This window comes from Vulpes vulpes, chromosome 13, assembly GCF_048418805.1.
Source record: "Vulpes vulpes isolate BD-2025 chromosome 13, VulVul3, whole genome shotgun sequence".
In the NCBI taxonomy this organism is placed as follows: Eukaryota; Metazoa; Chordata; class Mammalia; order Carnivora; family Canidae; genus Vulpes; species Vulpes vulpes.
In genome coordinates, this window is record NC_132792.1 from 120,072,684 (window position 1) to 120,192,197 (window position 119,514).

Below are 119,514 nucleotides of genomic sequence, written 5' to 3' on the forward strand. Positions count from 1 at the left end.
AGTTGTCTCCACACCTAACATGGAGCTCGAACTCAGGACCCTGAGACCAAATGTCTCCCGCTCCCATTCCCCAAGCTGAGCCAGCCAGGCGCCCCAAGGGCTCAGTTCTTGAATCTGAATAAATACCTGGGCTGCTTCCTCCTCTGGGGAAGTTTAGGGAGTGGGAGGAAATACTAGGCAGTCCCCACAGAATTCTGAGGGGCAGAGAAATCGTTCCTTTCAAAACCTACGAAAGTGCCCCTGAGAACAAGGCAATGCTCACTTTCATGCTAAGAAGAAACTGGCCCCCTGACAACACTGGAGTAACACCTCCAGCCTGAGTCCCACCTCCTGCCAGCGACACCACCACTGGCCTGCCAAGGCCTGGGAGGTCAGCAGCCCCCCGCTGTGCAGGCCCCCAGGCAGTAGGACCCCAGGGAGTGGGAATGCCCCTCCAACCTCCAGGTCCCCTGCGGGACTGAGAGTTCAGTGTACACACATCAGCTTCATGGGGGAAAGACCTAGAGGTGTGTTACATGCTCACAGAGGCTCAGGGATGAAACTGGGACCCAAAGAAATGACCAACAAACCCAGGTGGTTTTTACACATTTTAGACAAAGAGATGATAAATTTGTGAGGAATCAACAGAATCAGGAAACACATGCATGGGAGCTTTAATGAGTAAGGAAGTCCAAGTGGAATTAGGGCTGAAATAGGAGATGAGTGAAAAAGTAACAAGTTTTGTTTTTGCAGCTTTCTGGGCTTTGGAGTCTCTTATCTCTGAAGATAAGGGTGTCACTTAGAGCGAGAGGATTTTTTTCGTTTCCTTTTTATTTTAAAAAGTATTTATTTTTAGAGAGAGTGAGAGAGAGCATGTGCGCAGGGGCAGAGAGAGAGGGAGAGAATCTTCAGCAGACTCTGTGTTAATCTCAGCCCAATGTGGAGCTCCATCTCACCACCTTGAGATCATGACCCCAAGATCACAACCTGAGCCAAAACGGAAAGTCTGATGCTCAACTCACTGAGCCACCCTGTGTCTCTAAGAGGATTTTTTTCATAAGGGAGGTTTATTTTCTGCTTTCAGGGGGACAGAGGAGGATTTGAGGGTCCTTGCACTAGCTGTTTCTTGAGTGACTTTTATTTAAAATAATCACTATGCCAAAAGGGCACAATTTAGGGTGGCCTGCCCTTGGGCCTTACAGCCCCAACCCTGTTGGTCCTCGATCGTCAAAGACTTCTTAGTGAATTGGCACCTGGGTGTGCAGGCCTGGAAGCTGTGTTTTTAATATGCTTGCAGGTGGTGCTCAGCAAAATCGAAAGCCTCAACCTCGGGAGCACACCAGCAGGGCTATACTTTCAGTGCCACAATGCGGGCCAGTGTGAGCATTTTTTGTTAAACTAAAACCTGCACCCCATGAAGCCCATTGCTGGCCCTTGTTTCCTCTGCGGAGCAACACAGAATGAATACACATCCTATTCTCCATGGCAACCCCCAAAACACTTGAAGTTAGCATCCAGGCCTGTGCACAAAAAGACACCGAAAGTTACATTCCTAAAAAAGTAAAATAATGACCCTCATTCAAATTTAAGGTGAACATATGTGCAAGATTTTGCTTAACTCATTAATGAAGGAGAGAGTCAGTAGGTATTTTTTATTTTAAAATAGGGCATCCCTGGTGGCTCAGGAGTTTAGCGCCACCTTCAGCCCAGGGCGTGATCCTGGGGACCCAGGATCCGGATGGAGTCCCACATCCGGCTCCCTGCATGGAGCCTGCTTCTCCCTCTGCCTGTGTCTCTGCCTCTCTCTCTCTCTCTCTCTCTCTCTCTCTCTCTCTCTGTCTCTCATGAATAAATAAATAAAATCTTTAAAAAATCTAGTTAAAAGGAGAATTTAAAAGAGCAGCTGGGGGATCCCTGGGTGGCGCAGCGGTTTGGCGCCTGCCTTTGGCCCAGGGCGCGATCCTGGAGACGCGGGATCGAATCCCACGTCGGGCTCCCGGTGCGTGGAGCCTGCTTCTCCCTCTGCCTGTGTCTCTGCCTCTCTCTCTCTGTCTATCTTAAATAAATAAATAAATTAATTAATTAAAAAAAATAAAAAAAATAAAAGAGCAGCTGGTTAGAAATGCAGAATTTAGGTCTGTGAATAGATGTAAAGCAGGAGTGGGGAGGCTGTGGGGTCCCCCTTGCACCAGGGAAAGTCTAGTTGCATATACATGGACAAGAGTTATTAGCATTACTGTCAATTTCCTAAAACTACAGAGTGGTAACTAGTTTGAAGACTACAAAGTGCACAACCACAAGCTCGCCTCACACCTGCAAGTTTGCTCAGGCTTCACTTAACACTGCAGAGAACACCCAGGAAATCTTTTTCTCTTTCTTTTCTTTTCTTTTTTTTTTTTTTTAATTCCAAAGACGTTCAAGTGTCTCCTGACAGGTCATTGACTGGTGGGCAAATTCTAAGTGCTCAAATCTCAAACTATGCTTCAAGATCAACTATCTGTTCTTCCTACTCTTCAGGCTAAAAGAGAATTTAAAAAATCAAATTATGACCGACTCTCATCTAGTTATAAAATGAACACACGTCAAATATTTCATTTAACTCATTAATTAAATGAGGCAACTGAGCAGATGCTGCATCTGGTTCAAAGGGAAAGTCCTAGAAACACAAGTTTATGTGAAATGAAGACATGTTTTTTTAAGAATTTACTTATTTATTCATGAGAGACACAGAGAGAGGCAGAGACACAGGCAGAGGGAGAAGCAGGCCCCATGCAGGGAGCCTGACGCAGGACTTGACTGTGGGACCCCAGGATCACGCCCTGGGCTGAAGGCAGATGGTCAACTGCTGAGCCACCCAGGCGTCCTGAAATGAAGACTATCTAAATGAGTGTGCAGATGGCCTCAACTGACCTCCCCCACTTGGGGAAACCCCTCCACGGGTCAGGATGAGTTTGGGTCTCTACAGTGTACTGTCTGGCTATCCACAGCAGCTCAAACAGTGAAAGGCTACTACCCAGCAAGCTGGGAAGAAGGGCTCTAATGCAGGATTCTCAGCATTGCTGACATTTTGGGTCAGATCACTTGCTGTGGAAGCTGTCTCAGGCAGTAAGAAGTTTAGGAGCATCCCCGCTACCCAGGAGAGGGCAGTGGCCCCCATCTACAGTCCTGACCATGAAAATTGTCTTCCAGACAAGCCCAGTGTCCCCTCGGGCCGGGTGCAGGGGGCAAATTCACCGCGTTTCCCCCTGAAGGGAGGGGTGCACTAGCAGTGGGTGGGACCCCGCCTGGGTGCTGGAGTGGGGAAGCTCCCCCCCAACACTCTGCCCCTGTCACTCAGGCCTCCCTCCAAGGTGAGTTTCAGGTAACCGGCAAGACCTTTCTGGTCATCTCCACCTCCAACCTGGGGCTCCTGACGCCAAGAGCACGGGTCGCGCTGCACCTACTGACCCGGCCAGGCGCCCCACAACTCACCCCTGCAAAATCTGGGACATACTTAACGCCGAGAAAACACTGGTGCTACCCTGAAATTCAAATGGAACGGCGAGGATGTATTTCTGATTGCCAGCCGGCAGTGACCTGCGGCTGTGACCTGTGACGAGGGCAGGCCCCGAGGCCCCGGAACCCTGCGCAGCCCGAGACCCTGCGTCCCCCCAGCTCTCCGAGGCCCGAGGCCCGAGGCCCGCGGCCGGCAGCTGCAGGAGGGCACAGGAGGGCACAGGAGGGCACAGGAGCGCGGGGACCCCCGTGCTGGGGTTGCCGCGAGCCTTAAACGAGAGACCGTCTGCGGAGCCGTGGCCACAGCGCTGGACACAAAGTGGGGGCCCAGGTGGTGGCGGCGGACGGAGGTCAGGGACCTTCCTGCCCCCGGGGCCGCCGAGGGGACCTGGCCGCTCCTCCCCGCCCTAGGCCCCGCCCCTCCCGCCCCGAGGCCCCGCCCCCAGCCGGAGGCCCCGCCCCGAGGCCCCGCCCCCGCCGGGAGGGGGCACCGCCTGCAGCGCCGCGGGCCGCAGTCCCGCCGCCGCTCTCCGGACCAGGCCGCGCCCCTGCAGCCCGGGCCCCGCTCGCCGCGCCCCGCAGAGCCCCCGAGCCATGGCCGGCATCGCGGCCAAGCTGGTGAGGGACCGAGAGGCAGCCGAGGGGCTGGGCTCGCACGAACGGGCCATCAAGTACCTCAACCAGGACTACGAGGCGCTGCGGGACGAGTGCCTGGAGGCCGGGGCGCTCTTCCAGGACCCCTCCTTCCCGGCCATCCCCTCCTCCCTGGGCTTCAAGGAGCTGGGGCCGTACTCCAGCAAGACCCAGGGCATCGAGTGGAAGCGGCCCACGGTAGGGGGAGGTGCGGGGGGCCCGGGGGGCGGGGCGGGCGAGCCGGGAGGGGGGGGCCCGGCGGGGGGGGGGGCGGGGGGGGCCGGCGTGGGGGTGCGGGGAACGGGGTGGGGGGCGCGGGGTGCGGGGCCTGGGCCCCTGGCGGGCGGAGCACACCCAGGTCGCGGAGGGCCCCGAGAGCGCGCTCCTCCCCGTTAGCCGGTCCGCAGCGCAGGCCCGGCCCCTCCCTGCCCCCGCGCTTCCCGGGGCGGCCAGGCGCGCCCTGCCCTCCGGGGCCGGGGCGGGGGCCGGGGGCCGGGGGCCGGGGCCGGGCCGGGGCCGGGCGGGGGCGGGGGCGGGGGCCCGAGGCAGGCCCGCCGGGGGAGCCGCCCTCGCACCCCTCGCGGGGGACCTGGGGGAAACTGCTTGGACTCCGGGGGGCCGTGGTAGGGAGGAGGGTCTGCGGGGAGAGGGGGGAGGCAGTATCTGACCAGCAAAAGTCAGGCTGCGACTCGGCTTGCGTCCGCCCCAGGGAGGAGGGAAATCCGCATTCTGGGCCTTTTGTGAGGAAGGATCTCTCCTGCGGTCGTGGTTACATTGACCCAATCAGAGCTTCTGGTTTATTTTTCCACTTGGGAGTCGGCCCGACATCCGCATATTTACCCTGATGATTAACAAGGACAGGGGTGATGCAGCACTGAGGCAGATGCTCCTCCTCACCGCGCTGGGCCAGAATCCTCCCTGGGGAGCCTCGGGGGGCCCCCTCCAAGCTCCCTTGCCCTGCCCACCCCCACACCGGGGCCAGGACAGGCCTGGGACACCTTACTCCCTCTTCCTGTCGTGAACCACTGCTGGCTCCCCCTGACACTTCACCGGCTTCCCCCACCAAACCTGAACAAGGCTTCCTAGGAACCCAGCCTCTCCATTCCTGACTTGAGAGCAGGACTGCTGCCCCTTGTCCATGCCTCTGGACCGCCTGGGGCACCTGTTCCCCCACATCCAGCCTGTAGGCAGCAGGCCCAGTAGAAATGCCCTCGGCGGGGTCCCCAGCACTTGAGTTCATTTCTTGCTAACCTACTGGGTGGCCCTGCCTCCCCTTTTTGGCCTTTCTACTTCCATTTCTTCGTCTAAAAGGAAAGGTGTTGCTAAATATTTTCCTCATTTATTATTCTTTATCTTTTACAATTCCTCACAGAGCCCTGCTATCTTTCAAGTGTTTTTGCAGCTTATAGACATAGGTATTATCTGTCCTTCTCCCTGAACTGCTGGGCCCTATGTATCAGTCACCAGTGTGTCCCCAGAGGCCAGTTCCACCTCGTCCAGCAGTGTGTACTGAGCGTCTGTTATATGCCAGGCGCTGTCTTCAGTGTTGGGCTCATCAGTGGACAGAACAGCAGTGATTCTCCATGGAACGAGGGAATGAATGACAGCAGGTCGTAGTGCACCTAAGGAAAGTTGTGGTTGTGAAGGTGACAGATGAGAGAGCGTATTCACCTGACATGAGCACAGCGCCTCACAGCTTAGAGTGAATTTGCACACACTGTCCCTTGATCTTTCATTTACTAAATAAGCACTTACTGAACACTTACTATGTGCCAGGCATGGTGTGTCTCGTTTTTGCCTCCTTAGACTTTAGGGCTGGTGAGGGGAGGCAGGTCATCCAACAGTTGGAAATACCAGGAGGGTTTCCACCCCTGCTTAGGGGGAGATGCTGTGAGCTGTACAAGTGTCAGGGGGAGGCGGGGAGGCTGTTACATTCCCACTCCACTATGGAGGAATGGAGGCTCCCGAAAGCTAAATGTTTGCTCACACAGGTGTCCAGGGAGGAGCCAGAACTCTGTCCAGCCTGTCGGTGTGCAGAGCCCCCGGCTCATGGCTGCCCTCGGCCTCCGTCCTACCCTCCCAGGCACTGCTGTGCTTGGGGGTCCAGGAAGGGAAACACAATGTCTCCAGATTTGGACACAAGCAAGACTTTCATGGAACCACCATGGGAAGGTGGTGCCAAGTCAAACTGCTGTATGCTGTGGACTCCACAGTGAGGGACCCAAAGGGACGAGTGTCATCTCTTTCAGAAGACTGTCTGAAAAGAGACAGGGAGTGGTGGATAGGGCTATGGGGTTTGAGAGGCTGTGGGGTGTGTCATGAGTTGAGTCAACAGGGAGGAAGGGATGAAAGCCGGGCAGACAGGAGGAGTTGGTGAAACAGGGGCCGGAGGAGGGAGAACAAGGGGTGGGCAAGCTGGGCCGGCTTCTCCCCAGAGAGGGGTTTCCTGACCTCACTGCTGCTGCTGCTGCTGCTGCTGACTGGCCCTGGGACTGAGAAGGAACTGGAGTCCTTGGAAGGCACAGTCTCACTCTGGCAGGGTTGCAGGGAGAGGGCAGGGGCAGCAGAGGCAGGCAGGGGTGGCAGGGGCGGGCCATGTGAGTCCTGGTGTCCCCTGAGAGCCCAGCCCTCTGTGGTGACTCACTTGTTCAGCCTCAACCCTGCATCTCCTGCCTCTGGGTTCAGGGACTAGTATCTCCTTGTTTGCCAGTGACTATGGTAACAGGTGATTTCCGTGGAGTGCTTACCAAAGCCACCTCCACGGTCGTCTCACTGAACCCCCAGAACACCCTGTGGTCGGTACACTTGTCACACCATCCCCATCGTACAGTTGAGAAACCGAGGCCAAGAGAGGTGGAGGGACTTGCCCAGGGCTTAAACCTGTTCAAGTGGCAGAGCCAGGGCTCAGACCCCGTTGCCAGAACCCAGAGCCCAGGTGCTCACCCTCTTCCCTGAACCCATCACATCCCTGTTTACTGGATGTGTGCAGGCTTGTGTGCAGGCCTCAGAGGGCCAGTCTGGGCTTTGCCTTCTTTGAAGAGGCTGCCCAAGATGCGGGAAGGTTTCTGAACCAGTGGAAAATCCTGCTGGGGGATGAGCCTGGCACAAGGAGGAACCGCAGCATGTTCTTGGGTTCTCGGCACCAAGCCCAGTGGGTCCGTCAAAACGCTGCATGGGTGGTTGGCTGGCAGGCTCAGTTGCTCAGCAGAAACACATTCTCATTGTCCCGTTATCCCCAAAACAGAGCAACCTGAGCAGGGAGGGGACAGTGCGAAGCCTGAAAGGAATGTGCTCTGCTGTAGATTGAGGTGCAGGGCCAGGGCCCAGGGCTGGGGTCTAGGGCCAGAGGCAGGCCCCACCCGGGAAGGGCTTCTGCTTGCCTGAGAGGGGAACACCGCAGGGTGTGGGGTGTAGCACCTGCAAACTGAGGTCACCAGAGCCGATGAAAGCCCAGATTTATGCCTGGCTTCCTCTGTGGCTTCAGAATCAGGAAACAGAGAGAGAGGGTGGTGGAAGGGGCCAGAATTGTTCACTGTTGGCCGCCAGCAGGCTGCTTGTGACACCCTTAGGGTTTTGTTACTCATCAGTTGGAGGCAGTGCAGGAGCAGAAAGAGTACGCGCTCTAGGCCAGTGAGCGCGAATCCCAGCGCCGCCGTCTGTGACTTAGGGTCAGTTCCCCATGGACACATTGTTTCACATCTTCTATCCCCTTGGCCTATTTCCTCTCCCATAAAATGGGGACAGTACCCATCTGTGTTCCTGGGAGGGCTTCATGACATAAAGCACCACGCGCAGCCTGGCTCTGCAGCAGGTTCCCAAGCACAGATGCTGCCAGTATCCTGGCCCGGTGGACGGATTCAGAAGGCATACATACACCCACCAGCACCGCTAGATGGTGCAGAGTCCAAGTGTTCTGGGGCTCAGAATCCCAGAGATGACCAAGGGCTGGGCTGTGAAGGAGGGCTTCCTGGAGGAGGCGGCAATGAGTCTTGAACATGGGTAGGAGGTGAGAGATCAGGGTGGGAAAGGAATCCCATGAAGACAAAAGAGCTGATGTGCAGGACTGGAGAGGGGCTGAGGGGGCGGCCCCAGGGGGTGAAGGGATCGCATACCTGGTGGAGAGGCAGCTCCATGCCTCTGTGGCCTCAGATAGCAGTGAGATGACGTAGGCTGCAAGCAGTGCAGGGCGTTGGGGCTCCACGGAGCAAGGTGCAAGCAGGACCCATGGCAGCCTATAACTGCACTGCCTTCCCCAGGGGGGCAGGGGCAGGGAGAAGGCATCTGGTGCACCTCCTGGGAGCTGAGGTATCCTAACCACAAAAGCCCACCCCTGGTGTTTGACAGTGGGTTTCATTCCCAGGAGATCTGCGATGATCCCCAGTTCATTGTTGGAGGTGCTACCCGCACGGACATCTGCCAGGGAGCCCTGGGTAAGTGACAGCACCTGAAATGGGCTTGCCTTCTCCCCTCCCAGGCAGCCTGATGATTTCCAATTCCAGAAGCTTCCTGGGATTTCTGCTCCCCTGAGGGCCCCCTTCCCCCCCACCCCCTTGAGCTGGTGGTGGAGGGTGGAGGGGCTTCTGGATTCCAGCCACCCCTTGCTCTAGGAAGCTCCTGGGGGCAGAGTTGGGAGTGGCCTGTGATAGTCTGTGGGCTGAGAGCCAGGGCAGAGGGACTCCCCAGGCCAGTGACGGCACTGACACCTCTGTTCTCTGGGGCTCCGGGGCCCAGGGATGGTGACTCAGTGGGAGGGAAGAGGAAAGTCTCTGCACCCGCTGCTAAGCGGAAGTCAGAGCACCAGGTTGTCAGTGTTTGCAAGACAAGCTCACCATGGTATCACAACAGCAGGGAGCAATGCTTCTTATTGCAAAGGTGCTTGTGATGTTCATTTAAACAAGACGTATGAGGGAGGCTGAACCGTGGGCATCTGCAGCCAAGCCCCTATCTCCTCCTGGACACAGTGCCGCTGAGACTGGGCCTGCAGGGTTTCTGGCTTTACTGTGAAGTCTCCCAGGGCTTCTGTGAAGTCTTAGCAGTGGGCCTGGAACCGTTAAGTACGACACTCGTAGAACCCACTTGAGATAAATATGAACCTGTGGCCCCTGGAGTAAATCATCTGCTCCCATAAACCAGAGATGTGTGTCCTGCCATCAGCTTCACCTTGTTCCCCAGACTAGTCCACCAGTAACAAAATTGATCACCTGGAATCGGACTTCCTTTCCTGGGTTTGCACAGGTTCCGATACTCAGAATAATAACAGCTAATATTTATTGAGCGAATACTGTGTGCCACACACTATGATGGCGCTGTGATGATTCTTATTTAATCGATGAGGACACTGAGGTCCCGGAGCAGCAGTGGAAATGAGTCTGGCATACCGGTGTGGACAGCGTGACTCCAGGGCTGGGCTGCTTGTAGAAGGGGGGCCTGGGGAGTCCCTGAGCCATGTCGATGTCGGGGGCAGCTGTGTGAATCAGCAGGCTGGGCACTCTGGGAGCCCACAGGAAATACCTCTCTGAGAGCAGGACCAGCTGGCCTGAGCCCAGCCTGCATGTGCAGATGCCTGAGATGCCGAGCACATTCTTACCTGCAGAGAACCCCCCCAGCCACCCCTGTTTCCTTCCTGCTCCTCCACAGACAATAGAAGCCCAAGGGTAATGGGCGTTAACAGGCCTGGAAGTTGACAGAAGCCTTAGCCAACCCAGGGGGCTTGGGGGAGACAAAGAGGTAGCAGCTGTCACACTTGGCCCACCCTCCATGCCTGGCCCGCTTGGCTACAGGTGTGCCCTCCCCCACTTGGCTACCGGTGCGCCCCCACAGCAAAGCACACTAGAGTGGGGACAGGCAGGAGGACCAGTGGGAAAAGCACCTGCTCCCTCCACCACTCACTAGCCGGTGTGTATGGGGGTGGGGGGCTTGGGCAGGGTACCCAAGCTCCCTGAGACTCCATCTCCTCCTCCATAAATGTGAATAGCAGCACTACAGTTGACCCTGGAGCAGCGTGGGGGTTAGGGGTGCTGAAGCCCCACACATTCGAAAATCTGCATGTAACTCAACTCCTCCCCAACTTAGCTACTAATAAGTGTTGTAAATAATTTTTATTTGTTTTTTAAAGGCTTATTTATTTGAGAGAGAGAGAGCACGAGCTGGGGGAGCAGGAGGCAAAAGGAGAGAGAGAGAAGCAGATTCCCCACTGATTAGGAAGTCTGGCACGGGGCTCAATCCCACAACCCTGAGATCATGACCTGAGTTGAAACCAAGAATCAGATGCTTAAGCGACTGAGCCACCCAGGTGCCCCTATAAGTGACTTTTAGATTATTTATATTATAATTTTTTTAAATCATTTTTATAGTGGATGGCTTTGAAAATTTTAACAGGCTTTATTTTATAGTAGAGTGTTATTAGAATTACGGAAGAAGTGAGGACAGTAAGAGAATTCCATACACCCCACAGCCAGATCCACCATCTCACTCGGCTCTGGCGACAGTGCCGTGCACCTGTTACAGCTCATGAACCAGCACTGACACAGCACCGTCCAGATCTCCTAGCTGGTACTACTGTCCTGTCTCTGCTCCCGAGTCCCATTCAGGGACCACGCTGTGTTTAGTTGTGTCTGTGTGGGCTCCTCTGGGCTATGGCAGCTGCTGAGTCTCCTTGCTTTTTTGGTTCTTGTAGGATGTTCCTCTGTTGGAATTTGCAGGTGCCTATAGAAAAAAAAATAGTGCTTGTACTTTAAAAAAAAAAACAACAACGAAAACAGGTCTGAAAGTTAAGTGTCCACTTGTTGGTGGAGAAAGTAAATAGATCCTCTTCTGTAGTGCAGTCGCTTCTCGGCCAGCCCCATCCTCCCCGCCCACCGTGGTCTCTCCAGCAGATACGTGGCCGTCATGACTCATTTCCTCCTAGCCTCCCTTCCATCTATAAATACGCCTTCACCGCTCTCCTCCCGCTCCCTTCCACTGCCTCTGAGAGCTCACAGAAGCCGGGAACCCTGCTGCTTTCCCCGGTCCCTGTCCTGCCCTGGCTGCCCCAGCCTTGGCTGGCACACAGCCCTGACCTCCTGTCCCCAGAGAGCAGAGGCAGCAAGAATCATCCCCCTAGAGACCACCCCCGTTGTTGCGTATATTTGTATTTGAGGCCCAGGGATGCTAAGAGGGGTTTACGGGGCTCCCCCCCTCCACTCTCCGTGGCCTCTGGTTCACACTGTGACTTGTCCAGGGGCTCCCTGAGCCCAGAGCCAGGCCACACTCCTCTGGCCTCTTGTCTGACATGGGAGTTGGATCAGATTTTCCTAAGGCCCCACTGCTTCTGACATTTTGTGACTCCGAAGTATGCTACCCGCTGCTGGCAGCTTCCCACCCCCTGAGGGGCTCCGCTCATGTTTGTCCCTGCTCTGTGTTGGGGGAGCCTTGCTCAGATCAGCCCCCAGGGGTGTCAGCCACAGGGGGACCTGGCTAGCTGCTGGCGAGGGGCCCCAGGAGGAGGGTGGTCCACACACGTCGGGGGCCTGGCCAGCAGGCATGCACTAACGGAGAAGGAAGTGGTGTCCTCACTCCCACGTGGTGGCACAGGCCACATGTGGAGTGGTGCAACCAAGGAACCAAATTTCTAATGTAAATATAAATGTGAGGAGGAGCTCTGTGTGCCTTGTGGCTACAGCAGGGGCGGCACCTCAGACCCTGGCGCATGGGAGTCCAGCCTCCCTGCAGTCTCCAGGGGGGGACGGTCCTCACAGGCTTGCGTGTGTCCAGTAGAGCCAGTCTGGACCCACCTGTAAACAGCAGGGGCCAGAGTGAGGATGTACGTGGGTGTCCATCCTGGCTCTTGGCTTTGGGCTCCCTCCTGGAGCCTCCGTTGTCTCATCCACAAACTGGGGTGAGAGGGGCACCTGCTGCGGGGCTGAGGCTGAAGGTGAACACACCTGAGAACAGCTATTAATAGCTGCACATTGCCAGCTCTGGTCCCTTGAGCAGGTCAGGGGACAGGGGTAGCAGGTGCGGTGCCCGTTGTTGGTACGAGCTAGGTCGGGCTCTGGGCCTTGCCCTCAGCAGCCCCCGGAGGTGTGGGAGGGACAGGAGACAGGAGCTGGAGGGGCACCGTGCAGACTCCTGCACCCGCCTCCCCCGAGAGGCTCTTGCAACATGCCCTCAGCCAGAGCTCCCTCACCCCCCTGCACACAGGAAACAGAGGTGATTCCTCTCCCGTGGCTGGGGAACTGTGTGACTTGGTTTCTCTGTCCATCTGGGGTCTGGATCAGCATGAAGAGCCCATTCCTCTTGGACCACCTTGTAATAGGGGTCTCCTGCCCCAGGCTGCCTCCCACGGGGAGACTTTCGTCCACAGTTCAACACTACGAATGCCACCAGCAAGTCAGGAGATTGGTGCTCTCCTCCTGGGGTGCATGAAGGCAGCAGGAGGTCGGGGGCGAAAGGCCATGGGTAGGACTGAGCCACAGCCCGTGGAACCAGGGAACCAGCATCCGGGGGGGGGGTGCTTCCTGCTGGTCTGGGACCTGTTGGGGCTTCTGTCCCTTCCTTCAGGCTGCCTAAGCCTATCCCCTGTGCTGGAGACCTGTAAACACCAGTGTGTCAGGAAGGGTCAGGTGTGGCCGAAAGCAGCCTCAGTCAGCATCTTGGTCTGTTTAGTGTTGATGTAGCTGTCGCCAGGAAGGACAAGGAACAAGGCACTGACGCAGTGAGACCGGGGCCAGCGGGACAGGACCCAGGGCAGGGCTTTCCACCAGCATTCCTGGCCTCTGCCCACTGTTGCACCAGCCCCCACCCAAACTTGACAGTCAGAAATGTCTCCAGACGTCACCAAGATCTCCTGGGGTGGGGGAGTCAGTGGTGGAAAGCCATCATACGCTGGAGTGTGCAGGGGGAGGGTGGGGAGGACAGTGGTGGGTATTAAAGGGGGGTAAATGAGGCAGGCTCATGGAGGCAGGCAGGTGGAGGAACCAGTGGCGTGCAGTCAGGGCACATTGCTGGGATGTTTGAACTTGTGGGAGGGGTTCCCACCCTTCCCCCTGGGCACTGCTGCAGCAGAAGAGGGGCTGTCCTTGCTTCTCAGAGGGTGCTCCCCTGCAGGGCTGGTTGTCCCATCAGCCTCCTGGCACAGGTGTGTGGACTGCATTCCGGGCCCTGGGGTGCCCTGGGCACAGCAGACTGACTGGGCACCCTCCCAACAGGGCAGGCCGCTACAGCCAGCAGGTGCATCTTACTGCCTAGATCTCAGGCAAGCAGATTCCAGGAGGGGTGCTGTCTTGCTCTACCTGTGTCTAGCATCATAACCACTCCAAAATCAGTAGCTCAAAACAGGATTTTCCTGTTCACTTCCACAGGTTTGAAGGATGACCAGGGTCAGCCCGGTGACCCAGGGATCCTCCTGCACTTACAGCCTCTAGGCTGGGGCTGGGGTCGCATGTTTGGCACCTGGGCTGGAGGCTGGGTCAGCTGGGGCTCCAGGGTCCCTGTGCCCCTTATGTGGCCTCATCTGCAGAGGCCTCCAGTTAGCAGATCTTCTGGGTGCACGTCCTGAGAGACACCCTAGGAAGCTGCCTCTCCTCTCCTTTTGAGATGGAGCTTCAGAGATCACGCAGTATCCCTTCTGCCAAACCTTCTCCATTGAGACCCCCCGAGGCCGGCCCAGGTCCTAGGAGAGCATGTGAAACCAGAAATGCTATGGCTGCCATTTCTGGAAGATGCCACAGGTTCTCCTTTAAATAATGGCCTTGTCCCTTGCCTGTGGTGACCCAAGGCAGCTCAGACACCTGCCCATCATGGTTGGGGGCTGTGTTCCCAGGGACCCCCCAGCATGCAGGACAGAGGGGCACTCAGCTGGCTGGGCTCCCTGGCTGCGGACACTGGAGGCAGACAGCAAGGGGTGAAGAGGAGCCCCCAAAGCTGGGACTGAGCCCCAAGGGTGACAGAGGTGGAAGGCAGGTGTCCAGACAGGGGACACAGGGTCACAGTGGTTCCCTAGAAAGTGGTGGCATTTTGTCTGAGCCATGTCCCCCCTGAAGAGGTCACATGGCCCACACCATATGCCCCACTGTGACATGGGCCCTGCCCTCCTGAATCTTCCCTGCTGGGACCCGCTGGGCAGCCACGCTCTCCTGAGCTGCACCACCAGGGGTCATGGGTTGGGGACAGGCTCCTGGACTTCCCACCTCACTTTCCTGTTGGCAAAGGGACACTGTGGTGGGAGGAAGCACACGACTGTTCCTGTGCTCTCCTCTTGGAAATACTCCATGGCCACGAATACTGGTAAACAGCCTGTCCAGCTTCCTGCAGGGCCCCGGGTGACCTCAGCCCACCCCCACCCAGGGTTGACCTCCAGGACACAGACAGAGGCCCAGGGTGCACAGCCCTGGAAATTTACTGACATGGCTCTGTATGAATCTACCTTTTCAGAAGAGGCTCTGCACCTCCAAAGAGCCATTCATAAGGCCAGCGGGCATGCTGTGTGTGTGTGGTGGGGTGGCTGTGTGCCCGGGGTGTTCAGGCCGAGGCCAGGAGGAGGGTGAGCCCCGCTGGAGACACTTCACGTTTGTCCTGTTAGGTCCCGGTGGCCGGTCCAGAGGGCAAGGCGGTGCCTGATGGCCCCAGAAGGCTACCTGTTCCTCCTTTTCCCAAGCAGGGGAGAGGGGGGGCCAGGTCTGGACATGGACGGGCTTCCCTGGGGCCCATGAGCTCCAGGGGCCTCGTGATCCCAGCGGGCACCGGCGGGCACAGGGAGGCTGAGAGGATGTCGCTCAGCAGTGGTTGAACAAAGGAATAAACTAATACGTGACCTCTCCCTGCCTTAGACACAAAATACATAGGTGTAACTTCTGTGCAAACACGCGCCTCAGGACACACAGGGAGCAAGTGGTCATCCACCTGCTGAGTTGGGGCAAGGCGCTGGTGCAGCTCCCTCCCCTCTGTGGGCACCCACCACCACCACCACCACCCAGACGCTTTGTCAGCTGTCCTCCTGTCTGGGACACACACCTCAGCCTGAGCATTCACCCGTCCTGGGTCCTAACCCTAACTGCTCCCCCTAGGAAAATGCATATGTTCACATTCGTGCAGAATTTGCAGTTTGGAGTTTGCCACCTCTGAAGCCCACGTGGGCTTTGATCTGATCCTAACAACATTCGGACTATTTCCTTTCACAGCTGAGAGGGCATGGGGTCAGAGAAGTTAAGAAATGTATCCAGGTTTACACATCACAAGCAGGATGGGGATTCAGATCCGGGTCCTCTTGGCACACGTCCTGTGCTCATATGCACCACCTCCGGTTGGGCCTGCTAGGTTTGCCCTGTGCCTGAAGCTGGGGATGGCTAGCTCCACCCCCGTGAGCCTGCTTCGTCAGCCCCAGCCTTACTTGGGACCCCTGTGCACCCAGGCTGACCAGCGCCCTGCTCATAACACCTGGGGAAGGGGGGGACCTCTGTGCCAACCCAAGTGAAAGAGAGGGCGAGTCTGTCTTGGCCCTGGACACCCCCCACCCCGCCCCGGGCAATTTCTATACTGCTAGCTTCCTAGCTGCCCCCACCCAGCTTCAGACACTTAGAACCTCTCCAGAATTCCCAGTCCAAGTCTGGTCTTCATGTAGGATGGGGACTCTGTCTTCTGCTATGGGAATTAAGTCAAGGTGCAGTGTGGGGTTTTGGGTGGGGGATGCAAGCTCCTGTACGCAGCTCCTGTTTGACCAAGCACACGGCTGTTGGGGCACCAGGTGGGCTTTTAGGATAGGAAGCAGGGCAGAAAATTCCCCCCCCACACACACGCCTGGCTTCTCTGGCCTATCCCAGTTGAATGTCTTCCAGTAGAGAACAGAAGAGCCAGGAGTCCAGCTGGGTGTGTGGGGGGAGCCCAGACGTGGGAACAGCCAGTCTGGAGCCTATGGTCAGACCTTTAGTGGGTGTTTCAGAAACCTCTGGGCAGTGCCTCATCTGCTCCTGTGATAACGAGCATGGCTGGCAGCTCTGACCTTTGTCCCTGCCCATGTCTGGGGTGCTGGGCTAACTGAGGCAGGCAGCAGGTGCACAGGGCATCCGAGCTTTAGATGAAGACGGCAGAAATGTGCTAGCGTTGATGCACGCCTCACCTCAGTGACCCTCCCTGGGTGCATACAATAAGGCCATGTCTTATAAAGAAAAACCATGGTTCTGGGCAGCCCAGGTGGCTCAGAGGTTTAGCGCCACCTGCGGCCCAGGGCCTGATACTGGAGACCCAGGATCGAGTCCCACATCCGTTTCCCTGCATGGAGCCTGCTTCTCCCTCTGTGTCTCTGCCTCTGTCTCTCTGTGTCTCTCATGAATAAATAAATAAAATCTTAAAAAAAAAAAAAAAGAAAAACCATGGTTCTAAAGAGAAAAGTATATGAAAATCTAAAGAGAAAAAAGACACAGATGCTATCACAGGACCTCAGCTGCCAGAGGAGGTCTCTGCATTTAGGGCAGATGCCGGACGGCCGGGAAGGAACTTTACCCAATCCCAGGGAAGATCTGGCTCTGCGCAGTCCAGCCCCGGGAGACCCTGGGCAGCCAGGCCGGCAGCAGGTGCACCCTTCCTGACCCCAGAAGGGCTCCAGGGCCGAGTCCACGGAAACCGTGCCCCTCTCCCCCAAAGTCACCACATCATTGTTGGGAAGCTCTGAGAAATCACCACTCTTGACCTGCTTCGCTCTGCATCTCCTATGGAAATGCACATTTCTGTAGAAAATGTTTCTCAGGGGATAGCTGTTAACTTCCGGGGGAGCTAGTTTCTAGCACACATATTGGGGGTCACGGGAGTCCATCAGAACAGCTGATGAGCTGTTCTTATTGATGACAGACCCATTCTGACAGGGACTTTACGTAAAATAGTAATATTCACTTAGAATAGCTGCTATTACGCTGTTGTCCTCACTCTAAGGGGGGGACATAGCTGAGCAGTCCGTTGAGGACAGTAAGCTAGGGTTGATGGTAGGAGAAGCACAGTCGAAGGACACATAAAACATGCTTCCAAGAGCAGCTTCATTTGACGAAGACAGGAGTTGCAGGATGGGCCAGTGCAATGCTCCCCCATATTTGCTCCCATTTCTCTGGTTTTCTCCTTTTTTGGCACATCCGACATCCTGTAATGTGCCAGGCTGTCTTACTGAGCACCTAGTCCCAGGCAGCGGAGAACGTCTGATTCTTCTGTGGCCGCGGAGAGTCTCGTCCTAGAGGTGGCCCCTAATTTGTTCCCCTAGTTACCTGCAGATGACATGTAGCTGTTTCTGGTACGACCAAGGTTTAGGAAATAATCATCTCACCTACCTGCTGCTCACCTACCTGCTGCTCATGGGAGTGTGTCTGTAGGGCCAACTCCTAACCCGGAACCACGGGGGCACATGCTCTATGTTGCCCCTCCGTGCTCGCGGATGGGTGTGAGAATGAGTCTCCCACAGCTGCCTGGGGGTCCCACATCTTATTCTTTGCCATCCAAAAGGTAGAAATGGTGCTCTGTGGGTCCACTTCATGTTTCTTTCATGATGAGTGAGGGTGAGTACCTTTTCATGCCTGGGGTTTATTTATTTGGTTATTTTAAATACTCTCTACCCCTCAATATGGGGCTCAAACTCAACCCTGAGATCAAGAGTCCTGTGCTCCTCTGACAGAGCCAGCCAGGCGCCCCTCAGTATGTTTGAGATGTTGGTTTTTCCCTTTTCCATGAATGTTTTATATCTTTGTCCATTTTACTATGGAGCTCTCTTTCTTTATTTACTAGAAAAGTTTACATGTAATGTCTGGGATCTGAGTAACATATTTTTCCTCGTTATTTTTTCCTTTGATTTTTTTATCATGATTTTTTTTTATCATGTAGATTTTTTTTTACTTTAGCGTAGTTAAGTTTATCATTTAAAAGGTTTATGGCTTCCAGGTTACAATGTGATAGCCTGTCTCCACTCAGATTATATTGGAATTCCCCCATTGTCTTTTCCAGAATGCCTATGGATTTATAAAAATACTGTATGTATAATGTTATCATAATGTAAACATACTAAAATGCAGATAAGATATATGGTATAAATACATAGGCAATAAACACGTAAATAAAACAAATGGCTAGATTTTCCATATTTATGTGGGAATATGTAAATAATATTTTAAGCATATACTTAAGATATATAATGTTAAATGCCTAAACATGAATGTTATTCCATTTAGAATTTATCCCTGTGAAAGGATGAGCTAGAACTTGATTTTTTTCTAGGTGGCCACTTAATTGTTCCAATTCCACATGTGAATAATGAGTGACTGCACTAAATTCCTGTGTGTGGAATGATTTCTGAACTTTCTGTTCAATGCCATGTATCTGTATTCTCATGCACAAGTTTTGCACTCTTTTAATTATTGTGGCTTTATGCCTGTTTTAATACCTGTTAGAGCTAGACTCTCTTCCTTCTAGACTTTTTTCTGTGTTTGATGTTTAATTTTTCCTTAAAAACTTTAAAACAGCTAAGTTCCCAATGTTAAATATCCTCACTATTTTTGTTGGAATTGCATTGCGTTTATAGACTAACTTAAGAGGAAGTGGCATTTTTACGATGATGACTTTCTAGCCAGGAATCTGGGCCACATTTTAAATGGGGTAAATGATTATCTGAGCCTCTCCAGGCAGGATGGCGCCCTCCGAATTAGTTTGGGGTGAATGGCTGATGAGGGACAGATGGCAGTTGGTGAAGTCTTGAACACCTCTGGCCATACACGGTGTGTTGGAAGCCTTCTGAGATCCGGTGAGGTAGCATAACCAGCTCCCTGGCAGGAGAGGCCCTGATTTAGGAGGTGGAGTCGGTGTTAGAATTCTAGAACTGGGTGTGAGTGGATCATGCCCAGATGCCACCTCGAGGGAGCCGTGCCCGGGGTCAAGGGACACAGCTCAAGTCGAGCCCAGGAAGAAATACTCTCTCCACACCCTCCTCCCTCCCTGTGACTCCCCACACCCTCTTTCCTCCTGTGCTCCCCAGGGCTTCCATTGGCCAAACCCACCAGCTGCCAGAGGCACTGGGAGCCCATGGTCTCGTCCAGGGGGGCCAGCTCGGAGGTAGAGGGCAGAATGAGGGTGTGCACTGGACATGGGGAGGCAGACGACTCCTCAAGATGGTCACCTCTGCCCTGAGACAATGGATTAAGTGAGGACAGGTCACCAGTGGTGACTGAGTGTATGTAAGCAGACACTGCAGCTGGCTCAGGCTTTATGGTGTGCTGCTCAGGGACAGTCCCGTGTGGTCTGGGGGGCTGCCTGCCCTCACCTGTCTCTTGCAGTCAGATAACTTAAACCCTGTAGAACTGCACACCGGCGTCCTTCCAAGCCCATCCATGTGGCAGCTTTCCCAGGCAGTCCTGGGCACTGAAGGACACCCTTGCAGGCTTTCCTGAGCTACACCAGTAGAGTGGCAGGCAGGTGCGTCACCATCCCCCCTGTCCCGAACCAGCCGGCTTGTACCCAGATCCTGATGCCACTGGCCTGCACGGGCTCTCTGGGCGTGGCTCCAGGGACTTTACCCAAGTCACCTCCACAGAAGCAAGTCCAGGCAGGACCGTCCAGGGTGGGAGGGCTATTTGAGTCATTTGGGGGCAGATAGGAGCTGACCTTGACAGAGGGGATGGAGGATCTGAGGCTGAAGCAGGAGGTTTTGGGACAGGTATCCCGGGGTGGTGGGGAGAAGGCCCCATGTGGATGAGGTGTCCAGGCGGCAGCAGGGCGCTAGTGAGCACACTGTGCAGCCAGACACTGAAACAACCAAGTCTCCTCTCAAGGACAGAGTCCCCACCACCAAATCCTGTGAATTAGGTGCCTTGGAAATTGGAACCTGTTTGCAAAGGAGACTGTGTGGGTCACACAGTAAGAGCTTTGCTCAGACCCACCTGACGGCCACGTGTTACGGGGTCTTGGGGTGAGCCACAGGCCTCCCTGGGCCTCCTGTCCTCAGGTGTGATGGGCTGACGGCACCCACCTGTGTGTTCTGTGATGAAACGAGAGGGCGACACAGGGATCTTGGTAGAACTTGGGGCCTAACTGATAGTGAGCCTCACGGATGGGACTAGCCCAGTGCTTGATACTGAGCAGCTCACTCAAGCAGGGGTGAGTAAGGAAGACAGGTGCACTCTGCAAGGGACAGTCAGAGAGTTAGGGTACAAAGTAGGATTTCTGGTGCTTCCAGCTTAATGGACATCAGATCAGGATGCTGTTCGGGGGACCTCCCAACCTTGAACCCACAACCTGGAGCACCGATGAGAACTGTTTCAGGTCTTTGGCTATAAAACACTCTGGCTCTCGTTCCTGCTTGTTGGCTGTTTTTCTGGTGGCCTGGGTTTGACGGTGTGATGACAGGCCACCATCCCATTGTCCTGGTGAATCACAGTGCGTCAGGCAGCATTGAGTTCTTCTGTCCCATGAGCCCATGGCCTGAGGGGGTCCAGGAGGCCGGGTACCCCTTAGTTTGACATTTGAATTGCAGTTGGATACTCCAAGTGGGGTCTCTCCTTCGCTAAAGGAATCAGACGCCCTTGAACCAAAATAAATCTCCAGCAAGGTTCAGTTTTGAGACAAAATCCAGGGTTTGACTTAGACGATATGCTGGCGAGACCTGCCAGTTACCTGGTGTACATGCCCCGCCCCCCAGCTTCAATTTCTTCACCCCAGGAAGGCGATGACGGCGAGGGCAGTCATGTCAGAGGCTCACAGACAAAGGTGCAGCACGTTCTCTGTGACCTATTAAGCGTCATCCAGAACGCTGGCTGCTTGCTGTGGCTACGGGCAGAGGCGGGGGTGGGGACCGGCCCGTGAGTACTCTGCTCCTCCCACGACACACGACTTCAAGCAAGGAACTCGACCCCTCAAAGCCATGGTTCTGTCATCCAGCTAACGTTCTGGGATGATGGCCCTTTCAGAGGAGCCCGTAGGTTGAACCAGCCAGGCTCCAGGAGAGCAGCCATCCGCAGGGCAGGGGCGGCCAGGGGAGACTGAGACCATGGAACGAGGCCACTGATCTCTGGGCCTGCTGGGGAACGGTAATTCAAGCTGCGTGTATGGCCAGCACAGACCTAGATGTGTGGTCCTGATAAACACGACCTGAAGCCACATGACCTGCATTTAGTCATGGCCCAAGAACAGCTGTGACCTCATGGCCGCAGAGCAGGTGACCGGTCCTGCACTGACGCTGGGGACCCAGGGAACGTGAACCAGGAGGATATTGGAGTGGCCACCCTGTGCCTGCAGCCCCAGCACCCTGGGCAGCTCTTCGGCGACTGCACAGCAAGTGTGGGAGCTGTAGTTTTGGGACTCTGTCTCCAGGATCCCTACACTTGGGTCCACTTTGTCCACAGGGCTTTCCTCCTCCTCGAGTTGACAGACCCAAATCCCAGCGTTTTGCAGGATGCCCAGAAAAATCTCAAATTCACTCAAGAAGAATAAGAATCACAGGCATCTGCAGGCTTCCAGAGAAGGCCCAGAGCCATGAGAGGTTAGGGGAGGGGATCTCGTGACCCCAGGAACCACCGACACGTGGTGGGTCCATCCTCCAGGCAGGAGAGCGAGATGCTCAAAAACGTCCAGAAGATGGTCTGTTTTATTGACCAGGCAGCATGTGGGCTCAGGACAGGGAAGCCCCTCTGCGTACACTTCCATCACTGTGACTCCTAAAGACTCCCGCTGCCATGTTTCTCTGCAAGCTCCGTGTTGTCAGCACACCCAAGGGTCTCTACTTTGGTTTCCATAAAGGCCTGCTTGGCCCAAAAGGCTGTCTCTGAGATCTGATGGACGGAAACACCCCCTGAGCCATGTCCTACTCCTACTGACGCGGAAACGTCCATACTCCTCACAGAGCATTGAGAGGAATAGATGAGGTAATGACCTCTTCAGGGTAATGACCCTGAAGCTCCCAGGAAACTGGTTGGCACATCAGAAGGTTCAGCAAGTGAGGGCTGGTGCCTACACTGCCCGGGCACTCAGGAAACGGAGGTCATCCATTCAAGTGGCAGGAAAGTCCACGGCAGAGCAGGCTGCAGGTGTGGCTTGATTCGGGGTCTCCAGTGATGCCAGTAGGACCTGGTTTCTAAATTCCTTCTACCTCCCAGCCCCTCTTCCTCTGAGATGGCCCGTTCTCAGGCGGGCTGCCCCTCCCACGGCAGGGGTAGATTGTACATCCCTGAGCCGATGCAGCAGACATTTGTCCACTCCCGCCAAAGCCCCCGTAAAGGTCTCGTGGCACCTCACAGGCTCTGGCTGGGCCACAGAACCTTCTCCAACCCAACCACTGCAGGTGGGGCAATGTGATGCCTGGGTGGCCACAGGCCTGCCTCTGGAATTGGGGCAGGGTCCACACCATGGAAACATTGCAGACTGAGTGTGCCAGGCAGCTGGTTTCACAGAGGGACGTGGGGTTCTCGGGAGGAGCACAGGAAAGCCAAAGCTGAGTCCCCAGCACCGCTGCACCCACTCAGCGCAGGAGCCAGAGGATTTGTTTGCCCTGGTCAGGTTGAGGCCTCAGAGAGCTGTGCGCACCACCCTTTCTGAGCATCAGCAGGACAGTCCCATTTAGGAATCATCAGGACACCAAGGGGTGGACCAGAAGAGAAAAGAGCTCCGTGACCTTCAGTAGCACCTGCAAGAGGCCTGTCCCTCAGTAAACGTAAATCCAGCGATGCACATGAACTCATCCAAGGCTGTTTCCTGTTACCGCCTTGGGAAGTGGTAGGGGAGTGCTCACTCCTTTAGCACAAACTAGATGTCCTCAGCCTCCCCCGAGCCTCCATCTGTGGCCTTGGGAGGTAAATGCGAGCCCCCCACGGCACACTGTTGCTGCCCACGGCTCGCTTCTAACCACGCAACAGGGTCGCGGTGCTTGCGTGCTGAGCACCTGCTGCCGGAGCCGCAGGCACATGAGAGCTTTACACACGTGCTGCCGTGACCGCATGGTCCTGTGTGCCACAGGGGGCACTGCATCTGCGGGGGGCCCGTCTGACTGTCCTTGTTCTTGTGCCCCTCATGCGGTGCCCTCCCATACCTCAGAAGTGACCATCCATGTGCTCTTGCCCAGGGGAGCAGCTTGACCATGCACTTCTCTGACCCTGGAACCTGCTCCCACCCACTTGGGGACATGCAGGACACCCTGTGTGGGACCTGCCGGCCCGCCTTCCCCTGCCCCTACGCCCTCCTCCCTGCCGACCACTCCCCACCTGCGCCGCCCTGTCCACCCGTGCTCCAGAAATGTCCCTCGTCATTTCAGAGGCCCCTGCCATGCCCTCCGTGGCTGAGCTGGGAAGACAGCATGACTGTCACAGGTCTTTCCAAGAGTGAGTTCTCCTGCCTCCTTCTGGGTCACCCAAACCCTCCAACCTGCCTGTCCCCTGGTGGCTTGTCCGCAGCTTCAAGCTCCTGGAGGCGGGACGAGGTGTCCAGCATCCTCCTGGCACTGAGCCCCCTGCTCAGAGCTCTGTGCTGTGTCCACAGGTGACTGCTGGCTGCTGGCAGCCATTGCCTCCCTGACCTTGAACGAAGAGGTCCTGGCTCGTGTTGTGCCCCCGAACCAGAGCTTCCAGGAAAACTATGCAGGGATCTTCCACTTCCAGGTGAGTTCCTGTTGGCACACACTTCTCCCCAGTGGGTCCTGGGAGGCTAAGACAGGTCCTGGGGGGTTCTGAGGTTGGGTCCCGGTGGGGGGGAGCTGAGAACGGGCTGGGGGGCTTGCTGAGGATGGGTCTGCTGGGGTGCTGAGGATGGGTCAGGGGGATTGCTAAGGATGGGTCCTGGGGGTGCTGAGGGCGGGTCGGTGGGGGGTGCTGAGGATAGGTCTGGAGGATGCTGAGGACGGGTCCCGGGGGAGTGCAGAGGATGGGTCAGGGGGCTGCTAAGGATGGGTCCCGGGGTGGGGAGCTGAGGACGGGTCCCGGGGTGGGGGAGCTAAGGATGGGTCCCGGGGTGGGAGCTGAGGATGGGTCCTGTGGGGGGAACTGAGGACAGGTCCCGGGATGGGGGAGCTGAGCACAGGTCCTGGGGGGGCAGCTGAGGACAGGTCCCGGCGGGAGGAGCTAAAATAGATCCTAGAATCTAGGAATGGGTTCCCTGGCTCAGCCACATTTATCAGATCCTGGGGTTTGCAAACCCCTAGGACCATGCTGTCCTACAGAGGACCTGGAGAAGCTGCAGCAAGCTCTCTGGCCTGCTCCTGACAGAGACCCTGTCCCTGACGGGGAGACCCTGCAGGAATAGCGGTGGGGAGCCTCTTGAGACAGGCAAGGAGGGACGTAGTGCAAGGCACTCAAGAGTTAATTCCCAAGTTTCAAGCCTGTTCTGGGGGGTCTGAGTCAATGGCGAGGTACCACTCACTGTCCTCCCTTCACGCTGGTAAATGAGAAGTCCTATCCTGAGAGCGTGAGGTGCAGGCAGGGTGCCCGAGTGGCGAGTGTGGGAAGGACAGGAGCTTCTGCCCTGGGCTTCTCAGCGAGGACTTGCCAGGAGGAGGAGGGTGGGAGGTCTCCTCCCGGGATGGGCTCACGGTGCCAGGGGCCGGGCAGGGAGGAGCCGGTGCCTCTGAGGCTGGGATCCCCACGTGGCAGCCCGCCCGCTGGCTCTTCCCGCAGCCCACCCCAGGCCACCCTGTCCTGTCTCTGTCCCCGACCCACAGTTCTGGCAGTACGGCGAGTGGGTGGAGGTGGTGGTGGACGACAGGCTACCCACCAAGAACGGGGAGCTGCTCTTCGTGCACTCTGCAGAGGGCAGCGAGTTCTGGAGCGCGCTGCTGGAGAAGGCCTACGCCAAGTGAGTGAGCATGAGCGTGCCCTTCCCTCCAGCAGCCTGCCCCAACCGCCCTGCGTTCTGGAAGAGACGGGTGGTGGTCAGGAACTACCTGGGCCAGAATTGCGCTCTAGATTCAAGGAGTGAATACAGGTGGGGTGCCTGGCTGCATCGCGCCTGGACGGGTGATCGTGCTCACCCTGCTTAGACACACGCACAGGAGCCGGTGTGGCGCAGACTGGCCTTGAAAAGGACCCCTACGTCCTCGGCAGGTCAGATCACATTTTTGTCAGCTAAATACCACAGAGTTTCTACTAGTGGGCAGAACTTTCCAGTGCAGAGGTAGAAGTCTGGAAGCTTGTGCAGAATCTACGGTGTGGTATGAGATGTGGTTTCCCATGACCGCCCTGGGTGGGAACCCCGTGACCTCATCCTGACCGTGCCGCCCAGGCTCTGCAGCACCCAGAGGGCTCCTGGCCCTTGCAGCCACTGCTGGGGAGGAGGGCCAGCCCCCCCAGCTGTGACAGTCGGGGGTCTGGGAGCCACTTCTCAGTCACTTGTCCAACAGCACCGCTAGAAGCCATGGGACGCCGTGGGGCAGGAGGGTGGGAGGAGCAGCACTGTGCGTGTGCACCTGGAATTGCTTTTGTTGTGGAGTTGTTGTCCTTTAAGCTTTAGATGCCAAACAGCCAATGAGCAGCCCTGCCCTTTGCTACGAGGATGTCCAAACCATGAGTATGGGGGGTCGGACCAGATAACCACCAGTCCTTCCACCTGGAAGACTAGATTTGCTGGAGCCCAAGCCAAGGGGATCCCGAGTGGACGGTCCCTGGAGCATCCAGTAAAGGGAAGCAGCAGTGGCAGCAGGATCTGTCCTCCCTCAGGATCAACGGCTGTTACGAGGCACTCTCGGGGGGCGCCACCACTGAGGGCTTTGAGGACTTTACCGGGGGAATCGCGGAGTGGTACGAGCTGAGGAAGGCCCCCCCTGACCTGTTCAGGATCATCCAGAAGGCTCTGCAGAAAGGCTCCCTCCTCGGCTGCTCCATAGACGTGAGTCCAGGCCCCACCACCTGCTGTAGCTGGCACGTCCGTCCCGGTCCACCACACTGTGCCTCACCTGGAACCCATGGCTGGTCAGCGACTTCCAGGCTGTCTGGGGGACAAGCTGGTGGGCGAAGGTGGCCCCAGCCCACTTCCGACACCCACCTCCTGTGCATCGCCAGCCTGGACCTCAAGCCCTGGGACCCCATTCCCTCGGCTGGTCCCCAGGGAACCTCCTGCCCTCGGCTGGTCCCCCGGGAACCCCCTGCCCTCCACTAGTGCTCAGGGAGCCCCTTATCCTCTGCTGGTCTGGGGGAAACACCCTGTGCAGACACTTGTCCCTGTGGACAGGGCCTGCATGGGCCTGGAGCCAGGCACCTTACCCTTCATTGCTGCAGGGTCCACGGCCCTGGGGAAGACTTCGGGAGGGGCCCTTTCCTCCAGAAGCCGGGAAGTGTGCATCACGTCCTGCCCCCAGGCATCCTCTGGACAGAGGCTGAGCATCCCACCCCCACCCCAACCCTGTGCTACCCAGGACTTATTCCCTGTGGGGACAGAGAGGGAGGCCCCAGCTTCCATGGGCAAAATTTCTGTCCAACTTGCTAAAAACCAAAATTCAGTTTAGTAAATGTGAAGATATAATTGCCTTTATCAGGTGATCCGTGAGTTGGGTGGCACCCCATCCCGCAAGTAGCAGAGACCCTCTATGAAAGAAGGTGGGCAGCCTGACTCTTCCCATCTTTCCAGATCACCAGCATGGCAGACTCAGAGGCCATCACGTTCCAGAAGCTGGTGAAGGGGCACGCGTACTCAGTCACTGGGGCCGAGGAGGTAAGGCCGGCAGAGTTTGCAGGGGTGTCTTCTCCCTAACACCGCAGAGGACTGCCCCCCAGCTTAGTGGGTCCCGCACTCCCACAGCCCCTCCTCTACCAGGCCTTGAACTCCTGAAGCCAAGGGAGTGAGGCCAGCGATTCAAGGGCTGCTGCGCCCCATGTCTGCCCTCTGTGGGCCACGGGCCAGCTCTGGCATGCTCCCTATGCTTCGTTCACACTCGCCTTGCTCTTCCTGACCGGCTAGATATAAAGGAACAGGGATCGCATCCATACAGTGTTTTAGATTCTCAAAATGGTGCTTTTGCGATTGATGTCACCGCAACATCAGTGCTGAATTCCTGTTCCAGTCTGGCCGCCTCTGGCCCGCTGCATGGCCTGGGCATATTTCTCAAACTCCCTGGCCTGGAGTGTCCTCCAGTCAGACGGGGGTGATGTCCGCAGGGAGCTGTGGTGGCGGGCACCGCGGCTCCCCAGTGTCACAGTAATGCCACATGCCCCAGTCAGCAGCCAGCGTCAGGGCGAGTACAGAACCCCATGTCTTCAGACGTGTCCAGGGCTCCGTTCTGTTTTAAACCTTAAATTTTTATTTTATTCCCGAACCCACCACACCCAAGACATGTACACCTTTTTATTTTGAAAAAGCTCAAGTCAATAGAAAGGTTGAAAGGCTAGAACAATCATAAACATCCAGGTACTGGGATGCCTGGGTGGCTCAGTTGGTTGGGCGTCTGCCTTTGGCTCGGGTCGTGATCCTGAGGTCATGGGATCGATCCCATGTGGGGCTCCCCGCTTAGCAAGGAGTCTGCTTCTCCCTCTCCTCCCCACTCATGCTCTCTCTCTCTCACTCTCTCTCTCTCAAATAAATAAATAAAAATATTTTTTTAAAAAAGAACACATCCAGGTACTGCTTCCGTAGACTCAACAGTATCTGCACGTCTGTTTTCTGAGCCGTTGGTAGGTCAGGCACATACGTCACGAAACTTCCACATTCGCCTCCCAGGCTCTCATGTGACATCAGTGCTGTTGTCAGGTTTTCATCCCGTGACAGCATCTCACGCAGAGCCCGTGTTCACACATCTTCCCAACTCGACAGCTTGTCCCCTGTAGCGCCCGCCCAGGGCTCCAGGTGCAGGCAGCGTGACCACTCTGCACCTGCAGAGTTCCTGCGCAGGTGGGAAGGTGCCGTCGCCCTGGGACTGCAGCAGGTCCCGCTCTAGTCGGGAGGCTGGGGGCCCCATGCCATGGCATCTAGAATGAGGAGAATGAGGACACTGCTGCCGCAGGCTCGAGACCAATCAAGGAGCTGCGTCCTGCAAGAGTGGACCCAAGGAGTGGTCCACACTGGCAGCGGCAAGGGGTCTGGGGTCAGCCCTTCCCATTTCATGACCCGGACCCGACCCCTCTCAGCTGATGAAGAAGCCCCCCCAGGCCGGGCTTGAGCTCAGCAGCTCCCCTCTCCTTCCCGCACCCCACCTTCAGGTCGAAAGTGGGGGCAGCCTGCAGAAGCTGATCCGCATCCGCAACCCCTGGGGCGAAGTGGAGTGGACCGGGAAGTGGAATGACAAGTGAGCGGCATGCCCTCCCCTGGGAGGTTCTGGGGGCTGCGCTGGGGGGTCAGGCCCGGAGGCCGCAGGTCCCCCTCCCTGCCCCGCTAGGGCGTGTGTGTGCCCTCCTGCAAGCCCCAGGCTCCGGCGACGCACAACCCATCCGTCACCTCACAGTCCACACCTTCCCTGGTGCAGTCACCCTGCTGGTGGGCCTTCCCAGGGTGGGAAGTGCAGAGAGGTTCCCAGCCAGGGCAGCCACTCGTGGGACTCTCGGTTCCCCTCACAGGGGCAGCTGGGCGTAGGCCGCCTGTGCTACCCCTTCTCCCCCGACGGCTGCGCTCTTTCTGCTGCCACCGCCCAGGGGGCTCCCTGTCCTCACCCCCCTGCTTCCCGGCTCCGGGCCGCATACATGTCACTCCTCCCGGTGGAGTCTGGCCCTCGGAGGCTCAGGAGCATGTCCCTGAGTATCCACTCTAGGGTTGTGGGGACGGTCCTCACCTGTCCCTTGGTTTCTCAGCTGCCCCAACTGGAACACGGTGGACCCAGAGGTGAGGGAGAGGCTGACCAGACGGCACGAGGACGGGGAGTTCTGGTAAGGTTGTTAGCGGCCACAGGGCCAGGGCTCTGTCCTTGGGTCCTGGGCACAGGGGCGTGGGAGCTGCTTCTGTAGTCCTAAACTCACCAGAAGACCCCGATGAAACTATTCCTCAGCCTCTCCCATTTGTCCATCTCAACAATGGGGTTTCAAAGGCCCCGGAGGGTTCAGGTCCCACCAGGAGACTGGAGAGGAGGGGCCCTTCCCCAACCAGCTCCCAGAGTGGGCCTGACACCTCAGGAAAGAAACAGGCCCTTGGAGAGTAGGGCTGGGCCCGCGGCTGTGTCTGCCCACCTGCATCTGTGCAGCCTGGCTCAGTGCTTTGAGCAGCACAGTGCCCAAGTGCGGTGCCAGGCCGGGCATCTGCACCTCTACCTGCGGGCCTGGGGGTGGCTCCTGGCCCAGCTGCAGGGGGAAGGTCACCGTTGTCAGCGTCCTTGTGTAACCTGGTCGTCCTTGTTCCTGCCTCGGCCAGGATGTCTTTCAGCGACTTTCTGAGGCACTACTCCCGCGTGGAGATTTGCAACCTGACCCCCGACACCCTCACCAGCGAGTCCTATAAGAAGTGGAAGCTCACCAAGATGGATGGGAGCTGGAGACGGGGCTCCACGGCTGGAGGCTGCAGGAACTACCCGAGTAAGGCCCTCCCGCGTGCCCTCACTGTCCCCCGTACCTCAGGGCCCACTCACACAGCAACCTGGTTCCTCCCTCAGCGACCCTGCACCCCTTTTCCCTGTCCTGGAGCTGCTCTCCTCCACGTGGCAAAAATGAGTCCACGTGACTCCACATGCTGGGCCCAGGGGACTGTCCCAAGTGGTTTAGAGAGATGCTACCCCTTCAGTCTGCATGACCAGCATCCAGGTGGAGTCCTGGGGAGGGCTGCAAGCTGGCTGGGATTTGCATGCAGGCAGCCTGGCTGTGGGGAGCTGGTCTGTAAGACTCTCTGTGGTGGCAGGTCCTGGTCACGTGTGGATCCTAGGCCACGGATGAGGAAACTGAGGGTCCCAGTGGCATCCTAGGCTGCAGAGCAGGTCATCGGGCAAGCTGACAGGTCCTTCTAGCTCCCGTGCTCTTAATCCTTCACCTCAGACATGTGGCCATCAAGTAGCAGTTGTAGAAGTGCCAGACGAGACTCTCTCCCACCTGCTAGATGAGGGGTCAGCAAACTCAAGGGACCGGTGGTAGACGTTGGCTCTGTCTGCCCTTGGTTTCAGTCACATCACACGGCTCTACTACTGACTGAAGGCCGTTAAATGAATGTATATGGCTGTATTCTAATAAAACTTTATTGACAAAAACAGGCAGGAGCTGTGGTCCGCCAAGCCCTGCACTTTATCTCCCCAACAAAGAGTTTGATCCCATCAGGGAGGGGAAGGCAACCCCGTAAGATTGTCCCTCAACCTGAATGAGTCTCCTTTTGGAAGCAGGAAGGGCAGAGACACCCTGGGGGCAATGGGACAGGCCCGGACGAGGACACAGAAAAAGAGGCTGAAATTGGGCAGAGGATGTTCCTGGCCTCAGGGTTTGCAGAGGGGGTGCAGGCCGGCCACTGGAGCTGGGGAGGGAGAGGTGCCACAGGCCAGCAGCTCAGCTCTAGCCACGCTCTTCCAGGGGGACTAACTGTCCCCAAGATAAGCCCGCCCGGCAGCGGGCAGGAGAGGATTGCAGGGCAGGTGGTAACATAAGGGTCCCCGTGGTGTCCAGGTGCACGCGGGCTGGCTCTCTGCACGCCCCCACCAGTGCCGTCCCCTCCCGCACCCCCTCCCCGGCTAGGGCTCCCGGTCCCCAGTGACAGAGTCCAGTCCCACTCTGGCCACAGATACCTTCTGGATGAACCCTCAGTACGTGATCAAGCTGGAAGAGGAGGACGAGGACCAGGAGGATGGAGAACGTGGCTGCACGTTCCTCGTGGGCCTCATCCAGAAGCACCGGCGGCGGCAGCGCAAGATGGGCGAGGACATGCACACCATCGGCTTCGGCATCTACGAGGTGCGTGGTCTCAGCCCAGCGAGGAGGGAAAGCCCCAGGGCAGGACGGGAGGTGGGCCCCCTGCCCGTCAGGGACAGAGCAAGGTCATGGGGGCAGCCTGAGCCACCTGGGGTCGTGAGGGGTCAGAGACAGGACCCCACTTGCTCATCACCGGCCACGTGGCCCCCGCTGACGGGACCCTGCCTGTCCACTCACCAAGTAGAGTTGGTCAAACGCCATCATTTCGAACAGTGTACAAACTCTAAGCCTCTCAGTCTCTGAAATGAGAGCTGAGGATGTCAGATCTGGGACAAAGTAACCCAAAGAAAATGCGCGCTGAAATGTGACCCACGACCCTCCAGCCTGTGCCCCCACCTCTCAGGTTTGGGTAGCCCCAGGGATCATTCAGTTGCGTGTTGGAGATAAGAGACCGGGGCAGGAGCGGGAGCTGACCCTGCTGGCTCCCAGTTCAGTGGGACCCCCTTCACTGCCCCCTTCCTCCAGGATACAGCCCTGCCTCTGTGAGTGGGGGGCAGGGAGACCCCAGGCCAGGCCCTGCACCACTCTGTGCCTCAGTTTTATACTTTGTAAATCAGGAATGGTTCGAAGGGCTTGCTGGCATTGTCACTGGGTCATGACATTTGTGTTCAGTATGGGAACAGCAGGGGCCCATGGGATAATAATCCCCTAGTGGCTGTAGTGCTGCTGGAGCTGTAGGGGCGAGGGACCTTTAGGCGTCCCTCCCAGAATCGGGGTTCAGCACCTTCTCCTCCCTTTGTCCCCACAGGTCCCAGAGGAGGTACGTCCAGCACGCGTTGGCTCAGGGTCACCGAAGGCGCAGGCTTGGACAGCTGGCTCAGGGGTCTTGTGAGGCCTGGGCAGGGGCTGGTGGCTGCACAGGACAAGGCCCATGCCCCCTGGGCCCTGGTGAGGTCACTCGGGACATGGACCTGTTGGTCTGTGCTCAAGACCAGACCTCTGGGAAGTGCCTGTGGTTTTGCTCCGGGTAGATGGTGTGCGGGCCTAGGGCCACAGAGGCTCTTCACAGAGTCCTGCACTCTCCCCAGTTCAGAGATGAACTGCCAGGCGGCGCAGGAGCAGAGGGAGGCCCAGCCTCCATGTGCGGGCTATGTGCCCTCAGATGAGCTGCGCATCCTCTCTGAACCTCGGTTTCTCCCTCAGTGGAGCTAGTCCATCACGTACCTCTCGGGGCGAGCCGAAGGGCGTGAGAGCACAGCAGGCCCACAGCCGGCATGAGTGGGTCTGACGAGAGGGCAGCAGTAGCCTTGAGGCCCTCACGCTGGGCGTGCAAGGCGCGCTGGGCCCCGGCCATACACCCTGCCCTAGCCGTGCTGCCCAAGGCTGGGCTCCCCCTGCTGTGCTCAGGCCACACCTGAGCTGGGCTGCTTTCCGTCTGCGTGCCCCGCACATGCACGTCCCTGACTCAAGGAGGAGGAGGCCGGGGACCTCCATGTGCAGATGGGGCTTCTCTGCAAAGCTGAATGCCTGGACCCCCCCTCCCCGGCATACCCCCCAGAGCATTCGTTCTCCTGACCCGGAGTGACCCAGACATAGTCGCCATCCCCAGAGAAAATGATGCTGATTCGGGGCTCTTCCCACCCTCTACTTCCCGCTGTTTCTGTTTATCCATCAGATGACGGGACAGACCAACATCCACCTCAGCAGAAACTTCTTCCTGACGCACAGAGCAAGAGAGCGCTCTGACACCTTCATCAACCTGCGCGAGGTCCTCAACCGGTTCAAGCTGCCCCCGGGGGAGTACATCCTGGTGCCCTCCACCTTCGAGCCCAACAAGGACGGGGACTTCTGTGTCCGGGTCTTTTCAGAGAAGAAGGCCGACTACCAGTAGGTGGCTCTGCCCATCGCACCCTTCCTGTCCCCGCGGCCTGTCCCTGACCCTTGGCGCGCCGCATCCTCTGAACACTCCTGTTGGATGACACCTGCCTGCTTCCAGGGCTCAGCACAGGGATGTGGGGTCTTGAAGGTCGTCAGTGTTGTCCCTCGGGCTTTGGGGTCTTAGTGGTTAGAGCAGGGAGGCTGCGGAGCAAGGATAGTCGTGTGTCTGCAACACCAATTGTTAGGTTCGTTGTAACAACACGTATCAGCCTGTGAACCTAGTCATGTCAGCGGAGAGCCTGGGCCACTTTCCTGCCCAGCAGCCCGCAAGCGCCAGGGCGTGAGTGGTGGCCTCAGTGGTCACTGGACCCCACCGGGCCCTGTGCAGCTGATGCCACTGTCCCGCCACCGTCGGGATGGCCCCACTTCTCAGCAGTTTCTGCCGATTTGGCTACCGCCTGGACCACATCTATCAGTTGAGCACTTGATGATAGGACACGTAATCCGCCTCAGGCAGCTTAAGCAAAAGGGGATTAACTGAGAGACCACAGGGACTTTGACCTGAGGGGAAGCAGCGGACACAGCCACTGCCATGTGCTCCATCCAAGACCAGGACCATGTGTCCAGTGGGCCTGCCAGCTTCTGGGAGGCGCAGCCCCAGTGGGTCGTATGCTCAGCGGCCTAGCGTGGGATCCAGGGCCCAAGAAGGACCCTTCGAGGCTTGAGTACATTCGCTGCGGAGGACCCAGCCCTGCTCACGGCACTGGGCGTGGAGGACCCAACGCTGCCCGAGCTTCAGCTGCAACCACTCCCGGCCTCCCTGCCACTACCTTCCCCGAGCAAAGCGTGTTGGCAGTGGGGACCTGGCATGCTTCCCCGTGTGAGAGGTTTATGGTGGCAGAGATCACCCACGACCGGAGAGCGGGTCCCCGAGGCAGGCCCCGAGCGGGTTGTGCGGGCAGGCTGTGCCAGCAGGCAGGAGCACGAAATCTCTGCTTCCCCGCACTCCGGCTGGGCTTCCGGCTTGGCTTTTCCTGCCTTGGTTCCTGCTGTGTGGGGACACGCAGTCGCAAGCCCCCAGCCCACTTGTCACACTTCCACGTGGGCCATGACACGATTTCCTTCTGTCCCCAGGGTCGTGGACGACGAGATCGAGGCCGACCTTGAGGAGGTACTTGCAGCCCTGGGACACCCTGCTCCCTCCAGGCTCTGCCGCAGATGACCGGGCCCAGAGTCACCAGAGAACCGCCAGGGTTTAGGAGGCCCCAGGACTTCGTGCCCACAGCTCGAAACTAGACTCTGTCCTGCACCTGCACCTGCCACTGTGTGGTCCTCACCCCTTGTGTGCAGGACTTGGGGTTCCTGTGACTCCCCTTTCTCTGCCTCAGTTTCCTTATCTGTAAAATGAAGTCTCCAGATGACAAGATTCCTGAGGCCCCTGAGGTGCTGCTGAGATGGTGTGATTCCCGGGGGCTTGTGAGCTCCAATGAGACCCACCCACAACACATCCAGTGGAGGGAGAGGACTGCCACCAGCAGGCTGGGAGGCTCCTCTTGCTGCCCCTGGACCTGATAACCCTCCACTCCTCAGCCGCTCTGTGCTTGTCGAGAGACCTAGTGAGAGACCCAACGGTTCCAGGGGGCTACCGTTGCAGGCCTTCTAGAACATTCCAGCTAGGCTTTGCATCTTTTTTTTTTTTTTTTTTTTTATGATAGAGTGAGAGAGAGAGAGGCAGAGACATAGGCAGAGGGAGAAGCAGGCTCCATGCACCAGGAGTCCGACGTGGGATTCGATCCCGGGTCTCCAGGATCGCACCCTGGGCCAAAGGCAGGCGCCAAACCGCTGTGCCACCCAGGGATACCCTAGGCTCTGCATCTGAATCCCCACTAGTGCAGATCAGAGGGCCGTTCTGGCCGAGGGTTCAAGATGATGCTATGTGAGGAGCTCACCAACCCTTCACATAGTTTCTGTCCATCTCATGTCTTCACTAGAAAAGTTCTTCTTTCATTCTTCATACCCTCCTTGTCTCAAGCCTGCAATTTGGCCCTCAGGCCTACGGGAGGCGGGAGAGATGGGGAGGCCCCTTCTTGGCTCTGACCTGCTCCCACCCCTTGCCTCCCCGTCCAGATAGACGCCAGCGAGGACGACATTGACGACGGCTTCAGAAGGCTGTTTGCCCAGCTGGCAGGCGAGGTGGGTGTCCACGCGGGCTCCATCACACGCTCTGGTCCCTGCAAAAGGACAGACTTGTCCTTGGCGAGACTCCAGAGGGGCAGAAGGGATAGCGAGCAGAGGCGGAGGGTAATCGTGGAGGGAACTCGGGCTCCTGCCCACGTCCTGCCCATGCACTGGGGCTGCTGGCTCACAGTCAGCCCTGGCCCTGTGTTCCTCCCACCTTAGCGTCCAGCTCTTTTCCTGTGTCTTCCACTCTTGCTGGGATGTGGGGCCTTTTCTTTGATTTCCACAAAAATATCCCGGAGGGACAGAAGAGTTTTGAATCTTGACAATGCAAGTGACTTAGGGCCGTGGTGGGTGCTGCCCTGCGCTGTATGGGCCTCAGGCTGCTGCAGACCGTTCCCAGCCAGCGCCTGCCCAGCGCCCTCCTCCATCAGGCGGACGAAGCCGGCTCACCTGGGCCTCCCATCAGAGTGCTCAGCAGGCGTCCCTCCATCCCTGTCTCTCAGGAAAGGGGGCATCACAGAGACTTATTTCCCCGCTGGCCACTGGCTGGGCCATACACGGGCCCCCACCCCCATACCCTGGAGGCAGGAGGGACTGCGGCCAATCTTGGCCTTCTGTCATGGGGCTCGCCTGCAGTCTGGGGTTTTGGGGGGCATTAGAAATGCACATCACAGACCCTGCCTGTGCCCACCCAGTGCACCGGCATGGGACAAGCCTCCACACTTCCTGCAGCCCACGGTATAACCACGCTTTGCTTCGTGTCCACAGGACGCAGAGATTTCTGCCTTTGAGCTGCAGACCATCCTGAGAAGAGTGCTGGCCAAGCGTAAGTGCCCTCTTAGGGGGCCCCGGTCCTGCTCCTCCCCGCGCCCTTCCAGCCACCCCTGCACCCACCTAAACACCCGTGTTGGCCACCACTGCCACCACCAGACTGGGCTGAGAATGCTCTGTGCGCCCCGATAAAGGAGGAACAAAGGTTTCCAGGTGGACAGCAAAGGTCTCATCCTGGTTCTCACCCCTGACAGCTGTTGGTCTCAGCCGGGACGCGGGACCCCTTGGGCTCTTTACTCACCTGGAAAGTGGGCAGATCACTACCTAACTTCCGTGAGGGGCACCACGGGGCAGTCACTCTGATGTTCTGCTGGTAAGGAGGGCTGAGTCAGCCCTGAACACTGGCCAGAAAGCCCCCACACGCTGAACTCCACTGTATTTAGTGGGGTTGTCGATGGGGTCGACATCTCACTGCATAGTCAGGGTGGAAGGACAAACACACCATCTTGTACTCACACCACGGGAACAGTTCACGAAGCATCTCCCCAGCATGCGTGGCAGGGAGCCTTGTGCAGTGTTCTGCTTGAGCCCACGAGCCAGGCCGGCAACTGCAAGGCCCCAGAGGCAGCTGCCAGGCTTCTTGGAAGAAGGAGCGAGGTGGGAGAGGGGCCTGGGGCAGAGCTGGAGCACCTCCCACAGACCTTCAGGCTCATTCACCCCAAGTGTGGACCAGTCCCGGGGGACACATTTTCTCACCTCAGTTTATCAAGAGCCGCACTGCCCTGGAAGAGATGCTGCCCCTGGGTGGGATTGCTGATGTCAGACCCTTCAGGGCTGAAGGCCGCCCTGTCCTGAGCTGTGGACCGCCTAGAAGCTGGCCTAACCCACAACACAGAAGCAAATTCTCTAGAAGCACCCGGGCTGGTCGGGTCATCCATCCCAGAGAATGTGGGCAGTGTGCCCAGCACAGGATCCACACAGCTGGTTCCTCCAGGCAGCCTAAGCGAGGACAAGAAGGGGGTATTTGCCCTGGAGGCTGCCAGGCACGAGTGAAGTCACAGAGCTGTTGAGGCGTGTGGCCATCAAAGCTGCCTTGTTCCCACACAGATGGTGGTTGGGCAGGCGGCGAAGAGCCAGGCCGCGCAGGGATGCAACCTCCCTGGCTGCCACTGACCCCAGCCTCTGACCGGGCCCAAGAAGGAGTCCAAGCCCACAACGGCAGCGTTGAGGCAGGCTAAGCCACAACCTTTGTAAGGATGTGACAAAGGATGGGCCTCTCATGGTCTGTGGGGTACCAGAACCAGCTTGTGACAAGGGTCTCCTGCCACCTACCACCCCCTGCTCTACCTGAGTCACCTAGTAGAGCACAGGGCTCTGGATAGCTTCTGGTTCTCAGGCCTCTCAGTCCGCGGAGACACAGGCTAAATACACGAAGAAGCAGCAGACGCAGCACACCCTCCACTCTGGCCCCTCTGGCAGCCACTAGCCTGCTGTGGCATCGGATGTAGGTCAAGTGGCCCCCGTACCGGAAGGCACAGACACGCATTTCCATCCTCGTGGGGGCTCCTCGGGACGGCGAGGCTCTGCAGGATGTTTCCCATCACTCTCATTTTGTCTTGTAGGCCAGGACATCAAGTCAGACGGCTTCAGCATCGAGACCTGCAAAATCATGGTGGACATGCTGGACGTATCCTTTCATGCTGTAGAGCACATCCGAGGCGTCTGAGACCCCCACCTGGGGAATTTGTCACACCGCCTCTCCTGTTCAGACACCTCCTGGGGCAACGTGAGAAGCCCCCTGCCTTAGCGAGCAGGAGATGCCTGCCCAGCTGTGCCCAAGCAGCTTGGGTTGGTTTCCCGGGCATGTGGAGAACGTCCCCCAGACTGTCCCATTTCCGACATGCATCCTTTTCTCTGGTTGTGGTTTTTTTCTCAGTTTGCAGGCACGGGCCCCCCCCCCCATCCCCCCTGTGGGCATCTCCTTCCCTTTGTTCAGGCTCCTTCCCCAGGTCACGTGCTCGCCTGTCTTCTTGCGTGGCTTGCAGACAAGTTCTGGGCAGGGATGGTCTGAGCTGCTCAAAGTTTTGTCTCGTGGGCTCACAACACCCACTGTGTAGCTGTCCCACACAAGGCCGTAGAAATACTCCAAAAATCAACAAAGGGCTTCTGCATGTCACCCAACAGCTCATTCCCAATCGGGTCAGGGGCCCCTGCACCCCAGACCAGCCCACAAGAGTCAGGGCCACCAGGGGCCTCGGCCAGCCTTTACATGCAGGTTTGGGCACTGAGTGCAGCACAAAGTCTTCAGCGGGAGCTCCTCGTAAATAACGCGGTGGGTGCCATCGGGTGACAGGGCGCCCACACGGAGACACCACAGGAGCTTCCTTAACGGCAGGCAGTCAGATGGCAGTGGGAAGCTGGGCCTGAAAGAGTTCTATGTTCTCTGGACAAAGATCCAGAAGTACCAGGTGAGCGCCCAGGGGTGGAAGGCAGGGCGAGTGGCTCTGTCAGGGACGTGGGTGTGTGAAGAGGTAGGCTCTTGACCTCCAGAGGCAGGATGGGCAGATGTGAACAGCAGAGCTGAGCCTGTTTGAGGGACATGGTCTGCATCCTGCCTGTGAGTGCTAGTGGACAGAAACGGGGTCTCCCTCCAGCTGCCCCCAGAGTGTCCTCGAGAGGCTGTGTAGCCTTCTGTCATTTGGGTTTTTGACAGCTCCAGCAGAAAAGTGACACAATGACACGAGCCCACAGCGGCCGGCTAGTTGACCAAACCAACAGGCACGGTACAAGCCAGCTCATGGAGTGAGGCGGACACTTTTAGCTATTTACGGCAGAGACACAGGTGCTTTTCAAGGCCAGGCTGGGGACAGAGCTAGAAGAGCCTCCTGCCTGCCCACACAGTGCGACCTACGGGGTGCCTGCTGGCTTCGGGTTACGGTTCTCGTAACTGTTCTGCCTGATTCCAGAAAATTTACCGGGAGATCGATGTGGACCGGTCTGGCACCATGAACTCTTACGAGATGCGGAAAGCACTGGAGGAAGCAGGTGAGAACTCCTAACTGGTTTCCCTTCTGTTTTACGCGCAGAACATGTCAGCGTTTACTGCGTACGATACAGAGGGCAGGAAGCTGTGTTCAGTGAGGTGGCCGCGGGCTCACCACAAGCATGTCCCTTCCATTCCTCTTTTAAAAGTTAACTGATGAAATAAAACGCAGTCCCAGATGCTCTGCCCACCAGGCCCTCTTGAAGTTTCCTTCCGAGAGCCTGGCGGGCCAAGCAGGCAAAGCCAGTTCTCAGTTCACTGGGCCCCCCTTGGGTAAGTGCCTTGCACACAACACGGGGCTCCCCACTGTATTGGTTGGGATGTAATCCTGCCACAGAGACCCCAAATAACCATCTTTGTCTCCCAAACGGTCCAAGCACAAGGGGCAATGCCTCGTGCGGCCAGGCTGGCTCCCCTGGTCACACTCACCACTGGCCCAGAGGTGGTGCCCCTTCCCACGGGACTACGCTGGCTTGCCGCCACGACGTCCTGGCAACAGGTGGATGGCAGGAGGGAAAGACCGGGTCCTTGTTTTTCGGGACACATGTCCCACTAGCAGGGCTTGGTCACAGGCCCTCGGCAGGCTGCAAGGGATGTGGGAAACGTCTCGATTTCAGGCAGTCATGGCCCATTAGAAGTTCTACTGCTGTGGAAAGGGCGGGAATTAGCGCTAGTTTATGATGAATGGTTTCTGCCACATGCATCCAGGAACAATCTAGACTCCAGGGTGATTCAGAGCTAAGAGGCAGGAGAGGAAGCACGAGCAACAGGGCGAAGACTTGGACCACAGGAAGGGATTGGGAACGGGGCTGGGCAGCCTGGCGTCAGCCAGTGGAGACAGGCAGGAAGGCGATGAGTCTGGAGTCAGGAATGAGGGCAGAGGCTCTGGCTTTGCAACGCACGGCAGCCCCCAGGAAAGCACCAAGGAGCAAGAGCAGCTGTGCAATGCGGGCATCCGTGGCAAGGGTGCAGGTGTGAGCACGGGCACCGTCTGATGCTCATGCCCAGGCTCTGCGCTTGTTTGTACTCCAGGCTTCAAGCTGCCCTGTCAGCTCCACCAGGTCATCGTCGCTCGCTTTGCGGATGACGAGCTCATCATCGACTTCGACAATTTTGTCCGGTGTCTGGTTCGACTGGAAACACTGTTCAGTAAGTGGCTGTTTGGGGAGAGGCCCATTTGGGTGCTGTCGGGGTGAAGGCAGCCTGCCCGTTGCCACGGGTGACGTCGCCCGAACTGGGGCACGTCTGTGCAGTGGACCACGAAGACCCTGCCCCAGCATGGGCACGGGGGAGTAGAAGTCATAGTGTGGGACGAACAGAGAGGGGGACAGTGCGGTCTCTGTTCCCGCTCGCTCACAGGACGCCCCTTTTTCCTTCACAGGGATATTTAAGCAGCTGGACCCCGAGGGCTCTGGAACCATAGAGCTGGACCTCATCTCTGTAAGTCTGCAGCTCCCACGCCCGGCCCTGGCGGGGGGTCTGTCTTCCCTCCCAGCTCTGCCTGGAGGAGGCAGTAGAAGGGGCTGCAGGAACTGCTGAATTGCGTGCACGGGAGGTGGTGCTTGTGTAACAAAACCGTGATGAAATTCAAGTGGGTTTGGGAAGATCTGTCATTCTTAGAGCAGATCTACTTCAAATACTTTCAAAACAAATCAGTTCACTTCCTCCCCCTTTAAAAACGCTGCCGAAGGTAAGCAAGCTTGGTGTCTGTAGTCACTGTGCTCCGGTGTCTGGACCCTGGCCATGCCCACCTGTGGAGTCAGGACGCCAGTTCTGGGAAGAGCTAAATGTGAGATGTTCTCTGGTCATCTTGATGCCAGAATGTTCTCTCACCCCCGGGCTGGGGGGACTCTCGCACTGCCAGGCAGGAGCGCACATTTCCTCTGCTCTCAGGGGAACCGAGATTGGGGCAGCACAGGCCACTGAGGAGCAAAGTGGCAAGAGGGGCAGGTTTAAGGGACAGGACACTCCTTTCCTTGAACTTTGAACTCTGGAGGAAGGCAGCAACCCAGCAGCCATCCACCTGCTGTGATGCGGTATACAGGACGTTAGCCAACTGAAAATGCATTTGTGCCGGTTACTAAGTCGCTTTTCTAGCTGTGTGGACCCGGGAAATATACCCACCCTGAGGTCGAGTCCACAGCGGAGGCTCGGGTCTTCGCTGGGATGGGCAGCTTGCCGCCGCGCCAGCAGCCTCATGACACACGGGGCGGGGAGCTGGGCCAAGGCTGGGGGTCCAGGCGCGTCCCAGAGCAGCTCAGTCAGAATCTGACCGGGTTCCCGTTTCACTGCAACAGAGACCAGGGGCGAACGCCACTGGTTTCGGGGTGAGCCGCAGGCAGGACACGCACGTGCCTGGCCTCTGCGGCGGACGTGTGGAGCCCCAGGCCGTGTTGTCTAAGCCCGTGTCACGGTGTCCGCCGGCCTGTGAGCCAGGCTGTGGCCCCCTGGCCCGTGGGCTAGAGAAGCCGTGAGCGCGCCGCTTTGCTGGCTCTCAGGCCGCCTTTCAGAAGGCGCCACGGGCACCGGAATAGCTGTCGCTCCTGCTCGTGGCTCTGGGCTGACTGGCTCTTCTTCTCCTCGCAGTGGCTCTGCTTTTCCGTCCTCTAAAGTTGCAATTCATCTGCCTGGAGACCATCTGCCAAGCACCGGGCCACCAGAGAACGTTTTTCTCTCGACCTTGAAATTATGGGAACAGTTGCTCAAACTAATGATTATATCCGAAAATAAAGATGCCTTCTGAGATAGCAAGAACTTCCAGATTTCAGAGTAGAAGATTCACATATCGTTCTGTTAAACACCAGTGAGCCACTTAGTCCTTGGTCAACTCAAAGAGAACCTGAAATCTGTCACTAGTCTACTTTTACACACTTTCCTGTTTATAGCAATATTCAGCCAGGGGAACGATGCTGGCCGGTGTCTCCGCAGCTAAGGACACAAGGTCCCTGCGGGGAATATTTAAAGCAACGTCAGGTTTAAAAATGCAGCCCTGACATTGACCCGCCAGCGGTCCGTGTCCCGGAGGAAAGGGGAAGCAGGATGCGTGGCTGAGGGGCCTGGTCGGGGCGGCACTCGGGCGACCGACCGGTTACCCATGTGTGTCTTAACCCAACCCTGAGCACTCCAGGTCTCAGGAGCATCCCGGGTACTGAAGGGGTTCGGCTCTTGGTCAGCGACCTGCAGCGCACCAAAGTGGGGCCCGGTGTCCGAGCCAATGACAGTCAAAGACACACCGTTTGCCACCCGGACACCACACCCTGCCATGCTCATGCGTGGAGCTGGGAGGGACTGTCGTGGAAGCTTGTTCCTCGGCTTCACCCTGGGAAAACGCTGGCCGCATGATGAAAATACCGCCTTGTTGCCTTATCTTCTTCCAAATGTGCTGTTAAATAAAGAGTCGCCCAGGCAGTCTGGCGCGGTGCTGTCCTTCCTGGAGGGCCCGGCGGTGGTTTGTGCGCACACCTGGCCACAGCCTGTGTCCACCTCCGCAAGTCGCTACCTCTGAATTCCCGTCTTGAGGGGAAAAAGGAGCTTAACTAACTCCCCCTTCCTGTGGAAGTACACGATTTCCTAATCCACTTTAGAAGCTCCTAAGTGGCCGTGGAGCAGGCCCCGCTCTAAGGCAAGTCCCTCAGGTGTGGGGACGAGACCCGGGGCCGTCAGGACAGGCACCTAGGCCCGGCCTGCTGCTGGTGACCCTGGAGGAGCCCCACAACCCGGGAGAGGAGCAGGATGGGGCGGGCCAGGAAGTGCATCCCCCAGACTTGGCTATGAGCCGAGGGGAGGCAGGAGGAGTGGTGAGAGTCCTCCACTCAGCAGCACAGGCAAGGGGGCCGGGGCTGGGGGCCCTCGTGCCAGGCGCAGGGATGGGATGGGTGGCCTCCCCAGCCCCAGAGGCCACAGCAACCCACATCTGTGCCAGGGGCTCGGCCCCCTTGTGCCTGCTGGGCTGACCCGGCTCACCACCTTACCCGGCACCGGCTGGTTCCGTCCCAGCGGAAATAAGAGACACACAAGGAATGGCCGCTTTGGGAAAGGACGAAGAGGGCAGAGTGACCGAGTTCCCAGGTTCTCCCAGCAGTGCCACCCTCCCAGGGAGACACTAGCCAGTGCGTCAACACCCTCCACCTCCTGACCCAGAGGGAAGGGGCCGCAGCCCAAGGCCCCCAAGTCCGCGCTGGGTGCATGGGCATCTGCAGCTGTCCCCACGTGGGGCATTCCAGCACGTCTGAGCGCGGGCACCTGCTTCTCCAAGGGGGACTGCAGCTGCCAGGCTGAGCAGCGCCCTGCCCCCTGCCCTCTCCTCCCCCACCCCTCCCTCTCCCTTCACTCCCAGCTCCTCCTCACCTCTCCCCCTCCCTTCCCCTCCCCCCAACACACCTCCCAGGGCTCCCTGGGCCCTCCTGTAACTGCTGTTTCCTGTGACCAGCACCTACCTCCCAGTGCCCAGACTTACCGAGAACCAGCAGCATCTTACCAATTTTCTGTGCCTTTGCCAGGGTGACCTCTGCCCTCTGCCTTGTCCTCCATGACCCCCCCTGCCCCCACCATAAGCCCCTCTTCAGCAGGGCCCATCCTCCAGGTACCCTACTCCCCCTTCTTCAAAAATCTAAAAACTGCACCGTGAAGATGGCTCATGGGCATCCCTACAGGAACTGGGGACCAGCACACACCCAGGTCAGATCCTGGGTCCCTCACGTGGCGGGTGTCATGCGGCCCTCAGAAATCATGCTCCTGAGCAACCTCTCACACACGACACAGCCGCTGAAGCTGCACGCTCCTGACCCCTGCGCAGAAGCCGGGAAGCACTAACGGTGGTCCCACTGGCAGTGCCACCCTCACTCTGTGACCCTTTCCCATGCCTGGAGATGTTTCTACGAGGACCTCTGATACAAGGATGCTCTGATGATAAACTAGTAAGAAGCAAAGAGGGATAATAAAAGCAAATGTTCTCAGTTTAGGACGAAGGAAACAAGATGATCGCATTCTAATTTTCACATCTTCCCTTCCATGCATTTGAGCAATTCTCTAACAGTCTCCTGGGACCTGTGTACAGTACCTGGCGTGGGTCTCTTCATGTGCCGAGGTGTACAGAGGTGGTGTTGCTGAACTGTGAGTCCCGAGCAAGGCTGCATGGCCAATTAGTAAGCGCCAGACCAGGTCTAGAGTCCCTGGCATTTCCTATTGCTTTGCAGCTTAAACACGTATCACCTGGTGCCCAGCTGGCTCAGAGGAGTGTGTGATAATTGATCTCAGGGCCATGAGTTTGAGCCCCACATTGGGCATAGAGATTACTTAAAATCTTAAAAAAACAGAAACAAAAACTACCCATCACCACACCAGTCTGTAGTAGGAGTCCCTCCCAGCCCGGTGGGACTGGCTGGTCCCAGCAGAGGCCCGAGGAGGGGATTGGTTCCCAGCTGTTGGCCGGGGCTTTCCCCCTTCCCCGGCACATGACCCTTTCCTCCTTGTGGCTGGCCATGGTGGGCTGAGTCCCTCACACTTTGCACCTCTCCTGTGCCCACCCAGCAGCCCAGGGTGACCTCCCTGTTCCCAGGTCAGCTGATTAGGAAATTTAGTGAAATCTGCAAAGTTCCTCACAGAAGCACCCAGATCAGTGTCTGACTGGATAACCAGGACTCCTAGTCTGCGCAGCTCCAAAGCAAAAGCCCACGGCCTGGGGCTCACACAACACACACCTATCTCTCACTGTTCTGGGGGTTCAGGGACCAGATCAGGGTGCAGCCAATTCAGCATCTGGCCAGGACACTTCCCAGCATGCAGATGGCTGCCTTCTTGCAGTGTCCTCCTGTGGCAGAGGGGAGGACCACGGCCTCCTCCTCCTTCATGGGGTGTGGGGGGGCTCTCTAACCTGGTGATGTCACACAAGACTCCACAGCTGCCAGAGGCCCCAACTCTAAACACCGTCACCTCAGAGCAGGAAGATGGGAGGCATCCTCAATTCTGTAAACCACTCGTGTCTTCTGACAGCTAGCTCCCACGGTCACTATTTCTCTATTACTCTGACTAGCACGGGGTTGTTTTGTCTTTCACATTTCTTGCTGGTATTTAGCTGCTCATAAAAACATATAAGGAAAAATGAGCAATGGCTTTTCTTCTGTAGCTTTCACTTAATAGAAATGAAAATAGTTCCACTAAGCAGAATGGGTTCCAAAGTCTTTCACAAACTTGGTAACATATTAACACAACGTAGGGATCCTGTGTATGTATGTTTTCACCCAATGAATGCCTGCAGACATTCCCCCATGCAGACGGGGGAGCTGAAGTGGCACAAGGACAAGACCTGTCTCACAGAGGCTGAGGGCCGGTGAGGGCCTCTGTCCCCATGGTTCTCTATCGAGGGCCAACACAGAACTCATGAATTGCAAAACCAAGTTCTCTGTAAACAAAAAAACGACCTCTTACATGTCATCACATAGCCGGTAAAGAAATTTTATTATTCTCCCACTGGATAAGCCGTCCTAATGGCGTGTGAACTTTAAACAGGCTTTTAATGACACAAAAAACTAAACCAGTAAAAAGGTTAGAGTCAAAAACTTTAATTTTATTACAATTGTTTTTAAAGTCAGCTACGATTTGACAAATATCATGAGTAAGTCTATATAGCAAGTCTCCAATTTCCAAGATACAAAAGACAATAAATATAGATTCAAATTCATTCTAAAAACAAGATTCTAAATCTAATGAGCTGTGCTACAGCTTGGTTCCAATATCTTAAACATGTAGAATTCTGAAGAACTCCTATCACAAAGGGACTGCCGACAACCAACAGTTCTTCACCCACAATGGGGGTCCCCTGGGGGCCTGTGGGAGGACAGGCAGAGGTGCTGCCTCCGTGGCACTGGTCCTTTCTGGTGGGGGCAAGTGCAGGGGAGGCGACTTCCCAGGAGCCCAGTGAATGGCCCTGTGACTCCAGGGAACCAGGGCAGTCACTGTTCATGTTCCTGAGTGCCCCGTGAACACCTATTTCCCAAGAGTATGGTCAGCTAGCTCACTTGTAAGCTCAGTTCATCATGCTGAACCTCCCCCGAGGACAGCAAACTCTCCAATCCTTCACGTTCTCCCAGAAGATGTCCTGCACCGCTTTCAAACTACGCTGTCACTAAAGTCGGTCTTGTGAAATTTTTACCAAAAACAATCACATTACTTCTTGTGATAACAAAGATTAATTCTTCAAAAACTAAAATTCTGTAAAGTTTCAGGCCAAACTCCTCTGTCTTGGTTTAATTCTTGGGTATAGCTGCAAGAGAATGGAGACATGATTTACATGCTGCAGAGACAGACACACGGATGGGGGTGGGGAATGGGGGTCACAGAAGAAAAACCAAGGAAAGGATTCTTTCTGCCATGGGAGGCATCCAGAGCTGCCCAAGGACACAAAGATTCACATTCAGCAACTCCTTGGCAAAGGTCACAGGGGCTCCCCACCGGGGACAACACAGAGGTGAACCCATGACCCCTAAGCCCTTGCTCCAGGGGCGGAGCATGGCCTGTGACAGCGGCAGGTGGTGGTGGGGATCTGCAGCTTGCCACGTGCATAGGCTTACATCTGGAGGGGGAAAACTTCACTCACAACAGCCCTACAAACACTGTTTTGGGACTGGACACTGTCAGCCACAGAATGCCACAGACAAAAAGGCTACTGATTTAAGGGAGGATAAGTGGAGTTTTTGTTGTTGGATTTTTGTGGTTTTATGTTTTCCATAACAAGAGCTGGGGAGGAATACATGTGAAGGTCGGAAGATCTGCAGTCTTAAAGCCAAGGGTGAGTCAAACTAGTAATTCAACTGGCAAACTAAACAAAAGCCTTCCTCCTCCTCCTCCTCCTCCTCCTCCTCCTCCTCCTCCTGCCTAGACAAAAGGGAAAAAGGTTTACTGTAAAAAAGGAGTCAGACTTCCAGCCAGAACTGAAAAACTAGTGGATCAGCATTCTACAAAAAGTGATTTTCCTCACAAAAGATAATTAGTAAATACAATTTTCTAGACTCCCATCTGAGCCTCTGATTAAAAATTCAGCATTTATGTGACTTCCATTTTTTGAACCTCTAAGAAAACCAAAAAAAGTTACTTAGAGGCCAATTTTACCCCAAAGAGATTTCCAGAAGGCTAAGAGTATTTAAATGCCGGATTAACACAAAAATCTTGGGTCCAGCTGGCTGATTTCAGAGCCTTCTGAGAACCTCGTGCCCGAGGCCAAGTGCCTCCACACCCACAAGTGATGCTTCCCGTTTCATGAGTCATGGAACCTCTTTGTTAGAAAATTAAAATGAAAGATTCAAATAAGCAAGTGGTTCTAAGAGGTTTTCCCAGGTAAGAAACTATAAAAGTACAAGTGCTGTTGGTGTTCATCAGGGACATGGCTACAAGCCAGGCTGCATCTCGGGGGCTGGGGCCTCTGTGGAAGCAGCTCCACACTCGAGACACCTCTGGTCTGGGCACTGGAAAAATTCTCTGAAGGGTTCCATGGCTCACTGTTTTTTGACTTTCATCTATTCTTTATAATTTACACTACAATCACACCAGTTAACACTGTCTAAGCCCCAAAGGTTTTTGGGGGCTCTTGGCTACATGCCCTGGTCAAACTCTGCCAGCAGTGCAGACCCTGACATGAGCAGACATGGCTTTGGTACGGAATGCTCTCACACTCCCATGACATGACCCCGTGCGACCTGTACTCTGTGAAGCAGCAGGACCCCTGACGGTGGGGGCTGACAAACCTGTAAGTGGAACCTCCACTCTGGGTAAATCTAACACCATCCAAACTTTAAGATTCTATGTCATGTGAACAAAGGGCAGTCAGCTGCACACGGCGTTCCTGCAAAGCCCCGGTGCGCACAAAAGTGCCGTCCAGGTTTGATAACTTACGCCCAGCAGGTTTCGTGGGACGTATCCCTCCTTGTCGTGCAGGCGGGCCCACCACCACTCAGTCTCATCTTCGTCCTCCCTGCGGATGACAGTCATGCAGTCCCCTTCTCGCATGGGCAGCTCGTCACCATTCTGAGGTTCATAATCCCAGAGTGCGTAAAGGACTCCTTTGTTCATGATGCCCATTTTCTCCTGGACTCCTGAAATCATGACAGGAAAAAACCCACAGGACATGTAAGGCAGACTGTCCATTCTTAAAACCTTTGGTTCCATGAGCCAAATGAGGAGAAATGGGCACACGCTGCTGGAATGCTAAGAATACTGAATGAAGCACCCCGTGAATAAAGCCCCGGGCGGGAAGGAGGCACAGAGGGGTAGGCAGGGAGCTCGGGAGGCAGAAAGGGATCATACCACACACAGTTGGCCTCCACGATCTTTTCAAAGGCAACTCAGAAACTAGTCTTACTCAGAGCACAAAACCTTCTGCAAGCCCAGGAATAAAAAATGAACTGCTTTTAGTTCTAATAGTCTGGGCTATTAGAAGAGTGAGCACTACGCCTGTCAAATTCTAGCCTGCCTCTGGGCGTGGGGACCGAGGAAGTCTGCATAAACTACTTCCATCCTGACCCAGAGCATAAAGCAGCCGAGACAACAGTCTACTGAACAACCTCTGCCCATTTCCAAATGTGGGAAGGGAGAGGGAGAAAAATCGTAAAATTCGTTAGATGGCAAAAGTATTTCAGATGTGATATAAAAGCCTACATAGAGCCAAGTCTAAAGTAATGAGAATCCAGGTTCTAGAAGATACAGAAACCCACAAACGTCCACTTTCACTGAGTTAGTAACAGACATGCACATTCAGCCCCACTTTGCACTCCTCTACTCCCCCCTCTCAAGTGCGGGGCAGGCATGAGGTGGTTGCAGGGCACTGTGGGTGAGGGGGCAGTGAAGTCAGGCCAGGAGGCCCGAACACTCTAGACGTTATTACCAGTTTCACCTTTACAGGTTTAGAAAAGGCAGGAAAGTATCTGCTTGCTTTTGGCAAATTGTCAGATTTTTTAACTTACTTAACTATGAACCTAGGATTCATCTACCGATTACAATGACGGAGCACTGCCTATCTCACTGCCACTCTCGGCAAAACTGACACAAGACATGGAGTTGCTCTATTCCACCAGGGGCTCTTGCCAACATAAGGGGCTCTTCCACTAATGGGGATGTTCACGCTTCTGACTCCCTGTTTAAACGAGACTTGACTGTGACACTCACAAGGGTGATGCCTTGCCAGAACTCTGACTACACCAGGTTGGCGTAGGAGAGGGAAGGGGCAGGAGAGAAACCCTGGACACTGTGGTGTCCTCTCCAAAGTAGTAGTAACATTATTCTCATCAAATCTAAAGGACTGTAAACTATATTAATTAAAAGATATTTGGTCAGAGTTAGAAAATGATACTCTATAAAAAAATAACTTGAGTCCCATTTCCAAGAAATCATCAAGAATGAGAAAAAATTTCTCCTTACTTTGCTATTTACCAAACTAAGAGTTACAGATTATGGTTTGAAGTTTTTTTTTGAGGGGCACCTGGGTGGCTCAGTGGTTGAGTGTCTACTGTTAGCCCAGGGCATAATCCCAAGGTACTAAGAACGAGTCCTGCATTGGGCTCCCCGCAGGGAGCCTGCCTCTCCCTCTGCCTATGTCTTTGCCTCTCTCTCATGAATAAATAAAATCTTTAAAATAAATTTATTTTTGAAGAGCCTGAGCACATGCTAAGTATCATGAATTATTTGGGAAATGTGAACTGAAGCCACATGGGTTATGAACCCACATCCAGCAGGGGTCAGAGGGGGACATGGCAGGAAAGGAATGGTCAGCTGGGCCACATCCCTGTGACCCGCAAGTCTGCTTCCGGATCGACCATTTCTAACTGCGAGGGAATGCAAACCCCGATGCCCCAAGGCAGAATGGAAGGAAAGACGTGGTGGACGCAGCCACAAAGCAGAACGGACAGTGAGAACGAGCACAACCACACAGATGAGGCACAAGGACCACAGTGGACAGAATCACCATGACTTCCTTTACAGAAACAGCAAAACCAGGCACAACCAGACAACAGGAGTTACAAGATTCATTCATGGGTGATAAAGGTATTTTTTCAAAGCAACAGATGATTAACATGAGGAACAGAACATTCAAGGTCAAGGCTGTGGCTGCCAAGGTTATAGTTCCCCAGGCCCTACCAAGCAAGGAGAAGCCAAGCCACTGTCACTTCAGCATCTACAGCAGAGACACTTTCTTGGTGCCATGATGCGTTCCATAAAGTAAAGCCTCTGATCAGATGTCCCTACATGTTTTTAAAAATCAGATTTCATAATTAAGTAAAGCTCAAGATGACCAATACACTTCAAATAACAAAGTATATATTAATATCTTGATTATAAAGTATTTACCAAAATTATTCTCCGATCCAGAGTTCAGAACAGAAACAAAGTCACCCTGAGTGTCCACAGTAGACAGTCAAGAGCTGGGAAGCCGCCTCGCCTGCCCCTGCCTGCTGCTGCCTGCCCACCCCCCACCCCACCCCCCAAGCCTGAGAGCAGCCTGGGAGCCAACAGACGCAGTCATGCGAAGAGCCTCATGGCCTCTCCACCAACAGGCAGAGCAGCTTCCCAAAGCACTGAGCGGCATGGAGTTTTGGCACCTGCTCACCGCCTCTCAATTCTGCTCAAGCCCAGGTAAGAGTTAACCTCAACTTGTAAGAGTCAGAGGCATAGGCAGCTCAAGCCATCCCTGGCAGAGCTGCTCCCAGGCACACGCACAAAAGCTGCATTCATCTCTGCCGTCAAGGCTGTCCTGTTTTCACTGCCTAGGGCTCTGCACAACGCAAAAATGTTTTTCCACATGATGAATATACTTAGCAAACAGTACCCTAGACAGAGGACAAATGAGTGCAGTCGTCAGCATGTTCAACTGTGGTGGTTACAAACCGTAAAGGAACTGTGAGCACTGGGTGTAGCCCTCCTCCATCTCCTCGCACTTGTCTGCGGCAGTCTGCATGTCACTGTAGGTCGTGGCGAACACAGCGGCTCCGGACTCGACCAGGAACTTACACACTTGCACATTGTTGCATGAGGCCGCACAGTGCAGCGGGGTCCTGTGGGCAACACACAGTGGGGCTAAATGGCCGCCCTGGACATGCAACCCTGGTGGGCTGGGCTGTCTCTACAGAATGTCCTCAAGTCTACCATCTGGGCCTCCTTCTGGAAAGCCTCTTACATGGTGTTTAAGAGTCAATAAACACGGATACTACAGCCCATGAGAGAATGACAGGAGGGACAGTGGAGCACAGCTACACTGGGCAGACGCGGGGCAGTGCAAGAGGAATCACAGAAATAAAAGCAAGGACTTGAGATGTGTGTGATCGTCTAAAACAGGGTGAGGCATTCTGGAACACCTGCTCCATGTCTTTGGGCAGCACGGAGGGCACAGCCATCTTTACGTCCTGGGTCTTCCCTCCAAAGAGATGCCTGTACATATTCCCTTTCCACTCCCACTTCTGCAGGAATTGGGCTGCACAGAGAAACTACCTTTACCTAATAGCTTATAAAATCCAAATGCATTTTGAATTGAGAGAAAGCTTTGTCAATCCAATGCAGACTGTAAAATACATACACTTAGGTCTGCAAGGCCCCTGGCTGGCAGGAGCTCGCTAATGTCATGACGGAGAATCCCTCTAGCACCTCAAATGCATGCTCTAAAGGACCCAAGACCCATAAAGGGGGAAGAAGAGCCAGCACCACCACCACCCAACTCAGAGACAAGTGTAGAGTGCTATCCAGGCCCGGATGACACAGATGTAGGTGTTTACATCTGTAGGTTCTCTTCCCCCTCTCTGTAGGTGTACATTGTAGGTTCTCTTCCCCCGTCTCTTCATCTCATTCCTCTCAGGTGTAGTCTCCAAAAACATATCCCCATCTCACATCCCAGACACTATGGTCTGAGTTTGAGGAATATTACTGCAGATTTTTTAACTGCATGGCTTTAATAGTTAAAGGTTATATGTAATCTAAACTGCTAATAATAGGCAAAGACCTAATGACATGTTAAGACTTTGTTTTTGGAGCACCTGGCAGGATAAAGCATGCAACTCTTAATCTCGGGGTCATGAGTTCAAGCCCCACCCTGGATGTAGAGATTACCAAAAGGAAAAAAAAAAAGAAAGCAAGAAAGAAAGAAAATAATTTATTTCACCCACGTTGTTAAAGTTAAGCCAAAAAATTTGGCTAAAAAAAAAATGTAAACTTGAATAAATTAGCAAAAAGTATGTTTTCTAGATTCTTTCAAAAAAACAGCATATTGGGATCCCTGGGTGGCGCAGCGGTTCGGTGCCTGCCTTTGGCCCAGGGCGCGATCCTGGAGACCCGGGATCGAGTCCCACATCGGGCTCCTGGTGCATGGAGCCTGCTTCTCCCTCTGCCTGTGTCTCTGCCTCTCTCTCTCTCTCTGTGACTATGATAAATAAATTAAAAAAAAAAAAAAAAAAAAAAGAGGGCAAAGACAGTTGAGCCGTCAAACGCAAGGTCATGTCTGGAGTCCTAAGCAGCCACGACATCAGGAGTGAAAAGTGTACGGGAGAAAATAGAGAAATAACCAGGAGCAAAAACCTAAAAATCTAGCAAACCAGACTATGTCACTTCTGCCCTAAAGATCTCATTCTTTAAAAAAAAAAAAACAAAAAACAGCATATTATAATTTATATGTTCTTTTCCAAAAAAAATTTACAAAATGTACTCTCCATTCTATTATAGTTATTGAGGGTGGACAGCACTTTATAAGGATCTCTTATTTCTATCCTATGAAGAATAATAATTTATAATAGTATCTCTCGTGTTTTATGCACATAACCATTCTACAAAATGCTCCATGAAAAATGGATTCCATGGTCAAAGAGACTTGGGAAAGGCTACAAACTCTTCCCTCTTGCAAATACAGAGTGGATATCTATGTACTAAGGACAGATGCTGCAGGGCTCCGGGGACCAGGCTCAAAGCAGCATCTCTCAAACTCATGGAGGTCCCTAGATCTGTGCCACTTTGTGACGTTTCTTATCATCTGACAATACTTTTATAAGAATTCCACATGCATCCAAAATGGGAGTGAGAAGAGTGTCCCGTGAAGACACATGTGGACGCTTTTATGGCCTGGCAGTACCAGGGACACCCAAGTGACACTGTGGGGCAGCAGATGACAGGGCCTTACCATCCATCACTGTCTGCAGCATTGACATTGACACCAAATTGCACGAGGAACTTAACGATCTCTGTGTGGCCTGCACACACGGCGTTGTGAAGGGCGGTGATGCCCTCGTCATTGGGCAGGCTCGGGTCATCAACCTGTAACATGGAGACAAAGGCTGACATCACCCACGCTCCCCATCACTGTTCAGGTCACTTATCACCTGGCTCTTCAGGATCAAGAGAACTGAAATAGGCTCCTCTGGTTTGTTTAGGGGTTTTCTTAGGTCATAATTAAAACCTCGAGGAGCAGACTATACCAACTTCAAGTCTAGACATAAGAGTGCTAGAATAGCCAAAATAGCTGCTCACTATAAAGAGGTCTGAAAATGAAGAGGTGCCAGGAACCATACCCTCAGAGTCATTTTTGCTTCTTTACCCTCCAGCTCCCCACCACAAATTAGTGTCTGAGGAGAAGATGCATTTGCCATGGAAAGGAAAAAAGGTCAACTAAAAAACATCTTAAACAGGAGGCTTCTGCAAACAAGGACCACATGTGCAACCAAACAATGCAAGTCTGCGACTGTATGGAGGGGGAGGATCTCCCGGAAAGAATACTCTGGAGGCGCACCCCCAAACCTCAGCCACCCCTCAGCACAGCACAGACTATCCCTCTGCATCCCTCCACACCGTCTCACCCCCACCCCCCAGACGAGCCTTCTAAGTGGAGGTCAGAAACAAAACACAAGGTCGTTCAAGAAATCTATGAATCAAATCATACCTCATAAATAATCCTCTGTACAAGATCAAATTCTCCCTCCAAAGATGAATCTAGAAGCAAAGCAAGGGGGTTGAACTTGACCCTCATCCCATGGGCAATCCTTTCTGAACCAGTTTTACGCAAGTTTGTCCTTTTGCCCTGCAGAGGAAGAAAGGGATGAATTAAGGAGACTAAGGGAAGGACAAGCTCAACTGAAGAAGTAAAATGAAATTTAAAGATACAATTCAGAGCATTTTATCAACATATAACGTTATCTAGAAATGTGTACAGATCACAAGAGGCAGTGTCATGAATACACCCGTGTAACAAAGTGGGAGACTTTTCCCCAAGCTGCTGAGGTCACGTGCAGGTGACACGGCATAGCTGGGGCTGGGCTAAGGCTGTGGCAGGAGATGCCAGCAGGCGGGTTTTCTGTGGAGTGTCCTCCAATAGCCAAGATTGATCATTAAGTTCCCTACCTTATTTAGGATGGCAAACCCCACACAATTAAACCAGAATTACTATGGCTACCGTTTAATGAATGATTATCCATGGACTTCCCACAAAAACCCTATGACCCCATTTTACAGATAAGGAAGTAAAGGTATAGAGCCAGTCCCATCAGAGCTGGGATTTAAATCCAAGTCATCTAGCTTCTTCAAACCCCTTCCTTTCAGTCAGTTTATAACATAATGGCTCCTCGGGGGAGGGGGGGAAGCATATAATTAAGGGAATAAGTATTATCAGCCTGTCCCAGGTAGACTAACAAGAAATCCTTCCAGTGTTAAAATGCTGTCCCTGTTTCATATTCAGGATGTGACTATACTCCAAGATACACAAGCAAATTAATCAAGCCTTAGACTGTTAACAAACCAGGCTTAAAACAATATGGCAAAATTATTAAGACAGATCTAACACCCCATCAAATAAGTTTCTTAAACACATCCAACAAAGTGGGAACGTTTCCTCAGGTGTGCTGTGCCACTCATACTGGTTTTTATTTTATTTCGGTTGTGGAAAACCACTGAGGTCTAGAAAACATCAAGTGGCCATCACTCCATTTCACAAACATGCAATGGCTAAACTATTGTTTCTTGGGAAAAGAAGTAAAAAAAAAGAAGGATAAACGTTACATAGGGGTGACGTGGAGCCACAAGCAGGACAGCCAGGGCCCCACACACACTTGTACTTCTGTCCCACTCAAAGCCAGGCAAGAAGAAAACTGCTCTCCCAGGATGATGGTAACAGACTATGACACTGGGACACTCGGGTCTCCTCTGTCTCTGAGAGTGTGAATCATCTTGACAACTAAAGCAGGGGGGCACAAGCAGGTGTGAAATCGTCTTTTTCCTGAGTTTTAGTGCCAACTGCAGAGAACTCGGCACTCTGGACAGGCACAGCGCTGTTTCAAGTGGTAACCTCTAGGTCAACCTTGTCCCCTAGAATCCAATGTGTGTCGTATAAATCTTTTAAGCAAATGTCTACAGCAACCAGTAGTGACAGCAACTTGGGATGTTCATTATGTCTGAATCCACCACATCTCAAAGATTCAATAAGGGATCAAACATAAAGCACTTTAAAAAAAATCCTTATAATATGCTCTTTCACACTTTGGAATGGGTCCTTAAAATTCATAGTTTGGCCTCCTACTGAAACATGACCCCAGTTACACCTGAAAAGGTCAACTTTACTAAGGACACCTGGGGGGGTTTTGATCCTCTCTCAGGACCTGAAAGGAACACAAGAGACTTGCAAACAAGGTGTAACAAGGTGCCCAGTCAAAACACATACCCACACATTCCTCCCATCCTGGGAGGAACAGGATGCCTGCTGGTGTTCAAGGGCACCACAAGGTCCCTGCACCCTGCACAGACTTGCCAACTTCACGGGAGGAGAGGAACAGGCTTCGGTAGCTGCCCTGTTACCTCATCCTGCCCCCATCTGTCCTGAATGCTTCCAAGTTTACCAGCATTGGAAGCCTGAAGATGGATCACCCCCGAACAGTTCATTAAAGATACACATCACTGCAGGGAGAAGAGGAGTGTGAGTGACCCCACCAGAGGTTGAGTGAGTGAGAGATTTTCTGAGCCAGGGCTCTACTTTCACAGCCTCATGGGCCTCCCTAGCAGGAACCACCACAGCTAGAGAAGAAACAGCACGTGGTTTGTATCACAGAGAACCCAACTCTGCTTCTTTGCAGAGAAAAGGGTTCTTCCTAAAAAATAAAGATGATGTTTATCCTGAATACACCAAATTTCTTAATACTTATGAGATCCACTGTATGCTAAGAGGGCTATAAAATAAAATGCAGGGCAACCCGGGTGGCTCAGTGGTTTAGCACCGCCTTCAGCCCAGGGCCTGATCCTGGAGACCCAGGATCAAGTCCCACGTCGGGCTCCCTGCATGGAGCCTACTTCTCCCTCTGCCTGTGTCTCTGTCTCTGTCTCTCTCTGTCTCTCATAAATAAATAAATAAAATCTTTGGAAAAAATAAAAGAATAAAAGAAAATAAAATGTAAAACAAAATAAAATGCCAACTGCAGACATGTTTGCAACCACAGGCAATTCACACACAAACCATCTTTTGCAAATGGCCCTGAGCACTTGTGTTTCACTGGGTCTTGACAGTCAACTGCCTGCCTGGAAGTCTGTGCTGGGGGGGGGGGGTACAGGGGGGTAGCAGAAAGATCACGAGACACCACATTACTTACAGGAGGCAGTGAGACCTGCCCTGTGATTTCGGGGGGACGCATGCTCCCAGAGTCTTCTCCTGGACCTTCTGGCTCCCCAGATGGGTATGGTGGGGGCGGGTATGGGGGATACTCCTCCAGGTACACTTCAAGCAGATGGGGTGCCTCTGCATTTGGTTCCTCCACACTGTTCTGAAAATTTGGGCTGTTGTCTGGGACTCCTTCCGGCACATAATCAAGGCCCGGAGAAGGAGCTGGCATGTCCGTGTTCTCTGAACTGGTACTCTCCACTTCCTCTGGGGATACTGGCTCAGGAACCAGAGAGACTGCCTCCTTCTCTGGCTCCACATGTAAATATGGATTCTGGATCTCTACTGGGCTTTCAGAGTCAGCCGCCACTGAGGTCGGCTTGGAGGGATATGAAGGGACAGAGATGGTCTCCATAGCAGCTATGGTGGTCCTCTGGTACAAAAGTTTCTGGATATTTGGCCCATTCGGACCCTCTGGCTCTGTAATAGAGCTACGCTTCTTTAGTGGCCGTGGTGCATTGGACAGTTTCTTCCGCAGGGCTTCCAGGTCAGCATCGCTCTGGTTCCGGTAGGGATTGGACAAGAAGGGCAGCAGTTTGGTGGGGCTGAGGGGCCGAGGAATTCTTTCATTCTCGTGGCCCTCCTGAACTGAAGACGCAGGCTCCATGTCAGGCTCAGGACTGCCCAGCTGGCCCTGGGGACCAGAATAAACGTTCTCCGGGTGCTGCTGCTGGTTCTGGGCAGCAGCAATCACAGGCTTGCCATAAACTAATTGGAAAACAGAAACAAAGTCCTGATTAGTATTAAATCAAACGGGCAAGTAACAAACACAGCCAACAATAATTAAAGCCTCCTTTAATTTCAGTTACTACAGAGTACCTCTCAACACGACGAATTTTTAAAAACAACAAAGGACAGGGATGCCTGGGTGGCTCAGCGGTTAAGCGCCTGCCTTTAGCTCAGGGTGTGATCCTGAAGACCCAGAATCGAGTCCTACATCGGGCTCCCTGCGTGGAGCCTACTTCATTTCTCCCTCTGCCTGTGACTCTGCCTCTCTCTCTCTCTCTCATGGATAAATTAGTAAAATATTTTAAATAAATACATACATACATACAAACAACAAAAGACAAAGCAAGGCTTCCATCTCCACATAGTAAACTTGTCAGAATGAAAACTCTCACTGATGGGAATGCGTGCCACTATTTTATGTACCAATAAGAAAAAAAACTCAATTATAACTGTAAGAAATCACTAGCTATAGCACACAAAGCTGAAGTGTCAAAATATGAAGGCAATGTAAAAGCAATGGAAATGGGCAATCCTTTCCTGTGTCCAGATTAAAACTGAACATGAGCCATCCTCTTTCCTACATCTCAAAAGTCAGTCAATGTGGGAAACTATTTGGTTTAAGTTATTGAAAACCACTTGTATTTACCAAAACTATTCCCCTTATCATTCTGGTTCTATCAGAACTATCCAATTCCCACATTACTGTGTCAGTAGTTCTCACTGAAGTCGAGAGTCAGCCACGGCATGTGTATAAAAATCTGTTGTCTGGGTTACTTTTGGGATATTTCAAAGCACTATTACTTGCTGATTTCATAACAAGAAAACCAATTTTCTTGGAAAATGGAAACAGGGTGAACTTGATTCCAGTTTTCTAAATTAATGACTCTTAGGAAGAACCCAACTGTACCAGACTATAAGTCTATGCTTTATAGCTAACTAGCACTCGTGTCCTCATTAGAACAACTTAAAATACAGTAGAGAGTGTGATTCCTACAAACCCACGGAGCAGAGGCTGCGTCTGCGCCATAGCTTTTACTCATCTATGGTGTTTACTTATTACTACTGCTACACTTATTTCACTGTATTCCTCTAACAACTACCGCAGGTGTGACATTTAGCAGACACCGGTTTAAACTCCCAGATAAGAAGAAAAGCCGCAATTAAACTTTTGTCTTAGAACAAAAGCAACCATCAACACAGCTATAAAATCACTTTGCTGTCGTTTGCGGAAAGAGGACTGCTCCAGCACAGGACCAAGCTGTTATCCTGTGACCCAGTGAGAATGAGACCCCGAACCTTACCAGTGGAGAAGTGCGGCCCTCTGGAATGTGTTTTGGTCAGGGCACTCTGCACCGCTTGCTGGAAGTTTTTTCCAGGAGCTTGGTGCTGCGTGTACATGGAGTATATGGAGCTTGCCGCCACGGTCTGGGGTTTTCGGAAGGGTGGAAGAGCGGTGTCCTTCGAAGGCTGAGGGGTGAATGGCCGCACAGCGGCGGCGGGTGGGCTCTCCTGCTTACCAGCTGGAGACAGGACCTGGCCCTGGCCAGCTGAAGGTGGGCCAGGGGACCCCATGAGCCTCTGCTGCTGCCCCGTTTTCGGTTTGTTTCCCACGGACGCAACAGCTGCTGACAATTGCTGAAGGTTTCCATCTGGCTTTGTATCTGATGCTGACTGATTAGTTTGCCCAAAATAAGGCAAATTGATCTGTTTTGGTTTTGATGGAACAGGAGGTGGTACTTTAGTCACATTTTTATTCGCAGCCTGAAACACATACATGTATAAAGCAGTTGAAACACTGTCCAAATGGGAACACAGCATGTTCTAGAGAACCATATGCTGAACACATAAGCTCTACATTTTCAAGTCATAAAAACCCTGCAGGTCTCTGCACTGAACTACATATAATAAGGAACCTGAGGAATGCAATAGGATTCCCACCTTGAACGCCTCTTCCTTATCATCCCCTCTCCCACATGGGAGCCTGGAGGGCCCACTTGGAAATTAACTGCCACTTTACACATTCAACGATGGCCCCAATAGCCCCAAATCACCCCGGCTCGTGAGAACATCATGCCACTGTGCTTAAAACACCTAACTAGGAGCACGCAGCCATCACCCGATGGTCAAAGGCTGGGGTCCCAATAGTTACAAAAGATTTGCCACCAAATCGTTCCTGACATAACCTCCATTCCAGACTGTGAAGAAACAAGCTGAGTAACACAAATACAATGTGCTTCAACACACTCCTTTTTTTCAGAGAATCACAGAAAATGTGAGCCAGCAACAAGTATGGCAGCCGTCCTCCAATATAGTGTGAGACCACAAATATGCTCAAGCCACAGACTTCGTAATGACAGATTTCTGTTGTGTTTTCTAATCTTCCAGATATATTTTGTTTTTTCCTGGTCTCCCTCAACACGATACTCTCTCTCTCTTCCAAAGAGCATATACAGAATTACCACCGAATGTTACAACAGCCATTCTTAGCACCTGAGCATCCCGCAGGATGTCCTCACTGCTCTGGTTTTTCCTCAGAGCCCCCAAGGGGGATGGGACAGCAGACTGGTCCACCGTGTCAAACATCGAAAAGGGACGGACTTTCTTCTCCTTCTCCCTCAGGGGAACCTCTCCATCATCAGCTGAAGACAGAAAAAGATCACATGGATATTCAAGCTCTTTGTAATAAGACTTGTTTTTCACATATAAGTTTTTCTTTTTCTCTCCTTATTATCTTTAAAACCCTGCACACAAGACATTCTTCCCTATTTTTTAAATTTTTCTTGTTGTTTTTATTTTTTTTTGTTTTTTTAATTTTTTTTATTTATTTATTTTTCCCCTATTTTTTAAATTAAGTTGACTAAAGAACAGCCCAAATGCTACAATGCTAGTACTTTAACTCCCCAACTAAACAAAGGTGTTCTGGAAATAAACACTGTCCCCAGTTTTAACACACCAGGAAACAAACCATCGAAAGGAGAATATGGGGAGCCCAGGTGGCTCAGTCAGTTAAGTGTCCAACCCTTGGTTTCAGCTCAGGTCATGATCCCATGGTCGTGAGATTGAGCCCTGAGTCAGGGCTCAGCATGGAGTCAGCTTGAAATTCTCTCTCCCTCCCCCTCTACCCCTCCCACCCATTTTCTTTCTCAAATAAATAATAAATCTTGAGAAAAAAAAAAAAAAAAAGAGTGCAGAGCACCTCTCAGATGCCAGAACAGAACCCACCTTGGTCCGGGATACCCCCTGAGCTTGCAGGCACAGGCGTGGAGGCTTGGCTCAAAGAAATGTCTGCACTTGGAGGACTCCAGTCAGGGCCCAGTGGATGAATTTTAGACCCTAGAATGCAGAAAAGCAACGAAGGTAACCTGGCACCCTAAAGAGATTTCTAATGGTTCCTTTTGCTGCAAGTTTAATCTCTGAAAACAGCTTGAAATTTCAGACTCACAACCATCCCATTAAACTTATTTAGCAAATATTGGATTTTAGATTTCTAATTTAAACTTTAACAATTTAAGATTAATCATGGTAAACAAAAAATCTGCTTGAACCAACGAGGACACATTGCTTTTCACTGGTACGAATCAGTCCCATCCCACTCAGAAAACAATTTCCAACTTTGTAGACCAAGGATTCCACGGTGCAGCTTACACACACCAGTGATGCACACACAACAAAAAGACAAAAATGTAGACATCGACCAGTCTTTCACAGATCAGTGCACTCTACACGGGTTTTCTCTATGCAGATATGGAAGTGTCAAAGCCATACCTTTGCCCTAAGAGGAGCAAAACAAAAGTAGTTCTTTCTACAGCAAAACCCAGACATGTAGCACTACTGCTTCACACTGGGAATTAGAGCAAAATAACCACAACTGTAAAGTTAGCCATCTTTTGCACAACAGTGGTTAGGGAAAAAAGACAATATTGTCTAGAGCTACTATTTCTCCTTGCAGGGGTCTAAATGAGAAGGTCTTTAAAGGATGTTTTCACTCTGCTTTCCCTACGAGCCTCCCTTCATCTACTCCTCCTGTCACGCAACTCTGGCTTACACCTCCCTGTGTGTCTGAGGTGTGCACAGAATACAGAGGCCCCTAACAAGGAGCCTCTGTTATTGTCACTGTGAGCTTCCAAAAGGTTTACCTTTATTCTGTAAGTGCTAGCAAGCAAAAGCTCACACATAAGCAAATAAGAATAGTAAGCACCACCAATCAGCAGAATGCATTCACCACCTCACCTTTTGTGAAGATGACGTCAACCACTACCACATATAGAAGAAGGAATTCAAAACAATCTTCACTGCAGAGATATTACGTTTCATCTCATTTCCCAAACAGAAATGCATTATTTAGGATTAAAAAATGTATCACTGCACAAGCAAAAACCACAAGGAGATTCTCAGGATTTAAACAAGAATAAGGGATAGGAAGACATTCTTTTAAACCCCAACCCAGAGGGAAATGGTGAGAAGCAGCCGTGGAAGGGCCAGAAGTGACCCAATTTACCTTTAGTCTGGGAGGTGGCCCCAGATCGCATGTTGGGCAACGTGTGTACTTTGAGTGGACCGTCCGGAGCCTGCATGGCCAAGGAGCTGTCCGGCAGAGCTGGCTTCACCAGAAGTTCAGGCCTTGAAGGGACACGAGGCATCGTGGACGACTGGATGTAAGGGCCCACCGCGGCCACACGACTGGGCGCTGGCAGCCCTTGCGGGGGCAGATTTCCATCAGATGAAACCTGAGGGAGACACAGAAGTCCTTCAGCATCACAAGTCAGAATGCATCGAACTCAGAAGAGGCCCGAGACACTAGCTAATTTTTAAAAATCAGCACTTTCAGGGTCTCGCCCTGGAGTGTACAAAACATCCTAGACCAACCATCCGACGGAGTGATGGCCCCCTGCTCTGTCCCAAGCAGGAGGCCCTCTTCCCAGAGGGCACCCGGGCACAGCCCCAGAGGCAGTGGCTCACGTGATCTCACTGGGTGGCCAGCGGCCACTCACCGGGAGGCTCTCCTTCTGCTGAAGCGCCGCCTTCTTCTTCCACAGCCGGTCCCGCAGCTCATTAACACGCTTGTCCATGACCGCCACCTCTGAATTGCGCTTATTCAGACACTCCCGCTGTTGCTGCAGCTTGGCGTTCTGCTCCTGATTCAGTTTGTTTCGTAACTGAATAAAATGGAGAGAGGGGGTAGTCAAGGAGCAGGAAAAAAAATTTCTCAAACAGATAATCACATGCTTAACTATTACATAATTTCTAAAACCGTAGGGTCCCTCCAACCCCTCCACACTTCCATCTCATGGTTTAAAATTAAGTGTCAGCCCGCCAGCTGTGGCTGTTTAAGAAGTGCCTCAATTTCCTGTGTGAGATGCTCTGAAGTTTATTCTGGACTCTCTGGGGTTTAGATCCCCCCGCTGGAGGAAAAGAAACCAAAATCCTGCCCTTCCAGCTACTTTCACGGCTGCTGGCAGCAGCACACACCTGCAGCTCCTTGTAGAGCCGGTCGAGCTCAGCCGCGGCGGACCGGCTGTCGTGTCGGCCGTCCATCCTGCCGCTCCTGAGCATCTCCAGCTGTCTCGTCAGCTCCTCCACCTTGGACACGGCCAGAACAAGTTCCCTCTGCTTCTGCTGGAACACGCTATTCATATGCTCGATCTCCTCCACTAGAGTGAGAACCAGAACAGCAACAACAGTTGAAAAGAAAAATAATGGAGCACTCCCAGGCAACCGGGCTTTGCAACAAACTTCCTAACAGAGAACAGACAGTTTTCAGAAGTGTCCTAGAACCAACCTACTTCTTTTACAAGCAACTGGAATCAACAGACATTTCTCAGTGTCTGTGCCTCTCTCTGAATGTACCTTTAGCAGAATCTGCATTGTGATTATTAAGCTCCAAATTTTAGAAACAATGAAATTTATTTAAAACTTGTAATCTCAGTTTTATAGTAGTAGAGGGGGTATTAAATCACAAAAATTTTAATTAAAATGGCATTGTAATGGAGGGACCTATTACACCAATAAAAATCCTAGCCTTCATCAATTTTTAGTCAAGCAGTATTTAATTAGAAAGAGGAAGAAAAAAAAAAAGCCGTACTAGTATATTTTTTCCAAAGGTAACTGAGAAAATTTGTCTAAAACACCCAGCAATGAAACTCAATTCCCAGGAACCAAAAGTATCAAAACTTCGCAGAACTGTGTTCTGAAAAACCTCGATTTGAACGTTGCATGCGCACAGTGCCATCCTGCCAGCACTCAGCACAGAGGGCTGTGAGCACCGCACTGCCCCCTGCAGTGGGGCCCTGAGCGCTGGCAGGGCCCCTCCAGACCCGTTCCCTAAGGACTCACCAAGGCGGCCATTGCTCAGCCTCTTCTGCTCCACATGGCCCTTCAGGGCTCGAACTTTCTTTAGCTTAGCCTCCTGTTTCTCAGCCATCTCCTTCAGCTTCCTGAGCTTCTCTTGCTCAGCGACTTCTTGCTGTTGACGCTGATCTTGCTGTTTCAGAAACTTCAAGCGCTGTTCCTGAAGACAGAAGCCATCGTTGGGCACATCCCCGCAAATAGATGGGAGCAGGGCTGTAGAGGCAGGGCTGGAGCACAGCAGGTGTCCTGCCCACAGCAGCAAATCTCCTTGGACAGGAGACAAAGACACAGCCTCCTGGCCCCAACCCCACACTTCCTGGAAGACCCATGAGTGAGCATTTCTGTTCGCGGTGGACCTTGGAGAGTAGGCGAACAGGGATCTGGAGCTAGTTCTCATGGATGGAGCTAAATATTAAGGAGGAGCTCACTCTAAAGAAGGCTCTGGAGTCAGATTTGGACTCACAACGTGAGTGAGCTCTGCTTCTTACAAGCTTTGAGACTGGGCAGACTGCTACCCTCACCAAGGACACGTGTCGCTCTGTCTAAAAATGGGGGGATCAACAGCCTCGTGGGGCCACAATGAGGAGCAAATGAACCGTGAAGGGTGCGTCTCCTATACAGAACCTCACCCAGCTAGTGTACATCCAGCACACACACTTAGCAAAGAGCTCAAGAGCTACTCAAGCTTCAGAAACCTACAATATAACATTTTGTTTCTAGTACGTTGAAGAGTTTTTTTGTTGCTGCTTTTGGATATTTTTTTAATTTTAATTTAATTTTATTTGATAGCATGCACCCAAGAGGTGAAAGAGAGGCAGAGGGAGAGGGAGCAGCAAATTCCCCAATTGGGAAGCCCCAATCTGGGGCTCAATCCCAGGACCCTGAGGTCATGACCTGAGGGGAAGACAAATGCTTCACCGACTGGGTCACTCAGGTGCCCCTCAGTATATTAGTTTTAACTAAAAGTGAGTAACAGAACCACACAATTTACAATCGGGGGTAAACTTCTCAGACTAATATGCCTGAAACATAAATAACATAAAAATAGTTTCAAAATAAGACCCTGAGGTTAAAGATTTATTGTATTAATCAGCCTTTTTATTTGAATCTATGTCCCTGATACCCAGGAAATGGTGCATTGGCATCACATGGGAGCCTGTCAGAAATCCACCATCTCAGATCCCAACACATACCTACTGAACCAGAATATGCATTTGTAACAACAGTCCCCAGGAGATTCACTCGCATGCATGAGAAGCAATGCTATACCTGATTTTGAAAACGCTGGTGCCTGGCGTCAGAGACGGAAACAGACACACAGGAACCCCAACAAGAGTTACATGGAGGGCCACAGGGCGTGTTGCTGAGGACCCTGCACGCTAGATCGCTGAAGGTCTAGCCCAGCTCCAGTGGACTGACAGTCACCATGACAGTGGTCAGCTGCAGTTACCAAGTGTTTAGAGCAGGGATGGCAGGTGAAACCAGCCTGCTCTCTATGTGTGTGAGTCAAGTTTTAAGGGATCACAGCCAGCCACCCATAGTTTATGTCTTTGGCTGCTCTTGTGCTATGACCGCAACACTGAGAAGCCTGCACAATATTGACCACTAGTCTTTATGGAGGACATGTGGTGACACCTGTTTCAGACCACAGCCTGTGGCTGGCAGGAGAAACAGCAGGGAGACTGGTGTAGACAATAACAGGGAAGCATGTCATATTCTACCTGAGGCCAGGAGGGGGATTAGTCTGTGGGGGCAGGATGGCTCAAATAAAGGCAAGCAGTCTGTGACCAGTGCCACACAGCAGAAGGGGACAGAGTTATTAGCATTAGTTGACTTTAAAGTCCCTCTTGCTGTAGTAATAATTCAGGACAAGGCTAGTCCAGAGCAGTTCTTACTCTCAAAGTCCAAGTATTCTTTATGCCTTTCCTGTTTTCCTAATACACAACATAACGTGGTTAATTTTGATCAGAACCAGAGGTCAAGAGACCTGGATCAACTGGGATGATCTAAAGATTTCTACAAAATGCTGTGGTAAAGAGAAGAAAGCACCACAAAGCAGATAACCTGTGGGGTGATGGTATCAACTTGTATCTTGAAGTCACTGGCTTAACAGGGTAGAACATAAACAGCTTTACACACAGATCAACAGAGAGGCCTGTCCAGGCTTTAAACAAGACCTTACCTTGGTAGCCAGCATTTGCTGTTGGGCCTCAATCTGTTGCTGCTGGCGAGATGCCATTTCCTGAAGCTCGGCCAGAGTCAGATCCATCCTCGGGCTATTAACCTACACGAGAGAACAGAAAGAATCCAGCTGCAAGATGAGCACAGAGGCCTGTGTCAGCTCCATCTGGACCCACCTGGGTCCCTTAGGACACAGTTCATGTTTCTTTCGTAACATTAAAGAGACCACTTTTATATTAATATCCCCACAACAACTAAGTTCAGATGGAAGACATGCTAATGCTCTTTTAAGTTATAAAATGTAAAACTAAACACTCTCAATAGTCAGTGACCAAAATGGAACAATTTAGAACTACCTTGTTCTGGAGTTAACTTATATTAGAAAAACAATATTTGATCACGCTAAACATGGTATTGGGGCACTGGCAGATAACCTAGAAATACTGCACCAGCATTAAAAAATTCAAGATGTGGAGTTGTCCGGAACAAACAAGATGTCTACTACATTCAACATGGTCCTAGAAGTGCTAGCCAGAGCAGCCTGGTGGCGCAGCAGTTTAGTGCTGCCTGCAGCCCGGGGTGTGATCCTGGAGACCCGGGATTGAGTCCCACATTGGGCTTCCTGCATGGAGCCTGCTTCTCCTTCTGCCTGTGTCTCTGCCTCTCTCTTCGCTCTCTCTGAATGAATAAATAAATAAATCTTTAAAAAAAAAAAAAAAAGAGTGCTAGCCAGTGCAGTAGAGCAAGAAAAAGACGTGAGTTATATCCTATCTGGATAGGACAGACAACAGTCACCCATAAGGAAAATGGTCTGGAATCCACAGAAGAAATACCAGAACTAAAAAGTTGTTTAGCAAGATTGCAGGATAAACAACCAATATGCAAAAATCTACTGTACTTCTTATATTAACAACCAGAAAAATTTTTTAATTTACTTATTTTTGTTTAGACTTTATATATTTAACAGAGAGAGAGAGAAAACAAGCAGGCAGTGCTGCAGCAGGCAGAGAGAGAGGGAGAAGGAGGCTCCCCGCTGAGCAGGGAGCCCAACATGGGGCTCCATCCCAGGACCCTGAGATCATGACCCCAGGAGCAGACGCTGAACTGTCTTGTCTGAGCCACTGAGATGCCCCTAAAATTTTCTTAAATACTATTTACAGTAGCATAAAAACCATGAAGCACTGAGGAATAAATTTAACAAAGGATGTACAGGACCTGCACCCCAGAAACTCAATCCCACAAGACAAGGCCTGAATAAACGGCAGTATGTTGCAGCACTCGCAAGTCAAAATGCCCAGTACCGTCAAGATGGCAATTCTTAGCAAACTGATCTACAGACTCAACTGAATAAAATCCCAGCAGGTTTTTTTTGGATAAATGGACAAGTGGATGGACATGCACAGGATCTAGAAAAGTCACAACAACCCCAAGAGGAATAAAGTTGGAAAACTCTCACTACTCAACTGCATGACTGAGCTGGCTTCAGGGGCCAACACAGGTGGTACTAACATCAAGACAGAGGATCGGAGAATACACAGACAGACCTGCCTGGATAGAGGGCAACAAATACTGCTTGGTCAACAGGATATCCATACATCCACAGACAAAACTTTCATTCTCACACCACAACCACATGTTCACCCAAAATGAATAAAATGAAATGTAAAGTAACACTACAAAACTTCTAAATTGAGCAATTATACTTTACCAAAATTAAGAACAAGTCACAGACTAGGAAAAAATATTTGCAAATCATATACCTAATAAAGGACTTGGATCCAGAATATGGAAGAATTCTCGAGCCCAATACTAAGAAAGCAAACAAACCAACAAAGAAAAATATGAAAAGATTTCAACAAAGACTTCACCAAAAAACATACACAAATGGCAAATAAGCTCATGGAAAGACACCAATATCATGGGCCATTAGAGAAATACACACTAAAGCCTCAACATACTACTCAATATACATGCCTATTAGCCAAAATTGAAAAGACTGACCGTACCAAATGTTGGCAAGGATGTGGAAAGACTGGAACTCTGATAAGAATGTAATATAAAACAATCACTTTGCAAAACAGTTTGGCAGCCTTATTTTTTTTTTTTTAAGATTTAATTTATTTACTCATGAGAGACACAGAGAGAGAGGCAGAGACACAGGCAGAGGAAGAAGCAGACTCTCCACGGGGAGCCCAAAGCGGGACTCAAACCCCAGACCCCAGGATCATGACCTACGCCAAAGGCAGATGCTCAACCACTGAGCCATCCAGGCAGCCCTGGCAGCCTCTTAAAAAATGAACACAAACTTACCATGTGACCCAGCACTATTTACTCAAAAGAAATAAAAGAATATGCCCATATAAAGATTTGTACCCAAATATTCCTTACAACTTGATACAGAGTGACCAAAAACTAGAAGCACCTCAATGTCCTTTAAGAGAGAAATGGAAGAACAAATTGTGCCATATCCAGACAATGAAATGTCTCTTGGCAATAAACAGGAACCAACTACTGATACACACGACGAAATGGATAAAAATAATGATATTGAGAAAATTCAGACAAAAGGATTATATATGGCATGACTCCATTTAGGTAAGATTCTAGAAAAATAAAAGTAATTTGTAGTGACAGAAAGTGGACCCCCCAGAGGGTCCGTGAGGATGAGGAGAGAGAGGCATGAAGGGAAGGGTTACAGAAGGACACAAGGAAACTCAGAGGGTGATGGATGTTCTCACTATCCTGATTATGGTGATGGTTTTACAGGTGTATATGTATGTAAAAACATATATGTATGTATCAAGTTGTATACTCAAAACATGTGTGGTTTATTATAGGCCAATTATACTTCAATGAAACCCAGTGAGGGAGAAAGATATATTGTGTCAAGATGCACTCAAATGCTGGTAATGGCTAGGAGGAGTTTTTGGTCATCCTTATACGAGTTTTTCATCCCTGTAAGGTAACAGTAAGATCTCAGAAGAGGAAAAAGGAGAATTTGGGGAAAGGCAGAGCAGGAGCAAATGGCCTGGATTCTCCCATAAATTTACTCTAGGTTGGGGAAAGATGAGGTAGCTAATCCCTAACAGTATTAAAAATTCTGAGCTCTGGAAACAAAATGTCTACAAGGTACCCCCCTAAAGATACTTGATACAATTCATATGCAATACCAGAGCATTAACATGTAACTTTTCATTTTACTAAAGCCATTATAGCAAAAAATAAAATCATACACATGCAAAAATTTCTCCCTTAAACTTGCCCACTATTTGTTTTGTTCTGAATTTGCTGTGTGCCCAGCATCTAACTGCTCTCAGTAGTCAGCTATGTAAAGATCATTAAAATTAATCCTTTCTATGAAATAAATGTCAAACAACCCTTTAAAAAGCAGGCCATCCGGGGCCCCTTGGGAGCTAGTCAGTGAAGCATTTGCCTTCTGCTCAGGTCATGATCTCAGGGTCCTGGGATGGAGCCCCATGTTGGGCTCACTGGCCAACTGGGAGTCTGCTTCTCCCTCTGTCCCTCACCCCTGCTTGTGCATTCTCTCTCTCTCTCTGCCTCCACCTCTCAAATAAATAAATAAATCTTAAAAAAAAAATAAAAAGCTAAGATCCTTCATAAGGCAGTGAGTTAACAAAGTAGCATTGAAGCAGCAATGAGTCAAAGGGAAATGTTACAAGAGTAGCAGGCTCTCAGCTCTCATGCATATCACTTACCCCGTTCTCCTTCCTTCGATGTTCACCAGGGACTTTCATGCCATTTCTCTTTACACTTGGATCCTGAGACCGTGATCCACTCACTAAGCACAAAATTCAAAAACAATGCATTAACACCAGAGTTGGCAGACACTGCAAGTACTAGCTCATCTCTGAGCTCCGCGATTATTGCTCCTGGGTATCTTAAGTAGAAATATACCGTAAACCAAGTATTTTCTCATAGCAATGGAGAAAGTCTCATAATTCTGCCTGTTTTGGAAAACCGTACTTGGAATGGTGAATAGTCAGGACCAGAAAATTATCACGTGCTGGCTGCTCCCACGAGAGTCACACAAGCCTGACACCAGAGGAGGGAAAACCGACAACAGGAGTGTACTTCTGATGGGTCATGCGTACCATCTGTTCGCAGACTCCTGGGACTCTATTTAGCTACTTAGTACTAAAGTCAAGAACTTCCACTGGAAGGAACAAGTGAAAATTAAATCAATCCATCCTTGTGCTCATTAATCATACTTCTAACTCACACAGAATAGTAGTAACTAAAGACAGAACAAGAGGGGCTCTGCATATTTGGTTTACTGAGGGCATTTTATGGTAATTCACGAGTAGTACAAAGTACGTCCCCATTTATTTCAGTGAAAAATTTCTATTTTCTTAGCTTAGAAAAGTACTAACTGGAAAACACTATATTCTTTTTTGGCTAAAAAGAATTTTTCAAGTCAAAACATATAGGTCTCTCAGTATCATGTGCTGTATCATAAACAGAAAATAATCTTAATTTAAACTGATACATTTTTAGAAATTAACAGTGTCAAAACATTTTTAAATGTATGAAATTAAACTTCTCCTTGTAGTTCCCAGAGATCAGAAAACGCATTATCTCCCAAGAAGTTTTAGATCAAAATTTCTTCTGAATTAAATGTCTATGATACCTACTTAACAGACTCCCACGCCAATAAATGTCTGTCCTCAGCACCAGGTATAACACATACACCTAACTCGAAAGCATTTGCTTTATTTTTAAAATACTGTTCCATCCTCTGACAACACAGCTTGGGTAATCTGTCACAATATTTCTGCAAGAAAAAAAAAATCTACCATTTAAGAATTTACCATTTAATTGCTTTCTTTGCTGCCTAAGAGAGAGGACTCAGCCAGTGGGAGCATGTTCAGGACATAATTAGAAACAGCTCCCATCCTTGCTCGGGCCCAGGCCCTGGCTAAGGAGACAAGAGTGTGGCAGCCCTGCCCTCACCCGCAGTCCAGAAGTCTGCGCAGAAAGGCCCACTTGTGGAGCCAGCGAATTGCTGCCATATCCCAGTTCAAACACCGTGTGGCACTGGTGTTTGCCAAGATGGAAACAGCTCCTTCATCTTCAGCCTCTATTTCTCACCTTACAGACACACTGAGACAGCACTACTGAGAGGCTCTTTAATAATTTACCCACTATGTATATACCAGATACGCGAACTGTTAGGTGAACAGGTAAAATTCCTTCTTCCAAGAGGATGTGTGCAGTAACGTAACAGAAACAAAAGACAAAATAAAAATGTGAATGCAGATGCCAATTTAAAACTACAAGGGCAGCAGCTTAGGAAAGAAATAAGTGCTTATATAAAGCAAAATCAGAGACACCAGTGCTGCTGAAAAGCACGTGGCCGGCCTGGCTGAGGGGACTCAGCTGCACTCCTGGCCCCATCCTGAGCACATCAGACAGGTTAGGTCACCCGAGTGCTAGCACTTTTCACCCGCAGAGTGGAGGAGTCCACACTAAGTCACTCGAGGGCCCCCCTACACACACGCCACATTTAATAATCTCTAATTGCTGGGCACCATATGCACGTGCAGTAAAATTGAGATGTTAGAATACATGATAATTAACATCTGTGACCTACATTCCTGCTCCCGAGAATAGGAGCCTGAGGTCACAAATCCTCAACCTCCCATTTTAAAAGTTCTCTCATTTTTAGAAATACCTAGTAATCCTGCTCAACAAGTGACTTCCCCTGGAACAGAGCTTCCCCACCATTCTGACTAGAAACGAGGCCACCAGGGTCCCCGAGATGACTGCACCCTCGGGGTCTGGCTCCTTTCAGTCCACCATTCCTCTTCCTCTTCTCCCTCTGTTCTACATCTACACAGAGCACCTGACTCCCATCCAAAGCCAGCCTCTCAGCCTCTAATTCTGGCTCGCTTCATGGCCAAATGGAGCCCTCATCACCTAGAAGTCTCCCTCTGGAATCTTAGATTCAGATATCTCCCTTTTGAACCCTAACTTCCTCTCACTACACCTGCTCACAAGCCTGAGACTGTGGTCTCTGTCCCTGCCAACTATCTCCCCACAGCCCTCTCCTCCTCCCCTCCTCACAAGCTCATATGCTGTCCTGCCCACAGCCTCCTCTCCCCGTCCATGGACCCTTCTCTGAATCAGGCTAGCAAAACCCCAAGACTGGGTCAATCCAACCATCTTACAACCGTCCGGGATGCCAAGCCCAGCTGGAGGGAATGCCCCATGGTCTCACCTGCTCCCTAGCATCCTGACACCCTTACCAGAGGCTCACTTGTTCCCCACAATAGCTCACACTGGCCTCTACACCCTCCCACCTCAGAGAAAACAATCAGACAAGAAGCTCGTCCACCTGATTCCACAAAGCACACACGCCCACCATCATCCCCAGGCAGTTCTTTCTCCCTCTGCTTACAGCAGATGAGGGCTCCCGGGCTGAGGGCACACCTTCTCAGGCACACATTCCCTCTCCCACATTTCAGCCTCCTGCTCTAGAGACTCATCTCCACCTGCTTCTCTCGCCTCTTCAAACAGAACAAATCAAAGAAAACCACACCCTTTCCTCCCCAACAATCAAGGTACTCAAAAGCTGGTCTGTCCTCAGGCTTCCACTTCCCTTTCTGTCCTGCACCCCTCACGTTACGTGGCTCCTGACCACCCCCAGCTCCTCCAACATGGGAGTCAAAGTCCACAGCTCTGTTAAGATTCACATAATGCTACCCACCCGTGTCCCTGCCAGGGGGCCGTTCATGACGAAGGAAGAAACGGACTTCATTCCTCTGACTTCCAAACCTCTGCAGAACATCAAACATCCGCTCATTATCAGCAACTGGACGTTCTAAAGGAAACAAACAAATACATGATTTGCAGGTACAAGAAGCATTTACTATCCATCCTTCATGCAAATTATGCCTGTAGGAAATACTAAGCATCTTAGATAATGTTTTCTCACTAAAAGAGCCCTTGAAATTGGTATATATATAAAAGAGAATGCTACTCAGCCAACAGAAAGAATGAAATCTTGCCATTTGCAATGATGTAGATGGAACTAGAGGGTGTTATGTGAAGCAAAATAAAATAAGTCAAAGATAATTATTTTATTTCACTCATATGTGGAATTGAAGAAGCAAAACAGAGGGTCATATGGGAAAGAAAGGAAAAAAGAAAACAAGATGAAATCAGAGAGGGAGACAAACCATAAGAGATTCTTAATCACAGGAAACAAACTGAGGGTTGCTGGAGAGGAGTGGGGTGGGGGAACAGGGTCACTGGGTGATGGGCATAACGAAGGGCACATGATGTGATGAGCACCAGGTGTTATATGAGACTGATCAATCACTGACCTCTACCTCTGAAACTAGTAACACATTATATTTTAATTAAATTTAAATAAAATTTCAAAAAGGAAAAAGAAAAAGAAAAAAAAAGAAAGAAAGCATCACAAGTTTTACACACACACAGCAAGTGTAGAGTCAATGGGCATTGGAAAGGAGAATGCATCTGGGCCTGATACCAGGAGCATGGGAGTGTAACTCAGTGCTCCCGACAGGCCACAGGCTTGCCATTGAACTCAGGGAGTTTCAGAAGTCGCTGTAAACTATTACACAGGATGGACTCTGATGTCCCTTCCAACTCAAACATTCTAGGGTTCTTTAAATATAAATGAAAAATTAAAAATAACTTTCTAGATAAATAGCCCAGGGGTGCCTGGGTGGCTCAGTCGGTTGAGCAGAGACTCTTGATGTCAGCTCAGGTCATGATCTCAGGATCATGAGTTCAAGCCCTCACATGGGGCTTACTTGGTGCAAAATCGGCTCAGGATTCTCTCTCCCTTAGCCCTTCCCCCTGCTCATGCACATGTGCTCTCTAAATAAATAAAATCTTTACATATAGTTTAGCTTTACTATCTATTAGACTATTTTTATTTTTTTATTTTTTTCTATTAGACTATTTTTAAATTATAATTCTATAAACCATGTTAAAAAAAATCCAAAGAAAAGGCTATTTACTACACTGAAAATATACTTGGCTCTTGAATAACATCGGCGTGATCCACCCAGGTCCACATATATAGGAGGTTTTTTTGATAAACACAGTCCTGAAATATATTTTCTTTTCCTTAAAAAAAAAATTTTTTTTTAAATCATTTCTTTTAAAAAGAGAGAGTGAGAGCGAGTGAGCAGGGATAGGCAGACAGAGAGAATCTCTAGTAGACCCCACTGAGCACAGAGCCTAACGCGGGGCATGATCTCTTGACCCTGAAATCACAACCTGAGCTGACATCAAGAGTTGGATGCCTAACTGACAGGCCATCCAGGCACCCTATGATTTTCTTAATAGCACTTTTTTCTCTCCAGCAAACTCAATTAAAGAACACAGTAAATAATACATAACACACAAAATATGTTAATCAACTGCTGACATGCTCAGCAAGGCTTCTAGCCAACATCAGGCTGTAAGTGGTGAAGTTTGGGGGGGGGGGGTGAGTCAAAAGTCCCATGTGGATTTGACTACATGAGGGGTTGGTGCCCTGAGCCCCAACATTGTTCAAAGGTCACCTGTATCTATTCAGCCTTCTTTCAGTGAGATTGTTAGTTGTCAAACTTCTCTAGAGACAAAAAGAAGGACACAGAATACTCTAAGAGATGGGCACTTCCAGAGAAACCATGTGTCTTAAGCTCCCCTCAAAATATCTTCAACCTTGGGGACCTGGGTGGCTCAGCAGTTTAGTGCCTGCCTTCAGCCCAGGGCATGGTCCCGGAGTCCCAGGATCAAGTCCCACATCAGGCTCCCTGCAGGGAGCCAGCTTCTCCCTCTGCCTGTGTCTCTGCCTCTCTCTCTCTCTCTTTCTCTGTGTCTCTCATGAATGAATAAATAAAATCTTTAAAAATATATATATATCTTCAACCTCAAGGATCTGGATATAAAAACCAAACCTACTGTTCAAGGATACAACTGCTAAAATCAGAGATACTCCAGTGCTGTCTGTGTAAGTTCTAATAGAATGCGGAAAGAGCCTAAGAAAGGCAGTGCACCTGCCCATAATCAGAGCCACTATGCCAGCCCCTGCCATCACCAATAGGACAGAGACTAGAGCAGCCACGGTTGTGGACTGGCCATGAACTCAATCTGCTCAGCCACAACAAAGTACAGTTCTGCTTCCAGTCACAGCACAGTAACAGGTGCTATAGTAACAGAGGCAGCCCTCCTCTTCCCTAAACCAGAGAAATGCTAAGACCCCCAAAAGGAAATATCTCTAGCAGGTAAGCACCCCCCAAAAGAAGTCTGAGTGGACCTTCCACCTCCTGCCCAAAACATGCATGGGGTTGTGCAAGCACACAAACTCCTTCAAAAATCTGAGGTGATGCCACACGTTCCAGGAGCGCAGAGGAGAAAGGCCAGGATGCGGCTACATGCACTGCAACACCCCTCACAGGCCCTGCAAGAGCCCTACAAACCCTGCCTGCTCCGAAGGCAGTGTAAGGGTTACAGAGATTTTCAGTTATAAAGCTAGGAACAACGGAGACAGGATTTTGATGCCCAAGACCTTGCTCCTAATCAGAGCATCATACAAACCAACCTCAAAAATCAATTATGGGACACCTGGGTGGCTCAGTGGTTGGGTGTCTGCCTTCGGCTCAGGGCATGATCCTGGAGACCTGGGGTTGGGTCCCACATCAGGCTTCCTGCATGGAGCCTGCTTCTCCCTCTGCCCATGTCTCTGCCTCTCTCTCTCTCTCTCTCTCTCTGTGTGTGTCTCTCAGGATTAAATAAATAAAATCTTTTTTAAAAAATCAATTATGAATTCACCACAATCAATCAAAATCCCAATAGGACTTTCCAGGGAACCTTTCAAGGTCATTCTAAAATTTATCTGTAGGGATCCCTGGGTGGCGCAGCGGTTTGGCGCCTGCCTTTGGCCCAGGGCGCGATCCTGGAGACCCAGGATCGAGTCCCACATCGGGCTCCCGGTGCATGGAGCCTGCTTCTCCCTCTGCCTGTGTCTCTGCCTCTCTCTCTCTGTCTGTGACTATCATAAATAAAAAATAAATAAATAAAATAAAATAAATAAAATTTATCTGTAAAAGAAAAAATATAAGGATAGCTCAGGTATTTTTTGAAAAAGCAGAATAATGAAATAAAACCACTTGTCTTACAAACACTTAACCTATCATCAAACTCTAGTAATCAGAACCATTTGGTTCTGCCATAAGGAAGAAGACAAAAGTAACAGACTAAAGCTTATAGAAGCACAATTTCACACAAGATCTAACATGTCATACAGGGACGTTTCATGTTAGTAAGAAACCACTGTTAGTGACGGACTTCAGACAATTCACTATCCATTTGGGGACAATTCACTATCCATTCGGGAAACAACTATTGCTCCCTAACTCACCCGAGTCACAAAAATTAATGGGGGAGAGAAGGAAAATTCTTTCAAACTTACAGCATTACATAACAGGAGAGTAGGTTTACAGCCTTGCAGCAAGGAAAGGATCCTTTTAAATCAAACCAACAGGCCTGGGATCCAGAATAGTTGTTTTTGTTTTTAAATGCCTACAAATCAAGAGGCAAACACCAAGGGAAATATGAACAAAGACTACAGAGAAACAGATTTTTTAAAAATGGAAACTCAAGGGAGGCTGCTGGCTCAGTCGGAGGAGTATGAGACTCTTAAGCTCAGGTCAGGAGTCTCAGCCCCATTGTGGGTGTGGAGCTTCCTTAAAATGTAAACAAAACAAAAAAAAAAAAAACTTGTTTTAAGATTATTTATTTAAGACAGAGCAAGTGCACCTGCATGAACAAAGGGAAGGGCAAAGGGAGAAGCAGACTCCACAATGAGCAGGGAGCCTGACAAGGGACTTGATCCCAGGACCCCAAGATCATGACCTGGGCGGAAGGCACATGCTCAACCCACTGAGCCATCCAGGCGTCTCCTCACCCAAAAAAAAAAAAAATTTTTTTTAATTAATAAAAATGGATACCCCAATGGACAATGAGCAACCTTAGTAATCAGAACCTTATAGTAATGAATGAAAAATGAAAATGAAAAAATGAGCAACCTTAGCAAAAATTAAAATATTATTGTATCAAGTGTTGACGTTAGATTCTTTCAGAAATAACTGGTAGGGGCGTGAGCAGACAGCCTTTGTGGAGGGCAATCTGGCACCATAAATTTTAAAGTGTTTGAACCTTTAAGCTATTTCATTTCATGGTGTCTACTCCAGAGAAACAGCTGCATGGATCAAGAAGCTCCTAAAAGGACCTTCGCTGCAGCATGTATAAGAGCAAGGAGTGTCAGGGCACCTGGGTGGTTCAGTCAGTTGTTTCTGACTCTGGGTTTCAGCTCAGGTCATAATCTTGGGGTCATGAGATCGAGCCCCACAGTTGTCCCTACACTTAGTGCAGAATCTGCTTTAGATTCTCTCCCTCCTGCTCTGCTCCCCCTGTTTTAAAACAAAATGTTTTAAAAATAAAATTGAAAACAAGAGTAGAATTAATGTAGGCATAAAAGTGGTTAGATCAATTACACTTTATGCATACTATGGAAAATTATGTGACTATTAAAAATAATGATATCAGGGCAGCCTGGGTGACTCAGTGGTTTGGCGTTGCCTTCAGCCCAGGGCCTGATCCTGGAGACCCGGGATCGGGTCCCGTGTTGGGTTCCCTGCATGAAGCCTGCTTCTCTCTCTGCCTGTGTCTCTGCCTCTCTCTCTCTGTGTCTCTCATGAATAAATAAATAAAATATTTTTAAAAAATTTTTAAAAATAATTATATCAGGGGCACCTGGGTGGCTCAGTCGGTTAACTGTCCAATTCTTGGTTTCAGCTCAGGTCATGATCTCAGGTGCATGTGTTTGGGGCTACGTGGATTCAAAAGGCAATAAATGAATAAACACACAAAACCAGAGGATTCAGTCAGGGTGGCATCATGGCCACTTGTAGCAGAATGCTCCAGGAAAGTCTCTCCTGGAGGAGGTAACGTTCCAGCTGAAGTCCAGGCGGCAAAACCTGGAGAGCAACATAGGCAGTGGGAAGAGCTAGTGCCAAGATTCCAAAGGTGGGAAGGAGCTTTGTTTACTTAGGAACACCAGAAAAGCTGCAGACGAGCATAATGGTACCCGATGACAACACAAACTTCACAATCCAAGATCAGAAGTCTGGATTTGATTCTAAGTAGAAAAGAAAGCCACAGAGAAGTGGAAGGTCAGACTATCACATTTTCATTTGAAAAGGATCATGTGGGTTTCTTTATGTGAATAGTCTAATCTAGCTCTTTTGTGAAGGGAAAAGAAGTAAACAACTCAGGGATAGAGCACAAGACCTTCCAGAACACCCAACAGTAAGAAAGTCAGCCAAAGAGGAACAAGAGGCCTGGGCCTAGGCCTGGGAGGCAGGGAGCACTCAGCTGTGGGCAGGTATTATGAATGGTGTGGACCTAATTAACACAGTGTGCAACCATGCTGGAACGTTTGGCACCCCCAGAAGAGAAAAAGAAGCAGTGGGAGGTCACCCAGGCTGTAAAGGAACAAGGCAGAAATTATGGAAAATTACTCACACATCTACAAACTCCTAAAAGGCCAGAAAAAGACCAGGCTGTCCCATTTTAGAGCTCCAAAGGACTATAGTGAGGGATTGATTTCAAAGCTTAAAATAATGCCTATGATTTCAGCACTGCCATTTGCCACCATGGTAACTCGACACTGAATAGCTTTCCCTGAAAACCTACAAAAACTTGGAGAGGGCAAAGCAATCAGGATGCCTCAAATGTCTAATTCAGTCAAGCTGCAGCGTACAGAAAGTACTACTTCTTGAGCATTTTACGGGTATGCCCCAGAAGCTTCCACTGGTGTGCCACCTGCCTGTCTTTTGACCTTTCACACTGCGGGGTCCTCATGTACTGCAGGAAAGGACAAGAGCAGAGAGGCTCCCTCTGTCACAGTGAAGCTATGCCCTGAGGAAAAGCGCACTGCACGCTGTCACGTCCAAACATCAGCAGTAATAAGCAGCAGCCTAAGAGCCCAGGTCCCATACCGGAGCCACACCACACTTCAGCTAGATGGCACTCGCTCTCGCCGGGCTCTTTGCACAGATCCACCACATCTCTGCACATCGTCTCAGGGGTCACTGGAACCTCGGTGAAGTGCTGCTCGCTGTCACTGAGGTACACGGTGAGAAACATCTGCCAACAGAGAGAGACAGCAGCTGTCAGTGTCCACATTGGCGGGTTTCACTCTTTACCCACCTGGGATTGTGTTTTACTCTATATTCACTCAACTCAGGGAATACCTCTTCCACGCAAGTCAACGTGTATCAGGATAAAATACAAACAATCTGGAAGAAATCCCACTGTGGCCACCTATCCCATGAAAATAATTCTTCTCACAAAAAGAGAATGTAAAGGCTTTGGAACATCCACTCTGTGGACCAGCACATACTCTACAACGATGATTAATGGGCCACCAACACAGGAAAAAGCTGGGATTCTTAAGGCCATAAAACAGCAGAATGAGCAGAATTTGCAGGGCCCTCAGGACTACATAGGCCTGCCCACAGCCACGCACCTCCCCCTCCAGCTCGGACTTCCTCACCCACCCCACCCCCAAGGAGGGGTCAGAAAGCTGCATTAGGCTCTTCTGTGCAAAAAGGCAGCACCTGGTTAGGGACAGTGACAGACACAGACACAGGTAAGCCCAGTGCCACAGGGGTGCAGTCGGGTGAGAGGAGGAGCCATGCAGGGGAAGACACACCCCCAGGTAAGGACCCTCAGCACCAGGCACCTTCCAGCTCCTCTTTCAGCCCAACCACATTTTCTTAAGGTCATCGAGTCCTCCCTTCTTACAGCCAATGCTTGCTACTCACGTGAGCACATGCCATATAGAAAGTCACCCGGAACATGAGAACATATCAGAGTAACCCAGAAAAATTAACACTGTGGGTACTGTTGAAATGGTAAATTAACATGAAAAAACTGTACAGCTTCCCAAGGTGAGCTGAGAAGTTTTCAAGCTAATTATACCCGGTTCTTCCCATCCTGACAAACCGTATTAATAAAGACATTCAGTTCTGGGCCTCAAGCAGACAGGAAGGCAGCACTTTAAAACCACACAGAAATCCTAAAGCCTTGACAAAAATCACTTGGAAAAAAATAACAAAGATTCACTAAGCTCACAGAATCCCCTCTGCTGCTGCTCTGACAAAACACACAGCACATTTAACAGCGGAGCTACATCATTTACAGCCTGGTATCACACAGTGCTTGTCTGGACTCCCCACCCACAACACTTCTGGTCAAGTTTAATGCTTCAAACACAGTGTTTTCACTGTAAACCACAGACATGAGATATTTGTCACATTACAGGAATATTTAACACAGTCTGTATGCTATGCACACGGGGTACAAGAGACAGGCCTGCTGCAGGGTCCAACACCTCCCTGTGCCCACAGCCCCCTCTGGAGAGCTCGTGCACATGGGGTCATTACCTTCTTTTTTAAAGGAAGAAAAAGACTCACAGAAATGGTCTACTTGGCTACTAAAATGACAGGGTCAATTCTGCTCTTTTGATCCATTTTCTACTCTGCAGGCTGTTCCTTACAGCAGGAAAATATTAGGAAATGCTCTAGGTAACCATGGTAACCCAAACTTTAGTAAAGATCTGGTCTTTTACTTTCTGGAAATCAGTTTCGTTGACTTAAAAATACAATCACAAATAAGCATAACAAGAGATGTGTTCTGAAAGCCCACAGCAACTTCTACCTTCCATGTGCAAGGATGCACTCAGGGTGACGGGCTGTGGGCACCGTCCTGAAGTCTTGCGGCACACCGGCAGGTGGGTGAGTGGGACACCACTCTGGACTCCCCCGGAAGGAGGTCTGGGCTCTGCCCCTGGCTCTGTGATTCATTAGTTAGACCTCCTTGGAGAAACCAAGTCACTTCTCCTGAGTCTCAGTCCTCATCTTCAAAGTAAGAGTCTTCCACTCCGAGACCTGCCACTGACTTTGGGCGTCAGAGTCAAAGCCAACCTTTCTGCACGCTGCAGCCAGCCTTCAGGCACGGAGTGAGGGCCTGAACAAAGGCAGGGAGAAAGGATAGATTCTGTAAAAAAGACAGGATCTGGAGACAGAAGGGGGGAGGTAGTGTTCTGTGTGAGTGGCACAACTCAGGTGACACAGAGTAAACTGAGCAGTAAAAGCAGGCTTCTCGGCATGTGGCTGTGTCAGGTGGGGTGAGAGCTGGGGAGGGAGGGGGAGCTGGTCTGGATTAGCAGACTCCTGCCCTGCCCACCAATACCTGTCCCCATTACCTTTGGGGGCCTCCTCTCCTAATCCCCTCCCTCCCTGGGATCCTCACACGCAGCACACAGCAGGCAGGCCCAGCCCCTGGAGCCTATCCACCTGCCCTGCTCTGTCTGCAGCCAACTTGGCTGCCCCTCCGGGCCCTGTAGTGTTTTGTTTTGTTTTAAAGATTTATTTATTTATTTATTCATGACAGACATAGAGAGAGAGAGGCAGAGACACAGGCAGAGGGAGAAGCAGGCTCCATGCATGGAGCCCGACGCAGAACTCGATCCTGGGACTCCAGGATAGCGCCCTGGGCCAAAGGCAGGCACCAAACTGCTGAGCCACCCAGGGATCCCTGGGCCCTGTAGTTCTGCACTCATATGCTACCTTCTCAGTGAGGCCTTCCTGGCCATCCTTCCCCAAATCCCAATGCCACGTGTGCACAAGCTCACACTTCCCTGCTTTGTGCTCTCCTTGGCACAGCCACTCACATACCATGCTGTATGTTTAGTTAACTTGTTTTGATCCTGCCTTCCCTTCTAGAACATACACTCCATACAGGCTGGTGGTCTGTCCCTTCAGTGCTGTATCCTCAGCACTGTGACCTCCACGGCCTGGCAGGCAGCAAGCACGCAGTACTTGTTCATGAACAAGCGACTCCTGTAGCTGGTCCTGCATCTGACAGGCTCACCTCAGACTTACTTTCAGGGCAAGTCTCCCTGTGTGCGTGGATACATGCAGCAGAGCCTGCGGCCCATGCAACCGACAGAACTCTGATGGAAAAGAGAGGCTGCGTCCTCGTGGTTCTTGAGCTCACACCAGCCAGCCTGCTCCACTTCAACACTCTTTTCACTCATTCAGTACTTACAGGCCATCTGCTCCACGGACCAAGGCCCAATGTGGAAATAACCTTTAATAAAAAGCTAATACAGCCCAAAGCACAAAATTCAAAACGGAGGGGACCATGTGGAAAGGGACACAGCACTGTGGTCTGCAGAAGCCCACCACTGGGAGCACAGGGCAGGGAGGGGAGGGTGCAGAGTACCTCTGGGAGGGGGGCAGCAAAAGGTGCTCAACACATCAGTCCTCCCATCCACATGCAGATGCAGGGACGCTCTGGAGGGCTCCTGGGCAGCCATGTAAGCAGAATGAGACACCAGCCTGGCTGAGGAGACAGTATGTATAAAGGCCCTGGGGAGGGTCCAGTTTGCTCTATCTGTGGGAGAACAGGGTCGGAGTAGAGGCAGCAAGGGAAAAGGATTAGAGGGGATTAATGAGGCCACAGGTCCCCAAACTGGGGCATGGACAGAGGGCTGTTAACCTCAGACCTCTGGGCTCCACCCTCACTTTCTGATTGAGTAGATCCAGGAAGGGGGCCGAGACTGCATTTCTAACAAGCTCCCATGTGATGTGGATGCCACTGGTCTGGAAAACACTGTTCAAAGGCCAAGGCAAAGAATCTGGATTTTAATCAAAGAGCCCACTGGAGGCAAATTGTTAAGAGACTGAGACACAAGTGGTTGCCAGGGGCTGGGGGAGTGACTGCTAACACATGCGGGGCTTCGTGTGCAGCAATGAAAACATGCTGGCATTACTGTGATGGTTGTATAGCCCTGTGGAAAGTCTAAAACCACTGAACTGCACACTTCAGAATGGTAGTGTGTGAGTCATATCTCATGGTCCTTGGAGGATTCCAATCAGGGCAGTGAAGTGATGTCATCTAAAACACTCTGGCTGCTGCATGAGCAGATCCAGGGGATGGGCATGCAAGCCCAGTGCATGGGAAATGTGGCACCCAAGCTGGAGGACGGCCCAGACTGCAGGTGACAGCAAAGGTGGTGACAATGGCTGGGTATAGATTTATTTTGAAGGCAGAGCCAGAGACACACTTGGTGGGCAGCAGGTGGATGTGAAAGCAGAGAGACTGGCGTGAACCCAGATCTGCTGCCTCGGCACCTGGGTGAGTGACACAGAGGTAAGAAGGAGGCCAACTGGGGCAGCTGTCTCCCAGACACCAGAACAGACTCGAGGAGGCTGCTCACTGCACACGGCTGGTGGCTGGTGAAAATACAACAGGAGAACGGAGGCCCATGGGCCCAAAGCTGGGCAAGATCAGCAAGGGTCAGCAGACGCAGAACAGAGCTGAGGGCTGTGCTGGAGCTGGCTGCACAACGTCCAGGGGCCCTGAGAACATGGACTCAGCAAAGGACTGAGAGAGGCCATCCACAAAAAAACAGAAACTCAATCCAAGGCGTGCAAGGCCCTAGAAACAAAGTAGATAGAGTGTCTCTATAAAATCCAGTTAACTTAGGGTCTTGAAAAGATGCCTGTGGGCAGTCCCGGTGGCTTTGTGGTTTAGTGCCGCCTTCCACCCAGGGCGTGATCCTGGAGACCCGGGATGGAGTCCCACGTCAGGCTCCCTGCATGGAGCCTGCTTCTCCCTCTGCCTGTGTCTCTGCCTCTCTCTCTCTCTCTCTCTCTCTCTCTCTGTGTGTGTGTCTCTAATAAATAATTTTTTTAAAAAATCTTAAAAAAAAAAAAAGAAAAGATGTCTGAGAACCAACCCCTAGCCCCACAAGTGGCACTTGGAGGCTGCCAGACCAGACCAGAGACCCCAAGGGGAGGGCACAGGCCCAGCACAGCAAAGCCTCCCAAGATGGTCTGCCTTAACACTGCGCAGAGGAAGCTGACGGAGTCCCAGACAGAAGGAGCCTGAGCCAAAGGGGTATGGTTTCTATTCTAGCAGAGGGGTCTTCCTGGGGTATGTAAGGCCAGAGACCAGTCCAAAAGAGATGAGACTGGTGGTGGCAATAATGACCATGACTCGTTCTCTAAACTACTGTCTGCTGCCCAGTGTCCTGGGCTCTGCCAAGACAGCCCAGCCCACAAGCCCTCTGCACCAGGCCAACCCGCCAGTCCCACCCTCACCTCTGTCCTTTGTTCCAGAGATTATTCTACTTTATACATTACAAAGACAATTTGTCAAGTTTGATGGATTTCTTAGCTGGCCACCACAGCACAGTGGCAACAACTTGGCCAGAAGGGGTGGCCTGAAGCCGGTCGAGGACACTTTACACTAAGTGACCACAGAGGGCCCTCTCCCCATATGCCACCTCCATGTGGACGAGAACCACCCCTGGTCCCAGCGGCCACAACTGGCCACATTATTTGTAACTGCTGCTTCTCTCTCCTAGAAAATGATAAGTAAAACAAAGAAAAGGCATCCCAACTCTGAAATAAACTTTTAAACTCATTTCATCCACTTTTAAATGTATACACATAAGTATATCCCCAAGTTATAAAGGTTAAATATCACTTACACTAATATATCACTTATAATTTAAAATCTTTTAAGTTATAATCTGGCCACAATTATGGGCTTTACTGTGATAATTTATACCTATTTAAAATTTTATAGAGGAAGTGAATCAGGGATTTTCTCAATAAATATCAATGCTCTTCTTACTTAAAAGGGTAGAAAAAAAAAATGAGAAAGAGGATCAAACGAGAGGGCTGGCTAAATTAATCATATTAACCCAAGAAAAAGCAGGTGCACACGTTCTTCATGTGGCCACGTTACTTTTATCTTTTTTCACAAATTTGCTGTGCTCCAAAAGGGTGAAAAAATTCTTCAAGATGTAATTCAATTCCCTAAAAACTGAAATAAAAGCAAAGTGAAGTTGTATTTGGTTTGTTTTAAGTTTTATTATCATGTTGAAAAATCTGCCTTAAAAAAGATACTTGAGTTGACTCTATCAAATAAGTCCTACAGAGAACAATTTTGGCCTGTAACTCATGAATTTTTAAAGATATAAAATAAAATTGTTAAATCTAGAAGTTTCTAGCATCTGATACCAAAAAATTTTAGAAGGAAAAAGCACAAATTTTCAAAAACGTGCGGGTTATGCAGTGTGTTGTTACAAGACAGTTTACTACTCCTTTTCTACAAATGGGACGATGGAACATAAATGTGTATACACACGAGCAATCCAAGCATAGAAAAAAGCCTGGAACTATATCACCAAACTAACAGTAGTTATGCCTTGGTGAGAAGATTATAACTTCCTAGGAGCTCAGTTACGCTTAAATTTTCTAGAATGATTATGCATGACGTGTATAATAAAATTATTATTTGGATGAAACCAGTGGCTGAAATCAGTAAGATGAATACAAAATGCCACTTTACTCCACACACCACCACTTCCCAGGGCCTTGCTGCTGTGATGTGTACGGCAAGTATGTGTTCCATCGTGCTTTTCTTGGGCCACCACGCTGCCTCAACTTTAGTCAGGGGCCACGAGAAACAAGCAATCAAGAAACAGATCTTAAGGGTGCCTGGGTCTGCCTTGGCCTCAGATCATGATCTCAGGGTCCCAGGATCGAGCCCCGCATCAGGCTCCCTGCTCAGCGGGGAGTCTAGTCTGCTTCTTCCTCTCTCTCTCTGCCTCTCCCCCTGTTAGTGTTCTCTCTGTCAAATAAAAAAAAAACTTTAAGAGAAAAGAAAAAAAAAGGAACAGACCTAGAAATCCACTATATCAGAACAGAGTATTATTTGGCCATAAAAAAGAATGCAGGGCAGCCCCAGTGGCTCAGCTGTTTAGCACCGCCTTCGGCCCAGGGCCTGTTCCTGGAGACCCAGGATCGAGTCGCACGTCAGGCTTCCTGCATGGAGCCTGCTTCTCCCTCTGCCTGTGTCTCTGCCTCCGCCCCCCCGCCCCGTGTATCTCATGAATAAATAAAATCTTAAAAAAAGAATGCAGCATGGAGACATGCTACAACGTGGATGAACCATGAAAGCATTACCCTGAGTGACAGAAGCTGGACACAAACAGGACGAGTCCCGAACACTCAAGGGCACAGAGGCAAAAAGCACAGTAATGGTTGCTAAAAGCGGGGGGTGGGGGGGTGGGGGGGGTGTTGCTGCTTGAGAGTATGGGGCTTCCTGTCAGGGTGATGGAAACTTCTAGAATTGGTCCTGATGGTTACATAACCCTATGAAGTCACAAAAAACTACTGTACCACACACTTCACAGGGTGAATTTCACGGAACGTGAATTCTAGCACTATTTAAAAGGCCTACTGCCTTCTTTCTGTGTAAGATACAAAAATCTCTTGAGGGAGATGAAATGTGTTTGTAGAAAGAGATAGTTTGAGATAATTTACTACCAAAGCACTGAATGAGACTGAAGGTAAAATGGAAGATCAGAAATGAAAGAAATACACATGATCAGAGACAGGCTGAGGTTTTGGGACAAAGACACAAATTCATGGAAAGCATGAGAATAAGAAAACTCCAGTAACCTATTTCCAAATATGTCATCTGTTCCTGCCACCTGCCACATATATCTGAAAACACCATATTCTCAAGAACCCAGAGATGACTTCATCGGCTCCCTGGCCCACAAGGAAGCACGCAATATGGGACTTCCCAGGGAGGCTGTCATGAGAGTCCTGCCTGTTCTCATGGACTCAAGCTCCGGGCTTGTTCCTGGGAACCTTCAGGTTGAGTTACCTGCATCACAGATGTGCCTGGGCTCCACGAGGACCAAGAACTGAGGGGGTACCTGAAAGCACACACCTCAGCGGGGCGGCCCTCTGGCCCTCCTGCCTTCTTGCCCTCCATAGGACTGAGACTGGAGCAGCCCCTCCCAGGGGCAGAGACAGGCAACACGCTAACTCCTTGCCAACTCGTCAATCAGGAACTTCATTTTTGTAAGAACGAGCCACAAGGAAAAGAGATCCCTCAATAAACAATAAACTCTAAAGTATACTTCAGAGCACGGGAATAACAGGCAGGTCACCAGAGATAAACTGCAAAACCTGGGGGGTGAATTCATTGTTTTAACTAAAGTGAAAGGGGACACAAGTGTAAGGTGCCTTACAGCAATTAGTAATTTGATTAAAGATTCAACAGAGGGGCACCTCGGTGGCTTAGTAGTTGAACATCTGCCTTTGGCTCAGGTTGTGATCCCAGGGTCTTTGGAGGAGTACAGCATGGGGCTCCCCGCAGGGGGCCTGCTTTTCCCTCTGCCTATCTGTGTCTCTCACGAACAAATAAAATCTTAAAAAAATAAAAAAATAAAAATAAAAGATCCAACAGAAATGAGACCACAGAACAGTGCTTCACCTGACATGATGATGACACTATATATATACATTGCTAAAATCTGCTTGGAAAGTAAAATGTGTTTTACACAGAATTATGTTTACCTCATGACCTTACTTCTGGGAATTTAAACTAAAGAAATAAATGAAGAAAAACTCTAAATGCTGGAAGATTTTCACAACTGTGTTAGATCTACAAAGGGTAATGTAGAAAACTAAACATCTAGCAACACAGAAAAGTAAGTTTAAAAACTGATGCTGGAAGGGTTGCGACCCCGCTGCCAACTACCACAAGTACGGTGTCTGGAAAGTGTTTAAGATCAAGCCACAAAGCAGAATTATGTGAAGCTGTAGACTATAACCATTTAAAACACACATACAGAGGAACTGGCTTGCACAGAATATACAGGAGAGCGGGTACAGATACCACTTTAAAATGTTCTCAATGTTAATAGATTTTTACGATAATTTCAGCATAAAAGTAACTGTGATTAAAGAATGTGGAAATACTCCACCAAACGTGGTGGCTGTGACGATTATTTGCATGGACTTCTCAAGTGCTTGATCAAAGAGGAAAGGCTCCTGGCCCGGCACTGCCCACCATCCTGGCATTCTGCAATGACTCACGCCCGTCAGGGCCTAGGAAGACTTGCCCTTCCAAAATTTCAAAGTCACAGGCTATCTTCATTAAAAACAATGGGTTGCAGATTTATTTTTAAGAGCTCCGTTTTAGAGGACATGTATTCACTGTGAATATATGTTATGCTATTAACGTAAGAATGACTCATTTTCCAAGAGGCATTATCTCAGATTAAAATTTGGAAGACTCTTCCAAGAGGAAACACACACACACACACACACACACACACACACACACACAAACCGAAAACTGGTCAAGGCAGTTATAAGAAATTTACTTTGTGTCAGAGGCTACAGTTTATTCCTTTAATTTAAAAAATCACATAAAGTTCCACAGAAAGAGAAAGGAATCAAAGTCTCTCATTACACAGAGGAAACAAGGCTCTGTGTTAACAGCTCTGGAGTTTCTGACTCCTAAAACTTAAATTCCCTGGGTTTACCTAGGAGAAAAAAAGAATACGAAAGGGGGAAATAATGTCCTTCAGAAGAAAAGGAACAATCCATAAAAAGAAGGACACAAATCTTCCCCAAGCCTGACAACTCACAGGGACTCAGCGTAAGGACAGCCAGCTAGCAACAAGGCTGGTGGGGAGATCAGGGAGGAGTTGGCCCCATTTGGGGTTTGACACACCCCTGTGCAGGGAGAAATGAAAACCACCACTTTCCTTTTACACTGTGCTGCACCCTGCCCACAGCCAAGGCCCAGGGTGGCCTTCTGGAAAGCCCTTCAGGGCAAACATCTCCCCTAACACAATCAGACAGAACAGGGACTGAATGAACAAACAGGAGCATCAGCCAAAGCTTTGTCAGCCCAGCCATGGCTGCAGAGAACAGAAGGGCTAGAAATGACATGCAGGTCATCCCCACCTTCCAGGATCTCCTGCCACGGCTCCTCACAGGTGGGCTTCCCTGTGAACAAGGCTGCCAGCCTGAAAGCCCAGTGTTCCGCCCAGATCTCCACATCCACTTGTGTGGGGAGCCTCCCTCGGGGTGCAGAGATGGGCATCTCCCAGTCCTGGCCCTCAGAGACCAGCACAGCTTTGTTTTGGCTATCAGGGCACCACTGCTTCCAGGCTGCCTTGACTCCTGCCCAGAATTTACTCTCAAGGCCACTGGGCTGCTGCTCATCAATCCTTCATAGAGGACCATGAGTTACATCAACCAGCACTCCATTAAGGGTCAGTGATGTTTAAGCCCACTTGAATATTAACTGCACTGCTTTTTATTACAGCATATTTTAAAATCAGTCCATCAGCTTCCATCGGCCACATTTGAGTTAGTTAAAGCAACATCATAAAATCATAATCAATGGGTATTTTTTCACTCTTTTGGCCACTCCAGCATGTGAACAAAGTTAGAAATCAACAACATGGGAAGTTTCAACAGTGATCTAGAAAGCAAGAGAAGTCCATCAAACAGGGAGACTGCCAACCACTCAGTGTCATCCAGAGAACAGTCATCTTCCAAGATAACCCCCATTCCAGAAAAAAATAATACAGCAAATAGGAAGCAGCTACTTTGAGAGAAACATACTCTGCATACGGAGAAACCATGCTCTCTCAGAAAGCGGCACACTGCTCCCAGACGTCTATTACATCCCCACTTCGTGCCTGCAAGCCCACAGCATTGCTGCCTCTGAGACTCATGGGCCTGGTGTCTTCCCAACGACCATCCCTCTGAAGAAGCTCCTGGTTCTGTCCCCTTTCAGCCCCAACTGCTTGTTGACCTGGACATCTTTCCCACCTGCACCCGCTAGCATTTCCTAAGCACCAAGTAAGCCAGCCCAGGCATGGCTGGGCAAGGCAGGGACAGGAAGGCCCGTAGCCCCCCCGGAGAGGCATCTGCACAGAGAGGCATCTGCATGGAGGCCCAAGGGGCCACCTGGAACCCCTGGGAGGAGACATCCCATGAGAAGGCTCAGCAAAAACAAACAGAAAGAAGGGGCAGTGCTAATAAGCTCACTCACCAGGGCCCCGAAGGTCAAGAGCAAGTAGGCTTTCTAATACAAAAGGTCACTAGAGGGGTTCCCAGACTGTGGTCCCCAGACCAAGGACATGGGCATTAGCCAGGGACCTGTCACAGCAGAAAGCGTTGGCCACGGGGTCCCCCCTCCCAGCAGACCTCCTGAATCAGAAACCCTTGGGGTGGACTCCACAACTCCATCACAGCTTGAGGAGCACCAGCTTGGAGGGTTTTGAGCAGGGATGGGACACAGAGCTCACTTTCAGAGCTATCTCACTAACAAGTGACCTCCAAGCATAGTGGCCTGTCCAGCACACATAAACCATCGCAGCACCAGGAGCTAACATGGTAACAGTACTGAAACATTCACGGGCACTCATATTTATCTTTGCAGAATTTGAATTTCAGAGAACTTGGTTTACATGATCTGTTGCATGGTCATGGGCTCAAATCACCAAATGAGAAACCTAAAAAGCCATACTTTTCTTCACTCATCTCCTGGGTTAGCTCACTTGTTGGTACACCCTGTCCCTTTAGTGTCCAAGTCATCCCTATGCTTCTGGAATAACTGAAAGACCCTCAAACTGCCGTCAGCACCTCCTCCACACATACACATATACACACACACCCCTCCAGCCACAAGAAAATTTTCTCTTTGCTTCTCCAACATCCACTCACACACAGTTGTTTATACCTGTCTTATCTACTTCACTGGTCTACAAATTCCTTTAGGACAGAGATTCTACCCTTAAAGGCTTCGTCCACCCCCCATGCTATCTCAGATCTCACACACACAGCAAGTCCACAACACGTGCTCACGGAGTTGCACGGATGCTGTGGAGCAGAGACGCAGAGCTCCGTGGCAGCCTCGAGAGTCAGCAGAGCAGAGCATGAGCAAGAGTGAGCTCCTCCACAAACGTGTGGTAGAACTTCAAAGTGAGCTTTCCCAAAGCAGACAATGGCTCAAAGGAGGAAACAAGGCATTCTGCTTATTTTATTTTATTACGATTTTATTTATTTATTCAAAAGAGACAGAGAGAGAGGCAGAGACACAGGCAGAGGCAGAAGCAGGCTCCATGCAAGGAGCCTGACATGGGACTCGATCCAGGGTCTCCAGGATCACGTCCCGGGCCAAAGGCAGGCGCTAAACCGCTGAGCCACCCAGGGATTCCCTTTCTGCTTATTTTAGAGTAACTTAAGAAATCTGTCCTCTCCTTTTCAACTATGCCTTAGGCCTGACATAGATCTCAAATTCCAAATATGTGCTGCAGAGCAACTTGCATGAGGCCACTCTGCTTTCAGTATCTGTCGTAAACAAACACCAAATACACTAAGAGGACTAAAAACTATATTTAACTAGGTCACCGCCCACCCTGACCCCACCGTTCTCTACCACTGGCGCTGGTGCTTCGTGTGTGCAGGATGATTTCACAGAAAGGCACTTTTCATCTGATTTCTCGCTTTTCTTCACTAAGCACACTATTTCTCAGAGCTACCCATGATGCCATGAGGACAAACAGTCCAGGGTTTACAGTTCTCCCTTTTCTGTCTCATACACCAATGAAGTGTTCCTCCACCCTCAAAGGTTTCAGCTCTGTGAACTCTCTAAAGAAGCTCAAAAGCTAATCGTAATATAGGTGGGTGAGAACCACCCCCACACCAAGAAGACCAAACAAAAGAACATTCAGGGGCTCCTGGGTGGCTCAGTCAGGAAAGCGTCTGCCTTCTGCTCAGGCTTCTCCCTCTCCCCCTGCTCACGCGCACACGCTCGCTCTCTCTCTCTAATACATAAAATCTCTAAAAAAAAAAAAAAAAAAAAAGGAACACTCGGGATCCCTGGGTGGCGCAGCGGTTTGGCGCCTGCCTTTGGCCCAGGGCGCGATCCTGGAGACCCGGGATCGAATCCCACATCAGGCTCCCGGTGCATGGAGCCTGCTTCTCCCTCTGCCTGTGTCTCTACCTCTCTCTCTTTCTCTCTGTATGACTATCATAAATAAATAAAAAAAAAAAAAAAAAAAAAAAAAAAAGGAACACTCATGCACTCAAACAATAATATTAAGTCCCCACAGTGTGTCAAAGAGTGCGCCAAGCGCTAGAAACCCTCAAGGGAAGGGCGTGTGCCTGGCCTCCAGGAGCTCCAGGGGGCTGTGAACACCTGGCCACACCTCAGAGGCTCTGCAGGAAGAGGAACATCACGTGTGGGGCCCAGGGGCGTGAGAACACAGGCGTGGCATAACCACAGTCCTCCAGCTGCTGAAATGTGAAGGTGGGGGCAAGACTGGACACATAAACATGGACAGGTCAATTCTCAACCCAAGCTGCAGTGTGCACACCTGATGTCTCTCTCTCTCAAACACAGGGTCACAGCGCAATCAGATGGCACAGAGCTCGCTGTGGACGGAAGCGTGTGATGGGCTAAACTTGCCGCGAGCACCAGAACACAAGTGCCTAGCCCCCCACCAGCCCTAATGCAGATCCCCCCCAGGGGCACTGACGAGGCAGGAGGCGCATCTCCTGGAAGGGAGACGCAATGCCAACGGCAGGCCAGAGACTGTAGTGGGAGCGGATGCTGACTTGTTTGGTGTTTTGCATCTTTCCATCACGTCTCCTGTGAGGCTCAGGACTCTGGAATGGAAGCATGTGGTTGGCACAGAAGGGCTGAAACCCACCAGGCTAGCCATCAGACCCTTTTCACCTGACTAGGGAGCTCATCCCGCACTCCTGGAGTATTCTGGAGAGGGAAGACCATTTCAGGAAAAACTCCAGGTAACCAGTATGTAGAATGGACCAAAGGGGCAGAGAATAGAGCAGAAAGATAAATAAGGAGAGGATGGCAGGAGCCGGGCCAGGAGGTGGCGGGAGCATCAGGGGCCAGGGCGGGGCTGGGATACAAGGATGGCATGGGATGGCAGGGACATGCAAGACCCAAAAGAAAGGGGGCCAACCCCCACCTCTCCAGCGGCTTGCAGCAACAAGCAAAACCTGCCAGGGAAGACCTTTCTACCTTTAAAATAAAGTCTTATCCAAAATAGCCCCCTTTTTCTAGAAATCAGCAAATTACCAAAATGACCCACCTATCACAAACTAGCTAGCGACTGTGGTTCAGAAAAACAGTTAGGAGGCCCTCTGTAGACCTGAATTTCCTAGATGGCTGGCTTCTATGCATCTGTTGATAAGAGGAAGCTATTCCTGATTTAAAAGACAATTGGTAAAGGTACTTGTAGGTGAACCCAGCAAAGCTGCCAAGGCGTCCAGTCACCTGGTCCAAAGTACAGTTGCTGTAAAACATTTTTAAGGTTAGGGCTTCCTTCAAAAACCGGATTTGCCCTACTCAGAACCCCAGTGAATGACCACTCCTCTGGAGCTCTTCAGAACTCCCTAATTCTATAAAGTCTGGTTTCTCTCTAATCCCTTAGGAAGAAGCTTGCGGGTACGGGAGCAGTCTTCCCTCACTCCTGCCTCGTCTTATTCTCAACCCTGGGAGGTACTCCTGCTGCTTCTCTCACCCCGGGCTTCTCAGTGGCACGGCGGCGGCATGTCATTAGAGCAGACAAACTGTGTCCATCGAGCCTGTGCAAGTCAGTAAAGGGAAAGGTCACTAAGGTGGATTCTGGGTGCAGAAGGGGAGGCTGAAAGAGGCAGCCCCATGACTCAAGGTCAGTGTCAGACCCAACAGAAGAACCCTCAATCAGGAAGAATCCTGAACTCCAGGCCCCAATGGGAAAGATGGGCACTACAACTCCCGCAAGAAGTGAGCACCCCTGCAGCTCAGCCAGTGACAAGTCACCATCACCCTCAACTCTGCCTTTTCTCCAGTGGACTTTGCTTCAGAACAATCCCTCCCAGCCTCCTCCTCTTTGCCCATAAAACAATGTTCTTCTCCTTCATTGGCTGGACTTGTCCATGGTCTTGACGTAGCTTGCAGGTCCCAAACTGCCATTCTCTGCTATTCCCAATAAACCCAGTTTTGCAGGTAAAGTGACTGCTTTATTTAAGACAACAAGTCCACCACCAGTTCACACTATCGGCTGGGCCCTTAGGGTGATAAGGTATGGCTTTTGCTCCCTTTACACTGCTGTCTGTGGACCTTCCTCCTAAGGCCCTGAGACACATTCCCACTCCCTGCCTCTCCTGCTGATCCCCTCTGGCTCCTGCACAACCGGCTCTCCAAGGTCTTTAGAATTGATGAGTTGCAGGCCCTCTTCCTGCTGTCACTCCCCCAGGGCTACCGCATCCCCACCAGTGCTCCCGCTATACACGGAGTACCAGTGCTCCAGGGCTGCACTGTTTCCTCCTGCCTATGCCCCCAGCTCAGACTCTGCCCACATGACGCACAGGACCAGCTCCTCCTGTGCTGAACTCCAACTCCAGGTCTCAGCTGAACTGGCACTTCCCTGGCCCCCAATCTAAAGCAGACATCCCAGCCAACTCATCCTACTGGAATCCCACTCTCACACCCTTCTTTCCTATTCTCCATGTTCCCCACCCCTCCCCATTCCACTCCATGGAAGGTAAGCCCCCTGGCCACAGTCTTATCCTCTCCTGGTTCCATGGCACTTAGAACAGTGCCCGAGACACAGCACATAGTCTCAAAGTCTCTGCTAAACTGATGTTGGCCCAAACAGCCATCCAAATACAAATCAACAGGTTAAAGAGGACGAATGAACAATGATTTATGGTGATCTCATCCAAAATCAGTTTCTGGGGGCATCTGGGTGGCTCAGCTGGTTAAGCAGCTGCCTTCAGCTCAGGTCATGGTCTCAAGATCCTGGGATCAATCAAGCACAGGTCAGGTCACTACTGTACCACTCATGCCTCTGGAACCAGCTGAAGATCAAAGATTGGGGACAGCGGCCAGACCCCTGCAGACGCGACTTAAGTCTTCCCATCCTTCTGGTCTCCCTACACACCCATTCACTTCTGATCCTTTCTTCCAGCATCGTGGCCTTTCCAGCCCTGTTTAAGAACACCCTCCAGGGAAGAGGATTTCACAGGCTTCCTACAAATGGTAGCCATTCCACCTCTTCTCTCCTCCTGCCAATGCCAGGGAGAGGCTGAGATCTCCACGGAGCGTTCAAGGCACACAGACAACAAGCACTAAGTGTTTGTCCATTGCACTGGGCAAGGTGGTCTCCTCCGAGTCATTCGACACTCATCTTCTCACCTAGTTTGGGTTTAAATACAGAAAAATGTCTCTTCCTTTTCTGACTTAAGCAATTGTAGTTATGTCCTAAAGAGCATTGCTTGAAGTTCTCATTCACCAAAAGAACACCATGGCCAAGAGCATACAGAAAGAGCCTGATATAGGCACTGCTGCCTCAAAGAGTGTTTGTCTGCAGGCAGACCTGGTTCATATCTCATTTTGGCTGAGTGACCAAGAGCAAATTCCTAAAACCTTTTGAGCTTCAAATTCCTCATCTGTGGGACAAGGATGAGAAGACTGACTTCACAAGGTCATGGGGAAATTGGATGGGATTGGGGGGCACAGGTGGGGTCTCAGGAGGAACTCCTGCGCCCTCCCCCGGGAGAGAACCCGGAGCACAGGGCTTTTGAGCCCACAGCTGTTTGCACAGAAGTGTTCCCCTCCACTGTGCAAGGTCAGTCCACTGTGCATTCCCTCTTCCATTACTAGCACTAGCGCCTTAAACTGGAGTTCTAGACCCATTTACTCATTATGGCTTCCTACTACTTTTCTAACCTTGTGTCTTAGAGGCTTTTACTGTAGTGTTTGAAATGTAAATAAAGTAGTACTGAGCTAGGGCAACCTGGGTGGCTCAGCCGTTTGGCACCACCTTCGGCCCGGGGTGTGATCCTGGAGTCCCCGGATCGAGTCCCGTGTCAAGCTCCCTGCATGAAGCCTGCTTCTCCCTCCGCCTGTGTCTCTGCCTCTCTCTCTCCTCTCTCATGAATAAATAAATAAAATCTTTAGAAAAAAAATAAAAGTAGTACTGAGCTAAAAATGTATTTCTAAAGAAACAACTAAAGTAGGCATGGTACTTGCCTACCAGTGAAAAAAAGAAGTAAAAGTTCAGTATTGGGCAGCCCTGGTGGCTCAGCGGTTTAGAGCCTACCTTCCGCCTGGGACCTGATCCTGGGGACCCGTGATTGAGTCCCACATCGGGCTCCCTGCATGGAGCCTGCTTCTCCCTCTGCCTGTGTCTCTGCCTCTCTCTCTGTGTGTCTCATGAATAAATAAATAAAATCCTTTAAAAATAAAGTTAAAAAATAAAAAAAGTTCAGTATTTACTGGCCAAATGAATATTTTCAATGAAAACATAGTTCTCTTATCATCTCAATACATCATTTGGTTTTGGATAAATTTTAGGTACAAAAAGAAATCTAAAAATGACAAGTTGCTGAGTCTGGGAAGCTACTTTTCCTACACATTATCTATGTTTAGAATGCACATTTCTTTCATAAAATAATTTTCTTCTGCTGAGATAGTACACAAAATGTTTTCGGAGCCCTGCCACCATGTCACCTGGTGATCCCCTATCGACTACAGCCTCTTCTTGACTCTCCCCAGTAGAATGTAAAATGTTAATGTCTCACTCAGCACTCCAAAATAAGTATATATTTCATACACAGTCTGTCATCTGTTTCCTTTTCTCAATTACATCTCATTAAAGAAAAATGTTCTCTTCAGAACATAGCACACCAAAAGGCAAGTATTTCAATCATGTTTGACTTGGTAGAGTGGCATGAGCGGAAAAGAACATTCCAGATTCCTAAACTCTCCTACCCCACTCTCCTTATCCTTTGATACTTAGTAGAGGCTGATAAGAGGTTCACAACCCAAGACGGCAAATCACACCAACAGGCACTGGTGGACAGTCCCCTCTCTGAGCTGGTGAGAGGCCCTCCATGACACAGGAGTACCAATAAGGACTCAGTGATGAGTTTGCTTTAGACAGACTTTTTAAGGAATGCCCCACACAGTGACAGATTACCAACAGATAAAGGTCTACAGTATTCCTTAAAAGCTTCAGGAAAAACAAAAAAAGCAGGTTTTGTTCCACTGTTTCCACTTTCTACTGTTGGAGGGCAGGGGACATGGGAGAGAAAACAGTTGCAGCACATGAGTAAATGACCCTCTGTTCTCATGGCCTCCAGATAAATATCCCTTCCAGATACTTAAAATCCTCTTCAAGTGTTAAAACACAAGCAGCTGTATGCTTGTGCTAAAGTTCCTTATAAAGTCTAAACTGTTTCCCTGAAAGAGGTAAAAATACAGAAAATTTTTAATACTTTTCAGCTTTTAATGAATATAGCAGAAGTCACAAGCACATAAAATATGAGGTACTTGTCATGTTTTTAAAGAATAGAGGATTTAACAGCCTTTGAGAATCACAATTCTACATAGACAACCGACCTTAAACTTTATTCTGGAATAAAACATAAATTAACCTGCTACATTACTATTCAACAAGAAGAAATTCTTTTACCACATGGTATAATCATATAAACACAATGTTCTAAAGCTGTAACTTGAAATTTTGTTTTGTTTTGTTTTAAAGATTTCATCCATTCATGAGAGACACCGAGAAAGAGGCAGAGACATAGGCAGAGGGACGAAACAGGTGCCCCGCAAAGGAGCCCAATGCAGGACTCGATCCCAGATCCCGGAATCTTGCCCTGAGCCGAAGGCAGACGCTTGACCGCTCAACCACCCAGGCATCCCAACTTGACAGCTTTTTAATTTCAACACATAATTTCAGTTTGGAAAATATATGCAAGTAATACCACCCTTTTACAGAAATAACGCAAGTATTTAAGCCAGTCATGCCTTTGGTCTGTGAGCTGCACAGGTAGTTTCCTTTAGAAATACAGAAATCCTACCCACCAGCTGTCAGACTTCTAAAGGAGATACTGCAAGAATTTATTTTTTTGGCCCTAGACTTCCCAAACTAGCAGCTCTCATGATCAGATACTGTCCTACAGCATCATGGAATAACTAGAAATAATTATGATATACTGCGGCCCTAGAAGGGAAAATGCCACAAATTTAAAACTTAAATCACGATCAGGTCAACTGAGCTTTTTAAAGTAAGCTATCATTTTCTTGAGAACATTATCTGTATCAGGGCCACCCGAAGAGACTGGTTCAAAGAGAACGCTGAACTAAATAACTGGAAAACCCATTTCCCAAGTCATCAGGGGTAAACAGGCCATTACAATTTCATTTTAAAGTATTAATGGACGGGATCCCTGGGTGGCGCAGCGGTTTGGCGCCTGCCTTTGGCCCAGGGCGCGATCCTGGAGACCCGGGATCGAATCCCACATCGGGCTCCCGGTGCATGGAGCCTGCTTCTCCCTCTGCCTGTGTCTCTGCCTCTCTCTCTCTCTCTGCGACTATCATAAATAAATAAAGATTTAAAAAAATGTTTAAAGTATTAATGGAAACACGAAGCTGCAAATGTGCAATTCCAACATACAGTTACTTTGTGTGCTACTTTGTCAAAGTGACTGCAGTATCAATACAGTGGCCACCAGGCACATGTGTCTATTTAGATGTAATCAAAACTAAATAATTGTCTTAAAATTTCAGTTTCTCATCCCACCGGCCACATTTCTAGTGCTGTAGCTACAGGTAGCTAGCTGGTGGCTGCCATACGGGACAGCACGACACAGCTCATCTCCATCACAGTTGGACCTTGTATGCCTTACACATAGTACCTGCCAGACAGGCAAATTCAAGTCCTCTGGCCTTCCATGTGGCCCTGCACAATACCATGTGGTTTCATGTGTAGTTTTGTTTTGTTTTTAACATTTCAATAGCAGTACAAACAGAAATTTGTATAAAACTACATCCAAAAGTACAGTGAATCCTTTTAGAGTTAGCTAAACTCATAAAAATATTTTTGAATATATGCTTTGCTTCAGTATAATGCTTTACAAAATGAAAGCGATAAAAAAGATATCTGATACCATTTTAAATAGCTGAGAAATTTTGCTTTTAATAATTACCTCCTTTTATTTGATAGCCAAATACAATAAGGATGGCTCAACTCAAAAAGCCATACTCTAAACCTGCAAACAACACATTCTTCGATAAAGGAAAACACGGTGTCAAGCAGAAGAGGTTAATCAGTTTCTTCTTACCAAGTTGTAGAAATATCAGAGAATCAGAGATGCTTTGGTGGGTATCTGAAAATGAGTGTTAATTATCACAGCCACTCTGCCGCACCCTATCATTACCTCCACCCTGATACTCAGCTGTTTGCCTACTTATTTTTAGTTAGCCTACTAAAATGCACCTTTTCCTTCTGGTTTTGGGTCCAATTATCACTTCATGTCCCACATAAAAAAATCACTTGATTCTCTACCATTTGGTGAGAAAATACACAAACATTTTGTATATAATGCTGTCTAAACAGCAAGCTGTTATCTTTAGAATGCCTTTAAAGGCAAATCAAGGAATGTACTTGGTGCTAGAGAACTACACACTTGAAAATGGTTAAAATAGCAATTTTTGTTAGGTACCTTTAATCAGCACAACAATAAAAGCATATCAGGGCAACTGTCTACATCCTGAGATGATCCATTTTTTCATATGAAGCACACTGCTTTCCCCAATAAATTGGTTAGGAATTTTCAAAGTAATAAGATATGAAACCTCACTCAACTTTAAAATTAAAATCCAAGTATATTAAAAGCCAAAGATGAGAAATAAATGTTAAGAAAACAGGTTTCTTTTCAAGTACCCAAGATATGAGAGGATAAAGACACACATAATATGATGCCGCTAAATGAAAACTTGCTTCACGTGTTTATGGATCCCAAGATTGCAAACTCTAGACAAGGTCTTCGTCATCCCTCTTACAAGCTGGGCACTGGACTCGCTGCTTCAGAACCAGCAGCCCTGATCCTCAGCACCACCCAAAGAGCCAGTATGATCATCACCCCCATTTTACAGATGCTGAGTCTGAGACACATCACTTTTTAAAAGAAGGCAGTTCTGGTCCCAAAGGTCATAGCGGAACAAATAGTGAAGCTCTGGCTGTTGTTGGTGGCCTTGAGTCTGTGCTCAGCACAATGAGAACCACAACGTCTCAAGAGCAACATAACTTTTTTATAAATTCTGATAATCCGGTAATATCGCTGGGAGAAGGAAAACTCCTTAGTTTTAAGGATACCTTGACATGAAACTATCCTTAAAAAAATCACATTGCAGGGGTACCTGGGTGGCTCAGTGTTTGAGCGTCAGCCTTCAGCTCAGAGAGTGATCCTGGGGTCCTGGGATCCAGTCCCAATTTGAGCTCCCCACAGGATGCCTGCCTCTCCACCTCTCTCTCATGAATGAATAAATAAAATCTTAAAAAAAAAAAAAAATCACATTGCAACCAATACTTGTCTTGCTTCTATTTTTAGGAAAATTTAGAGACAACCTGCAAAAGTCATTTCAAGAGAAAGAAATGTTAAAAAAAGAGAGAGAGAGAGAAATGCAAATCCAAGGGATAAAGATTTTAATAGCAAACTCCCCTCATCCAGGTCCATATTGTTAACACTGGGTACGTGCATCACAAAATTTACTTTGTAACTAGGTGTTAAACTAAAACAGGATGCATAACTAACACTTCCCAAATCCCTTAATCCTGGCGGGACAAAATATCCCAAACCAGCGGAACTGCACAACTCCAATTAAGACCAGTCGGCCGGGACCCTGACCCTTCTGGACTCCCCCCACGACAGAGGCGGGGACCAGGGACCAAACTTCTCCACCTGTAAGGGCCTACCAGGGGAGCCCACAGATGGGCTCAAAGTTCCCTGCTGCTTCCTCCCCACACAGGAGGCCCTAAGAAAGCACCAAGAGCCGCAGAGTGACCCCGGGTTGGGGGGAGAGGCGCGAGCACAACTTGGGGGGGGGGGCGTGCAGGAGCCCCCAGCAGCGCCCCTCGGGGGGGGGGGGGGGGGGCCCAGCGCCGGCGCGGAGGAGGAAAGCGCCACTCCCTCCACCCTGGCCGGGGCTCCTGGCGCTGGGGGTTCGGGGAGCCAGGGGGTGCTCAGGGACTCTGGGGCGGGATCCAGACGATTCAGGGGGCTGGGGGCTCATGGGGCCAGAGGCTCGGGAAGCCAGGGGTCGAGGGGCTCGTGGAGCGGGGACTCGAGGGATTGCAGCCAGAGGCGCGGGGAGCCAGGGAGCTCAGGAGGTCTCGGGGTGACCGGAGGACGGGGGTGGGGCGTTCGGAGGAGGGTTTGGGGGGTGGGGGGAGCGGGGGCCCAGTGGGGAGCCCGTGGGGGAGGGGAGCCCGGGCTTCGGGGCGGGGACCTGGGGGGAGGAGGGTCGGGGGGCGGGGGCCCCAGCGGGGTTCGGGGGCCGGGGGAGCCCGGGCTTCGGGGCGGGGACCTGGGGGGAGGAGGGTCGGGGGGCGGGGGCCCAGCGGGGTTCGGGGCGGGGACCTGGGGGGAGGAGGGTCAGGGGGGCGGGGGCCCAGCGGGGTTCGGGGGCCGGGGGAGCCCGGGCTTCGGGGCGGGGACCTGGGGGGAGGAGGGTCGGGGGGCGGGGGCCCAGCGGGGTTCGGGGGCCGGGGGAGCCCGGGCTTCGGGGCGGGGACCTGGGGGGAGGAGGGTCGGGGGGCGGGGGCCCAGCGGGGTTCGGGGCGGGGACCTGGGGGGAGGAGGGTCAGGGGGGCGGGGGCCCAGCGGGGTTCGGGGGCCGGGGGAGCCCGGGCTTCGGGGCGGGGACCTGGGGGGAGGAGGGTCGGGGGGCGGGGGCCCAGCGGGGTTCGGGGCGGGGACCTGGGGGGAGGAGGGTCAGGGGGGCGGGGGCCCAGCGGGGTTCGGGGGCCGGGGGAGCCCGGGCTTCGGGGCGGGGACCTGGGGGGAGGAGGGTCAGGGGGGCGGGGGCCCAGCGGGGTTCGGGGGCCGGGGGAGCCCGGGCTTCGGGGCGGGGACCTGGGGGGAGGAGGGTCAGGGGGGCGGGGGCCCAGCGGGGAGCCCGTGGGGGAGGGGAGCCCGCGGTGCAGTCGGGTGTCCCGCGACCCGACACTCGGGCGGCCGTCGCAGAGAGCGAAACGCAAGCAAAACTAAGGCAAGGGCAAGTTTTCTGCCTATTTCACTCTAACAAAAAGTTTTCTAAAAGGACAAAGCAGCCGCGACTCCCGGGCCCCAGCTCTCGACGCTCACGACCGCACCGAGGACCCAGGAAAGTTTCGGCGGCCGAGCGCGCGCAGCTCCCCGCCGGCGGGGGCACGGGGCTGGGGGGGCCCGGAGGGCTCGGGGGCCGCGGGGGCGGGGGGGGGCCGGCCTGGGGGCCGCGGCCCGGGGCCCCGGAGGGCGGCCGCGCCCGAGCTCCCCCGCCGCGCCGACCCCGGCTGGGCGCCCGTCCGCGCGCTTACCGGCATCATCTCGGAGCCGAACCGCATGGAGCCGCGGCCCGAGCCGAGCGGGGCGCCCAGGTCTCGGGAGCGGGGGGCGGCGGCGCAGGGCGAGGCTCCCGGAAGGCGGCCGACCTGTTGCGAGGCGGCCGCGGCGTGGGCGGTCCGCCGAGCCCTCCCCGCGGGCGGGGGCGCCGCCGAGCCGCAGGCCTAGCCCCCGCGGCCCCGCCGCCGCTTTGTCTGCTCCGCGCCCGCGACGGCCCGCGCGCCCTCTGCGCTCCGCCCCCCGCGCGCGGCGGCGGGGAGGGGAGGGGAGGGGCGGGCCCGGGAGCGCGCCTGCGCGGGCGGGGGCGCGCGGCGGGGGCGGGGCCGGGAGCGCGCCTGCGCGGGCGGGGGCGGGGCGGGGGCGGGGCGGGAGCGCGCCTGCGCGGGCCGGGCTGGGAGACCCGAGGGGCGCGCGCGGGTTCGCGGCCGCTCGCCGGGGCTCCGGTGCGACGCTCCGGTCTGACTCGCTTTAACTTAATGAAGGAATGCACTTAAAAATGACTTCAACGGTAGGTCGTACATATTTTTGCCGCAGTCACAATAAACAAGCCTTCAAAACGGTTACAAATGTGCCCAGGGCAGCCCGGGGGGCTCAGCGGTTTAGCGCCGCCTTCAGCCCAGGGCGTGATCCTGGAGACCCGGGATCGAGTCCCACATCGGGCTCCCTGCATGGAGCCTGCTTCTCCCTCTGCCTGTGCCTCTCCCTCTCACTCTCTGGGTCTCTCCTGCACAAATATATAAAAGCAACAAACAGGGATCCCCGGGTGGCGCAGCGGTTTAGCGCCTGCCTTTGGCCCAGGGCGCGATCCTGGAGACCCGGAATCAAATCCCACGTCGGGCTCCCAGTGCATGGAGCCTGCTTCTCCCTCTGCCTATGTCTCTGCCTCTCTCTCTGTGTGTGACTATAATAAGTAAATTAAAAAAAAAAAAAGGGGGGATCCCTGGGTGGCGCAGCGGTTTAGCGCCTGCCTTTGGCCCAGGGCGCGATCCTGGAGACCCGGGATCGAATCCCACGTCGGGCTCCCGGTGCATGGAGCCTGCTTCTCCCTCTGCCTATGTCTCTGCTTCTCTCTCTCTCACTGTGTGCCTATCATAAATAAATAAAATTTAAAAAATTAAAAAAAAAAAAAGCAACAAACAAAAAGTGTGCCCAGCAGCCTTCCGAGGAGGGCGGCCGCTGAGCCTGTCAGGCACTGGGGTGGGGGAGGGAGGAGGAGAGAACTCTGGCGGCGGGGCGGGGCGGGGTGGGGGGGCGAGGGCCCTGGGAGGGGAAGGAGGGAGAGAGGAGCGGGTGCTGGGGGAAGGGGCTCTTGGGTGCTAGGGGATGGGGGCCCTGGGGGGCGGCTCCCGTGAGGGGCACTCCGGGGAAGGGGAAGAGCGGGGGGGGGGGGGGCGCGGGGGGTGACAGCCCCCGGGGGCCTGGCGGTCCAGTTCGGGGCACTCGGGGGCCGTCCTCTGGAGGGAGGCTGAGAAGCGAGGCGAGGACAGCACTGCCGGCACCCAGCCTCCAGGACAGGCACCCCCTTTTCCAGATATCCAGCAAATACCTGCACCCTGGCCACGTACCTGGAAAGGATGAAGAAGGGCTAATTCCTTGAGAATGCAAAATTCTCCAAAACCGCAGTTTGACGCCTAGGTATGTTAGCAGGGGCTCCATGCCGGCTGTTGGTTCAGCGTTTGTCAAACACCTGCTGCGCATCGGGAGTGCTGGCATACTGATGCACAGAACAAAAATTGGAGGCACAGTGCAGTGTAATAGCGCAGCGCATTAGTAATAATTACACAAATTACCAGTAGGGGTACAAAGACAAAATTAAAAGAGGTTGGGGGAGGAGCCTGCAGGTACAACTCTATAGAGGGTGGTCCAAGCAGATGACCCCACCAGACCCAGGACCCAGACCCGAGGCCCCCGAGCTGAAGGAGCACATGTGCACATGACCCCTCCTCCAGGAAGCCTGCCTGGGAGCCAGGCAGCTGCAGAGACCACAGGAGGACAGCACAGTGACACGGGCGCGCTTGGTCCATGGGAGGGCGTTGGCCACACTCCCAGCAAAATGGAGAGCCCTGGAAGGGTTTGGAGCAGAATATCTGACCACTGTTTCTCTGGGACCCCCTGCCTGCTGGGCAGAACCCACTGGGCCTTAGCCAAGAACCTCCAGGAAGCTGTTGCAGTAAGCCAGGCTGGACACGGGAGTGGCTTAGGCAGCAGCCGTGGCCTGATGAAGGGGTGAAGGCCCACCCCACGGAATTCCCTGACAGGTTAGCTATGGAATATGAGAGAACGAAGTCAAGGATAAGTCTAAGAAGTTTGTGCTGGAGGATGAAGCTGCCATCAGCTAGGCTGCAGAAAACCACCAGTGGTCATCCCATCCCAAAAGCCAGCGCATATAGAGACAGCAAGAATCCTTCCTGGCAACACGCAGCTCATTGAGGGACCATTTAGCACTAAAAAAAAACTGGCCCTGTATTACACTGGTTTTCATTATTTTCTTGCACACAAAAAAATTTCAGAAACAACCTGAGATATCATGATCCACTAAACTTCCAGTTTTTGGCAATAGAAAACACATCTCTTTACCACCCGGAAGCTGGTCACACGCTGTACCTTGTATTTCACATGAACACTGGCCACCCGGGCTTATTAATAAAATGATCATAATGGAAATAGAAGCAAGGAGAGAAAAAGTAAGTAGGATGGCCTGCTTCTGTTTCTTTACTGCCTGTTTTCACAACCACCAGGCAGGAGGGAGAAGAAGGGAGGGGGCAGCACCTGGCCCCCATCCTGGAGCTCCAGTCCAGCCCAAGAGAGAAGGTGCTCTGGCACCAAACAGCAGGTAGGCCTGGGTTGAGGGTTTTGTTTTGTTACCTTTTTTTTTTTTTTTTTAAATCCTAGGAGCATGAAACCAAATACATCCCATGTGATGGCTGTGCCATTCATGTCCAGCTCTGGGATGGGCTGTTTGCTCCCCTCACCCTGCCTGGCAAGGCTGCTCTCTTCTCTCTCAGTCTGCACACCACTCCGGGAGAGATAAGCCACAGGCTCAGAGCAGGGTGGGGTGCCCCGAGCCCAGCTTACCCCCAGGCACAGACTCACTCCTTATCTGTTGGGCTGGAGTTCCCTCCTTTCCCACTTCCCTCAGCTGTTCCCAGTCTTCCTGCCTCTCCCCTTCTGGGCCATTCAACCTGTGGGGTCAACCTGCTGACCCTCTGCCCACAGCTCATCCTGCGTCCCTCCACTCTTCCCACATCTGGTGATTCATGTCACTGACATTCTTACATGTCTGTATTTTACTAGGCAGTGCCCCAGACTCTAGAGATAAAACTCTAAACGAAACACATGCTCTGACTTCGTGAAGCTTGTGTTCTAGTGTGGAGTTAGAGTGTAAAAGGAGGAGATCATAATCACCAGAGGGGAAGCATCAAGGCAAACCTAAGAGACCATGATCAGTATTGGCTAGGGTGGTCAGACAGGACATTTGAGGAACAAATGAGGGAGGAATTGGACTACAGCCCAGGGGAACAGCAAGCGCAAAGGGCCTGGGGCAGGAGTGTCAGGAGCACCTTAAAGAAACAGCAGAAAGGCCGGACAGCATGCCTGGAGCCCAGTGAACACGGAGGGGAGTCGTCAGAGATGAAAGAGGTAGCCGGGTCTGGATCACCAAGCACCATGTGACATCCCACAAATCGTCCCCCCTCTTGAAACCTCAGATGCTCCATTTCCACAGGCTTCTCAGCCTACAAATTGACTCCCTCTTCTCCCATGTTCCCCTCCAGAGATCAGTCATCCAGAAGACAGATGGGGAGAAGCCTCCCGTCAGGAAGGGAAGCCTCTTTACGCCTACCCGTCTTTCCCCTTTGCCTCAGACACCTTCCCTTAACCCTCCTACTCATGTGTGAAGTGCCTACCTTCATGGAAGGCACTTGCACTGGAAGTCATGTTTGAATTCATATGTCATCTATATTCTGTAGCCATTTGTGCGTGTGCATGAATGTATAAATACGTGTATACATGTATATTATTTGCATTTTTATATTTACTTTTTATTTTATTTATTAGACTTATTTTAGAGAGTGTGCTCATGCACATGGGTGAGGGGAGGGACAGAGGGAGAGGGAGAGAGGGAATCTCAAGCAGACTCCCTGCTGAGCGAGGAGCCCCACATAGGGCTCAATCTCAGGACCCTGTGATCATGACCTGAGCCGAAATGAAGAGTCAGATGCTCCATAGAATGAGCCACCCAGGTGTCCCATTTGCTTTTTTATTTATCATGGTACTTACCACATGACACAGAAAAAAAATGCATCTGTCTTCCCAACTAGACTAAGTGGCAAAAACTATGTAACTCATTTATTTGTCTATGCTCAGCCCCAACATTGTGCTCAGGGCATAAGACGAAATCAATAAACGCAGGATTGATAGTACTAATAATAATGGCAAACTTACCATTCTGTGTCCTCCATGCAGGTTTGGTAAAGTTTGGTCCCTGACCCCTGCAGCAGCCCCTAGGGTGGAGGGTGTCTCCCTGCGTGCCCTCCTGCTCCCTTGATCCATTCCCCGCCCTTGTGGTTGACAAGCTATAGGCCAAATCCAGCCCTCTGTCTGTTTCTGTATTGCCCATGAGCAACAATGATTTTCACGTTGTTTCATGGTTGGGGTGGGGGGAGGGGCCTCAGAAAGAAGAGGAAGAGTCTGTGACATGAAAATCATGCAAAATTCAAACTTCAGCATCCTTTTGCAAAGTTTTATTGGCACTCAGCCTCACTTACTTGTTGAGATGTGTTGGTTGCTGCTTTCACACTGCAGCAGCAACTGTATGCCCTGCAAAGCCTGAAATGTGTACCATGTGGCTCATTACAGGGAAGGTGCCTGCTCCTGCCCCAGCAAGCCTTTAGAAGGTCTTCTGAACAGAAGTGTCAGATGTCCCTCGATGCTTCCACATGTGCAGTGAAGCAAGAGGCATGTGGTTGGAGCAGCGTGGACGGCGAAAGGGCATGAGGGCGGTGAGTCATACATGGACATTTATTACACTCTTCTGTCTTCTTGTGCCTTCTCTAAATTCTAGATAGTACCATGTTTCTGGGAGTGCCCAAGGAGCTCAGTTGGTGAAGCATCTGCCTTCAGCTCAGGTCATGATCTCAGGGTCCTGGGATTGAGCCCTGCATCAGACTCCCTGCTCAGCGGGAAGTCTGCTTCTCCTTCTACCTCTCCCCTCACTTGTGCGTGCTCTCTCTCTCTCTCTCTCTCTCTCTCTCAATAAATAAAATTTTTAAAAAATATATCACAGTCTATGTGGCTGAAACCACAGGAATTTATTTTTTCCAGGTGTGGAGGCTAGGAAGTCTAAGGTCAAGAAGCTAGCCAATTTTGCTCCCTGGTGAGGGCTCTTTTCCTTGCAGGACAACTGGCATCTTCAAAGCATATCCTCATGTGCTCAGATAGAGAGAAAGCAAGCTCTCTGGAGTCTCTACTTATAAAGGATGCATACATTATCTTAATCTGAGGGCCCCACCCTCATGACTCCACAGAAAAGTAACTCTTTCCAAAGGCCCCACCTCCAAAGACCATCAGATTGTAGGTCAAGGCTTCAACATGCGAATTTTGAAGGGACACCACGAGGTCCACGGCAGCCAGTGTATTGTCCTATCCTACGGCCATAGATTGTATCAATCACCCCAACAAGTGTCTCTTAAATGCCTATGAGAGCTACAGGTTGTACAAGGGTAAAATGATTTCTGGAATCCAAACTCATTGCTAGAATACAAATCTTGTCCTTCCAATGGTTGGATGCATGGGGTCAGCATCCATGAAGAACTCTATAATTCTTGAAAGTCAAGAAAATCTACTTGATGAGATAGATTTCAAAAAGTTGAATTGAGGCTTCACTATGGATAATGAAGAGAAATCTACCAAATATACTGGCAATAGAGACTTTCAAGTGCCAAGATGTCACCACAGCCACAAGCCATCATCAGAGGCTACTGTGGCACACACACACAAAGGGGGTTCTATTCCACAGTGAGGAATGTGCACCCATGTTTTCCTGGTTTCTATTAAATACTAAGTTGGAGTGAATTGCATTCTAGTCATTTAAAAATCATTTAAGGCTTTCTTCAAATATTTTTCAAGAGTACCTGTGAAAACCACACTGGTTTTGTAGATAAACGGTCACAGGTCCTTTGAGGAAAGGACCAATTCCTAAAGTTGTTGACATTCTTTTTTGCCAGCACACAGTTTTACCAGCAGTTAATCATTACAAGAATGCCATCATGTTGCTACTATTAAAATTTTTTCCCAGTAGCCAAAGATAAACAATTAGGGAAAATCTCATGTTCTCACTCTCTCTCAAATAAATAAACACAATCTTAAAAAAAAAAAAAAAAAAAAAAAAAACCTGGGACACCTGGGTGGCTGAGTGGTTGAGCGTTTGCCTTTGGCTCAGGGAGTGATCCTGGGGTATTGGGATCGAGTCCCGCATTGGACTCCCCGTGGGGAGACTGCTTCTCTCTACCTCGCTGCCTATGTCTCTACCTCGCTGTGTCCCATGAATAAAAAAACAAACAACAACAACAAAAAATCCTTTGGTAAAAAAAATAAAAAAATAAATAAGACAAACCTGAAACAGGAAAATACCCTGTTTAAAGAGAATTTTTGCTTCAGATTGATGAGGCTGCAAGCTCTAGCCAGGGAAGTTTGTTTTTCTTTCAGTACTTTGTTCTCTCAAAGTGTTTATAAATTGATTCTGGGGAAAGTATAGATCTCTTCTCAAATGTACTTCACATTTACCACATCTCATAGGATAAATATGAAATCAGAAAAAAAAAAACCACCCCACCCCACATCAGGCATGCTTATACATATTACAAAGGATCAACAAGTTCTCCCTGTCTCTTTAAATATGCTTTTATTTACAAAAAAAAAAAAATCAATTTATGTACAACTTTTCAGGTTAATTCAGTAAACACTACTGAACATATGGTGGGAGCCAAGAGCAGTCTGGGGCCTGAGAGGTTCAGACTAGTGTGGTTGAGACTTGGAGCTGGGATTGCAGCCCAGGGGCTCTGAGTCCAAGGTCTGCATTCCTGATCCCCACATCGCTGTCCCTTCAGGGCTAAACATGTCTACACTGAGTGCTGGGGGCACAGGGCCAGCTGGCCAGAGTACAGGATAAATAAGGTCCGAACCCCGAGCAGCCTCGTGGAGAAAAGCGCATCCGTGAGCACGAGTGACGGCAAACATTGCAATGCTCCAACAGGAGTCCACACAGGAACTATCCCCCAGCCCTTCCAGAACCAGGCAGTCTGAAAGTCCACACAGGGACAAGGGCTCTTGACTTGAGTATAAAAGATGAGCTTACGTGGGGCGTCTGGATGGCTCCTTCGGTTGATCATCCAACTCTCGGTTTCAGCTCAGGTCATGGTCTCAGGGTCGTGGGATCCAGCCTGGTGTCGGGCTCCCTGCTCAGCGGAGAGTCTGCTTCTCCTTCTCCCTCCCCTGCTCACTCTATCTCTCTCTCTCAAATAAGTAAATAAATTTTTAAACAAATTAAAAACTAAAGATGAGCTTCCATGAAGTTGATGTGTTTTCTATTTTATTTGCTTGAGGCCTTGATTTACTGGGAGGAAGTTTTTTCATTTAAACAATGTTTTATTGAGTGTGTACTACATGCATAGCAATGTGAAATAGATGAGTAAGATGTAATCTGTGCTCTGGACCAGCTCATACAGCTGGGAGGGGGCAACAGGGTCAGAAATGACAGTGAGTAGATCCACAGTTTATAGCACACTCACCCTATGCCACGCAACAGGCTAACCCTTTATAAACGTTTTGTCCTATGATTTTCACTAACTCTACAAGGAGGTACTACTATCTCCACTTTACAGATAGAGGGGCTAACTCTCTGATCCACTCAATAAATATGAAGAACTCTGTAAATGTGTCAGGGACAATCCAAGGCTCTGGGGACACCGTGGTACAGTAGGCAGCTCTGGCCCTGCTCCACGTTCTGGATGCTTTTGTTCTCATTGAGTGTGACAGATGATAAGCTAATAAACAGGACACGTGCTTCAAAGAAATTAAGAGAAGATGGTGCAATTGTACTCAATGAGGTATGTGTTTCAGAAATGGTGATCAGGAAAGTTCTATCTGAAGCATTGGTTTCATTTATCATTTTTAAGTACACCCAACATGGGGCACAAACTCATGAGCCTAAGATTGAGAGTCTTGTGCCCCATCAACTAAGTTGGCCAGGCGCCCCTGCACAGATGGCATTTAAAGTGAGATGTGAATGAGGAACCTCCTGCAGAAACTCCAAATGAGCAGGCCCGGTAGAGGCAGCAGCAAATGCCAAGCCCCTGAGGGAGACGTGAGCTTGGTTCCCCCAACAGGAAAGGCCAGGGTGGTGGTGGCTGGAGCTGAGCATCCCACCCCAAGTCCTATAGCTGATAAACAGCAGGGATGATGGTCAGATCCCCGTGTGTCTAGGCCACGGTTGACTGTGAAGCTAATTGCCTAAAGGAACAAATAGAACATTCCACATGTTGTCAGAGACCTGTGTGTTCTCAAGTTAACTTGAGCACAACTCAGAGGAGGGGAACCTATGGAATGAAAAGTCGACACAGAGAAGAGTTGCCAGCAGAAAGGCTTCCAGAAGGCGAGAGACACAAAGACAAATGAAGCCCCATCTCACACAAGCGGTGCCAAATCCACCTTTGTCCCACCCTAGCCTTCACCCCAATCCAGTACGCACCCTTCGTTCAAACCTCTTGTTGGACTGAGGGCACGCAGCTCTGACACTTGAGGTTAGGAGTTTAGCCTCACGCCAAAACCTTCCAGCTCCCCGAAGGTGCCAGCACAGAACAGCAGGCCAGAGGCCATCTGCTCCCTGAGGCTCAGTGGGGAGAGCTGTCGGGCGGGAGGCTCTGCAGGAGACCGCGCAGGGTGGCCGGCCAGGCATTGTGTAACGGGGGTGCACAAAGGAGGTGGGGGCCACGTGCAGAAGAGTTGTTATGGGAGAGTAATCTATGGCAAGTGGCAGAGGCTAGACAGTGGCAGGCAGGCATCATGGACGGGGAGGGCAGAAAAACTTGGTGAAAGGGGACTCCTTGCAGAAATCTAAGATGTATTGTTCTGACAGCTCATTGGCTCAAATGAGCCTGTTCTCATTCAGGTCAGTCTGGAATTCACAGCACAGCCCTGGCCCAGAGAAAGTTCACTTGGCCCTCGGGGCTGGGCCTCTTCTGTGTGTGCAGGTACAGGGATGGTTACATGGCAGCTCGGCAGGGGGAGGAGATTCAGCTCCACTTCCCGGCCAAGAGCTGGCACAAGAGCAGGTGCTTTTCCAGGGTGTGACATGTGACCTGTGGGCATGCACATAGTCCCTGGGGTCTGCAGAAGCAGCAATTCTGGAATGAGATAAACCCCAAACCATGTTCTTTCAGGATATGATGAAGGAAAAAAAAAAAAAACACAAATGCAGGTATAGAAGTTAGCTTGGATTTTAAGTCTGTACCAGGCCTCGAAACAAAATGTGGTGTCTTATTAAATCGTCCCAACAACCCTGTGAAAGGGGTACTGTTGTAGCCTGGGCTCGCAGATGCAGAGGCGAGCCTGCTTGCAGGGCCAGGTATGAGGTCTCCGGGTTTTCCTGATGTGGGGTCCACAGGCAGCATTGCTACATGCCTCATGCGGGCAGTCCTCTGAGTTCAGACAAGTGTATAAACTCGCACAAGTACCACCAGATTGAGCTACACCATCTTCCCTGCATCTGACAACCACTGATCTACTTTCCTGATTCTCATGGGTTCCTGGTGCCAAAGAAACGAAATCAGACATCACGAACCTGAGGTGTCTTGTGTCTGCAAACTTCTCAGATGATACCACTGAGAAGTATTCGCGGGACCGCATCGGTGATGGGTCCTCCTCACTGCTGAGCAGCATCCACTGTTTGTCTACACCTTCCCCTCCTGATAGGCATGTGGGTTGTTCCCTGGCCTGGCTCTTAGGGATAAGCCTGCTATTAACGTTCATGGACTCAAGTCCCTTTCTGAACATTTGTTCTCGTTTGTCTTTGGTAAGTATCTAGATCAGGGTCCCTGGACCCCGAGATTGTGACCTGAGCCGAAGGCAGATGTTTCACCAATAGAACCCCCAAGGTGCCTCGAGTCGTTTCTATCTCTTACTGGTGTCTTTCAAAGAGCAGAAATTCTAATTCGATGAAGTTCCGTGTAGCTTTTTTTTTTTTTTTCTTGCTTTGCGCTTTTGGTGTCATAAGAAATCTTGCTTAACCCAAAATTTCAAAGATTTTTTTCCCATATTCTTATGGAAATTTTATAATTGTAACTTTTGGGTTTAAGTCCAAAATCTATGAAATAAGGTCATAGCTCTTTTTTCCCTGGATGGATATCCAGTTTGTTCCAGTGAACTAGGTTATCCTTCTCCCATGTAATCATCTTGGCTGCTTTGTCCACCATCAATTAGCCATGTACCTGTGGGTTTACTTTTGGGCAGTCCACACTGTCCCGTTGGCTTCCAGGTGTCACGGCACCTGTGCCCCTCGTGACCTCCTCCCTGCAGTACCCTGCCTGCCCCAGCCACCACTCAAGCCGCACAATAGCCTCCCCAGCTCAAAGAAGCACCCACGCTCATTCATTTGGGCCCTGCCTGATAACAGCAAGTCCAGAACTTGTCCCCAGAAAGGGTAAACGGGGCTGATCCAACGAGATGTGTATCTCAGGGACAGTCCTGTACTGTGTGTTGTGAAGACGTCTAAAACATAGAATGTGCGAGGACTGGAAGCAGCTTATCTGGTTCCCTATTGGACACAATGCACAGGTGTCCACTAACTAGCTGACCTCACACAGGAAGTTCCAGGAGACCATGAGAGTGCCATACACCACAAAGTCCTGAGGCAGGACCCAGACATGTCCTGTGGGTCTGAACAAGGGACCAGTATCACCTTGGACTTGGGGCTGACAGGTTTGCTGAACCACATGGCTGCCTGGCTGCTCGGGGTGCCACACCTGACCCAGGGCTGAGCCTCACAGCTGCACTCAGAAGCGGCAGACTCATTGACACTGTTACCTCTGAGGTGTGCATGTGACTCAGAGAGCAGGACATTGGGGAGATGTGCTGAACTGAACCACGGAACCAGGCTAGCAGGCGGGCCTGCGTACCTGACACTGGCTGGACCTCGGGGTGGGGAGAGATGTTTGCCGATCCTGCCTGCCACCATCAGGTAAATGACTCCCTCTGGGTCATGCTAGCAGCCTAAGCCACAAATCTAACATCAGTCTGACAATAAGCTTTTTTAGATACCTATTGGGGTGGCTGGGGGGCTCAGTGGGTTAAGCATCTTCCTTCAACTCAGGTCATGATCTAAGGATCCTGGGATTGAGCCCGGCATCAGGCTCCCTGCTCAGCGGGGAGTCTGCTTCTCCCTCTGCCCCTCTACTCTGCTCATTCTCTCTCTCTCTCTCTCTATCTATCTATCTCTCTCTCTCTCTCTCTCTCAAATATTTTTTAAAATAAAAATAAATTTTAAAAAAAAGATGCAAGGCATAATGAATAGAATGAATTTTCAACAAGCCTGTGTTCACCTGCCAAAGTCTGCCCAGAAAATAAACCTTCATTGGTCAGTCTCTAAAAAGTAGCATAGCAGATGGACTTGGTGTCACAGAACTGCAGGGGAAGCCACCTCAGCCACTAACTAGTTGTGTGGCATTCGACCATTAATTTAAATCTCTGGAAGCCTCAGTGTCCTCATCTGTAAATGGCCAGCCAGCCACACCTGGCTCTCAGGTACTGTACTGGTAACAACAACAAGTACTGACCTAATCCAGGGCCCTATGGGGCACCACGCAGAGACCTGGCAGCTGAGAGGCCCCTCGGCTGTGCAGGACCTGGTGGCTGATGCGATGGCCCCAGGGGGTAGCAGACTTATGATAACATCATGGCCTGGGGTCCCCAGGCTGAGGATCCCAGGGAAATACTTAATACTATCATAGAAACACTTTCCAAATGGTCCCAGATCCTACAAATGGGCTCAGTTGGATTATAAGGAATGGAATTTGCAATTAAGTTCTAACTTAAAATGTTTGTGAAAACAAACTTCCTTTGGATTAAAAACAAATTTTTGTGTAATTGTGAACTCTGTAAAGGAGTTAGATGTAAATTTTTATTTTTATTTTTTTATTTATTTGAGAGAGAGAGACAGAGAGAGAGAGAGAGAGAATACAAGCAGGGGGAGCAGCAGGTAGAGGGAGAAGCAGATCTCCATCCCAGGGCTCCATCCCAGGACCCTGAGATCATGACCTGAGCTGAAGGCAGACACTTCACCGGCTAAGCCACCCAGGGGCTCCCGGAATTAGATTTATATTTTAACATTATTGTTTTTGCAAGTCTGAATAAAGTTTTTACCATACGTCAAAGTGCTTTCCTGGTGAGCGTTGCTCATAATAATCCCGCGAACAAGATTTGTCCCATATACAACTTACGGGTGAAACCACACACCCCTCTTCTAAATGTCTGATTTTTTTTTTTCCAAAAAAGTTTTTTTTTTGTTTTTGTTTTTTTTAATGTGAAACAGCTTTAAAAAACAAAAAGTCCTAAGCCCAACCAAACTGTCACTTGAGAATAAGTTACTGGTCCTCTTCCCGGAAGCGGCCAGACATGATCTCTGAAAATGGTTCACCATCCAATGGATCCATAAATTCCCACAAAATCATGCAAATCAGGAGGTTCAAACCTTCGTGTGCACTTTCATGACACTTGTAAGACCGCCAGGCCGTCAGGATATGCATGTCCGAAGCACTACTGAGTCTCTGACAGATGTCACTGGTGGGCAACAAAGGCAGCACCACCATTGCTGCGATGCTGGAGGGGCAAGGAGTGCCTGGCAACCGCTCCCTCCCTCTTCTATAGAACTTCATTTATTTATTTCTGTACCATTCCTTTCACGTTCTGTCCTTGATGTGTTTTTCTGTATTTCAATATGGTACAATTCCAAAAGACATTCTGGCACCAAAGTAACTCAGAGACTTTGGGAACAAATTGAAAGAAGCCAAGGGGCAGGTGAACAGTGCCAGTGGCCTGAGTCTCCGGGAGCAGGAAGGGGGAGGACATCACAGCAACACCAGGGCAGCCCAGGGAATTTGTTACCATGTCATTATGAGGCTCTGAGGAAGGACAGCGCACTCTGGAAGTCCCACCTCAGTGACTCCAGGACTCTCACCCTTACATGATGTCATCCCCTCTGAGTGTGGGTGGGATGATCCACGTGATGGTTTTACCTTTTCTGGCACAGGGGAGCTCCTCCACGTAGGCCAGGATGAAGCACCGAGTCTCCTGCAGGAAGGCAGAGACTTGAACTGGGGCGGTTTCACCTGAGGGGGTCCTCCTGCTTCGGAGATGGGGGGCCACATGCAAGGGCCTGAGAGCAGCCTCCAGGAGCTGAGCGCCACCCCAAAAAAGACAAGGGGCCTCCTTTCCATGACAGCAAGGAGATGAAGTTGGTGGGGAACCCAGATGAGCTGCAGAGCAGGGTGACCCCAGAGCCTCTGGGGAAAGTCCCCCAGTGGCCCCCTTGGTCTCCCGCCTGCTCAGCCGCATCGCCCGCAGTGCTGTAGGGCCACACCGTTGAGTATACGCAGAGATGCAGAGCTGACACGGGTGACAGGTGTCCCTGAGGGACAGGTAGGCCTCTAGATGCTGAGAAGAAGACAGGCAAGAGCAAGACCGCATGTGGGGGTGGGAAGGTCTGGGTGTCCGGGGGTGCTGGTGGTGCTGGCCTGGGGCCAGGCTCCCTGCAAGGAGTCTGAGGTCAACTGGAGAGATCTGGGGAGCCATCCCGAGCAGCTAATCTCTTCTCAGGGACATCATGAAGCCTTGCGAGCCAGGAGTTCCTTTGAAGGCTACTCCGACAGTACACGCGGGGCAGGTTGGAGGCAGACACAGAGGCAGGAAGAATATCAGCAACTTGTCACCACTGTCCAGGGGCAGGCAGGGGTCTTTCAGGGCCCACTAGGCTCCCGGCAAGTGCAGGTCCCCTCAGTGACAGGGGACAGAAGCACTGAAGAAACATCTGTTTTCTAGAGGCATCTAGATGCTTTCTGAAAGGGGCCGGGCGGGGGGAGTAATGCCGGTACTGCTCAAAGCAGTGTGGACTCTTGGTAATGCTCTTCCTCCTTCCCCATCTCTCTGCTTCTTCCCTGCACCCAGGTCCTCAGATCAAGCTCTGCTGTGGGGAAAACCCACATGCATACGTTCAGGCAAGAGCATCCAACCCAGCTGGCACTGCAGACGAGAAGGGGGCACAGAAACGGTGGGCCACGGGCAGCACCTTTGGGAGTGCACCAGGTTTAAACCCAAGGGTCATGGTAGGAAAAGGCAAGCGGGGGGTGGAAACGTATGATGTGTGGCCTTGAACCAACATTTACACCAATATCAAGAACATACATCATCAGTAATCTCGTATTCTACGTCCCCTACCCCACTGTCCTTTGTCATAAAACACTAAGTCAAAAATGCCCATCGTTATCGGCGGCAGTGGCAGGGGGTTGGGGGGCAGACAAAAGTCCCAGAGGCTACCAGCAGCTCTGGGCACATGGGCCCTACTGGTTTTTTGCCTGTGGTGGTCACATCGCCTCCCGGGCCGTGGCCCCATGCAATTCTGCCTGACTCATGTTCCCCTCACCTGACAGCTCACAACCTTCTAGAACCCACGTACAGCTTACCTCCCTGGACAGAAAGATGCAAGATGTAGTCTCACCTTCATCTGCAAGCAAACCAGAGCAGTGTGTCTCTTCTGAGCTTCCAGCAGGACTGTAGCTTTATAACTTAACCCCAATTATGTGGAAAGAGAAAGGACATCTAAGACCCCAAATGCCAACAGAACCAAAGATGAAGCCCTGAGGCTCGGCTAATGTGCTTGTCATTGCTGCCTCAGAAAACAAGGTGGTGTTCTAGGTCAAATGCTGAGGGCTCTCTCATTTTTTGAGAGCTTACAATTAATTGAGCACTTTCACCACCTTATTTCATGATGTTCTCATGTCAGCTCCATGTCCTAGTTATCAGATCTCCATCCTCGAGAAGGGACAGCCATCTGAGGTGGGTGAGTGATGATCTGTGGCTGAAATCTGGCCTCCCCACTTCCAGATCCTGCTCTTTCTACTGGTCATGCGGACGTACCTGCAGGCTCGGTAGGTAAAGCATCACGTGCCACAATGGAGAGGACAGGCCAGCGCTATTTCCCCTGTGTATATGACCCCTGACACTTTTGTGACCCCCACGGGGTTTTCCATATTTACCTTCCAGAGAACAGAGGCAAACAGTTTGCTAAATTCCTGTGGATCAATACTATTAAGTCAACCCTAAAATGAGTGTGCACTGTATGACGCTTCCTGAGATGACTCGCCCACATACGGGCCGGCCTACAACCCTGAAGACATCTGTTTTCCCTGAGCCATGCCCCCATTCCATTCTCCGGGTTAATCCCCCTGCAAGTCCTCCTGCCCGGTGCCCCCTGTGGGCTCGCTACCTGCTGCCTGAGAGGGGGTCCCCACTATGTGACTTCCTAATGTTTTCTTGGTGAAGACGTCCACACATACACACAAGCCTGCAACATGGCTGAGTGCCAGAGTCATGCAAGGTTAGGGGTTCGTCAGAAGCTAAAGATTCACAGTGAAAGCGGTGCTCCAGAGAAGCGTCCTGGCCCACTCTTCCTAGCAAAGCTACCTACTCCTGCCACAGATGAAGAAATAAATAGCACATAATTGGAGGGGAATACAAGGTGTGCTGTAGGAGTTTGCATAGACTCGATAATGTTCTGTCTGTCTGGCCTTTATCCCCTCTCCCTGGAGCTGCAGAGAGGGAGCAGCCAAGGCTGCTGGGAAGGGGGGATCATGTTGATTTCCCTACACAAATAACACATTTGTCAACGTGGGAAAAACTCAGAGAAGCTGACATCCTTCCCAAACTACTGATTTAATAAACACAATGGGCTGAGACAGTAATCTACTCCTCCAACTCTGGGAGGTTGGACCCGCGTCACCCGCCAGCCAACAGACCTTGACTGTAGTTTCCATCAGCAATACTAAAGCCACCCAAAGACCAAGTGTCAGAGAAGAGGTGAGTTCAGAGGAAAACATGGGTCCAGGGAGACAAAAGGAGCCAATGGCATATATCTCTGTCCAGGATCCTGCACGTCCCTGAGAAGTATCTTCTGCTGAGAAGGGGCTGTTGTCCATCAGGCTTCCAGAACATGGGGGAAGCACTCCTCGTTGCCATGTTTCCTTGCCTGTGTCCTATGTTTCAGAAACAGTCTTCTGATTCCCAGTGCAGTCACCGAGAGCCCCGCCACCACTGGGGACGGCAGTTCTCCTGCAGGCACGAATCAGAGACCCAAGCATTCTGGTTGCTGGAAAGGAAACCCCTTCCTGCGAATCATTCTGCTGGAATTCTACTGAACCTAAGTCTGTCCCTCAGTGGACAAAGAAAATCCAGGTGCTGGCCCTAAAAATCCCAGGACTGAGCTACGGTAAGCCCTGAGCTCAGGGATACCTTGGAGGTGCCAGGGCCGTGTGAGACCACTGAATTCCGATGAGTGAGAACCACCATGCTCCCCTAAAAAACACCCTTTCCACATCAGAATTCCTAGAAGTCACGCCTGCATCATGAGGAATCCTTTGAGAAAGCCTTGCTGGGAAACAATTTTTAAGTATTTGGTTGCCCACAAAAATATCTGATGGTTTCCCTTCCCCCCACCATGGACTAAGTACCTACCATATATTTATGTGTATGTACACGCACAGAGCACGTATGTGTATGTGTGTATGTGCTCATTCTTCCTGACTTGTTCCTTTTACCACCATGTTTACATGTCTCTGCACCAGGGGCCAAAATCAGGTGCTCAAAGCATCACCCATGGTCTCAGCCACAACTCCCACCTGCAGGCACAGTGCCATGGGGCAGACCACACCATGGATGACTCAAGGCAGGCCTGGTCACCCAGCTGTCCCCTGCTCTCAGCCCTCAGGCTGCGGAGGTCCAGCTGCCCACAGCAGGCCCCCATCCCACCTCCTAGAGCGACAGTCCTCCTGGCTCTGCTGTGGCTTCCCACCCGCGGAAATGTCCTGCTGCTCTCGGTTCAGTCAGGGCGCGGCTCCCAGCCTTCGCCTGCTTCCAGGAAAGTGCCCACCCAGCCGGTCCTCTTTCTCACTTGGGCCCTGGGGTGGGTCTGCAGATGGTGAGGAGCCGTGAAGCAGGACAATGTCCCTCCCAGGAGGAGGCTGGCGGAGTGCCACAGCTAATGAGCACTTCTGGCTGCAAGGACTTTCCAAAACAGCTGAAGGCGTGGGCAGGGACAGTCTCCCTGGCACATGTCAGATTTGCCTTTAAAGGAATCCAACTGCCTTCAGGAAGAAACGTCCAAAGTACTTAGCCTGGTGATCAAGGTTCTGCAGTTTCACCCTAGAACGCCATCCACGTGGCTCGCCTCTTGATTCCCTCCATGTCATTGCACCCTGGGCGGGTCCCAGGCAGCGCACCCTC

General features: G+C 51.3%; 2 protein-coding genes and 1 long non-coding RNA gene across 7 annotated transcripts; 2 read left to right on the plus strand and 1 right to left on the minus strand.

Annotated features, from left to right (window-relative positions):
- Nucleotides 1-3,958: 3,958 nt before the first annotated feature.
- On the plus strand, nt 3,959-42,105 carry CAPN2 (calpain 2). Its single transcript, XM_026003466.2, has 21 exons — nt 3,959-4,305; nt 8,468-8,537; nt 23,575-23,693; nt 24,749-24,882; nt 25,743-25,911; nt 26,650-26,733; nt 28,215-28,300; nt 28,800-28,874; nt 29,353-29,513; nt 30,697-30,866; nt 31,633-31,644; nt 32,500-32,711; nt 33,837-33,873; nt 34,830-34,895; nt 35,652-35,709; nt 37,277-37,341; nt 38,054-38,122; nt 38,621-38,699; nt 39,730-39,846; nt 40,079-40,137; nt 41,284-42,105. The coding sequence occupies exons 1-21, from the start codon at nt 4,069-4,071 to the stop codon at nt 41,305-41,307; spliced, it is 2,103 nt and encodes a 700-aa protein (XP_025859251.1). The 5' UTR covers nt 3,959-4,068; the 3' UTR covers nt 41,308-42,105.
- A 3,136-nt stretch (nt 42,106-45,241) lies between these two features.
- Nucleotides 45,242-102,189, minus strand: TP53BP2 (tumor protein p53 binding protein 2). Of its 4 annotated transcripts, XM_072732652.1 has the most exons (19): nt 101,946-102,109; nt 78,655-78,802; nt 76,065-76,174; nt 72,339-72,452; nt 69,328-69,410; nt 65,613-65,714; nt 63,416-63,590; nt 62,552-62,733; nt 62,074-62,238; nt 61,581-61,809; nt 60,305-60,415; nt 59,573-59,721; nt 58,384-58,843; nt 56,286-57,061; nt 53,597-53,734; nt 52,841-52,974; nt 50,569-50,735; nt 47,584-47,783; nt 45,242-45,958 (listed from the first exon to the last, which is right to left on the minus strand). In XM_072732652.1, the coding sequence occupies exons 4-19, from the start codon at nt 72,424-72,426 to the stop codon at nt 45,917-45,919; spliced, it is 3,201 nt and encodes a 1,066-aa protein (XP_072588753.1). In that variant the 5' UTR covers nt 72,427-72,452; nt 76,065-76,174; nt 78,655-78,802; nt 101,946-102,109; the 3' UTR covers nt 45,242-45,916. The 4 variants fall into 4 exon arrangements, with proteins under 4 accessions (XP_072588753.1, XP_072588752.1, XP_025859249.1 ...); XM_072732651.1 differs by lacking the exon at nt 76,065-76,174 and having other exon boundaries at nt 101,946-102,189; XM_026003464.2 differs by lacking the exons at nt 76,065-76,174; nt 101,946-102,109 and adding an exon at nt 80,378-80,686.
- A 1,234-nt stretch (nt 102,190-103,423) lies between these two features.
- Nucleotides 103,424-109,540, plus strand: LOC112923578 (uncharacterized). Of its 2 annotated transcripts, XR_011996296.1 has the most exons (4): nt 103,424-103,605; nt 104,709-104,803; nt 106,828-106,970; nt 109,077-109,540. It is a non-coding gene; the product is annotated as an uncharacterized lncRNA (long non-coding RNA). The 2 variants fall into 2 exon arrangements; XR_011996295.1 differs by lacking the exon at nt 109,077-109,540 and having other exon boundaries at nt 106,828-108,298.
- Nucleotides 109,541-119,514: the final 9,974 nt, after the last annotated feature.

Bases quoted from the DNA above. Each gene is read 5' to 3' on its own strand.
- TP53BP2 (XM_072732651.1), bottom strand. From the start codon at position 101,972: ATGCGGTTCGGCTCCGAGATGATGCCG. The intron at 69,411-72,338 runs GTGGGTAGCATT...TTTTGTGCTTAG, and splicing joins GCCCCCTGGCAGGGACACGG to TGAGTGGATCACGGTCTCAG. The intron at 53,735-56,285 runs GTAAGTAATGTG...CTTCCTCTGCAG, and splicing joins GGCAGGTCTCACTGCCTCCT to GGCAAAAGGACAAACTTGCG.
- CAPN2 (XM_026003466.2), top strand. From the start codon at position 4,069: ATGGCCGGCATCGCGGCCAAGCTGGTGAGGGACCGAGAGGCAGCCGAG. The intron at 8,538-23,574 runs GTAAGTGACAGC...CTGTGTCCACAG, and splicing joins CATCTGCCAGGGAGCCCTGG to GTGACTGCTGGCTGCTGGCA. The intron at 23,694-24,748 runs GTGAGTTCCTGT...CCCGACCCACAG, and splicing joins CAGGGATCTTCCACTTCCAG to TTCTGGCAGTACGGCGAGTG.